We start from the raw sequence: 105,843 nt of genomic DNA, 5'->3' as shown, positions 1-105,843 counted from the left end.
GTTTTGGTTTTTTAAAAAACGTGGCTTTTAAAATGTTTGACAGGGGAGGAGAGTTTAACGGTAATCTTGCTTCCTTCTGGTAGAGGGAGTATAGTAAGCGCAAAGACGCCGAAAGCCTGTTCCCCCTCCCTGCATTTCAACGTCTTTCCAGTTTTCATAAGGCTGCTTATAAGATTGATCAAAGAATTAGAATTCGATTCCTTCCATTTCCTTCTGGCTCAGTAAAGGCAGGAGGAGAAGCAAGGGGTTAATAAGATCTCAGTGACTTGAGCCAGCCTGTGGCATGCTAGATATTTCTGCCTTTCTGTGTTTCCTCTCTAAAGAGAGGGTTTTAGTGATTCCAAAGAGAAATTTCTCATATGGAAAGTGTCTGCAGGGGAATGTTGGATGGGAGACTTAGGCCCTGTCATTTTCCATGTTTGAGATTTGGTTCAGAGAGGGCACCTGTCACGTTCCACATATTCACTGCCTTCCTGAGATTTTAGCCAAAGGCTTTGTCTTTGCAGCCTTTTTGATAATGGTTGCTTCTGAGAGTCCTGCAAAGTAGGTCACTGTTTTCTGTCTGGAAAAGGAGGACCCTGAAGCTGGTGCCCTGCCTGGTCCTCTGAGGAAAGGTGAAAGCTGACACTCTGGTCCCTCCTCAGGACTACAGACTAAGACAGTTTTCTGCTTTGGTTACATACATTCAATTCTCTTGAATATGTGCATCAGGCTTCTAAATAAGGGAGTCATCACAGGGAAGTGGAAGGAGGCAGATGCCGGCTTGGTATTGAGCCCTGGCTCAACAAGCTGTGTGACTTAAGCAAGTACTCAGCCTCTTTGAGTCTCAGATTCCTCAGTTTGACCTGTTTGACAGGGTGGTGGGTTTTACTCATAATGTATCTAAGTGACCAAGTATGGTAATACTATTGATGAAATCCCTCATTTGAATTTTTCCTGAATCTTCTTAACCTGGAGCCTCCAATGTGGTCTTTGATGGGAAACTTTAAATTGCAGAGACAATAATTGGCTTTTACTGCTTTTAATGACTTCATCCTTAGGATAGTATCAGCAGTGGGAATGCTGAGGATGGGGGCATTGGAGGATGGTACATGGTTAGTTCAGGACATTAGGCTATGGCTAAGATCAATGATGACGGGGAACTTCATCAAAATGATTTCAAAGCATAAACTATTATTTTAATAAACTTATCTGCTCTACTATAATCAGCATTCTAAAATTTTTCTGGGACTTGCCTGATGGTCCAGTGGTTAAGACTCCACACTTCCAGTGCAGGGGTACAGGTTTGATCCCTGGTCGGGGACCTAAGAGCCTGCATGCTGCGAGGTGCAGCCAAAAATCAGTAAATAAAAATAACCTTTTTCTTTTGGTTATGTGCTTCTGTGGTTCCAAAGGACTGCTTTTCCCCCTTGCTAGCTTTGATTCTGTGTCTGGATGGGACAGAAAGGAGGGTTGTCTCAGAGAATACCTGCTTCCCAAAGTGTTACCCTGCACACTCAGGAGACAGGATGAGATTTTTGTTTTCCACTGCAAGCTGCCATTCTGCAAATGTTTATTTAATTCCCACTGTGTGAACACACAGTGCTAGATTAGCAAAGGGTCAGTAAACTCTAAATATAGTAGGAGAAAGAAGTCATTTCATGAGTAACTCTGTTACAAGTCAGAATGGGCTTGTTCCACGGTACATGACAAGTACAGACAGGATCTGGCTGGCATTCCACAGGGCCATCGCGTCCAATACTTATCCACCGAAAGTGGGCATTATTGGTCAGACTTCCCCTTGGAGAGCTGTACATTCTTAGAAAACAATTCAGTGCTTTTCAGGGCTCCTCGTTGGGTTCACCTTCTAAGTAACAAGCTTCTGAGGCACAGAAAAACGCACCATAAAGTCGCATCTCATCCTCCCCGCCTCCAATTTTTTTTAATTGAGCACCTGTTTTGTTCCAAGCCCTGTGCTAAATGCTAGAAATATAATTTGGGGATTTCCCTGGTGGCGCACTGGTTAAGAGTCTGCCTGCCAATGCAGGGGATGCGCACAGGTTCGAGCCCTGGTCCAGGAGGATCCCACATGCCGCGGAGCAACTAAGCCCGCGGGCCACAACTACTGAGCCTGCGCTCTAGATCCCGTGAGCCACAACTGCGGAGCCACGTGCCACAACTACTGAAGCCCGCGCGCCTAGAGCCCGTGCTCCGCAACAAGAGAAGCCACCGCAGTGAGAAGCCCACACACCGCAACGAAGAGTAGCCCCCCTCGCCGCAACTAGAGAAAGCCTGCGCGCAGCAATGAAGACCCAATGCAGCCAAAAATAAATAAACAAATTTATTAACTAATTTAAAAAAAGAAATATAATTTGGTCTTAGAGGAGGTCACAGTTTTTCACTGAACTTGAAATTCTGTTCTCCAACCTGGCCATCTACCTTCTCAGCTAAACTTGACTCCAGATAACACTTAGCTGGTTTCCGAAATCAAATCTGCACCTTAATAATAGGTAAAAACCTGCCACCAGTGAATTTAGGCAGAGCAATGTATGTTGCAGGCTGAGAAGGGAGTTTAAAAGGCTTAGCCAAATGCTTTTACTAAAGTCAAACAGGTCCAGAGACCTCTCCTCCTCCCCAAACCTGGAATGACACACGTTTGGATATGTGAGTTCTGCAGATAAAAACCCCAAACGCAACGAATAAACACCTGGCCTCAGCCCCACTCCTGCTTTGTCACACGTGGAAGAACTGGCGGCGAGTGGCACTGCCCTGTCAGGTTCCCGGGCCACAGCTCTGGGCAGTTCATCTGGCCTCGTAAGAGTGCGCTACAGCTGGGATTCTTGGCGAGGGCTGCGGAACTTGGCAGGGAGAAGGTTGAAAACATTTTGATTATTTTGGTTCCAGAATCTTTCTTAATGTAAAGTACCTGTAACCGAGTAATTTATGTCTTCTTAGGGGCAATGCCATCTCCTCTTTGGGGGCAGGAATGGGGTAGCGGGAAATCTCAGCCTTTGGGAGTCTTGGTAGTGGATGATCAAGAGGAGGTGCTTGTTCATATGTAGAAAAACAGTTCATTTTAGGGCTGGAATATTTACTCAAGACATTTGAGGCACGGTCATAGATGGCTTGGAAGGCCCAAACTGGACAGATATTGACATGCAGAGAAAGCATGAGAGGTACAGTTGAAGAGGAGAAAAGTAGAGGGATTCCACACAGCTCTGGGACCCCCCTGTACCCCTGGGGGATCGGGTGGACCCTCATGGGTGCTGCCAGGCCAGACAGTGCCCTGTGGCCTAAATGTCTGTGCATCTGCCTCAGCTTCCTGGGCTTCCCATTGCTTAAGTCCATTTGTTTGCTGTCGTCCATTGAGTCCGTGCTCGCCTCTCTCCCTCCTTGTTGGGCTGCAGGAAGTGGTCACCTTTCTGACTCCAATGCTTTGTCATACCCTAACCATTATTTTACCAAGTGCCCGGCAGCATGCTGGGCACTTGGCTCACCTCTTTTACCAATCCTGAGATGCTGCAGTGGCTAAGACTTTGGAGCCAAACACACTTCCATTCAAATCCCTGGTCATCCCCGCTGTGTGATCGCGAATAGCTCACTAAAGTCTCGGGTCATCAATCTCTCCAACTAAGGAAATAGGAGAATTAGTTAACTCACCTCATAAGGCTTTATGAGATTAAAATCACAGTGTGGGGCTTCCCTGGTGGCGCAGTGGTTGAGAGTCCGCCTGCCGATGCAGGGGACACGGGTTCGTGCCCCGGTCCAGGAAGATCCCACATGCTGCGGAGCGGCTGGGCCCGTGAGCCATGGCCGCTGAGCCTGCGCATCCGGAGCCTGTGCTCCACAACAGGAGAGGCCGCAGCGGTGAGAGGCCCGCGTACCGCAAAAAAAAAAAAAAAAAGTCACAGTGTGTGTAGGCCCTTCTTAACTGTAGTTACGAATAAAATCCTTTCACTCCCCTGCAAAACAGATTATCTCTGTCTCCAGATGGGGTAGCAGGTGAGGGGAAATGCCTGATCCACGGCTCCAGCACTAATACCAGCCAGAACCAGGATCGCAAACCAGTTCCATCCGGCTCCCAAACCTTGCTGACCCACCATCTGTGACGAGGCACGTGGTTCTGTTTCCAGGCGAAGTCCACTTTGTCAAGTTTTGTGAGCCTGACCTGCCAAGTTTTTCCAGTTTTCACTTGTGACTTATTCTATTCTGGACACCCTGGTCTTCCCTTGGCCTGAATCAAAGCAGTTGGGAGGTGGTGAAGATAGAATATCTTCAAATAGCCAAGTCTGGTGAAACGCAGAATCCAATTTATCATAAATGTCAAAAACTCGCTGAGGCAATTATTATAGTAGCTCAGAAGAAAAGTAGCTGTGTGACCTCAGGCAAGGTGCCTTCTCTCGTTTGTCAAATGAGAAGTTTTAAGAAATTTCAAATTTCTTTTCCAGTGCCAACATTTCTGTAATATTTCAGATTTTCCACTACAGTTGTTTTTTTTTTAGCTGGAGAGAGAAAGATCTCCTTGAAATCGTATCTTAATCAGGAAACAAGGTATAACAATCATGCCTGTAATCATTTAAGTGTCGAGCCATATGCCATTTATTATTATTCTCATTCAAGCTTTCTCGCATACAATGCTCATATCACTGATGAGTTAATTTCTCAGATGTCTGTTAAATTCCCTTCCTCACATAATTAGTTCAGAAAATGCACCTTGAACTCCATTTTAGAAGCTTACAGAACACACAAAACCCATTTACTGTTGAATATGCCTGAATTTCAGCTGACTTCTGAATGACTCATATTTGAGCAGTTTATGTCTCCTGTCCTACCACACCATCGTCTATTTCTGGAATCTTAAGGGGACAAATCTCAATTATGCCAGAGAAACAGTAGCCATCCCAGCAGGACACTTCGAATCCTAAAGCCCTGTAGGCCAGTGCCAAACTCTTGTTGCCTTCCAACAACTTGACTAGCTTCCCTAATTACAAGCAAACAAATAAAAACAAAAGCAAAAACATCAACAAGATATAATTCCCATATGATTTCTCAAGTTTCTAAAAGATAACTTTATTAAACATAAATTTTATGGGAAATTTTCCATATGGAGACAATATTGAAAATACCCAACTTTGTGATTTTATTTTTGAAGAATAAAAATTTGTGGGAAAAGTAGACTTAATATATGGTTTTTCTTGTTGTAATCGTCTTCTGAAAAAAATGAACTTTTGGTCTTCCAAGAAAGCTTCTATTTGAGGTATTATTAAATCAACAAATATTAAATCAATATTTGTTGAAAACTGATCAGCATCCAATACCATGAGGCACTGGGATCCAGGATGGGTAAGGCCATCCCCACTTTCTAGGAAGACAGCCCTGCCAATGGGGGGGTGGCATGCAAACAAATAACCACAATACACGGTTGTCAGTTGCAATATGTTACAGCAAGTGGGCGATAAATTCTGCCTGAGGGTGTCAGGAAGGATCACAGAGTGGGTATGTTGGGTTTCAAAAGATGAGTAGGTGTGTGACAGTTTTGCATGTTTGGGTGTCCAAAGAGAAACTGAGAAGACTGATTTATTCAAGGGAGGTAATACGGTAATACGGAGGTAATACGGTAGAATATAATTAACAATGATAGTCACTCTTGCTTATTAAGAGTGACTTGTGCCTAGTAGGCACTCACTAGGCACTAGGCACTCACTTGGAACAGTATTTTTTTTTTTAACAGTGTTTATTTTTACTTGTTGACAGTTTGCTTTATTTATTTATTTATTTTTGGCTGTGTTGGGTCTTCGTTTCTGTGCGAGGGCTTTCTCTAGTTGTGGAGAGCGGGGGCCACTCTTCATCGCGGTGCGCAGGCCCCTCACTATCGCGGCCTCTCTTGTTGCGGAGCACAGGCTCCAGACGCGCAGGCTCAGTAATTTTGGCTCACGGGCCCAGTTGCTCCGCGGCATGTGGGATCCTCCCAGACCAGGGCACGAACCCGTGTCCCCTGCATTGGCAGGCAAACTCCCAACCACTGCACCACCAGGGAAGCCCCGGCACAGTACTGATATTATTTTATTCTCACACTACCCTACTCTTATTATCATCTCCATTTTATAGAAGTGCTAACTGACGCACAGAGAGTTAATGTAACTTGTCCAAGGTCTCACGGTAAGTGGCAGATCCAAGTCAAACCCTATCAGTCTTATGCCAGACCCATCTCTCAGCCACCAAGTCCTGGAAGCATTCTTATTATTTCTCTTTCCAGCTAATGTTAATGAGATCAAGGGGAGGAATTCATTGGCAGTCTAGTGGTTAAGACTCGGTACTTCTACTGTCGGGGGCATGGGTTCTATCCCTGGTCAGGGAATTAAGATCCCACAAGCCACGTGCACAGCCAAAAAAAAAAAAAAAGTTCAAAGGAAGGAACTTGTCAGTCATAAGTTGATCAGTGGGTAGATAACAAACTAATAATAAAAGAAAATAAAATTGCAGAGAGTAAAAGCTAATAAAACACAGATTAAAAAAACTGAACTTTCACCTAATCGGGTTGCTAGACAGTAAGCTCGTAGTAGTGGCCTGTGAACGACCCATTTACAAAGAGCAGGTTGTTTTGATATGAATAAAACTGACTATTGTAAAACTATTCAGGCAAATTTAGGGTTCTCAGGCCCAAAGGGATAACTGGAAGACTATTCATCCCATTGTTCAACCAGCAGTTCACATATACAGAAAGGAGCCAGGACTGAGGAAGAAGAGTGGCCATCGATAATTACATGTGGATATTTCCATTTCAGTCTAGTCCATTTCCTTTTCATTTGAGAACATTAATAAATCCATGTAGTTGAAACAGAGTGGCATCTGGGGATGGGAGTCCTGGGTTAGTAGCATCAAGGCTCCAGCACAGAACCTTAGGCAGTTGCTCCATCGCCCTAGTAGTGCATAATCACAGCCTGGCACACACTAGACCCTTAATAAATGGTAATTATTATACTTTACTTAAGTGACCTATTCAGCAAGAGTGTCTCATGTTTCAACATTTGTCTCTAGGGAACTTCTGTCAATATTATCTTGACCATTAGATATTGATGGAAACAAGGAGTAGGATTAGCAAATTCTTATCAAAAAAAGAAATATTTTTGAAGTGTGACTCATGTGTTTAAGACTATAAACTTGAATCCAATGAAAAGTGTTTTCTTTTGATTGAAAAAGAGACTTTGCAAAGTATGTTCTGTTCTTTATCTTGACCAGGAATCCACGCCTAATCAGGGGAAATAGTAGAGGCTGAGAGAGATTGAGAAACAGGTGAAGTCTTAGTACCAGTAATAATTTTATATAATAGAGGGGGTTTTACTTGTTTGTTTTGCATTGTTTTATTTTTGCCAGGGGACCAAACCATTTCGCAAATGCACTATGGTCCCAGGAGTCAGAGTTGACTTGAGAAACTTTGTTTTATATACAAACAAGATTATAAAGGTTTGAAAGGCCAGAGCCTACAAACTGATGGCAGGGTGAAGAACAGAGAATGCAATGAAGTTCAACCCCCAGAGACCAAAAGTTACTGCTACTCACCATTAGTCTAACTTACCTTGTGGGATGCTACTATTCAACCATTCAATGAACAGGTCAGTTTGGATTTAGATTATTTGGACTCTTGATGGAATCAAAAGAAAATATAATAAAGACAAGTTTTTAAAACTAGATAAGAGTATTCATTCTATTTTAAGTATAACATTCTATAAATTAATTTCTACAAAATAAATTGATTCTCAGTGCCTTTTGGAAATAGGGAAAAGAAAGGAACATAGAGTCATTTAAATGAGAGGGAAAATTATTTGCCGTCATCTGAAATTTCAACATGAAATATACTAGGCCCTAAATAACCTAGGATGTCTTACATTTTATTTTATTTATTTTTTATACAGCACGTTCTTATTAGTTATCTATTTTATACATATTAGCATATATATGTCAATCCCAATCTCCCAATTCATCCTACCACCACCACCCCTGCCACTTTTCCCCCTTGGTGTCCATACGTTTGTTCTCTACATCTGTCTCAATTTCTGCCCTGTAACTGGTTCATATGTACCATTTTTCTATAACCTAGGATGTCTTATATCAGAAATTGGAGGTGATGTTATTTTAGCTACGACTTTTAAATACTGCGTTCAAGATAAGACCACGGTCTTGAGATAGTCACACTCAATACATTCTAGCATACTTTTAGAAGTGTCCTAGCTTGTTTCAAATTTATTTATTAATTAATTTATTTTTTACATTTATTTAGTGCATGTTTTATTCGATAAAAAAACACTACAAATCATTTTTTTCCTGAAAATGCTGTTGTTAAATAGCCTTTCCTCTAAAAGAATGTCCCTGCAAAGAAAAAACACGTGATTACCAAACTTCTAGAAAAGTAAGTATGAACTAATTAGGCAAAATGTAAATCAAACACTGTGACAATCATAATTTTAATCCACAGTAAAATCTCAGTGTGCTAGTAAACTTACGATGGTACAGATTCATGTCCTTCCAGTGATTTAGATCTAGAAACAGACCTAACACTGAGAAGAACCAAACAGAAACCACCAACATTCCTCTTTCTCCTGAACATTTTGAATGAGACAAGAACATGTTCTTTAGCCAAAGAGACAATGTAAACTCAAGGAAAATGAAATGTCTCAGTGAAACATTTTAATGAAAATATGTAATTTATTGGATAAAGTGTAAGTTAAATATTTTCATTAAAATCTTTCACTGACATTTAATTTTCCCAAATTCATATTTGTTAAAATGTTTGGTTTGACAAAAATAAAATCAGTATACGTTACTTTTAAGTATATGGGAAAGAAAGAGGACTAGCAGTTATGGGACTACTTTCTTTAGTTTTCTGAAGTTATATAAGCAACATCCTTTTAAATGAAAATGTGAGAAATGGAAAAAGCAAGGAAAAAATATCACATATAGTCCTTCACCCAAACTCGACCACTATGACCGTTATTGACATTTGTAGATAGTCCTGTTTCCTTTTTTTAAATATTTCGATTGTGAAGTCTAACATACCTACAGAAAAGCCTATAAAATTTCTGTGTGCAGTTTAGCAAGTAGTTAAAAAGTGATTGCCAATGTAACCACCAACCAGGACAAGAAATGAAATACTGCTGGAGGCTCCCCACACCCATGCAGCCCTTCCCTTCCCCTCACTAACACCACCACTACCCTGATTTTATGGTAGCCAGTCCTTTGCTTTTCTTGATCAATTCACCACCTACACCATTGCCACCCACATATACACCCCTAAACCATGCACCTTTAACTCTGTTTTCCTACTTTATATAAATATATTTACACTGTGCATTTTCTTTTGTGCCTTGCTTTTAAAAAATTCAATATTATGTTTATAAAATTCACCACTGTTTTTGTATGTAGCTGGAGCTTAATTTTCATTATTGTAAAAATTCAATATTATGTTTGTAAAATTCACCGCTGTTTTTGTATGTAGCTGGAGCTTAATTTTCATTATTGTATAATATTCCATTATATGCATTTATCTATCTACTAATGGGCATTTGGTTTGTTTTTAAGTTGAGGATATTAAAAATAATGTTTGGATATGTGTCCTGGTGTGATTATCCATGCTTGTCCAGGAGTGTAATAGGTGTTCATAAGGTATGGCTTTTAATCATAATTAAATATTTTAACATAATTTTCTAAGTAGTATTTTCTATTATTTCATCGTTGTAATAACCATAATTTTGTTGGATAATTTTCCATTTATGGCTGAATGTTACAGCCTGGTCTTTTGTAATAAATTCACTCTTCTAGTTTCTAATGCTTCTAGTGCTGGAAACAATTAAAATCTAGTCTCTTAGCAAGTTTAATGTTTATAACACACTTTTATGTCTATGCTCACTGTACTGTGTATTACAGTGGTCTCCGGGACTTATTTATCTACTTGTTGCACATGTGTAACCCTTACACATCTCTTCCATTCCCTCACCCCCTGAGAACTATTGTTTTAAAAGCATGGTTAAGACTCCCTGCTTCCACTGCAGGGGGTGTGGATTCAATCCCTGGTGGGGGAACTAAGATCCCATATGCCCAGTGGCACGGCCAAAAAATAAAATAAAAAAATAAAACCGTGGTAAATGTTTGGCCCGCCAGGAAAATTATAGAGTTCAGCTTAAACTTTTTGTGAAAAGTTTAGTTTTCAGCTATACAGTTCTGTGATATGTTGAAATCAACGTGTCACGTTTGCCGAACTCCACTCTTCGACATCTCCTTCCTGACTTCTTTGAGAGTCATTTTAGAGTTTCTCCAGGCAGGCTCCCTGCCTGGCCACTTCACAGACCTCCTCAGCATCCAATAAAAGCTTTTGCTGTGCTTTGACACAGGAACCAAGGTTGCTAAGAGACCACCTGTGCTGAATGCACTTTGTTCTAGCGAGAGCAGCTGGAGAGAAAACCCAGGAGCAGCATTATCTACCACTACCGGGGATTAAGTCAGGTGAGAAATGGGTTTCTGCGCACTCTTCGACCCCCACCAGTTGTCTGGTCTTTCCCTCACTTCCTATTCAGTCTCTTTACCGCTGTTGGAGAAAATTGAAGGTACCCCTCAGAGCACAGACTGAAGAAACACAAGATGGAGGTGGAGGCCATAGGAGGGAAGGAAAATCGCTTTGCGAACCCATGTGTTATTCTTACCCCTTCGTTCCCAAACATAGGCACAAGGAATTGTTGAACTTAAGGGAAATTCTAGGCGTTTACTTTGCCAGTGATTGCTGTATAATTTGGGGCAAGTCATTCCCTCCTTTAGGAAGGGGGTTAGTTATTACAGAAATTAATCAAGATTGCTAAAAGTGGAAGAAGATACTTGTATAAATCTCATCTATCTCCCCCTCTCTCTTTCACCTTCTCTCTTAAAACTCAACCTGCCTTTTTGGGTTTGAGTGAAAAATAGCAGAAAATATTTTCCCACCCCGATCTTGCCACTTTCTAAAAATACTGATGCTCATTTTTTAAAATAATATTTTTAAAGTTTATTTATTTTTATTTATTTTTGGCTGCATTGGGTCTTTGTTTGCTGTGCATGCGCTTTCTCTAGTTGTGGAAAGCGGGAGTTACTCTTCGTTGCGGTGTGCGGGCTTCTCATTGCGGTGGCTTCTCTTTTTGCACGCAGGCTTTGGTAGTTGTGGCTCTCGGGCTCTAGAGTGCAGGCTCAGTAGTTGTGGCGCACGGGCTTAGTTGCTCTGTGGCATGGGGGATTTTCCCAGACCAGGGCTCGAACCCATGTCCCCTGCATTGGCAAGCGGATTCTAAACCACTGCGCCACCAGGGAAGCCCTTGATGCTGATTTTAAGTTGAGTGTGTATAAGGGACTTGGATGTAAGGCTTTGAAAATTACTTAACTCATTTGACCTTACATTTCTGGAAAAAGGAGTTAAGAATGGTTCTAAACTCCCTACCTGACAGGCATGTGAAATGTTCCGACAATGCGCTAAACAGACCACAAATTAATATCTTTAAAAATTCCATAATACTTAAAAAAATAAGATATTAAAAAAAACTGTTTGATTAACACAGAAGTGTGGAAGAAATTAAAATATTTAATGTCTGATTAAGTGACCAAAGTATGAGAAAGGATTTTGAGGAAAGATCAGGGAAATGAAAAAAACCTTTTGTTGTTTAGTGTTTAAGAATTTTATCACATGCCTCTTTCCATGTCTTCAAATTCTCATTTCCTGGTAATACCCCCTGTACAGGTTAGAAGAATGGCAATTTCACTGATGCCATAAAAATGATTGTAAATGACTTTGCAGATAAGACTTCAAAATAAATTAATTATGGATAACATTGAAAAGAGAGGGGTAATTCTGGTAGTTCCTTGAGCTGTTTTTGTTTGTTTGTTTTACAAATTTATTTATTTATTTTTGGCTGCATTGGGTCTTTGTCGCTGCACGTGGGCTTTCTCTAGTTGTGGAGAGCGGGGGCTACTCTTCATTGTGGTGCACGAGCTTCTCTTTGTGGTGGCTTCTCGTGTTGCGGAGCACAGGCTCTAGGCGCATGGGCTCAGTAGTTGTGGCTCGCGGGGTCTAGAGCACAGACTCAGTAGTTGTGGCGCACGGGCGTAGTTGCTCCACGGCATGTGGGATCTTCCCGGACCAGGGCTCGAATCCGTGTCCCCTGCATTGGCAGGCGGATTCTCAACCACTGCACCACTAGGGAAGCCCTGAAAGACATTTCTTTTTTTTTTTTTTCTTTTCTTTTTTTTTTTTTTGCGTTACGTGGGCCTCTCACTGCTGTGGCCTCTCCCGTTGCGGAGCACAGGCTCCGGACGCGCAGGCTCAGCGGCCATGGCTCACGGGCCCAGCCGCTCCGCGGCACGTGGGATCTTCCCGGACCGGGGCACGAACCCGCGTCCCCTGAATCGGCAGGCGGACTCTCAAGCACTGCGCCACCAGGGGAGCCCTGAAAGGCATTTCTTGATCACTGTTTCTTTCCAGTGCAAATATGAGATTGAGTTTAAAGAATCAGGGTTATAAATGTGTTCATTTAAGGACATTTTCTCTTTCTTTTCCTCCTAGGGAGCAGGAGCTTTCGGATATGACGTGTAAACACTGGATGTTAATTTCTACTACTAACCCCACAAGTCTGGAAGATGAAATTGTGGGAAGACTTCTAAAAATTCTGTTTGTAATCTTTGTTGACTTCCTGTCTATTGTATATGTTGTTATAACTTCTTAGAAAGCTGACTTCCCTTACTTTACATGTGAATTTCATATTGAATTACAGTGAATAAAATTTTGTAATTTAGTATGTTGAGTGATTTTAATTTGATGACATCTCCAATTATTCTAGAGGCCAAAAGGACATTGCAATAAAAACAACATTGTGTATTATTTAGTACTTTATGGTTTATAAAACATTCACATAAATTGAAATGGAATTTTTTCCAAAAATCTACACTACTCTCATAAAACTTCTTGATTTTTAACATGATCGTTAGTTGATAGATTGACTAAAATTTGTAGGTGTAATTATGAGTGAAGTTGTTTCTTAAGGATGTGTTCCTATGTGAAATTTTACATGGTTCTTTTTTTTTTTAATTTTAAATTCATTTTTAAAATTTATTTTATTGAAGTATAGTTGATTTACAATGTTATGTTAATTTCTGCTATACAGCAAAGTGATTCATTTATACATATATACATTCTTTTTCATATTCATTTCTATTATGGGTTATCACAGGATATTGAATATAGTTCCCTGTGCTGTACAGTAGGACCTTGTTGTTTATTATATGGTTCTATTTTTAACACATCAAGCTTAATATAAGATGATCTTTCCATACTATATACTAATAGTTTATTCTTATTTTCTTACATACACATTTCATCTGTGTGTAGGTAGGTTGTTTTTCTTAACCCTCCACAATTTTATGTTTCTACTAACAAAAAGTTAGGAATAGAAATGCTTAAACATTCTTTTAGGAAAATAGAACTTGTAAGAAAGGAGAGAAAACAAGGTGCAGCCTGTGTTGATTTTCTGTTTGGGACTAAATGCTCACAGTATGTCATTTTATGTAAGGCTCCCAGTAATCCTAGGAGGCAGGAGTGAGTTGTCCCATTTCACAGATGAACACACTGAATCCTGGAAGAATTTTGCTAGCTGGAGACCATACCTAGGAAGTGGCAGAACCAGGTCTTGGGCCTTCACAATCCATCATATCATATTGCCTCCAAAGGTAAATAATAATTAAACAAGTGTGGTTAAAAAACAATCTGTAGAGCTCAACCCCTTTTCACAGTAATGTTTTATTCAAGACCCTATGGCTGTACTTTAGTATTGCCCTGATTTATTTTCTTATTCCACATTTAAAAATCTTCTATCGAAAAGAGAGATTAAGTTTACCCTTTTCTCATATCCAAATGGACAATGCATTCTCTTCCACAGTTTTCTTGACTCCCTCATTTTCTGACAGTGTTAAAATATAACTGTTGAACTTCTGCTCTTTAAGCCTTTGAAAAACAAAGTTCTCTTTGTCCTTCAGACTTTTTGACTTTTTACATTGGACACACATGTTTCATAAAATCCTGATCTCTTCCATGTGATGACCATCTTCTCAGATTTGGCCCAGACATTAATGCAAGGTTTCATAAGAGACCTAATGGAGTGTGAAAGGAATCTGGGACCTTTGAGACTTATTACTTCAGTGACTCTTACTTAACCTTTCAGCGGTGTTGTATATTTAACCATAAGCCAAACAGAGTCAAACTATGTGCCATTTACTGTAACAGAATCTCTTTTTTCCCTACATAATATTGTTGAACACTTCCTTTTGGATATAATGTGGATGTGATGTGTTTCTCCCCAAGCCCCTCTATTTGGGATTTCTTGGAGCCTATTAATCAGGCTGTTGACAGGGAAGTAAAGTCACTCCCAGGCTCAGGCTATTGCTTCTTTTCTGTGTGCTTCCAGTCAGTCAACAATGTGGTTAGAAGCACGGATGCTGAAGCCAGACTGCCTGGATCCAGATCTTGGCTTCACCGCTTACGGTTTAATAACCTTACGTCTCTGCTTCCTTACATATAAAATTAGTGCCCGTGTCATAGGTTTGTCGAGAGGATGACATGAGATGACGGGTGCAACGTGCGCAGCCGAGTGCCTGGCATATGGAAGACGCACAATCCGTGGAGGGCTGCTGTCGTCAGCATCCTCAGGTGATGCTGAGTGTTAGCGAGCCTCCATCACCCTGCCTGTTCTACACCTCCCCCTTGCCCTTAGAATGACCTCATGTTATCCCATCCCCTTGGCCCAAGGATGTGATTCTGTCCCCCTGACCCCTGGCAGAGTTCTGTGGCAAGTGTAGGTATAAACTGGTTGAAACTACAGGGCTTTTATTTGGTTATGTTATTTGGGGACCTGGCGATGACAACTGGATGTCATAATGTGACTCCAGACAACAGAGGATACTTGATGAATAGCCTATTAAAAAAATGTTCATTGATTGATTGATTCTTTTTTTTAAAATTTTTCTTTCAAATTGGGCTATAGTTGATTTACAATGTTGTGTTTCAGGTGTACAGCAAAGTGATTCAGTTATACATATATCTGTTCTTTTTCAAATTCTTTTCCCATTTAGGTTATTACAGAATAGTGAGCAGAGTTCCCTGTGCTATACAGTAGGTCCTTGTTGGTTATCTATTTTAAATGTAGTGGTGTGTATATGGCAATCCCACCTCCCAGTTTATCCCTCCCTCCCCACCTTTCCCCTTTGGTAACCATAAGTTTGTTTTCTAAGTCTGTGAGTCTGTTTCTGTTTTGTATAAGAAATCAGAGTCTTAATATGCAGTCGACGTGGCTTTGTCGTTGGAAATGGGTCACTTTTCCTCCACTCTTCAAAAATATTTGTTCAGTTCCTTTTTGGCACGTGTGGTGCTGGGCGCCCAGGTCAAACTGTGAATACAACATAGTTCATGCTCTCCTGGAGCTCACAGGCTAGTGGGGGAAATGAATGAATACCCAAATAGTGCAACGGCCACTGGGGGAAGTATTAGGATGGACATGCCTGGGGTGTTATGAAGGATGTGGTGAAAGGTGTTCTGAGGGCCACCTGCAGCAACTCCTGGGAGCTTGGGAAACATGCAGAATCCTGGTTCCCCCTCCCAACCCCCCAGAACTGCTGAATTCAGAATCTGCACTGTAACCAGATTCCCCAGTGGTTCAGATGCATTGAGAAGTGCTGATGCGGAGGGAAGCTCACGGACTCAGTGTTCCTACTGTTTGGCACTGAACAGGTATGTGACCTCGGGGCAAGTTGCTTAACCTCTCTGGGTCTGCTACTCCTCCCGTGTTAAAACAAAACAGAACCAAGAAAAAAGCAGAAGTGGCATTAATACCATCAGCTTCGTGTATCACATAGAAACACTGTGACTCTTAAGTGAACTGGACTGATACTTACAGGAAGATGGATAACAGAAAGGAGTCCTAGAAATCTAAGACGTTATAAACATCAAGAAGACAGGAGTAGCTCTGTGAAGTAAGGGACCTGTGACTGCCTTCCGCAGGATTGGAAAAGGATTGTTTTCCTAAATGGCAACAATATCCACGGCGTATACGTATGTATGCAGCCTGGGTTAGGTAAACACGAGTTTTCTGGAATTGAGTGACAAGTACTCTACAGTTGATGAAGCATTAGTGATTCTTTAAGTGTTCACTGGAATGAAATAACTTACAAGAAAACTAAGCCAGACAGCCATTCTGAGTTAGAATGGACAGTTCCTAACTTTGTCGTGTGATTGGGACAAACTGCTTCTGTAGAAACCAGGGTCAAGGTTTTGGGGGATTTTTTTTTTTTTTGTCTGGTACACGGGCCTCTCACTGTTGTGGCCTCTCCCGTTGCGGAGCACAGGCTCCGGATGCGCAGGCTCAGCAGCCATGGCTCACGGGCCCAGCCGCTCCACTGCATGTGGGATCCTCCCGGACCGGGGCACGAACCCGTGTCCCCTGCATCGGCAGGCGGACTCTCAACCACTGCGCCACCAGGGAAGCCCGGGGGATTTTTTTTTTAATTTTTATTTTATATTGGAGTAGAGTTGATTAACAATGTTGTGTCAGTTTCAGGTGTACAGCAAAGGGATTCAGTTATACATACACATGTATCTATTCTTTTTCAGATTCTTTTCCCATGTAGGTTATTGTAGAATATTGAGCAGAGTTCCCTGTGCTCTACAGTAGGTCCTTTGAGAGAAGATCTGAAGCGCATGGTGTGCACGTGGCCTCACAGATGCAGGCTGCTGTTCTGTGCTGCTTCTGCATGGCTGTTGTGTGCTGCCCTTCCTGCAGGCGGTCCTAGTGAGCAAGCTGAAGGCAAGTTGCCACGTAGGCCACTCTGGGATCAGCAATGAGCCTAGACTTATTTATAAACCAACAGGAGAGGCCCCAGAGCTGCTCCGCCACCTGGCCTGGGACCACGGTGAGGGAAGATTAGTGAAGCAGCACAGGAAGTCCTCGGTGGCCAACTGGGTTTTCAGTCTCAGCCCTTTGCCCTTTCAGCCTGGAGGTGGCTACAGACTGTTCTCTGAAGGGTCAGTGTCCCTGGACTCCTGTCTGAGGTGTGGCAGGTACAGAGGCTGACCTTTCGGATGTTGTTTACAAAGTTGATTGTGACTTACCCGGTGGGGATCATTTACTCAATAAATCTTTATCAAGCGCTCACTGCCTATCTGCTATCTTTGTAGGCACAGGGAAATATTTCGGTCCCTGTCCGTGAAGCCAAATCCGGCCTCTGTACCCCGACACCGAATTAATTTTCAGAGGCAGAGTTCTGGGTGAAGTAAAAAGAATAGCTTTATTGCTTTGCCAGGCAAAGGGGGCCACAGCAGGCTAATGCCCTCAAAATTGTGTGTCCTGACCTGGAGGGGCTAGTGAGGAGTTTTATAGTAATGGTTCAAAGAGGAGGGCGTGGTCAGCTCCTGGACGTTCTTCTCATTGGTTGGTGGTGAGGTAATTGGGAGTCAGCATCATCAAACTTCTGGTTCCAACCGGTCTGGGGTCTACATGCTTGTGGGCAGCAGACTGTTAACTTCTCCCACCTGGTGAGGGCTTCAGTATCTGTAAAGAGTTCAAAGAAATCGTCATGTGTATCCCTTGAGGGGGAAGCAGGACCCTGCCCCAAGGCTGCACTCTTGTTTCTTGACTGCTCCTCCCTTGCCTGAATCCCCTCCCTTCCCTGATTAGCAACTCTTTGAAGCTGCTGGTTGGAACTCAGGGAAGTCATGGAGGCTGAATGAAGCCTATTTCCTGTAATCAAGAAATGGGGGACGCGGAAAGGCTTTTGTGCCCAGGATCCCCACAGGGTGCTGCTTAGTATCATCCTCAGGGAGCTTGCCTTCTGCTGGGGAGGCGGACAACCAACTGATAAGCACGTGAGAGTTTCAGATAGTGCCAAATGCTGTGCAGAAAATGAAGTGGAGCCATGAGAGAGAGGGTTTCTGTGGGGGAAGAATATTTTAATTAGGAGGAGCTAAGGAGCTTTTCCTGAGAAGGTGACAATGGAGCAGAGGCTTGACTGATGAGGAGCTAGCCAGGTGGAGATCTGGGGACAAGTGAGGACTTCCTGCAGGAAGAACAGCAGGTACAAAGGCACTGCAGTAGGTGGAGCTCAGCAAACCCTTAGGAAGGCCAGTGTGACTACAGCTTAGTGAAGAAGTGGGGAGTTACTTTTGTAGGATTGATAAAAATTAGCTTCTACATAACTTCTCTGGTTTAGGGAAACTTCCTCATGGCAGAATAAAGAGAGAATGTGAGACTCTCTGATGTTCTGTGTCCTTTGTATGGTACACATCACAACTTAAACAAGGAATCATCTCTCCAGGGGTTTCAATTTTTCCATGATTATTCCAGGCTGATCGTGTCTGGCCCCTAACTTGTCATGATGCTAGGGAGCTTCATGGCTCTACTAGATGAATGAAAAAGCTGTGTTTTTAGGACAGCTTTTTAAAAACTGTAAGCAGAGCTAAAACTTCATCTGCTGTAGCTTATTTTAACAGCAGCCTTATTGACATATCGTTCATATACCATACAATTAATCTATTTGAAATGTACAATTCAATGATTTTTTAGTGTATTACAGAGTGTGCAACTATTACCACAATGAGTTTGGAACAATTTTATCACCCTAAAAAGAAACCCCATACCCATTAATCCCCACGAGCAGTTACTTCCGATTTTCCCTCAACCTAACCTGCCCCCAACCACCCCTCCCGTCAGCCCTAGGCAATACTAATCTACTTTTTATGTGGGAATTTCATATAAAAAGAATCATACAATGTATAGCCTTTTGTGCCTGGCTTCTTTATGGCCAAATAATACTCCACTGGATGGATATACCACATATTATTTATCCATTGATCAGTAGATGGATATTTGCATTGTTTTTATTTTTGTCAATTATGAATAATGCTGCTATGAACGCTCATTTACCAATTTTTGCAAGGGCATATGTTTTCATTTCTCTTGGGTATACACCAACTTGTGGGATTATTGGGTCATATGGTGACTCTTCCTTTAAACTTCTGAGGAACTGCTGGACTATTTTACAAAGCAGATGACCCACATCTATAATCCTTGAGAAGGTTTCTCTTGATCTCTAAAGGAAAAAGAACAGTTTTGTCACCCTGATAATCCTCAGGATTTCAAATATTAAACGGTAGGTCATGAAATAAAGGCTAAAGATGAAAATATTTGCTCCCTTCCTCTTGAGTTGAGTTTTAAAACTTCATCTGTTTTCTTTAAATCTCTCTTTTATGCTATCTAGCAATCAGAGCTCATTCTTTGGGCTCCTTTTTACCCATTTCATATCAGAGTTAATTACTTAAGAAATTCCTCACATTTCTTTCAAGTACCTTAGGTCACATAATAAAGATCCAAGTTAATATGAGATATTTTTTCATTGATGGCAATTAGATTTATTCAATTAATTTTCACTGGATACCTACTCTAAGCCAGGCATGTTCAAGGTGCTGGATATTTTCTGTGCTGTTTTCGATTCTAGGAAGTTCACTTTATTAGTCCTGTGGTTGGAGGAGTACCTTGTAGTGCAAATGATTCTCATAGCTCATAAGCAGTCTCTTTGCAGACTGAGTTTTTGGCCTTTGGTATTCATCAGCTGCAAACTTCTTATAAAATATACTCTTTTGCCACACTTAGTGAATGAAATATCTTGTAGATTATAATTATCAGCATGGCAGGAGTTCCATTTGGTATTTCTTTTCCCACCCACAGCAATATTCATTTCTTGATTTCTTTGGTGGTGTACTGTAACACTGTGGGCTAAAGAACTTGTTGAAAAATCATCTTGACCAGCCAAAGAAAAGTTGAACTAACAGCCTTGCCAAGAATGACATCTAAGTCAAAATCCAACCCTTCAGTTCATTAAGACCATAGTCGACAGAAGATGGACCCAAGTTGCAGAAATATTGGTGTGGGGTGGGGTGCGGGCGACCCTTGAGGAGAGATTCAGGTCTACTTGGTAAAAAGGTTAATTTTCAGACGTGGTGTGTCACTGAACTTTGTTGATTTCCTGGGCTGGTTATCATACCTGCTTGTCACTATAGGAGCTCTTCTTGAGTGAATTTCAAGAACTCAGATGCAGGTTTTGATGAGACATCCTTAAAAGGATATTGTATATGACAACTATTCGTAATCACTGTAAATGTGTCAATGGGTAGAATTTTCTTCTTCTAATTGTGTAGAGGAAAAGTAGGATCAGATTCCCAGTTGTAGTGGGGTTCTTTGGTATATTCATGAATACAAACACTCGTATGACACTTATTATGTTAGGCTATTTGGAGCACTTTATGTGGTTTAATTCACTGATTCTTCTCAACTACCATATGAGATAGGTATCATTCTCCCACTTTTACAGATGAGGAAACAGGCACAGGGAGAAGGAACCTCTTCAAGGTTACAGAGCTAATCAGTAGTCAGGCTTCAAGTTGTGTGCTCTTATCCTCTATTCTCTCCACCTCTTATTATTCAACCCCGTGGAGCCTGTTTCTTCATCTGAAAAATTAGTAGATTAAATGCTACAGCAAGTGTGAGGTTCTACCTGCTGATCTTCAAGGCCTCTTGACTAGTTCTAAGACTCTGGTTCAAATTCAGTAGTCTCAAAAAAACATGCACGACCGCGTGTAACTAGGAGAAATAATCAGGGCACAAAGTATCCCGAGTGCTGAAATACTCAAAAAGCAGCCTCTTTGAGCCTCCAAGGATGTCTGGAGGACCAGGTTTATGGAAGGAAATGCCCACAATTATTGTTGTCCATGATGTTGACAGTAAATTCAGCTTTCACTTGGTGGGTGCCAGCATCTGTGTGATCAATCCAAGTATTTATACTGTGGGTCATTCCACTCTAGATTTAGAAATGTAGTGGTTTCTCTTTACATACAGACTGATGGATTTGGTTGTGGATATTAGAGCTGTTGGCATGCCTCTGTCTGAGCCAGCTGTACATCTGGGGTTTGACTGGTGTTTGCTTGTTGTTGCCAAAGGATGTGGCCCCTTCCTTCTAAGGTCACTTTAACCTAATAATCAACCCTGACTCTTCTCGGTGAGGACAAGCCTTTTTCCAGTAAAACTTTGGCATGTACTTTGCACGTACCACTACTCACTGTACTGGTATTGAATAGGTTTCTTGCTCTTTGTTTCTGTTGCATATGTTCACCCACCTATGATCATATTATCCAAACCATAGATCAGGAAATGTGAGTCAGACAAAAGAACTTTCTACCATATCCAATTGCAAAAGAAATCTTGGAAATATATTTTAAATTGGAGTTTCTTGGAAATTTTCTTATGTTTTATTAGAACAATGAGATTCAGTATTTGAAATTTGGACTGTTCTAGAGGATCCTGCAGTGGGAGGCACACTTCCCTTAATTTTACAGCAATTCTTTATAAGCTCTTATGGGAAACCTGGAATCCATCCCCAACCTTTCTTTCCACTAATCCCCACACCTATCAGTTAGATGGCACTTCTTAATCTCTCAGATTGCTCCCCTTATTTCAAAATTCTCTAGGTGTTAAATTTTCAAGTATATATTTTTGCCTCAGCTGTTAAATCAGCCTCTGACCACTTTCTCTCCCAGTCCATCTTCCAACGTGGTTTCTAAGAGTGATAGTTTTGAAACACAAAGCCAACCATGTCATCCACTGTTTAGAATCCTTCAGTGGTTCCTCTTTGCTTCCTGGAGAACGACTTCATATACAGACACAGGGTCTAACCCACTGTAGAGGACATTTATTCTGTTTAAGCTAGTCAACATCCCAATCTGCTTTTGGAGAGTCCTCTCAAAGTGCCTTGTCTTCCTCTGAGTGAGATGGTTACATTGCCCAAACCGGGCCAGTCACACTTTCTCTTCTGGGACTTTGAATCCTGAACAAAACCCTGCAAGGATGGAGAAAATAAGACAGAGCCCATTCATTTCCTGATGAAGCAATGTAGCCCCTGCCAGTTAGATCTCTAAGTGGACCGGAGTCCTGGGTTCTCCGTTCGTGCTGTCCTGCCAAGAGATGGGAGCTGGTGCTAACAATCAAAAGCCCTATTCCTGTTTACCTCCCACTTCCTACAAGTACTCTGACCTTGAATCATTTGTAATTATCCACTGTAGTTCCCTAGCCTGGGAGTCTTTTACTCCATTAAGACTTTGCAAACGCTCTTCCCCCAGTCTTGGAATGCCCTCTTCTCAACCCAAGCAGTGTTTCCGCCTCTCTGTTCTCTTAAGGTAGCACAAGTACCGTGACGGAGGTACTTAGCACATTCTAGTGATTTTTCACCTGACAGTCTCCTAGACTGCAAAACCCTTTGTTTTCATATAATGCCTGACACAGCATAAATGATTAAGAATTATTTGAAGAGTGAATAAGTAAGAATTGACAGTATAGCTTTTAATCCATGCGTGGAGATTTATGTTATAGACAACTGAGGCACATTTCCAGAATTCAAGAAATGGGTTGCAAGTTGCAGATCATAGAATCAACATAAAATGCATGAGACTCACCATAAGGTAAATTGCTGAGGAGATTAAGGCAAAGTGATCAAAGTAGCAATGGTAAAGTCACAGTCATGTGGCAAACACTGAGCATTTATTTTACAACTATTTTTTTTGAAACTAGGTAAGTAATTTTAAGACATTATTTTTAATACTGCTTGGTTAAATAGTGTAGTGATTAAGAGCACAGAATCTAGAGTAAGACAGTCTTGGTTGAAATTGCGTACCTCTGTTTTTTCATCTGTAAAATGAGGGAAATGGTACCTCCCTCATAGGGATATATACAAGTATGCAAAGTACTCAGCACAGTGCCTGGTCATTCTCTCTTTGCCACTCTCCCCAGCCCAATCCAATGTCTGCCTTCATTGCCCTGCTTTGTGCTCAGGAGGCTGACCCTTTGTGGGCAGCATTTCCTGGGTTCCCTCGGTACCTGGCTTCTGCCTGGCTTTGACCAATGGTAGGTGCCACCAAGAGATTTGAGAGCAAAGAGAGAGGTAGGGGTATTCTCTCCACAGTCACTTTGACTCTTTGTCTCTGGCAATAAAATGATATCTCTTCCCAATTCCTGCTCCCTTTGGGTGGCCCCTCCTTTGCAGGTTCTGCTCTCCAGGCGCTGGTAACACTAGGTCTTCCCTTTGTTACTTAAAGCCCAGGAGCAGTAATCACTTCCCACCATCTAGTATGGGTGTCTCTTGTTTATTCCTTTAATGTTGTCCACATTGCATTAAATATCTAATTATAGATATTCTTTCCCTTAAGATTCCTTCTCTTGGCTATCTGGGATAAATTCTGTTTCCTGCCTGTGCCTTGACAATACACTGCATATATTAATTGCTTAAAAATGTGAGCTATGGGCTTCCCTGGTGGCGCAGTGGTTGAGAGTCCGCCTGCCGATGCAGGGGACACGGGTTTGTGCCCTGGTCTGGGAAGATCCCACATGCCATGGAGCGGCTGGGCCCGTGAGCCATGGCCGCTGAGCCTGCGCGTCCAGAGCCTGTGCTCCACAACGGGAGAGGCCACAACAGTGAGAGGTCCGCGTACCGCAAAAAAAAAAAAAAAGTGAGCTATTATTATATTAAATTGTTAATCTGAACAAATATATAAATTAAATAGGTAATTATTAACATTAAACATTATGATGATATTAAAATACACATGGCTATTGAGTAGAAAGCAGGATTCACATGCCTCTTTAAAATCAAGCAGAAGATCTCAAACACATTTTACTTCTACAGCTGGTTGTTTTGCCTATGGTTTGAAATAACTCCCAAGCACTTCGATGGGGAAATATAAGAGCTTTACACTGTGGTGGGTGGTAGGGATATAGGGGTGAGCATACCTTTCTGTGTGAGCACAGCCCTGGTGGGGAGGTAGATAGAGGAAATTCATTCATCAATTCATCAATTTCCATCTGTATTCAAATGTTCTTATGGAACATGTTTGACTTTACATTTTTTCTTTATAACTTTTGTTTCATGGGTTAGTTACCATCTTCTAAATTTTACCCAACAAACCAAAGTTGTAGCATATTGAATAGGTGACCAAAAAAATGTTTACATGCTGAAATCGTGGAGCAAAGCATTTGGACTGTCCAGAAATTTTGGAGTGAACAGACCCTGAACATGGAGTAGAGGTCACGCTTTTTCTCCCTTGTCATGTAATGAAGAAGACAAGAAGGCCAAAACTTGCCATGTTGACCTGATACATTGTTTGGAGCTGTCTGAAACTTTGTTATGTAATGCACATAAGTCAGACACTGAGGCAGAGGCATATTTAAAAAATTGGCACTGCTTCATAAAAGATTCAATTCAATGGTCTTATGATCATTTAAAAATAACATTTATCAATTGCACCTGTATTTTCACAAGAAGAAACTGAAACCACGGGTACATTTGAACTGGGCAGCCTACCTTTGGAAGTAAACCCTTCCGTGGTCATCTATTATCTAGTATGATCACATCGTAGATTATACAAGTTGAATTTGTAAGGTACACGATGCCCTGAGTGAATTCAGATGTGGGAAATGGCCTTAAACTGTCCTGGACACATGAGGGAATTTCCTCCTTCTCTCCTTCAATACGTTTATGGAGGGTCTACTATGTGTCAAGCACTGCGCTTGATCCTGAGCTAGAGCTGTGAACGAGCACAGTGAGGGGCCACACAGCCTAGCCTTACCAGTGGGCATGCTAGGCTCACACTGTGTTTACCTCCTGTCTCTGCCGCTTTGGTGCCCCAACTTTGGGCAGCTCACTTAACCTCAGGGGGTCTTAATTCCTCATCTATAGGATGAGTAAAAAGTAGTAGTTGCGGGCTTCCCTGGTGGCGCAGTGGTTGAGAGCCCGCCTGCCGATGCAGGGGACACGGGTTCGTGCCCCGGTCCAGGAAGATCCCACATGCCGCGGAGCGGCTGGGCCCGTGAGCCATGGCCACTGAGCCTGCACATCCTCAGCCTGTGCTCCGCAACGGGAGAGGCCACAACAGTGAGAGGCCCGTGTACCACAAAAAAAAAAGTAGTAGTTGCTCTATGGGATTCAATGAGATGATTGTAACTACTTAGAACAGAATAGAGCTTGGCTGAGTAAGGCAACTGAAGAATTTCAGTGATCTACTGTAGCAAAAATATTACTCAGAGGGACTTCCGGGCAGTCCAGTGGTTAAGACTCTGCCTTCCAATGCATGGGGCATGGGTTCGATCCCTGGTCTGGGAACTAAGATCCCACATGCTATGCGGTGCAGCCCCCCCCCCAAAAAAAAAATATATATATATAACTGACAGTTCGAGCATGCATTCATTGATTGTTTGATCATTCGTTTCTTCATTCCTTCATTCAATGAAAGCTCACTAAACAAAGTTCTATTCTTGCTGCCACTGTGCTCTAGGGAATAGTGATGAACAGGACACATCTGGTACCTGCTCTTGGAGTTTATAGTTTCGCTGTGCAGACAGACAATGAGCACGTTACAGATGATGTCAATCCAACACCTGGAGATAAACTGGGTGTTCCGGAAACAGTATTCGTGAAGATGTAGGTTGTTTTTCGTTATGGCCTTGAAACCAAGCAATGTAGGTCAGAAGGATGTAAAGTGGAAGTGTGTGTATGTGTCCACACACAGACACACACACACACAGAAGGAGATGTACATTCCATGTAATTTTACATCTCTCATTTCCATTTTCATGAGACAGGGCGGTGGTTCAGAGCATGGCCCTCTGTAGCCTGGATGCCTGGATTTGAACCTAGCCTACCCCTCATTAACTGTGTGATTGGGGTTAAATTATTTAACTTCTTTCTAGTCATTTTCATCACTGGCAAAACGTGGATGATAATAAGAGCACCTACTTTTTAGGTTTACTGTGAACCTTAGATGAGTTAATACAAGTGAGAAGACAGTGCTCCACTAGCTTGTACCACCCTTGACTCATTTTTCTAAGGTAGACTGGGAACAGCACAGGCTTAGCAATTAGCCAGACCAGGGCCTGAATCTTACTCCATCACTTACCAACTGAGTGACTCAGCAAGTAACTTAACCTCTCTAAATTCCAGTTTCCTCATCTATAAAATGAAGATAATGATACTTAACCACATGAGATTGCTTTGTGGTTATGAGACTGCATAGTTCTTGGCAGTTACTAGCCACTCAAAGAATAGCATTTATCACGGGCTTCCCTGGTGGCGCAGTGGTTGAGAGTCCGCCTGCCGATGCAGGGGACACGGGTTCGTGCCCCGGTCCGGGAAGATCCCACATGCCGCGGAGCGGCTGGGCCCGTGAGCCATGGCCGCTGAGCCTGCGCGTCCGGAGCCTGTGCTCCGCAACGGGAGAGGCCACAACAGTGAGAGGCCCGCGCACTGCAAAAAAAAAAAAAAGAGAAGAAACCTGCCCTGATGTGCTAAGTCGGGAAGGGAAGTCTGGTCAGCCGGGCAGGCACTGGACTAGCGTCTCAGGGGCTGTGCAAATGTCCTAACCCTCCCCTACCAACCAATGCCTGCTTCTGCCCTCCATGTTTCTGGCTCCCTTGCTGGGCTGAGGACCGCAGAGCGATTTTAGGTTAATTTCTGTCTTATTCTCTAAAAGCTTCAGGCAGCAGATAGTCTAAGAAGGGGGGACCTTCGAACATTTAACAAATCACAGACTTCTTAACAAATGCCCAAAATGATAACTAACAAGGCAAAAAACAAGTGCCTTCCTTCAGGGTACCACCTCTGTATCAATTTTTCTTGAAATGCTTTCCCTTAGGTCTCTTTCTTCCCAAGGGAGGCTCATTTAAATCCAGTTTATTTCATGACCCACCTTTTCCTCTCACTCCACCTTGTTGAAAGTGCATCAACTTCTGGGTCCAAGAGAGAGGGGCTACACAGAGCTGTAGAGCCAGCAGTATTGTGGGGTTTTTTTTGTTGTTGTTTGTTTTTTGGTTTTGGCGGTACGCGGGCCTCTCACTGCTGTGGCCTCTCCTGTCGCGGAGCACAGGCTCTGGACGCGCAGGCTCAGCGGCCATGGCTCACGGGCCCAGCCACTCCGCGGCATGTGGGATCTTCCCGAACCGGGGCACAAACCCGTGTCCCCTGCATCGGCAGGCGTACCCTCAACCACTGCGCCACCAGGGAAGCCCGAGCCAGCGGTATTGAACTTCTCTGACCCTCGCCTCACAAGATCTTGCATCTTCACATCACCGGGGATAAAACCTCTGGGGGGTCGAGAGGTCATTTTGGTCTTTGCCGATTGAGAGATTTAGCGAGTAACAACCCTCTCAACTCCAGTTTCCTTCTCTGTGAAATGGCGCTAACAACACTCAACCACTTTGAGAGGCACAGGAGGTAGCACAGTCTCTCTCTGCCAAAACCTGCTCCCCAGCCCCGCTCTGTCCTGGGGCAGGGGTTGATCAGGAACTCATCCGTGGCTTCTCTGGGTCAAATTCCATTCATAGGTAAAGTGTCAAGGTTGGACTAGATTTCTGAGTTCTCTAGTGTGTCTAAATGCTCTGTTGAGGTGTGACTGAACAAAAAACCTTCACAAGAAGGTGGAGGCAATTTTCACATTCCAGGCAGGCAATAATTTCCTAAGCCAACGGGCGCCTCCCCCCTTGCCCCCGCTCCAGCAGCCAGCCAGCTTCCACGCTCCCTGCCTTCTCCAGGCTGCATTCTGCCCACTTCATTCACGACATTATGAGTCTGGACCCCCAGCCATTTTGAGTTTTTGCCCCCGGAATTCAGTCTTACACTAAAGTTGGAACCATGCTGTGTGTAAGAATGAGCTAATTTTCAGTTCTCAGTTGATAGGCGTGGACAGTCTGAGCAGACATGGGAATGCTGGTCATACATTCTCTTTATAAGAAATCTGGGAAAACTCGGTGGAGGTGAGAACAGGGACATGGCAACTTCAGAAACGCACTGGTGAACACAGAAATATTTTTCAAGCAGGGTTTCCCTGTCCCCCAAATGTAATTTCATATACATTGATTGATTCGACCAACTATCAAGAAGATATTTGCTCTGGTGGTTAGGGGGTATCTGAATCAAAGAAAAAGCTTTCTAAAAATATCTTTTATCAAAACAAGTAGAGAAAAGTACACAAATGATCAGTGTACAGGTCAATGCATTATTACAAAGTGAATGCACGTGAGTAACCGCAAACCAGGTCAAAAATAGAAGAGGATGAGAAGCCCCCATTGTATCCCCTCTCCATTTTTCCTTCCAGAAACTATTTCTGGGACCACCTTCCTCTGATTCTTACTGTTACTTTTTCCCCCTCTAATCTTTCTCCCTCTTAGGACAAAACAAAATAATATCAACTAGCACTGGCCATTCTTTTCCCCATAACCTGAATGAAAGTCGGTAAATTGAGTGGAAAGGAATTATGTGAAACAAATAGATGAACTGCTATTTTCCTACCTGTAAGAACACTCGCCAGTGTGGCCAGGGTCCACAGGTGTTTTTGGAACTTCCATCTCACATAGACTTCTGGATGCGGGCAAGATGAAAAACCGTGGCTCAGGAAGCTTATGCAGCTTCATTTGGACTTCAGAAACCAACCCTTTGCAAGGTGTAGGGTCTTTGTCTAGGTCAGAATTAGAAGAGGTTCAGTGTCTAAAGGAAATTTTCATTTCGGTGATGGGTGGTCCCAGCTCCCTTTGAGAAGCTGGTAGAAGATATGGTGTCCCTTCTCAGAAAGACCTATATACACAGGAACACAAAAAGTGCACATCACTTGACGGGGTTGCCACATCTGGTAAGCCCTAGGTACCCACCTATGGACTGTCCCCAGTCTGCTGCAGTGACTGTGGGAATCTCAGCACTTACGCTAAAGATAGGAGTGTATTGTTAGTACAGCTCACCTGCCATACAGACTAAACATCCTCAGATGCAGCCTCTCTCCCTCAGCACACTATGAGCACTTCGGGGGCGCCCCCCTTTCCCATAGAGCTATCACAAAGGGCAGCACTTGGCATCCTCAGTCCTCACTGCCCAGGAGCACCGACTGCACAAAGTTCTGGTGCCCGTCTCTCTGGGATCACTGCCAGCTGGGGATACAGCTCCGGCCAGGAGGGCGCCCGGCCGTCCAGGAACCTGGGAGACCCGGGGAGACTCGCACTCATCCTCAGACCCGGGCTCCCTCCAAATGCACACTGTCCTGGGCGGGCCGGCGCGGGCACGCGGTGGGCGGCGGGGTGCAGCGGTGCCGGGGGACGCGCTCGTGCGCGCACCGAGAGGGCCCGTGGCCGGCGGTGCCCCGCTCTCCCGCGGCCTTGGTGGCTCCGGGCCGGAGCCGGGCCCGGGCAGCGGCCCCCGCAGTGCCCTCCCTTCGTCTGGACGGCCCGGCCCGGCCGGGAGCCGCCAGAGCGGGAGCAGCGCCCCTACCGCCCGCCTTTCCACCTCCATCTCCTCCGCCTCCTTCTCCTTCCCCACTCACTCAGTCACAACCGGTTCAGACTGGCCGGGGTGCCCCGCAAAGAAGAGAGACGGGGCGGTGGGGGGGGGGCGGGGCGGGAAACACAGGGAATAACTTCCCGAGGAGGAGGACCACGACGAGAAGGTGGAGCCCACAGGAGGGGCCGGCTCCCTCCCTCCACGTGGCCGCCGCCGCCGCCGCGGGGCTCGGCGGGGGCAGAGGGCGGCGGCTCGCTGGGCAGCGCGTAGCGGGACCGATTGCCCAATACTCCGGCAGGGGCCGGGGCCGGACCCCCGGATAAATAGCCGCCCGGCAGGCCCGGAGCTGCAGGGGAGAGCGGCGGCCGCGGTCCTCCCCGCACCACCCGCCCGGGGCACTGCGCCCTGTGCTGCGCCCCGGAGACCCGCCGAGGCCGGTACCCAGGTAAAGGGCTGGAGCTCGCGGGGAGGGTGTCAGTGGTCGGCGGCCGCCCGTCTGCCTAGCCTCCCGGAGGCGAGAAGTACCTCCTCCGTCTCGGAGCCGTAGGAGGAGGCGACCCTGCCATCCACGGCCGAGCAGCTCGGAACCGGTTCCTTGTTGGGCGTGTGTGCCGGGGGCTCAGAATGTCCTCGGTGCGTTTGCGCCCACCCCATGACCCCCGCCACCCTTTCTCCGCGGTGGGCCAGTTTTCCCGGGGCTCCGAGGGAGGCATTTGGCACCGAGTTGGAAGAGGGGAGAAAGGGAGTCCTGGAGGGAGGCCGGTGCCCTCGGATTGGGTTCAGGGAAGAGATCTGCTCCGGGACTCCCGAGACAGCTTCTGGGACTGCTGGTGGCAGAGCAGGGGGTGGGGGGAAGCGACCCAGGTGAGCCCCAGTTTCCCAGAGGGCAGCGAGGCCTCGCTGGTGCACGCAGGTGTCCCCGGGAGGGTCGCGTTGGGGGCACCCACCGGGGGCTCCTGAGCTGGGAGGAAAGCAGCGCGCAGCTCGGGCGAGCGCAGGAGGCACGGGCGCCTCGGCCACCTGGACACAGAGCGGGAACTTGGGAGGACTTGATGCTTCACGCTCCATCTGTGGCTCTCCCTAGGCAACCTGCTGTAGCTTCAGCAGCTGCCAGAGGCTTTGGAGGGAACTAACAACCACTTAAAACCTTGGTCATCAAAAACAGATCAGTGTTTCTTAGGATGCCTTGTCTAATCTAGCCCAAGGCCATCCATCCCGGAGGTTTAGGTAGGATTTACACTAAATATGCGTATTACTTACATAGTAAGTTATTTAATATAATATTTTTTGATCAGTCTCCTGGGTCACAGTTAGTTTGGGTGTCTTTTTTTAAATCTTGAATTACCTGGATTCTAGTTCAGATTGCAAGTGGGTTCCTCCTCCTCCCCTCAGTAGGATTTTCAGTTGTTGCATCAAATCCTGTTAATTTGGTATGTCCTAAGTTTCTTAGATTTGAGTTGGCTTCAGCTGTGAGAAATTGTTCTGGCTGGTTCAGGCAGAGGACTGAGGAAGATAGAGAAGGTTCTGAAGTGAAAACACCAATTATTCATTATAGGATTACACCTTCTTTTAAATACCTCGTGGATCCAGATAACAGGGTTACCCATATCATTGCTAGAAAAAAAAAATTTCTTTTTAAGGACCTGGGAAGTGGAAATGACATAATAAAGTAGCTTAACCTGCAATTTTGCAACAACTCTGCACTGACTGCCTAAGAACGTCCTTCTCTGTTTCTTCTCTTCTGTGAGTAGGCAACAGGGGTAACAAGGACCCTTCCTCTCTGTGGGATGAATATAGAAAAGGACAAAAGATATGCAGAGGTAGATCAGGACACTAGGAAGTCTTTTCTGATTTCTGACTGCGACTCAAAAGATGGTGGTGATGGGTGTCTGAATCTGTATCAGGGCAGATTGTGGTGCTTTGGGGGTGGACCTGGTCATGAAACTAGTGCTAGAGGATGACAATTAGATGTAGTCAGATTTTCAAGCTTTATTTTCTCACCTCAATCTTTTGAACCCCTAAGTTTTGTAGTCTTTTTCTGAAGCGAGCTATCTCTTGAACTTAATTCATACAATGCAGTTGGGTATAGAAAGCCAGTGGGAAAGTACAAAAGAAACAATGTCTTGCTGGTTTAACTATAGCTTTACAAGAAAGTATCACCTAGTGACTTTAATTTTAATTAAAGATTGCAAGAATGCATATATTTTGAGCTAGTTGGCCTTTCCTTTGGGAGGTTCTTTGCAGACATCAGCATATTCCCTGCAGATTAATGAGATTGAACTGTGAGTTAAAACTGAGTTCAAGGAAAGAACACATGACCCGTGCTTTCAAAGAGTTTAGTCTGGTGGGAAAGCTGGCATGTTTACAAATATCTATAATACAGGATAGTAAAAATGGAATCATACGGCAGTGACATCAATAGCGTGCTATTGAATGGCAGAGAAAAGGAGAGGTTTATTCAAGGTTAAGAACTGAGAAAAGTTGCGTGGTGGGGGTAGCATTTGAGCTGGCACTTGAAGAAGGAAGAGGATTTTCTTGATGGAAATGAGGGCTGCTGGAAGTCTGGTGAGTTCCAAGGTAGCAGAGCAGTTTGGAGTGGCTGGAGCCTGGAATTTAAGACAGATAAGGCTGGGAGGTCATATGGGGCTAGATTATGGAGGACATGACAAGCCATGCTAAGAAATTAAAATATGATTGAACATTTTTATTGTATTTATACCAACATTGTTAACTGTAGTTTATTCCCTGAAGTTCAATTTTGTGAGCTTTCCCCAAAGAAGTAAATGAATAAAATCTTAATAGTATTTGCTTCCTACAAATGTAAAAGAGTAATAATGTGTTTCAAATAGCCTTCAATGCTTTATTCAAATCCAACAGTTATTTTCCGTCTGAATCTGTAGTCTTATGGTATAACAACTTTTAGTTTGGTTAAAACTTTGAATAGGAAAACACCTCCACTTTCCTGAGCCACTATGCAGGGTAAAGCCACTTTCTGTTCACTGTTTCAATTACAGATAATAATAATTACTATAATTATTCACCTTTATTAAACACGGTATGTCAACTGAGCCACATACCTTATTTTATCTAGGGAGGCATAATTTTTATCTTAATCTGAGAATTTTAATAAGGTCACTCGGCTAAGTAAATGGCATGACCAGGATTTGAACCCAAGAAGTCTGTCTTGAGAGCTTATCCTTTGGGCAGGGGCATACTATATGATACCTGTTATTAATAGTAGTTAGCAGTTGGGCCTGCTACCTGTAGGAGAAGTGGTTCTCTGTTTTCTCTTTGCATCCTCATTCCCATCATTCTGATTTTATTTTAGTTTATTTATTTATTTATTTATTTTTTGCGGTACGCGGGCCTCTCACTGTTGTGGCCTCTCCCGTTGCGGAGCACAGGCTCCGGACGCGCAGGCTCAGCGGCCATGGCTCACGGGCCCAGCTGCTCCACGGCGTGTGGGATCTTCCCGGACCGGGGCACGAACCCGTGTCCCCTGCATCGGCAGGCGGACTCTCAACCACTGCGCCACCAGGGAAGCCCTACTTTTTAAATTGAGATATAATTGCCATATAACATATTACTTTTAGGTGTACAACACGATGATTCTAAATATGTGTATATTGCAAAATGATCGCCACAGTAAGTTTAATTAACATGTATCACCACACATAGTTACAGTTTTTTCGTGTGTGTGATGAGAACTTTTAAGATCTACTCTCATGGCAACTTTCAAATATTTAGTACGGTGTGTTAAGTATAGTCACCATTATCCATTACATTAGCCATCATTCTGATTAATTTTATTTTACAGATTCAATGAGGGCACATATTTCAATATTTTAACACATCTTCAAACTATTACATGGTCTTGTACTTCTATGACCCTCTCAAAAGAAACTCTTAGGCTCTTTGAGAAGAGATGGCATACGAGATGAGAAAAACATTAGTGAATGAAGCAGCCTTAAATACAAAGACCAGACCTGCCAGATTCCCTGGAAGAGTGTCAATCTCATATTCTTTTCACTATTCCCAGCAGATCCCCCCAAATGCACCAGATCTTTTTGTGTTTCAGCATCCCATATTATAATACCATGTGTCTTGATTTTTTTTCACTCTGAAAGTGGTATAGCAAATCTACTCGTTTGTACACGACATGCTAAAGTGTATATTCAGACAACAGATTGGCTTCTATATAATCATGTGCAAGTTACGCAAAACACATACTAAGCAAAAGGACACACCAGTGTAGATAGCATCATCAGAGATTTCTTCACCAGAACTTCACCACTACTACTTGGACCGAGCTTTGTGAGCTGTGGTTTGTGTAGAATCAAGATAAGCTAAAACAAGAGCCTGGCAGCATAGCATGATATGAGTGTGGGATAAAGGGAAATGATGGTACCACCTTGCATGTAAGTGTCTGGCCCTCATTTTGCGTGTAATGACTCTGTTAAATCTCTAGATCTTTTCATCTTTTCTCAGACTCTGAATGATTTATGAATTCCATTATTTTCTCTTCTGAGCCTGAGAGCAGGATTGGAAATAGGTGGCCATTCGCTGGATGGGTCAGTAAGGGCTCTTGAGACTGATCTCTCCCCTAATAAGACATCTCTAAACCTCAGGCTCCTTGTACAGAGGAGGAAATTGAGGAGTTCTTAAGATCGAGGATAGCATATTCACAAGGCTCACCCAGGGCAGACGGGCATCACAGAGGAGCAAAGCAGACCATGTGGGAGGTAGGAAGAGCACAGATGAGACTGTCAACACAAGTCTACCTACGTCCTGTGTCAGGGAGACGAGAGGGAGTGGAAGGCACTGGAGGGAACATGCCCATTCAACGAGGGCCAGAGCTACTCAGTTCCAGCCAATTGTTACGTAAGAACAAGGGCCCAGTGTTGCCAGATCTTCTGAGTTTTCAAGAGAATCTGGGAATTCAGATTTTGATGTGCAACCATTGGCAATTCATTCAAAATGGCTAAAAATAAAATAGATTAAAATAAATAGAATAGAATAAAATAAAATAAAATATTGGGCAGGCCAAACAAAACACCTCTAGAGATCTAGAGATCAGATTTGGCCCGTATGCTGTCAATTTGTTAGATGATTTCCAGGCTTCCTTCTGGCTTCAGAGTTCCATGATCCTACACTCAGTCCATCAGATCTCTAACCCATTTCTCCTTTGCTGAAACATGTTCCAGTATGCACCATATCTAAAGTATGATAGCTTTGGAAGAGCTCTTTGGCAAATGCTGGACTATGATAGATTTACAAGGCCTTTAAGGTCAAAGAATGCCCTTTTTCGATGGCCATGCTGTTGGCATAATTTAGAGGCCAACAAGCAGTTAACTGCTTGTGTTAATTATCCCTTTCAGGGACAATTAGTGCGGTTTAATTCTAGGACTCAGAGCTGATCTCTAAATATTTTCCTTCCTGCTCCTTCCTTCTCACCCCAATGTGAGATAATAATCAGCTGGAAAATCGATCCTGGTTTCCACTTGGATAAGGTGTATTTATAGGCTTGTCTTATGGTGTTTAGACAAAGAAATCTTCATTATCTTTACCCTGGCAAGATTTCACCATGCAGTCTGTCTCTCTTCTTAAAAGAGAGCTACCTGAGGGCTTCCGTGGTGGCGCAATGGTTGAGAGTCCGCCTGCCGATGCAGGGAACACGGGTTCCTGCCCCGGTCCGGGAAGATCCCACGTGCCGCGGAGCGGCTGGGCCCGTGAGCCATGGCTGCTGAGCCTGCGCGTCTGGAGCCTGTGCTCTGCAACGGGAGAGGCCACAGCAATGAGAAGCCCGCGTACCGCAAAAAAAAAAAAAAAAGAGAGAGCTACCTGGGGATGTCCTTGAATGCAACAAGGCGAATAAGTTAAGGGTTTGACTTTTGTGAGATGTGTTAATACGGAAGTTTAGTTTAGTTTTTTTTTTTTCATTACCTCTTTTTTTTGGGGGGGGGCCAAGCCATGCAGCCTGCAGGATCCTTGTTCTCCAACCAGGGATCAAACCTGGGCCCTCAAGAGTGAAAGCTCGGGCTTCCCTCGTGGTACAGTGTCGCGTCCGGAGCCTGTGCTCCGCAGCTGGAGAGGCCACAACAGTGAGAGGCCCGCCTACCGCAAAAAAAAAAAAAAAAAGAGTGAAAGCTTGGAGTCCCAATCACTGGACTGCCAGGGAATTCCCTTTTTAAAAAATTTTTATTGGAGTATAGTTGATTTACAATGTTGTTGTGTTAGTTTCAGGTACACAGCAAAGTGAATCACTTATTACATATACAATATATCCCCTAGGGTCTTTTTTTTTTTTTTAAGCGTATTTATATGGATCCAGAAAAATAAAATGAGAACAAAACTAGTGGACTTGCATGTGATTGCAATCCCAAATTCTTTTTAATAACTCTGGTTCAGGAGAACTATGCAGTTAAATTCTTTTTTTTTTTTTTTTTTTTGTGGTACGTGGGCCTCTCACTGTTGTGGCCTCTCCCGTTGCGGAGCACAGGCTCGGGATGCGCAGGCTCAGCGGCCATGGCTCACGGGCCCAGCCGCTCCGCGGCATGTGGGATCCCCCCGGACCGGGGCACGAACCTGCGTTCTCTGCACCGGCAGGTGGACTCCCAACCACTGCGCCACCAGGGAAGCCCTAAATTCTTTAATATAATGATTTTAAAGCTGAGTTTCTTGGATGTGATGTGTTCTTCGCTTTATGCCAGGGAGCTGTTTTACAAACAAGTGGGCCTGACTCTACCTGAAAAGTTCAGAGCAGACATTGACAATGGGAAGGAAGCATCTGAGTAAATAAAAGAAGCATGGCATGTTCAGAGAAACCACATACCTTATTGTGACTGAGCTGACTGAGAGAGGACCGGCAGAAGGCTCTCAATGACAGTTCTGAGCCACAGTTTGTCCTTGTCCTGGCTCCAGTGATGAGTCAACCCTCCCTTGCACTTCCAAGAGTGTGTCAACCAACTCTGGATGTTTAACATTTAATCTGAACCTAGAGACTGTCATACAGAGTGAAGTAGGTCAGAAAGAGAAAAACAAATATCTTATAATATTGCTTATATGTGGAATCTAGAAAAATGGTACAGATGAACTTACTTACAAAGCAGGAACAGAGACACAGATGTAGAGAACAAACTTACGGATACCGAGGAGGGAAGGGGGGTGGGATGAACTGGGAGATTGGGATTGACATATGTACACTACTGTGTGTGAAATAGATAACTAGTGAGAACCCTGTAGAGCACAGGGAACTCTATGCAATGCTCTGTGGTGACCTAAATGGGAAGGAAATCTAAAAAAGAGGGGATATGTGTATATAGCTGACTCACTTTGCTGTACAGCAGAAACTAACAACACTGTGAAGCAACTGTAGTCCAATAAAAATTAATTAAAAAAAACCCAAATCTGAAAGAATCGGGTAATTATCTGATCATTGAAGACATACCACCTGATATTATATTGGTAAAAACTTTGAATTAAAAAAATCAACTTTATGTTTACCCGTGTATTTAGCTAGCCTTTCAGATTCAACGATGGGAGCAGGCTCTAAGCGCCAAGGAAGCAGAGACCACATCACCTTCACTCCACAATACCTTCTAAATGCATTCAATTCATTTTCTTCGAAATACACAAATGCTTTCCCAATGTACTCAATTCTTTTTGTTGAATGAAAGCTGTTTGATGAATCATTTTGATATACAGGAGATTTAGGTCAGTCGCTTTTCTACACATTCATTCATTTATTCATTCTATAAAGATTTGTTGAGCTTTCACTGTATGCCAAGCACAGTTCTCAGTGCTAGGGACTTAGTGCTAGGGCTTGTGGGCTACATACCTTACCAAATAATGACATGTCGTGATAAAAGTAGTAAGAGCAAAGATTGCCCAAAGTATTGTGAGACCTTCGAGGAGGAATGAGTAACTGTTGGAGGGTCTGGATGGCATCAAGTAGGAGGAGACATTTAGGCTAAGTCTTGAAGGGAGAGCCGGAGTTTGCCAGTAGGCGAGCTGGAGAAAGGATTACAGCCCTGCAGCAGCTGGTCGGACCGAAGAGTCAAAGGCACACAGGAGGGAAGGAGCCCAGCTTAAGAGCTGAATTGTGACAGTGGCCTGGGAAGCACAGGTTTGGGGACATCTTGGAGGGGTGGTTAGGGCTGAATTGTTGCACATCTTTAGAGGAAAACGGAAAGAATTAGGTAGCTAGCTGGGTATTGAAAGATCTAAATTCCTAATATCATATGAACAAAATATGGATTTGTAACATCATTTTTTCATTTTTATTTATAGTTTTTGAATCACATTATTCATTTGTGGCAGGCCAGAAGCTCCAAGAGGGCAGGAATAATCATCTTTGGTTGTCTTTTGCACTTAGAAATTAAACAAAAACCACAGTAAGGACATTTTTCTTGTCTGGATGTGTGCAAGCCAGAAAATATTGAGTTGAGGAACGATTGGGAAGTGAGAAATTGGAGCGGGGAAAAACTATTTCAAGTTTTTCTAAGCAAACCTTTAAAAGATGCCACAACAGTAACAATACGTATAAACATTTACTCTGTGTCAAGTACCACACCTAGTGCTTCATAGAGTTTATTTCCTATATTCCTCATAAAAATCCTAAGAGGAAGGAGTTCTTCCTATTCTATTCTCATTTTTAAAAAATTTATTTATTTATGTTTGGCTGTGTTGGGTCTTCGTTTCTGTGCGAGGGCTTTCTCTAGTTGCGGCGAACGGGGACCACTCTTCATTGCGGTACGTGGGCCTCTCACTGTTGTGGCCTCTCCCGTTGAGGAGCACGGGCTCCAGGCGCGCAGGCTCAGTAGTTGTGGCTCACGGGCCCAGTTGCTCCGTGGCATGTGGGATCTTCCCAGACCAGAGCTCAAACCCGTGTCCCCTGCATTGGCAGGCGGATTCTCAACCACTGCGCCACCAGGGAAGCCCTATTCTCATTTTATAGATGAAGAAACTGAGAAGGTTTTTAACTTGCTGAAAGTCACATGACTAATAGTCTGCTATTAATTGTGGTCTACCTCAACTAGGAACTCAGGAAAAATGACTCCAGGGTCCGTGTTCTAGAGGAGGGCCTTTCAGTGATTTTGACTGTGATGTGTTTTACAGCCCAGCCCTGCCTGCAGACACAGGCACGCGCATAAACACTGAAGCCAAGTCTCAAAGTAGTCCTTAACCCTTACCGTGATGCAGGAGGTGCTCTTGTATTTTCTGCTTTCATCGATTTCATTTGAGTCTGAATTTCAGTTTTAAACAGTGCTGCTCACAATTCACAATTGATCTGACGACCCATGATGCATTACAGAGTTTGGACAACACTCCTCTAGCCCTCTGCTTTGCACTGCTTCCCAAACTATAGCTTAATACCCTTTTCTATTAAATTCAGCAAACATTTATTCAGTGCCTACTACATGCAGGAATGTGGAAAGAACATAAAGAATATAAGGTATGGCCTGACCCTGAGGAATTTTCAGCATAGTGAAGAGAAAGACAAGTAATGGCTAATAATAATGCAGGCCAGGAAAAAAGAAAAAAGAAAAAGAGAAAAGAGAGGCACAAGCCACATGTAGTGGGAACATAGAAGAAGGAGTGCTGAATACTGGCTCTCAGTGTATATACTGATTTAACTAGTAGTGTTTAGTGGGGTGTGTGTGTGTGTGTGTGTGTGTGTGTGTGTGTGTGTCTGCTACAAGAACATTAAAAGACTTTTATGAATAAATAGAAATGTCTTTGGTAAAGACTTTTGGGACTTAGGGCCAAAGAAGATCCGAAGACCACAATATTCTGTGTATTACTCTCAAAGGTGCTTGAAGTGGTCAAGTTATCATTATTATTATTTAGACATTAGTTTGTCCAGTATAAGCCCTTGAAGGATGTTAGTATGTTCAGTTATGTTAAAGAGTATCCATTCAAAAAAGGTTTCGGGCTTCCCTGGTGGCGCAGTGGTTGAGAGTCCGCCTGCCGATGCAGGGGACACGGGTTTGTGCCCTGGTCCGGGAAGATCCCACATGCCGCGGAGCGGCTGGGCCCGTGAGCCATGGCCGCTGAGCCTGTGCGTCCGGAGCCTGTGCTCCGCAACGGGAGAGGCCACAACAGTGAGAGGCCCGCGTACCACAAAAAAAAAAAAAAAAAAAAAAAGTTTCCAATCAAATTCCCAAAGTAAAAGAATGCAAACCTACGGACCAGTTATGAATCTGCATTAGGTAATAAATGCTAGGGTTAAATGGAGAGAGCCTTTAGTAGAGTCTAGCAAAAATCCTGTGGTTATACTGGAGGTAGAAGGAGGGTTATTAATATCTTCCTAATATATCTTATGTAGATTAAAAAGATAACTTTTGAAAACCCTGGCACTGTGTCTGATACATAGAAAGTGTTAATAGAAAATGGTAATTAAAAGTTATTCCTTGATATGACTAAGTAAGAGTATATTTAATTCTTGGAAATTTTCTTAGTTCCACTGTTTAGAGAATTCCTAAGAAAGGATAGTGTTATGATACCATTGGGATTTCAGGATATTTGAAATCTTTTTCCATAGCCATGTTTGATGTGGGTTAAAAAAACTATCAATTTAAATAACTAAAAGCAGTCAGGTCTTTCATTTTAGGCTTGTCCACCAAGAAGAGCAATCATGTAAGCTAGGGCGGTGGTCTACTCCTTTCGGTCAGGAACTTGACATGGAGATAACCTGGAGCCCTTTAGCAACCTGGCCTCAACCCAGAGATCCTGTCTTCATGGGTCAAGAGAAGGCTCAGACATTGGTCATTTTTAAGCCCTCAAGGTGATTCCACGGTGCAGCCAGGTTTGAAATCCCCTGCAAAGTATATGTTTTGATGATCAGAAACATGCTTCTGTGGAGATGCAACCTTAAAATGGGATCCCGTGTTTGCTTTTGTGATGCCCATAGAGTCACCATTTTTTCTTGAGAACTAGTTTAGAAAACAAGATCTTAGGTATCTTTTTTTTTTTTTTTTGGCCATGCTGTGCCGCTTGTGGAATCTCAGCTCCCCTACCAGGGATCGCACCCCATCCCATGGCAATGAAAGCACAGAGTCTTAACCACTGGACCGCCAGGGAATTCCCAGAAACTGTAACTATTGATATAACAGAAAAGTGGAATTCTAACCATCCTTTGGTTAAAGGGGAGCTTCTCTCCCACTATTTTCCCCTAACTTGAGATGTTTTGCTGATTTGACCACACTGATAGGTGACATCATAGTCATGTTGATGGCTTTATTATAATTATCATCATCACCATTAGCAATATAATCATCGTTAGACTCTTCTCAAAGTTTCCCCTCCCACCCTCATGCCTGCTTGGCTGGAGGCTACAGAGGCTGGCGGGGGCGTGTGGCTTGGACCCAGAGCAGTGGGGCGACTGTCTCGGCACAGGCTGCCTGCAGATTCTTTTTTTTTTTTTTTTTTTTTTTTGTGGTACGCGGGCCTCTCACTGCTGTGGCCTCTCCCGTTGCGGACCACAGGCTCCGGACGCGCAGGCTCAGCGGCCATGGCTCACGGGCCCAGTTGCTCCGCGGCATGTGGGATCTTCCCGGACCGGGGCATGAACCCGTGTCCCCTGCATCGGCAGGCAGACTCTCAACCACTGCGCCACCAGGGAAGCCCCAGCCTGCAGATTCTTGAAGCTGCTCCTCCTGGGGCTTTTCTTGGGCTGCTTTGCAGCAGCCGGATGGCATTATGGGAGGTTGCGTGATGCTCTAGAAGCAGTGCACCCAGGCTTGGCCATTTGGGACAATGGGAAGGGTCTGGAAAGGACTTCTTTCTCTCCTGGCTGGCAGTGGTGTTTATGTTTGCGCTCTTTGGAGCTGCAAAGGTTGAAACTGCTCATTCTCTTGCCAGAAACCAGCTAACAGATTTTGAGGACTTGCCACATCAAAGGGTGGGGTTAATAGCATTGCCGCCACCATTGAGGACAGAACCAAATGTCACAAGTGAAGAGGGAGCAGGCAACTGTCCATTCCTTTTTTTTGCCTCTGCACTCCAGGGTGCTTAGAAAAATAAAAGTCATGCGCTCCTGAGACAGTCCAATTATTCTGCTCTTTTGTTGTGTAAACTTTTGATTCTTTGGAGAGAGATGCTTACCTTCCTGTAACCTTTCAGTTCACTTAGGTGTGTTAGCATGGTGGAGGTATTTTATTTTTGTTTTTTTTACTTGTTTGATATACTGTCTAATACCACTTCCTCCTGTTTTCATTAAAAAAAACAGATAAATGGATGTAATCATCTTCTAATTTTTGTATCATGATCTCCTTCTGCGTTGATCCCCTCCTGCATTTTTCCCATTTTATAGAAAAGCAGGAAATTAACTTTCACCATGGTCATCACTCCTATAAGAATTTTTGCTTTTGCTTCTATCTGAAACCTAGAAGTGATGATCAGTAGAGAGGGTGGCGGGTAAGTAAGCTTTGTCCTTGACAGTATAGATGACAGGGTAGAGCCAAAAGGACAGCCAGGTGCTGGGTGCTGCGTTGGAGTGGATGGGCCCCAGGCCGAGTTCCCACTTGGTCCATTCACTCCCTGCCGCCAGCTGCTTTTTATCTTCTTCCCTCCCTCACCTGTGTCCTTCCCCCACTGGGATGAATATGAGACAGTTGGTCAGAAGGTGCTCTATCCTATAGGGCAGTGATTCTCACCCCAGCTGCACATTAGATTGGCAGGAAGGGTTAGGCTCCACCCCGGAGGAGGCTGGTGGTAGGACCTGGCATCAGGGATGTTTAAAAGCTTCCTAGATGATTCTAGCGCCCACTGTGGTTGGGCGACAGTTTTCGGAGTGTATCTATGGATGACCTGGGTCAGAATCATAGGGTGATTTTTTTTTTTTTTTGGCCGCGCCGCTGGGCCTATGGGATTTTAGTTCCCTGAGCAGGGATCGAACTTGGGGCCACAGCAGTGAAAGCGCCGAGTCCTAACCACTGGATCGCCAGGGAATTCCCCATAGGGTGACTTTTTAAAAATGCAAATTCTGGGATTCTTAAACTTGAAACCAAAATCCTAGTAGTAAACACCAGTTTTGAATCATTCCAAATTACAGTCTGCCAATATCCAGATCTTGGTTTTAATGTTCTAAGTATTAAGAAATAACTAAAGATCAAAAAGTCTTAGAAGCCCTAGATTGATAAATGATTCAGTCACTAGTTGCTGTCGAGCTCTGGTGTAAGTAACCAGGAGCTACTTCTTAGAAAATGGCTATCAGGTCCCTAGAAATCCCTTATAGTTACAAAATCAGAGGTAATGTTTAATAAAGTGCTATGTGCTAGGCACTGAGCTTTGCACTTTATTTTTTTAATTAAAAAATTTTTTTATTGGAGTATAGTTGATTTATAGTGTTGTGTTAGTTTCTGCTGTATAGCAAAGTGAATCAGTTATACATATACATATATTCACTCTTTTTTAGATTCTTTTCCCATATAGGCCATTGTAGAGTATTGAGTAGAGTTCCCTGTGCTATACAGTAGGTCCTTATTAGTTATCTATTTTATATATAGTACTTGTATATGTCAATCCCAATCTCCCAATTTATCCCTCCCCCCTCCCTTACCCCTTGGGAACTATAAGTTTGTTTTCTACATCTGTGACTCTTTCTGTTTTGTAGATAAGTTCATTTGTACCCTTCTTTAAGATTCCACACGTAAGTGAGCTTTGCACTTTAAACTACTATCCCATTTTACAGATGGGAAGCCTGAGGCACAGAAACATTAAGTAATTGGCTCAAAAACACATGGTAAGTAGTGTAGACTGGATCAGAACCCAGGTATACATGTAATAACAAAGCTCATGATCTTAACCATTACTCAGTTCCTACCTCTGTGGAACCAGGTTCTAGAAAAACTTCTCTTCCTCTTTACCCTGTCTTTATGGTGAAACTAAGAGGAATAAAGGGAAGCTATCAAGCAATTGAAACTATTGTTAACTTGCTCCATATCATTTTCTTCCCTTCTTTCTGTCTTTCTGTGTTGCTGTGCACAGGCTTTCTCTAGTTGCGGTGAGTGGGCCTACTCTTCGTGGTAGTGTGCGGCCTTCTCATTGTGGTGGCTCCTCTTGTTGCAGAGCACAGGCTTTAGGTGCACGGGCTTCAGTAGTTGTGGCACGTGGGCTCTACAGCGCATGCTCAGTAGTTGCGGTGCATGGACTTAGTTGCTCCACCGCATGTGGTTATTCCCGGACAAGGGCTCGAACCCATGTCTCCTGCATTGGCAGGCAGATTCTTAACCACTGTGCCACCAGGGGAGTCCTCCATATCATTTTCTATACGTCCTTCTATATGTACACAAAGCAGCCAAAGATTCCTGACGTTTTCTTCAGAAACCTGGAACTTATGTTTTATTTTCATTGCTTAAATTATTTTATGATGTGTAGTTGTTCCTGCACTTAAACAGAAGCTCTGTTACTGCTTTCTTTGAGGAGCTACAGTACAACAGAATAAGCAAAACATAATCTGATTTTATTGCCCTTGTTTAAACCTGTTTCTGGGTTAAAAATCTGGGTGTGATCATGAGCTAACTTGATGTTCTAACTTGGGAGGTGACCGTGTCTGCATTAAGTTACATGAAAGAATCATGAACTGGAGGGGTCATTAAGGAAACTGTCAGGCCAAAAAGAAAAAAAAATCTGGGTGTGTGTGTTGGGAGGTGTGTGAACATTGGTGGGGAGGACCGCCATTGGACTCGGGGAGGGGTCTTACATTTATGAAAGGCCTCAAACACATATTGTTGATTTTATCTACAAATCAGGCCATATATACGGTCACTGGAACTGTGTGTGTGTTCATAACATTAATTATTTTTCTTTATAAAATCAGCTTCATTGAGGTATAATTTACATACAATAAAATCCAGTAGTTATGTGTACAATATGATGAATTTTGACAAACGTATTCAGTTGGGGTTTGCATTAATTTTTAAATGACAGCTTTATTAAAATATAATTCACAAACCTTATAATTCATCTATTTAAAGTGTACAATTTGATGATTTTTAGTATATTCACAGACCTGTGCAGCCATCACCATCATCAATTCTAAAACATTTTCATCATCCCCAAAAGAGACCTCCTACCCCTCAGCATTCACTTCTCATTTTCTCCCAACCCTCCTAGCCCTAGGCAACTGCTATTCTACTTTCTGTTTCTGTAGACTTGCCTATTCTGGAAGTTTCATATAAATGGGAACCATACAATATGTAGTCTTCTGTGATTGGCTCCTTTCACTTAGCAGAGTGTTTTTAAGGTTCATCCATGTTGTAGCATGTGTCAGCACTTCATTCCTTTTTATTGCTGAACAGTATCCCATTGTGTACAGAAACAGACTCACAGACATAGAGAACAGACTTGTGGTTGCCAAGGGGGAGATGGGGTGGGGGAGGGATGGAGTGGGAGTTTGGGACGAGCAGATGCTAACTATTACATATAGACTGGATAAACAACAAGGTCCTATTTTATAGCACAGGGAATTATATTCAATATCCTATAATAAACCATAATGGAAAAGAGTATAAAAAAGAATATCTATCCATATATATATATATATATATATATATATATATATATATATATATAACTGAATCACTTTTCTGTATACCAGAAACTAACACAACATTGTAAGTCAACTTTACTTCAATAAAATAAATTTTAAAAAATTAAAAAATACAAAAAATAAAACTACCTAACACCTCAGTTAACTTGGAGACCAAAAGGTAAATATAGTTTATAATAAAGGAAAAAAAAATTCCATGGTGTAGATATACCACATTTTATTTATCCATTTATCAGTTGTTGGATAGTTGAGTTGTTTCCACTTTTTTGGCTGATAGCATTAATTTTTTTTTGGCCACGCCTCATAGCATGCAGGATCTTAATTCTCTGACCAGGAATCAAACCTGTGCCCCTGCAGTGGAAGCATGGAGTCTTAACCACTCGGAAGTCCCTGATAGCATTAATTTTTAAATTAAATTAAACAGATATCTTGATTTTTATATCCTCATTTAGGCTTTTTTCCCCTACACTATTTAATATGCTAGGAGTCTGAAGTGTCTTAGTCCTTTCTTGACTTCTGAGACAATCTGATTAAGTCACCACAGTGGGATTTACAGTTGTACTAAAATTATTATTTGGAGTTCATTCTCTTTTATAGCTATTTAATATTGTAGAAAATGCTTATAGAATTGTAGATATAGAAATATATATGTGCATGTGTATATATAAAATAAGGGTGACAATATGATTTTACAAAGAGTTTTAATAGTTAATTTAGAAGGACAATAGGGTGGTTTCTCTTTCTTTTCCTTTAAAAAATAATACTGGGGACTTTCCTGGTGGTCCAGTGGTAAAGAATCCACCTTCCAATTCAGGGGACACAGGTTCGATCCCTGGTCGGGAACTAAGATCCCACATGCTGCCAGGCAACTAAGCCTGCATGCCGCAACTACTGAGCCCATGCACTGTGGAGCCTGCGCACCACAACTACAGAGAAGCCCGTGTGCTGCAACAAAGAGCCCACGTGCCGCAATGAAAGATCCCGCATGCCGCAAGAAAGATCCCTAGTGTTGCAACTAAGACCTGACACAGCCAAAAATAAATAAATAAATAAAATAATAAAAAAATAATATTGATATATAACTAAAATTGTTTTACTTTAGAGGAGAAATCATAAACTGCACTGATTATGAAATGTCATTGGAAAGTGACAAAATTGATCCAGTGACTATAACTTTTGAAGGACTAATGTGCTAATGTGACTTTGTTCACTAATGTATGAATTAACAAATAGATTCACTTGAAAGTTTACATTTTTGACCCAGAGGGAATTTATATATTATTTTAAAGCTTTATATTACTCATAAATTATCAAAAATCAGTCATAACAGTGTTGACACTTTTGCTACTGATAACTGCAGATGCTGCACTTTTCATCCCTCAGACACATGGTAGAATGGAAGTGCTTAAGAAATAGGAAAGTGAAAGTAGAAGTGGAATAATAGCTGTGATAAAAAGAGGACTCAAGAACTAGGAACAGGCATCATTACTTATACATCTTTTTTTTTTTGGTAATAAGTCTTTTTTTTAATTGAAGTGTAGTTGGCTTACAATGTTGTGTTAGTTTCTGGTGTACAACGAAGTGATTCAGTTATATATATATTCTTTTTCAGATTCTTTTCCCTTATAGGTTATTACAAGATATTGAGAATAGTTCCCTGTGCTATACAGTAGGTCCTCGTTGTTTACCTATTTTATATATAGTAGTGTGTATATGTTATTACCAAACTCCTAATTTACCCTTCCCCCTCCTTTCCCCTTTGGTAACCATAAGTTTGTTTTCTATATCGCTAGGTCTATTTCTGTTTTGTATATAAGTTCATTTGTATCACTTCTTTTTTTAGATTCCACATATAGGTGATATATGATATACCTCTTAACTACCTTGCTTATACTGTCTCCCAGTAAATGAAATTTAATTAATTTATGTTCAACTATGAGCTTTACTATGTATTAGTGTATGTTTGTTTATATTTTAATAGAATTCACAAAGAATTATTTGCTTACCTTCATTTTTATTACAACACTCAAAGAATGATTTGTTTACCTACATTTTTGTTAGAATTCCCAAATAATTGTTCCTCTCAATTCCCAGAATACCTTTTTCCCAAACTGTGGTGGTGGAGAATAAATGATGCATGGCTGGATGGGCAAAAGGCACAATAGGGGAAGAGCAATACTAACACTAGAACAGTTCTGGTCGAGCAGGTCTGCTCTTTAGTTTGAGCAGAAACTTGTTACCTGTACTGGAGTCAGAACTGAAACATAATTTCTAGGCACTTTTGTGGTTTTCTAAAAAAAAATTTTTTAATATTTTAAAAATATTTTTAATATTTATTTATTTGGTTGCACTGGGTCTTCATTGCGGCATGCGGGATCTTTAGTTGCGGCATGCAGGATCTAGTTCCCTGACCAGGAATCGAACCCGGGTCCCCTGCATCAGGAGTACAGAGTCTTAACCACTGGACCGCCAGGGAAGGGAAGCCCCTCTAGGAGCTTTTGAATGTTTTCTTTTGACAGCTTTATCGAGATAAAATTCACATATGATAAAATGCCCCCACTTACTGTGTGCTGTTGAGTGGATTTTATTCAAAAGCTGTGCAGGGCTTCCCTGGTGGTGCAGTGGTTGAGAGTCCGCCTGTCGATGCAGGGGACACGGGTTCGTGCCCCAGTCCGGGAAGATCCCACATGCTGCAGAGTGGCTGGGCCCGTGAGCCATGGCCGCTGAGCCTGCGTGTCCGGAGCCTGTGCTCCGCAACGGGAGAGGCCACAACAGTGAGAGGCCCGTGTACCGCAAAAAAAAAAAAAAAAAAAAGCTGTGCAAACTGTACCACAATCTCCTTTTTTTTTTTTTTTGCGGTACGCGGGCCTCTCACTGCTGTGGCTTCTCCTATTGCGGAGCACAGGCTCCGGACGCGCAGGCTCAGCGGCCATGGCTCACAGGCCCAGCCGCTCCGCGGCATGTGGGATCTTCCCGGACCGGGTTACAAACCTGTGTCCCCTGCATCGCACTGCGCCACCAGGGAAGCCCCACAATCTACTTTTAAAACATTTAAAAATCATTGTAAAACATTTTTATCACCCCAAAGAAACCTTGTCCTCTAACAGTCATTCCCCATGCCCACTCTTCAAACTGTTTTCCAAAGTGGAGGCAGCCTTTTCATCCCCACCAGCAGCATGGAAACGTTTCTATTCTCCACCTCCTGGCCGATGGTTTAGAGCTTCCCACATAATAAAAGTGGCATTAATGTAACTGAAGGGAGGTCATGAAACCCAGGATGATTCAGACTTTTGACACTCCTCACAGATGCCTAGATCAAGACAAAATCAACTCGGAATCAATCCTTTTTTCCCAGGAGGTAGTCCATGATCCTAGGCTCTCAAAGTGACAATTCAGCCCCAGATAATTTGGTAGTGTCTAAGATTCAAATAAAAATTTGCTGTTATTACCTACTTCTGTAATTCAAGTAGAAAATATATGTGGGACTCTTTAATGAGATATTTAAAAGTAACATTCAAAAAGAAGTTATTAGAGAAAAATAATTATGGGGGGAACAAAGGCAAGAGGCAGCTATTAACTGAAAATAAGATCAAACAGTTGTAAATCACTCTGTATTTGGCAAAAAATAGTACAGAACATTTGCATACATTTCAGGGACAGGAAGCTTCTGTGTCAACATTAAATGTTCATAAATGTCAAATACACAATTCTGACATCCTATATCTGGGAGAATAGAAATTTTCAGCCAGTGTAGAGTTAAGGAAATAACAAAGACTTGGCATCATTTGAACCGAACTGATTGCCGTACTAGACATTGGAGCTTAAAAGTTTACCATGAGTGAAAAGTAGACTTTCAACAGTCCTTTTCATTTTCTGAAGGAAATGTCTTGGAATTTACCTAACTCTTTTTTCCCTTTAACAAAACAAATTCTAGCTTTAAGAGACATGCTATCCTTTATACTAATGATAATAGAACTTTGTTGAATAATGATATTTTATTATGGTTTGTTTTACTTCATGTTCTCCTTTCTTGTCCACGGGAGGTTTATAATATGTGGAATATATTTAATTTTTTAAAAAAGATCAACTTTTTTTTACTTCATTAGGGATTTTATTTTTAAAAAATTTTTAAATTTTTTATACAATTTTTTTTTTTTTTTGGCGGTACGCGGGCCTCTCACTGTTGTGGCCTCTCCCATTGCGGAGCAGAGGCTCCGGACATGCAGGATCAGTGGCCATGGCTCATGGGCCCAGCCGCTCCGCGGCATGTGGGATCTTCCCGGACCGGGGCATGAACCCGTGTCCCCTGCATTGGCAGGCGGATTCTCAACCACTGCGCCACCAAGGAAGCCCTTTTATACAATTTTTAAAGGTTACTTTCCATTTACAGTTATTACAAAATATTGGCTGTATTACCCCTGTTCTGCAATACATTCTTTTTTTTTTTTTTTTTTTTTTGTGGTACGCGGGCCTCTCCCGCTGCAGAGCACAAGCTCCGAACGCGCAGGCTCAGCGGCCATGGCTCATGGGCCCAGCTGCTCCGCGGCATGTGGGATCCTCCCAGACCGGGGCACGAACCCGTGTCCCCTGCATCGGCAGGCAGACTCTCAACCACTGCGCCACCAGGGAAGCCCTGCAATACATTCTTCAGACTATCTTACACCCAGTAGTTTGTACCTCCCACCCCCCTACCCCTATATTGCTCCCGCCTCGCCACTGATAACCACTAGTTTGTTCTCTGTATCTGTGAGTGTGCTTCTTTTTTGTTGTATTCACTAGTTATACTTTTTAGAGTCCACAAATAAGTGATATCATACAGTATTTGTCTTTTTCTGTCTGACTTATTTCACTTAGCCTAATGCCTTCCAAGTCTATTCATGTTGCTGCAAATGGCAAAATTTCATTCTTTTTTATGGCTGAATAGTATTCCATTGTATACACATACCACACCTTCTTTTTTTTTTTTTTGTTTGCGGTACGCGGGCCTCTCACTGATGTGGCCTCTGCCGTTGTGGAGCACAGGCTCCGGACGCACAGGCCCAGTGGCCATGGCTCATGGGCCTATCCACTCCGCGGCATGTGGGATCTTCCCAGACTGGGGCACGAACCCGTGTCCCCTGCATCGGCAGGTGGACTCTTAACCACTGTGCCACCAGGGAAGCCCCCACACCTTCTTTATTTATTCATCTGTTGATGGACCCTTAATTAGGTAGCTTTCCTACCTTGGCAATTATAAATAATGCTGCTATGAACATTGGGGTGCATGTATCTTTTCCATTAGTGTTTTTGTTTTGGGGGGAATATATACCCAAGATTGGAACTGCTGGGTCATATGGTAGTTTTATTTTTATTTCTTTGAGAAACATCCATACTGTTTTCCACAGTGGCTGCACCAACTTACATTTCCACCAACAGTGTATGACGGTTCCCTTTTCTCCACATCCTCGCCAACATTGTTATTTATGTTCTTTTTTTTTTTTTTTTTTTTTTTTTTTTTTTTTTTCTTTTTGCTGTATGTGGGCCTCTCACTGTTGTGGCCTCTCCCGTTGCGGAGCACAGGCTCCGGACGCGCAGGCCCAGCGGCCATGGCTCACGGGCCCAGCCGCTCCGCGGCATATGGGATCCTCCCAGACCGGGGCACGAACCCGTATCCCCTGCATCAGCAGGCGGACTCTCAACCACTGCGCCACCAGGGAGGCCCTATGTTCTTTTTTTTTTTTTTTTTTTTTTTTTTTTTTTTTTTTTTTTGGCTGTATGTGGGCCTCTCACTGTTGTGGCCTCTCCCCCTGTGGAGCACAGGCTCCGGACGCCAGGCTCAGCGGCCATGGCTCACGGGCCCAGCCGCTCCACAGCATGTGGGATCTTCCCGAACCGGGGCACGAACCCGTGTCCCCTGCATCGGCAGGCGGACTCTCAACCACTGCGCCACCAGGGAAGCCCCCTATGTTCTTTTTGATGATAGCCATTCTGAAAGGTGTGAGGTGATATCTCATTGTGGTTTTGATCTGCATTTCCTTGATATTAGCGATGTTGAGCACCTTTTCATATGCCTGTTGACCATCTGTATTTCCTCTTTGGAAAAATGTCTATTCAGTTCTTCTGCCCATTTTTAAAATTTTATTTATTTATTTATTTATTTATTTTGGCTGTGTTGGGTCTTCATTCCTGTGTGTGGGCTTTCTCTAGTTGTGGCGAGTGGGGGCCACTCTTCATCATGGTGCGTGGGCCTCTCACTGTTGCGGCCTCTCTTGTTGCAGAGTACAAGTTCCAGACGCGCAGGCTCACGGGCCTAGTTGCTCCGCAGCATGTGGGATCTTCCCAGACCAGGGCTCGAACCCGTGTCGCCTGCATTGGCAGGCAGAGTCTCAACCACTGTGCCACCAGGGAAGCCCTTCTGCCCATTTTTATATCAGGTTGTTTTGTATTTTTGGTTTTGAGTTGTATGAGCTGTTTATATATGTTGGATAGTAATCCCTTGTCAGTCATATCATTTGCAAATATCTTCTCCCATTCAGTAGGTCGTCTTTTCATTTTATTTATGGTTTCCTTTGCTGTGCAAAAGCTTTTATTTATTTTTTTAAATAAATTTATTTATTTTATTTATTTATTTTTGGCTGTGTTGAGTCTCTGTTGCTGTGCGCGGGCTTTCTCTGGTTGCAGTGAGCGGGGGCTGCTCTTTGTTGTGGTGCGCAGGCTTCTCATGGTGGCTTCTCTTGTTGTGGAGCACAGGCTCTAGGCGCGTGGGCTTCAGTAGTTGTGGCTCACGGGCTCTAGAGCACAAGCTCAGTAGTTGTGGTGCATAGGCTTCATTGCTCCGTGGCATGTGGGATCTTCCCGGTCCAGGGCTTGGACCCATGTCCTCTTGCCTTGGCAGGTGGATTCTTATCCATTGTGCCACCAGGAGAGCCCTTGCCGTGCAAAAGCTTTTAAATTTAATTAGGTTCCATTTGTTTAGTTTTGCTTTTATTTCCTTGGCTTTAGGAAATGGATCCAAAAAATATTGCTGCAATATATGTCAAAGAGTGTTCTGCCTTTTTTTTCCTCTAGGAGTTTTATAGTATCCAGTCTTAGCTTTAGGTCTTTAATCCATTTTGAGTTTATTTTTGTATATGGTGTTAGAGAATGTCCTAATTTTATTCTTTTCCATGTAGCTGTCCAGTTTTCCCAGCACTACTTATTGAAGAAACCATCTTTTCTTCATTGTATATTTTTGCCTCCTTTGTTGTAGATTAATTGACAATACGTATATGGGTTTATTTTGGGGCTTTCTATCGTGTTCCTTTGATCTATGTGTCTATTTTTGTGCCAGTACCATACTGTTTTGATTACTGTAGCTTTGTAGTATAGTCTGAAGTCAGGGAATTTGATTCCTCCAGCTCTGTTCTTCTTTCTCAAGATTGTTTTTAGCTCTTTGGGATCTTTTGTATTTTCATACAAATTTTAAAATTATTTGTTCTAGTTCTGTGAAAAATGCCATTGGTATTTTGATAGGGATTGCATTGAATCTGTAGATTGCTTTGGGTAGTATGGTCATTTTAACAATACTGATTCTTCCAATCCAAGATCATGGTATATCTTTCCATTTATTTGTGTTGTCTTCAATTTCTTTCATCAGCATCTTATAGTTTTCAGAGCACAGGTCTTTTACCTCCTTAGGTAGATTTCATTCCTAGGTATTTTATTCTTTTTGATGCAATGGTAAGTGGGATTATTTCCTTAATTTCTCTTTCTGATATTTCTATGTTAGTGTATGGAAATGCAACAGATTTCTGTATATTAGTTTTGTATCTTGCAACTTTACTGAATTCATTGATGAGCTCTAGTAGTTTTCTAGTGGCTTCTTTAGGATCTTCTGTGTATAGTATCATGCCATCTGCAAGTAGTGACAGTTTTACCTCTTCCTTTCCAATTTGGATTCTTTTTATTTCTCTTTCTTCTCTGATTGCTGTGGCTAGGACTTCCAAAACTATGCTGAATAAAAGTGGTAAGAGTGGGCATTCTTGTCTTGTTTCTGATCTTAGAGGAAATGCTTTCAGCTTTTCACCATTGAGTATGATTTTAGCTGTGGGTTTGTCATGTATGGCCTTTATTATGTTGAGGTATGTTCCCTCTGTACTCGCTTTATGGAGAGTTTTTATCATAAAATGGATGTTGAATTTTATCAAAAGGTTTTTCTGCATATACTGAGATGATCATATTGTTTTTATTCTTGTATTTTTTAATGCGGTGTACCACTTTAATTGATTTGCAGATATTGAAAAATCTTTGCATCCCTGGGATAAATCCCACTTAATCATGGTGTATGATCCTTTTAATGTATTGTTGGATTGGGTTGGCAAGTATTTTGTTGAGGATTTTTGCATCTATGTTCATCAGTGATAGTGGCCTGTAATTTTCTGTTTTTGTGACATTTTTGTCTGGTTTTTGGTATCAGGGTGATGCTGGCCTCATAGAATGAGTTCTGAAGTGTTCCTTCCTCTGCAGTTTTTTGGAATAGTTTCAGAAGGATAGGTGTTAACTCTTCTTTAAATGTTTGGTAGAATTCACCTATGAAGCCATTTGGTCCTGGACTTTGGTTTGCTGGGAGTTTTTAAATTACTGCTTCAGTTTTAGTATATGTGCTGCTGAAGTGAGCACTAAATTACTGCTTCAGTTTCATTGCTGGTAATTGGTCTGTTCATATTTTCTGTTTCTTCCTGGTCCAGTCTTGGGAGATTGTACCTTTCTAAGAATTTGTCATTTCTTCTAGGTTGTCCATTTTATTGGCATAGAGTTGTTCATAGTAGTCTCTTATGATCCTTTGTATTTCTGTGGTGTTGGTTGTAACGTCTCCTTTTTGTTTCTAATTTCATTGATTTGAGCACTCGCCCTCTTTTTCTTGATGAGTCTGGCTAAAGGTTTATCAATTTTGTTTACTTAATTTTTTATTTTATTTTATTTTTTCTTGGCCATGCCACATGGCATGAGGGATCTTAGTTCCCCATCCATGGATCGATCCCATGCCCCCTTTCAAGGGTGGAATGCTAACCATTGGATCACCAGGGAATACCATCATTATATGTATATTTGTTTTTGTTGTTTATTTTTTCAAAGAACCAGATTTTAGTATCATTTTATGATCTTTTCTGTTGTTTTTTAAATGTCTATTTCATTTGTCTCTGCTCTGATCTTTATGATTTCTTTCCTTCCACTAACTTTGGGTTTTGTTTGTTCTTCTTTCTTCAATTCCTTTAGGTATAAGGTTAGGTTGTTTATTTGTAACTTCTCTTGTTTCCTGCGGTAAGCTTGTATTGCTATAAACTTCCCTCTTAAAACTGCTTTTGCTGTGTCATAGGTTTTGGATCATCACGTTTTTGTTTTCATTTGTCTCTAGGTATTTTTAAATTTCCTCTTTGATTTCTTCAGTGATCCATTAGCTGTTTAGTACCATGTTGTTTAGCCAACATATGTTTATGTTTTTTGCAGTTTTTTTCTCGTAGTTGATTTCTAGCCTCAAAGTGTTGTGGTTGGAAAAGATGCTTTATATGATTTCAGTTTTCATAAATTTACCAAGAATTCTTTTGTGGCCTAACATGTGATTTATCTTGGAGAATGTTCCATGTGCACTTGAAAATAATGTATATTCTAATGCTTTCAGATGGAATGCTCTCTCTATATATGAATTAAGTCCATTTGGTCTAAAGTGTTATTTAAGGCTTGTGTTTTCTTACTGATTTTCTGTCTGGATGATCTGTCCATTGATGTAAGTGGGGTGTTAAAATCCCCTAGTATTGTGTCATGGTTGATTTCTCCTTTTATGTCTGTTAATACTTGACTTATATATTGAGGTGCTCGTATGTTGGGTGCATACATATTTACCCTTCAAGACTAGCTGGTAGGCCTGGCCCAGGCTCTTATCAAATTACTGCTTTTTCCCTGGATCCCAGTGCATGTGAGATTCTGTGTTCACCCTTTAAGTGTGAAGTCTTTATTTCTGCTAGTCCTGTGGGGCTGCCAAAATTAAACCCTGGTGGCCTTCAAAGCCAAATGCCCTGGGGGCTCATCTTCCCAGTTCAGAACCCTCGGGTAGGGAGCCCGATGTGGGGCTCAGAACCTCACTCCTGTGGGAGAGCCTCTGCAGTATAGTTATTCTCCAGTTTGTAGGTCACCCACCTGGAGGTATGGGATTTGATTACATTACAAGTCTGCCCCTCCTACCTGTGTCATTGTGGTTCTTTCTTTATGTCTTTAGTTGTAGTGATGCTGAAAGCTCGACCTCTGTGCACCAGTGTCAGATCGAATCTCAGAGACAGGGTTTTGGGTGAAGTAGGAAAGAATAGCTTTATTGCTTTGCCAGGCAAAAGGGGACACAGTAGCGTCCCACCTTCGAAAACTATGTGTCCCAACCCAGGGAGATTTGGTGAAGAGTTTTGTAGCAAGGGTTCAAGGGTGGGGTTGCTGATAAGACTAGGATGTGTACAGGGCCTGCACTCCTTTAATCTGCTCTCAGGTAATCTTTTAATGAGCTTCTCTGGTTCCTTTAATCTGGTCCCAGGTGGTCTTCTCTGGAATGAAGAATGCTGACATCTTCCATTTGTTGGGGGTTTTAGTTCTATAAATTGCTCAAAGATATTGTTATGTGTATCCCTTCAGGCTGAACCAGGACCCTGCCCCAAGGCTGCACTGTTGTTTCTTGGCTGCTCCGCCTTCGTCTCTGCATCCCCTCCCTTCCTCCTGATAAGCAACTGTTTGAACCTGCCCTTTGGGGCTCAGGGAAGGTCATGGAGGTCATTCCCTACAAGGAATGGGGGACAGAAAGGGTCCGTGCCCAGGAGCCCCACAGGGTCCTGCTCGGTTTCAGTAGAAGATCTTTTCTGATAGGTTCCAGTCATTTTCATCAATAGCTGTTCTGCAGATAGTTGTGATATTGGTGTGCTCATGAGAGGAGGTGAGCTCAGGGTCTTTCTCCTCTGTCATCTTGGCTGCTCTCCAGAATACATTTAATTTTTAAGTTAAAGATAAGAAATACACTTAAATTATAAGTTAAAGTTAATTTTGTGATATCCCGTCAGACTCTGTCGTGTGACAAAACTACCCCTAAATTACAGTGCTGTTCAAATTGTCTTTCAAAATGGCTTCTATTTTTTTTTCTATTTTTTTTTGAGGTACGCGGGCCTCTCACTGCTGCAGCCTCTCCCGTTGCGGAGCACAGGCTGCGGACGCGCAGGCTCAGTAGTCGTGGCTCATGGGCCCAGCTGCTCTGCGGCATGTGGGATCTTCCCGGACCAGGGCATGAACCCGTGTCCCCTGCATCGGCAGGCGGACTCTCAACCACTGTGCCACCAGGGAAGCCCTGGCTTCTAGTTTTGAGTTTTATAAGATGTCTTGTCATGCAGAGTCTGAATTTGTTAACACAGGTTAAAAGATTCCAAATTCTCAAAGGATGTACTAGAATATACTACAATGCATGTGTTTCCTAGAAGCATATTTTTATACAGTCATATGAATACATTCCCAAACCTTTGAATATACTCATGGAATAAAACAACATGTTCTGGTACTTATTGATCTTGCTACTTTTTAGGGAAAAAACACACCACTTAGATAATATAAATGGGTTATTATTAGTGCCAGGATTTATTACAAAAAGTGTTAAAAGAATCCTATCTTGGGGCTATAAACACAGGCTTCTTGAGACACTTTCCTGTTAAGTTTCAGTGGGGAGTGCCATCTTTCTAATCTAATTTTCCTCTGGGAGCCTTGTAAGGTCTGCCCTCTTCACTTTACACGAAACCTATTAAGCCTTTTCCTGATTCCACACCCATATTAATCTTGATCCTCTTGTCTGAGCCCCCCTTTCATGGGTCTCTACATTATTCTTTGGAACGAACCTGCTGTGTGAGGGCTTCCACTCCTGCTCCTGCCTTGATTGCCTTCATTCCCTCTGACTCCTAAAGGTTTACTATCTACCCACCTCTGTGGCACTTAACTATATACCCTCTTGTGAGTGTATCTTACCTTCCTAATGGGGTTATAAGCTCCTAGATGGCAAGGGTGATGCCTTATATTCCTTCTGATTTCCTTTGGTGTCGAGTGCAATATAATTTAAACTGAAAGTGATCAAAAAGCTTTTTCCATGAAGATCCCATTTTTATAACACTGCATTTCTGTAAATATTAGGATAAGTGGGCTTAGTGGAAATTTCAGTTAATTTAGACTTTTTATGTACAAGAATGCCAGGGAAGGCATTTTATCATATTGGATCATAAATTGTCAAGAAGGAGGATTAATAAGATGAAATTTTCAGAAAAAAAGTTACGGTGTATCTATATTTCCTGTATTTTGTGGTCATAGACTATACTCCTAAGCTTAACCTTTTGCCCAAATAGGATCAAGCAGGGTATGGATGGTTAAAATAATCAACTTGAAATTACTGCATACTCACAACATGTTTATTCTGTTGCACTTAAAAGCAACAAATACCAGCTAACTTAACAAAATAATTTACTATGTTAGCTCATAGAATGAAATGGAAGGCTGGAGAAACCAGGCTTGGGTATCCCTAGGGAGCAAAGGTAGTAGGATCTGACGGAGGGTTTCTTTAATGCACCACCACTGGGATCAATAAACTCCAAATATTTTTCTTTTATTAGAGGATTTCACTTGAGATTCAGGATCCTGGGAGAGAGGTCCTACTGGCCTTGTTTGGATCAGGTTCTACTCTATAGGTCAAGATCAAGGAACCTTGATTAACAGTCCCACCAACCATCTACCCATGAGGAAGATCCGGGTGCTCCAAAGGAAATTGAGTACCATTACAGCAGGGAGGAAAGGCTAGTCTATTTGTGAAATCACCTTACAGAACATAGAATATCAGAGAAGTAGCAGGTGAGTGACATCTAAGGAATAGCGGAAATACAGGAGAAAGGTGTTGCCCTGACAGAAAACAAGAAATCACTAAATGGTATTTTTCACCATGTTCTCTTCAGGCTACAAGTATCTCACACTATGTGACAATTAAAGGTCAGAAGCTCTTAGCCAACTCTTTATAAAAACTCGTCTTTCTAGTCTAAGTTGATATATATGGAAGCTTTGTATTTCAAAGGTTTGCTCTCCCAAATATTTACTGAGAGAAGAATTTCTCTGGCTCCTGTGCTATGTGTTGAAATGTCACCCAAGGCAAGGCAAAGCAAAACAAGGCAAGGCAAAAGTACTTGGTGTATAAAGGCATTTCTGTCTACTTCAGTTTGCAAACTGGCAAGGGAGATACTCCTCACCCTTTCACTGCCTTCCCCCTGCCCTCCAGAAAATACTGGCTTTATTTATGATTTGCCTTTGTAAATGTGTACTTTTCCTGGAGTGCTGTAATTTGAAGATTTAAATGAAGGACAGTGTCTTATGCATTTGTTTTTATACAGCCTTTTAGTCTCATTAGGTGTTTGGCTATTGCTATCATATATTATCTAGTTTAGGAAATTAAGGCTATCTTTTCTTTAAAAGGTATTCTAAACAGGAATTTCAGAGTACTACATTGTCATTGGGAGGAACAGAATTTTATTATTTACTTTTACAGTAGAGTAGGTACTGGAGAGAGTAAACTTCTGATGAAGGGGCATATCTGAACACTTCAGAGGGTTTCGATATTTGGAAGTTTAGAGTATTCTGTCTGCTAACACAATCATGTGGTCTGGGAGACTGGATTTTAGACTCCACAGTTTTGTGCACAACTTGCAATATCTTTCAGTTTTCAGTTATGAAATATTGAAAGTTAATTTGTACAAAATCCTGTGGCAGGTGGTGACGTGATTTTTGCCCAGGGCTTTGAATGTCAAAATGGAGAAATTCACTGAGGCTCAGGTAAATTGATGGGTGTAGCTATGACTCTCTTAAGGTAGCCACATGCCTCACCATCTAACTAGGGATACGCATGAATGGATGAAGGATATTCCTACTCTCTTTACCTATTGTCTGATGAAACTACAGCCAAGGGGATGGTTTGGCAAAATCTGTGGGCAAAGAAGACTGTTGAACCTGACTGTAAAGCTGGCATGGTGAAGAGAGACAGGAGGTGAAGATTAAGTGGGAGGCCCTGTTGGGGGCAGGAAGTTCAGGCCTTGGGCCTCCAAATCCATTGCCATGTAAACTGTTTCAGAACTTATAAAGAATGAATGTTTCAAATTCCTTTAAAATATCATTTTGATACCAAAACCTAGTCAAAATTAAAAACAAAAAGAGACAAATCTCACTTATGAATTTAACCCTCCCCCAAATAGACTGACATAATCAAAGCAGAGCATGAACCAGGGAGGATTTATCTACTGATTCAAGTATGGTTCAATAGCAGAAAATACAGATTTTGTTACATTAAAAATTAAAAGGAGCAAATCATAATTATCTTCCTATGCACTGGAAATGCATTTCAGAAAAGTGTAATAAACATTCTGTATAATAATACTCAAAAGTAGAAACTTTTTTTCTTAACTTTGTGAAATATATCTATCTCAGCCTCAGAAGCAGCACCATGACACTTGAAGGCTTTCCCATTGAATTTAGGAACTAGACAGCGATGTGTACTCTTATTATTTAACGTTATTCTAGATGCTTGTCCCACGCAAAGGCAAAAGAAGGAAGTTAGATAGATGCATAAAAATCCAAAGTTGGGGGTAAAACTACCACTGTTTGTCGATGGTTATACAACTGTATTGTATTATAGATTGTATGTATCCAAGAGAATCATCCAAAAATCTACTTCAAACAAGAGATTTTATAGTAAGGTAGTGGAGTCCAAAATTAACATACAGATATTAATAGCTTTTACACATACAAACAGAAGACAAATCAAAGAAATAAGCCCAATTATAATATTAGCAAAAAGGATAAGATATATAAAAATAAAATAAAAAGAAATGTTGGGGAAAATTTTAAGCACTAAGAACACAAAAGTAGACTTGAACAAATGGAAAGATATGAAATGGAAGATAGAAAGATTCAACATCATAAAAGGAGTATTTTTCCTAAATCAATTTATAATTTAACTCAGTCCTAATGAAAACACCATCAGATTTCTTTCAGAAGCAGACAAACTGATTCTGAAGTTCATATAAAAAAGTAAACAAACAAGAGGAACCAAGAAAATATTGAAAAGGTGTGCAATGATGGAGAGAGAGGGAAAGAACTATTTCCACTGGAACTTAAAATATATTAAAAAGGCTTAGGGAATTCCGTGGTGGTCCAGTGGTTAGGACTCTGCGCTCTCACTGCCGAGGGCGTGGCTTCAATCTCTGCTCGGGGAGCTAGGACCCTACAAGCCTCATGGCACGGCCGGAAAAAAAAAAAGACTTAGTAGGTAAACAAATGTGGTATGGTGAGTGAATAGACAGATCAGTGGAACAGAAAGAAAAATCCAGAAACACCCATATATTCTCAATAATTAGATACGAATTACAAGTGGCTTTTCACCTATGAAACGTCACACATCATTCAGAGAATGTTGAGAAATGCAAATTAAAACTATAATGAAATACTGTTTTAAAGCGAACAAACTGGCAAAAATCGAGAAGTTTCACAACACACCCAAAGTCGCTGGGGATCATATAAATCAGTTTAATCCCTTGAAGTCAATTTGCTAATGCTAATTACAGCTACAAATGTATATTTGTAATTGACTCAGCAATTCCTGACAGGTATGTAGAAAGATAAATGTGTATGTAAGGTTATTCACTGCAGCATTGTTTTTCATTGGAAGCCATGGGGACTGGTTAAACAGTTAAGAATTGCTGGAACACAATGTAGCAGAAAGAAAGGAATGAGGAAGGTTACTATGTATGCATTGCAAGGTATTTGTCAAGTGAAAAAAAGCAAGAGGGCTTCCCTGCCGATGCGGGGGACGCGGGTTCGTGCCCCAGTCCGGGAGGATCCCACATGCCGCGGAGCGGCTGGGCCCGTGGGCCATGGCCGTTGGGCCTGCGCGTCTGGAGCCTGTGCTCCGTAACGGGAGAGGCCACAACGGTGAGAGGCCCGCGTACCGCAAAAAAAAAAAAAAAAAAAGCAAGACACACACCAATGTATATAATATGCTATTTTTTTGTGTAAAAAATTAGAGGAAATCTGTATATGAGTTAGCTTATTGTACTCATAAATTAATTCTGGAAGGATATAAGAGAAACAAGAAGCGTTGGTTACTGGTGGAGAGAATGGAAGTTAGGTGGGAACTAGGTAGATGGAGACTGTATACTTGTTGCCATTTTTTTCATTTTTGAACCATGTGAATGTTTTGCCTATTCGATAAGGAAAACAAACAAACAAGTATACAACCATATGTGTGTATTTAAGAAAGAAGACTGAGGATGCTCTCTATGTGTTGATAGGGAAGCATTCCCAAGGATGTTAAGCGAATAAAACAAGGCATGGAATAGAATGTACAATGTCCACTTTTTGTTGAAAAAAGGAAATCTAAGACTATTTGCTTGGTTTTGCTTGCATACTCATAAACTCTGGAAGGATACTCGAGTGTGAACATTGTGATGTGCTGCCTCCAGACCCCCGTAGGAATGAAAGATTTCTTGCTGAAGCAGCTGAAGGGCTGCTGACAGATGGCCTTCAGGGAACAAACCCCATGGGTAATGATTGCCTCTTTTGAAGAGAGTCACCTCACCTGAGATCATGCCCCCTTCTGGGGTGGCCTGCAATCAGTGAATTAGCAACATGGGGGTGTGAAGGGCCAGCTTCCCACCCCCAACTCAGGGCAACTGTGCAGGGTCAGCCAGCTTTAGAAATCCCCTTCCTTAAGCTGCATGGTAATTTACCTTCTCCTGCTGCTGTCTGGTCTCTTCCATAGAAAGAGAACACTTTTAGTAAACCTCCTCTTGCTAAGTAAGAGTGTTTCCTGGGGAACTCAGGGTGCCACAGGAAACCAAAAACAGTGATTTCCTGTGGTTGGGTTGGGGTGGGAACCTGGTGAATGGGGGCAAGTTTGGGAAGAAGACTTTACACTCTACACTCTATGCCTTTTTAAAAAATTGAAGTATAGTTGATTTACAATGTCATGTGAGTTTCAGGTGTACAGCACAGTGATTCCGAGTCTTTTCCCTTCTAGGTTATTACAAAAATATTGAATAGAGTTCCCTGTGCTATACAGTAGGTCCCCGTTGGTTATCTATTTTATATATGGTAGTGTGTATATGTTAATCGCAAACTCCGAATTTATCCTTTTTATGATATAAAAAACATCTTTTTGGAAACATGTGGATGTATTACTTATTCAAAGCAGAAATCAAAATTTTAAAGTTAACTTGGTATATCAATGATACTTTATCCTTTTCCTCTTATATTTTTAGAGAACTTTTTTAATGTTTCAATTTGGGAGGAGATATTTTTAATCTAAAATACCATGCCTCGCCACACTCTAAATATGCTTTTCTTTTTTTCTTTTTGTTTTTGCTTAGGACCTACAGAGAAACACCGCCTTGATCTCACATTACAATGGAATTTAAGAAGCCACCTGACGGTGGCTGGGGCTGGGTGATTGTACTGGCCTCCCTCTTTACTCAGTTTTTGTGTTACGGATCTCCGCTAGCTGTTGGCGTCTTGTACATAGAATGGCTGGACGCCTTTGGTGAAGGGAAGGGAAAAACAGCCTGGGTCGGATCCCTTGCAAGTGGAGTTGGCTTGCTTGCAAGTAAGTGGAGAAACTTATGCTTCTCCTCACTCGTTAATCATTTAATTACGTTTGCTGCATCATTCACATTGTGCAAGACATAGGAGGCTATTTTCTTTTTTTAAAGTATAGCACCTACTTTGCTGCCTTCACTGAGATTATAAACCACTCTTTCACTGTCATAAATCTATGTGACAATACAGGAATTCCATCAGAGATTCAGTTGTCCATTCATTCATTCCTTTATATATTTATTTGCTACTGTGTGCCAGGCAGTGTGCTAGATGCTGAATATGAAAGGATGAATGGCAAACACATCATTTCTGCCTTCAAGAGGCTCAGTCTAGTGAGACACACGTTTCCACAAATAAGAAAGATACAGGAGTATGAGGGCAGTGATCCAGGTATGTCCGATGAACGCGGGTGACCAAAGGACCAAATATTTTTCAGCAGTCCTGGGAACAGTTCGTCTATGGTTCATAATTACTCCTCTCTGATTCGGATACACCATGATCAGATTGCATGTCCTACATTTGTGTCACCTTCTTAAGAAAAATTTGATATGACAAAGAGTAGTCCCTTCTCAATTAAGGATTTAAATATAGTGTTATGTATAAGATGTATGTGATGCGTTTTGTGTGACCTTCATAAAATGTCTCCAAAAGTAATATTCTTTTTTTTAAAATTTATTTATTTATATTTGGCTGCGTTGGGTCTTCGTTGCTGCATGTGGGCTTTCTCTAGTTGCAGTGAGCGGGGGCTACTCTTAGTTGTGGTGCGAGGGCTTCTCATCGCGGTGGCTTCTCTTGTTGTGGCTCACGGGCTGTAGGCGCGCGGGCTTCAGTAGTTGTGGCGCATGGGCTTAGTTGCTCCACGGCATGTGGGATCTTCCCGGACCAGGGATCGAACCCATGTCCCCTGCATTTGCAGGCGGATTCTTAACCACTGTGCCCACCAGGGAAGCCCCAAAAGTAATATTCTTGATAAACATTTATCAAGTATGATATAATAGTGGTTCTTAACATCTTTAGAGAGAACAGTAGAGCGGCTTTTTTTTTAAGGACTAAAATCATATGCACTTCAATTTCTGGAGTCATAGTTTGAACTCTGCAGTAGTATTTAGTGATCATCAGTCTAACTTACTAGGAACTAGTTAAGAACAGACATGCTGTATACACACTACTATATATAAAATAGATAACTAATAAGTACCTACTGTATAGCACAGGGAACTCTGCTCAATACTCTGTAATGGCCTATATGGGAATAGAATCTAAAAAAGAGTGGATATATGAATATGTATAACTGATTCACTTTGTTGTACAGCAGAAACTAACACAACATTGTAAATCAACTATACCCCAATAAAAATTTTTAAAAAAGAACAGATATGCTAAGATGTAGCCCTGGAGTCTCATCCTGAGCTATGACCTTTACATGATTCATTGAGCAAATCACAATCTCTATTCTTATGGGGAAAATAAGGACAGTGAATGTGGCGATTTATAAGGTATTTTTCAGCTCTAAAATGATTTACAAAGAAAATGCATTGGTCATTCCTTCTTTTAAATCTGTTATCTTTCCTGATCACTAAAGGGGACTTCTTAAAACAAAACAAAACAAAAACAGTTGCTTCCAATTGATGAATTACTTTGTTGAATTAAAAACAAGACTTGAAAAACAATGCTGGATCATCTGGCCATGTCAGATAAGAGAACTAAACATAACTAAACAAATGAAAATAACACTGTCATTATAAGCATCAGAAAAGCAGGAAACATTTGCCAAGATTTGTTTGAAAGAGTTTTTCAAAATGTGGATTGTTTGTAAAGCTGTCAAAGTACAAGTGGATGATGATTGATATGTTTGAGAATATAATTTTTAGAAAATGATCTGGTGAGAAGAGAATTTTTAAATGTTCTCCGATTAGTCATCATTTCTTTTTTGGCTGTGTCAGGTCTTAGTTGTGGCATGCAGGATCTTTCACTGTGGTGCAGGCTCTTCGTTTTGGCGTGCGGGCTTCTCTGTAGTTGTAGCGGCAGGTTTTCTCTCTCTGGTTGTAGTGGGCAGGCTCCAGGGCGTGTGGGTTCTCTAGTTGTGGCGTGCAGGTTCCAGAGCACATGGGCTTGGTAGTTTGCGGCACGCAGGCTCTCTCATTGAGGCACAAGAGCTCAGTAGTTGCAGTGTGCGGGCTTAGTTGCCCCGTGGCATGTGGGATCTTAGTTCCCTGACCAGGGATCGAACCCTGAGTCCCCTGCATTGGAAGGCAGATTCTTTACCACTGGACCACCAGGGAAGTCCCAATTAGTCATCATTTCTATTAGCAAATACAAAGTTCAACAGAAATTCAATTACCTTGCCTTCCAGCAAGGGTCAAAGGGTAATTGAAATGCTATCTCCATCAGCACATACTTGGAGAACAAAGCTCTTTTTCAGGAAGTCTGTCCAGGTAAGACTTGAGGGTTTGAGGTGTTCAGGGAAGCTGAGATCTTCTTAGGGATGGATGGGGTACTGGTGGTCAGAGCTGATGCTGAGACTCTGAAAACTGAACTGCAGCTCTCCACTTTCTGCAAGTTCCTAAGTGGATGGACCAGTCTGTCTCAGGGCCCACAAGCAGCCACCTTCACTTGTAGGCGGGACCAGCTACATAATTTGCAATACCACGTGCAAAATGAAAATGCAAGGCCTCCAGTTTAAAAAGTTAAGAATTTCAAGACAGCAGCAGCAGGGCAGCAGACCAAGTGCATGGCCCTTCTTGAGCTGAGTCCTGTGCAGCTGCATTGGTTGCGTGCCTACGAGGCCAGCCCCGCTTGGTGGGCTGGAGAGAGAGAGCATCCCATCAAACGTCCAGGGAATGAACAAGTACTGGGGGAGTGTTGGGCTGAAGTCAGAGCTAATCTGAGTCCTGGCTGTACCACCCTGTAGCTGAGGGAGCTTGTGCAAGTAACTTATCTTCAGTGTCTTCAGCTAGATGAGAAGACACTTGAAGCAGCTAATCAGAGCTTTTGTAGATAAACATAGAATACGGAGACCAAAGCGTTCCAGAATGAGGAAGCAGTGAGAAAATAATGATGACTGGAGAGCTAAGACTTATGGGTGTGTGTTTGTGTGCGTTTGTGCACATGCCTGTGTGCACTTTAGTTAGTGGCCACTGAGTATCTGTGTTGTTGGCTTCCCTTGGCTCTTCATAGCATAAATTAAGGGACAAATCCTGAAAGCTATGTAATACAGTATTAGCAAGAGGGGGTCTAGCGGCATTTGAGCCACATTCGTCATTTACTTTGTTGACAACTTTCTTCTACACATAAACAAATGGATCAGTACTACCTTGGAAATAGGAAAAGTACATCTCATCAGGATTGTCAGTGATTCTTAACCAGGGAGATAATCAGAATCATCTATAGAAAGATTTCAGCATATAAATGCTTGGATTTGACCCTCAGACATTCTAATTCAGTCAGTCTATAGTCGGGCCCACATATGTGAATCTTTTTCAAGCCCCCAAAGTGATTTTCAGTTGGGAGCTACCACTGGCTTAAGCCCTCTCTACTTAGATTGCAGTCTTGCACTTCTTGATCATTCTCAAATGTATATTGGTGTTGACATATTTATAAAGGGAACTCTTGTAGGTTTCTGCTTGAATGTGTCACTGTGTATGCCATGTAAACCATGATAAATTGTGTCCAGTGCCCCCAATTCTGGGGAAAAAACACATAAACGGACATCTTTGCATCCTTTTTGATAAAAATTAATTTAATTTATATATATATATGTATGTATATATTTACATAAATACATCTTTTATAGTTGCTCTTAAAATCAGGAGTATATATGAATTACTTGAGCTTGTCTAAAAAGCCAATTTCTTACTCATCAGTGCTGTGAGGTGGGGATGGAGGGTGGTCCCAGGAATCTTCTTTTTAACTAGTTCCCCAGATGATTCTGATGCAGTAAGCCGTATCGTAGCTGAGAAACATGAGTTGTTTTCTTTACCCAGTTTTGTCCAGAGAAGGCCTGGTAGGTGTCATCCTTGACTAGTTCTGTGATCCGACCTCTGGAGATTTATAATTGAGCAAGCACAGCAGAAGTACATTTGCTAAGCAACATACAAATTCTACTTTTCATGTACCTGTCCCTTTAGTTCAAAAAGTGCCCCTTGTGTGCCTGGCTCAATACCAGCCACCTTCACTTACTTGATCTTGGTTGATCCTCATAATAACACACTGAAATAGGCATTATTGTCCTTAAGGTTTAGTGACCTGTCCAAGATGAACACATTGTCTTAAGAGGAAGATTGGAAAAAAAAAAAGAGAGAAAGATTGACACCCAAGCAATGGTTTTTCTAACCTGTTAAGTCTGTTTCTTCATCTTTAAATTGGAGATAATAAAAGTACCTACCTGGGACTTCCCTGGAGGTCCAGTGGTTAAGACTCCACACTTCCAGTGCAGGGGGCGTGGGTTCAATCCTTGGTTGGGGAACTAAGATTCTGCATGCTGTGCATCATGGCCAAAAAAATAAACAAATAAAAAATAAAAGTACCTACCTTATATGATTGCCATGTAGAATACTTGAGATGGTGCTTGGCATATGGTAGGTACTCAACAAATATTAGTTATTAAAGAACAACAATCCCCCACAAATAAAATTACTCTCCCAGGCAGTCCCAGCCAAACTGTGGAATCTGCAAAAGAAAGGGACCCTTCAGCCTGAAAGACAAAGACATTTCTAGGGGGATGGGCAGGAGGGAGAGCTGTCAAGATTGTATCTAAGCATCTGGAATTTAAAGGCTGACCCATTGTCTTTAACAAATCCAGATTTGGACAATAGCTAAGAATAGCGGAAAGACATGCAATTCTTAACTTTACACTCTTTATAATCTTAATTCTTTCTCTTTGAAACTTGAGTAATTGAGAAAATACAAAGAAGTAGACCTCTCATCTGAATTGTTTTTCCAGATGATCCTTAGGATGAATAAAGCTGGATATCAAGGATTCGGCCTCCCTTGGTTATACACCGTCATTACACACACTCAGAGAGTCTCTTCTCCTGTGTGTTAGGGAGGCTCAGACATCATCTCTGCTATAAGGGATTTAGAGTCTCAGGGAAGACACAGGAAAAAAGGGTAGTAATGCCTTGAGACTTCACCACAAATACCAAGAATAGCAAGAACAAGGCAGTCTCTGGAGTTTTGTAGAGATAGGCTGTGAAGTGGGCCAGAAGGGAGGGTGGGCCGGGCCAGATGCATGGGCAAGGAGAGGGCAGTCCACACAGAGTCCCCGTATGCAAAGCCCTGGCATCGCGCTGCAGGTGATGCAGTCTGGTAGAGTAAATGTGGCTGGAGAAGGAGTGATGTGTTAGGAGGTGTGATAGTCTGTGTCCACTTGGCTAGGGCTGCATTCCATGGTTAGTCAAACACTCATGGAGGTATCACTGTGAAGGTATCTTATAGATGTGCTCCGAGTCCATAATCAATTGACTTGAAGTAAACGAGATTATCTTAAGTAACCTAGGTGGATCTGATTCAATTCATTGAAAGTCTTTATGAGTAGAAATGTAGAAGCTACAGCTGTAGCTTCATCCTGTGGAAGAGAGTTCCAACCTGCCCTTCCTGACGCCTAGTCCTGTGGATGCTGTCCTTGCCTAGCCAGGTCCCAAAACCACATAAGCCAATTCCTTGCAATAAATCTCTTAATGTGAGTCTTCTTCTGGTTCAGTTTCTCTGGTCGAAACCTGAAGGATTCAGAAGGAATGGAAGGTAACTGAACTAAAGGGCGATCATGGCCTTATATTGTTTTAAGTTGGCAGAAAGCACTCTTTGGTTGGGTGTTATGCTTCACATTCAAGGAGAAGGGTGGGACCATTTTTCTGACTGCAGAGTTGCTGATACAGCAGGGAGATCTTTTGTTCTGTAGTTTTGTACTCCAGATAGATTTAACAGTCCCCTCCCTCTCTCTTTTTTTTTGTCTTTAATTCCTCCAAAGATCTTCAAATCCCTAATGAGTCAGTACATCTATCTCCAGGTTAATATAATGAGTCAGTATAGCCAACAGGCTTGCTGCATGAGTTGTGAGTGTTGGCAGAGCTGGGTTTCAGCATATCTGTACAGTTTTACCCCCTGTTAACTCCTTGCATAGGACTGAATTCCTGCCTCGTACAAGGATGCTGTTACATTGGCCCATTCCCAGTGTGCTAGGCAGGTCTAGGGTTTGGTGAGAATCTTGGCAGGTTTTGCTGACTTGAAGAAGGCAAATGTACATGATACACCAAAGCAACCGATGAGCAAGGTGATAGGTATACTTGAGAGCAAGGATTTGAGTGGGTGTGGTTCTGTAGTGCCTTTCTCTTCCTCAGGAAGATGAACTTAAAATTCCTGGTCTCAGGGACTTCCCTGGTGGTCCAGTGGTTAAGACTCCACCTTCCAGTGTGGGGCGCGGGGTTCCCTCCCTGGTCGGGGAACTAAGGTCCCACATGCTGCGGGGTGTGGCCAAAAATTTTTAAAAAGGGGGGAGTAAGAAGTGAGAAACCTGCCAGTTTGTTGGGCCCCCCGCCTTGTAAGTAGAGGGATAGGACTCGTGGGCCTAATCAATCTGCTGTCTTAGGAAATCCTTGCAGTGCTCCAAGCACACAGCCTGGTTACTGCTATAATTTATTTCTCATTGTACCTTCAGCATACTTACGACAGTAGGCCTGGCCATCCTACCACTCTGGGGACTCTCTGAAACTTTTTGGGAGAGAGAAGTGCATGGAAGTTGATTTCTTTCCCAAAGGGAATAATTTCCAAAGCTGTCTTATAAAAATTACAAATTGGAGAACCACATTATGGTTCTCTTCTCTCCATTTAGAATGTATTTTCATCTCTTTTGTCAATACTTCACAGCCCAGTTCAAGGCTCAGTTCTTTGGCCCATGGTGATCGCCCTTTCTCTGAAATCCCCAAACACATGATCTGAACCTTTCTTTTGTGCTTATTGCCCGTGGCCTTAGGTTTTGATATGTGTTTGTTTTGCCTTTTGGTCTAGGTCAGAAATTTTGCGTCTTCTTCTCTGTGTCCTTATCTACCATGATATGAGACTCCAGTGCTGTGTGGTCCAGTACAGTAAGCACTAGCCACATGTGGCTATTGGGCACTTGAAATGTGGCTAGTTCAAGATGAGATGTGCTATAAATGTAACAAATACACAGTGAATTTCAAAGACTCAGTACAAAACAAAGGAGTGTAAAATATCTCTTTAATCATGTTGAAATGTTGAAATGATGATGTTTTCGATGTATTTGGTTAGATAAAATATATTATTGAAATCAATTTTACCTCTTCTTATTTATCTAATGGAGCTAGTAGAAAGTTTAAAATTCCATGTGTGCCTCCTTATCTTTCTAGTTTGCAGCAGTGCTGCTCTAATGGATGCTTGGTAAATAGTGAAGGAATGGTAATGGTCAAATATTTACTCTTTTGTTTGACTAATGCAGACCTAAATTTATGTTACTAGCAAACTTTTAAAGATGTGTATTCTTCCTCCACATTAATTTTCATAGCCAGCAAAAAATTTAACTCCATTTCTACCCACATGACCCTGAAGGGCTAAAGGAAACAATTTCATCCCTTAACGTGTACATCATTCTGACTTCCTTAGAACAACTCATCCTTCTCATTTTCTTTCTTTTTTTTAAATTAATTTTTATTGGAGTATAGTTGATTTTCAGTGTTGTGTTAGTTTCTGCTGTACAGCAAAGTGAATCAGTTATACATATGCATATGCATATATCCACTCTTTTTTTAGATTCTTTTCCCATGTAGGTCATTACAGAGCACTGAGTAGAACTCCCGGTGCTATACAGTAGGTTCTTATTAGTTATCTTATATATAGTAGTGTGTACATGTCAATCCCGATCTCCCAATTTATCCCTCCCCTCCTTTCCCCCTTGGTAACCATAAGTTTGTTTTCTACATCTGTGACTCTGTTGCTGTTTTGTTTTTGTTTTTGTTTGTTTTGTTTTGTTTTTTTTGCGGTACGCGGGCCTCTCACTGTTGTGGCCTCTCCCGTTGCGGAGCACAGGCTCCGGACGCGCAGGCTCAGCGGCCATGGCTCACGGGCCCAGCCGCTCCGCGACATGTGGGATCTTCCCGGACCGGGGCACGAACCCGTGTTCCCTGCATCGGCAGGCGGACTCTCAACCACAGCGCCACCAGGGAAGCCCTGCTGTTTTGTAAATAAGTTCATTTGTACCATTTTTTAGATTCCACGAAAAGCAATATCATATGATATTTGTCTTTGTCTGATTTACTTCACTTAGTGTGATAATCTCTGGGTCCATCAGTGTCGCTGCAAATGGCATTATTTTGTTCTCTTCTACAGCTGAGTAATATTCCATTGTATATATGTACCACATCTTCTCATCCTTCTCATTTTCTAATTCACCCTTGAACATAACAAAACACTTTTTCTGCAAGAGTTTTCATTTTTATTTCCTTCATTTAATTCCCCTCCTTGGCTGAGAATATCAATCAGTCTGATTTGCAGATGACCATTAACAAATGATTTTATGTTTTTGTTTCGTTTTGTATTTAAGAGGTTGTAGGGCTTTAAAACCCTACTGCATCCTCCTTTCGTTCCTCATTCATCACTTTGGTTTATAGCAACAGTCCCTGACCTTTTTGGCACCAGGGACCAGTTTCGTGGAAGATGATTTTTCCATGGGGTGGGAGATGGTTCAGGCACTAATGCGAGCGTTGGGGAGCGATGGGGAGCGGCAGATGAAGCTCTGCTCACTCACCCACCGCTCACCTCCTGCTGTGCGGCCTGGTTCCTAACAAGCCTCAGGACCAGTACTGGTCTGCGGCCCAGGGGTTGGGGACCCTCGGTTTATAGAGTTACTCCCTAATATATAGGTTCTTACCTTTTTTAAGGGAACGTGTCAGCATTGTGCCAAAGATGTTGCCAGGCTACTGTGCAGGAGAGTGGAATATCTTTTAAGAGCCCTGTATACGTCTTAGTGCCCCACCTGCCACCTGCCATCCTCAGACCAGTCTTCTGTTCTCATTGCTAGCTCTGCTACTTAGCATTTTCAGTTCATCCAACCAATCAAGATTAATCACCCAGACAGAAGGTAGTAATAGTAACAATGGCCCCTAAACCCCAATACACATACAACCGTGAGTTCAAGAAAACATTTTGTGAAAGGAAAAATGAATATAAAGGCAGTGATATGTAGTGTGTGTGTGTAACTATCTTCTTTTTTTTTTTTTAGGAAATTTCTTTACCTATTTATAAAAATCCTCAAATAGAAAAAACCACAAGGAACATTAGGCAATCTTTTGAACTGACTGATAATGAAAACAATATATTATTTTTTTCATTAAGCCAAAGTAGTGCTTAGTGGGCAATGTAAGCTTTAAATTTGTATACTAAGGAAAAATTATAATTTTTATAACCGTTTTCCAGGACAGAAGTCTGGCAGACTTGGCTGGGTACGCTGCTTTGGGTCTCAGAAGGTCAAAATCAAGGTGTCAGCTGTTCTCGGCCCTTATCCGGAGACTGAGGGAAAGTCCATTTTAAGGCTCATTAGGTTGTTAGCAAAATTCAATTCCGTGTGGCTGTAGGACTGAAGTCCTCATTTCTTCACTAGCCTTTGCCCAGAGGTCATTCTCGGTTTCTAGAAAGGAACACTGTCCAAACTCGTTTATAAGGTTAAAATCATCCTGACTCTAAAACCAGACTGATACATTACAAAACAAACAAACAAACGAAATGAATATAAAGGCAGTGATATGTAGTGTGTGTGTGTGCGTGTCTCTGTGTGTGTGTGTAACTGTTTTCTTATTGGCTTCCATTTTACTCTGAAATTGTATCCTTCTCACTATTTCCTTATTAAAATATTCCTTCTTCCTCTTTAATGAAATGGCAGTGATAATAGTTATTACATTTAAAAATGTCTTTACTTGTTAAAATAGGAAAATTGGCAACCCAGTAATGACGTTCCTCCCTCCCTTTTTTCTAAAATGTTATAGATTCCAAGGAGTGGAGTTACTGGTTCATATTACAAGTTAACTAACTTTTGTTCCAAAGGTCCCTCTGCAAAGTAAAAGAGCTGAAGTCTCATAAGAAATCTCCCCTGAGAGTAGTCCTTTGATTTAATGAATCTCTTGAGTTGAAACTAGTCCAGTGCCGAGGAGTAATCTATGGTTTATCATCTTGGAGAACTTGCCTGTTACTAGGAAGAGCTAAACACATAAATGTGTCAGTTTTGTCAATGTGACTTAGTGGTCACTTCCAGTTATACTTTGCCCTAATTGTTATTGATGAAACTTGGGGCTATTGTGGTTTAAATCTGTGAAAATTGAGTCTAGAAATACCCTGGTTCTGAGGATGAGAATAAAATAGTTTGCTCTAAACTTTTAAACACCAAAATGAACATAAATGTCATGTTTTCATCTTCCGTAAATTCATAAAATTACTTAGGCTGTAAGATATTAACAAAAGTACATAGGTGTTTTGTTGTTTGTTTTGTTTTTTGTTGGTACGCGGGCCTCTCACTGTTGTGGCCTCTCCCGTTGCGGAGGCTCCGGATGCGCAGGCTCAGCGGCCATGGCTCACGGGCCCAGCCGCTCCGTGGCATGTGGGATCCTCCCAGACCGGGGCACGAACACACGTCCCCTGCATCGGCAGGCGGACTCTCAACCACTGCGCCAGCAGGGAAGCCCCATAGGTGTTTTTTAAACTGATATTTGTAGAAAAACATTAAGGTGCCAATGGAAATACACCTCAATTGGGAAGAATGCTGGGCTGACTTTGGCCGTAGCCCTGTCATTGATTAGCTATGGATTCTTGGTCAAATCACATGATCCTTCTGAACTACAGTTTCATCATTTTTTAAATGAGGTCTTTGGACCCTTTCCAAGGCCCCATTCAGCTCTAAAATTCTTTGCCTTTAACCTCTGACATCAAGATTTTTTCCTCTAAGTAAGCAGCAGGGGGTGGTGTGAAAGTAGAGATTTTTTTTTTCTTCTAGTTTTGTTGAGATATAATTGACATACAGCGCTGTATAAGTTTAAGGTGTACAGCATAATGATTTGCCTTACATCCATCATGAATTGATTACCACAATAAGTTTAGTGAACTTCCATCATTTCATATAGGTACAACATTAAAGCAATAGAAAAAAATATTTTTTTCCTTGTGATGAGAGCTCTCAGGATTTACCCTCTTAACAACGTTCATATATAGCACACAACAGTGTTAATTATATTTATCATGTTGTCCATTTCATCACTAGTACTTATTTATCTTATAGCTGGAAATTTATACCTTTTGACCACTATCATCCAAGTCTCCCTCCCCCATCCCCCACCTCTCGTTACCACAAATTTGATCTCTTTTTCTATGAGCTTTTTTGTTGGCTTGTTTGCTTTTGAAGTATAACTGACTTACAACACTATATTAGTTCCAGTACACAACATAGTGATTTGATATTTCTACACATCTTAAAATGATCACCACAATGAGTGTAATTACAGGATGTTACCATGCTAAGATATTACATAATTGACTGTATTCCCCACACAGTACATCTCATACCTGTGACTCATTTATTTTGTAACTGGAAGTTCTAGCCTCTTAATTTCCCTCATCTATTTCTCTCTCCCCCTACGCCCCTCCCCTCTGGCAACCACCTGTTTGTTCCCTGACTCTGTGTATCTATGACTGTGTTTCTGTTTAAATATGTTTTTTCATTTGTTTTGTTTTTTAGATTACACATGTAAGTGAAATCATACAGTATTTGTCTTTCTCTGTCTGACTTATTTCACTTAGTATAATATTCTCTAGGTCCATCCATGCTGTCACAAATGACAAGATTTCATTCTTTTTTTATAGCTGAGTAATATTCCATTGTATATATATACCAAATCCATTCATCTATTGATGGGCACTTAAGTTGGTTTCATATCCTGGCTATTGTATATAATGCTGCAGTGAACATAGGGATGCATATATCTTTTCGAATTAGTGTTTTTGTTTTCTTTGGATAAATACCCAGGAGTGGAATTGCTGGATCGTATGGTAGTTCTACTTTTAAGTTTTTGAGGAATCTCCATATTGTTTTCCATTGTGGCTGTACCAGTTTACCTTCCCACCAACAGTGCATGAGGGTTCCCTTTTTTTTTTTTTTTCTTTTTGTGGTATGCGGGCCTCTCACTGTTGTGGCCTCTCCCGTTGCGGAGCACAGGCTCCGGATGCGCAGGCCCAGCGGCCATGGCTCACGGGCCCAGCCACTCCACGGCATATGGGATCCTCCCAGACCGGGGCACGAACCCATATCCCCTGCATCGGCAGGCGGACTCTCAACCACTGCGCCACCAGGGAGGCCCCCGAGGGTTCCCTTTTATCCACGTCCTTATCAACACTTGTTATTTGTTATTTTTTGATAAAGGCCAGACAGGTGTGAGGTGAGAAGTTTTTTAAAACCAGTTTTCAATTTGCTGGTTTAATCTGTCAAAGAATTTCTGCTCATTTCTTCCTTAGGCTTAATTTTATTCAAAGAATCATGTATTAGGCAAACATGATTTAAGAATTTATCACAAAATTGATGATAATATTATACATTTTATAAATAGTGGTTTTGGTTGTACATGCTGTGAAAATTATTACCCTTCACCCCACCTCCATCTTCCCAAACTTTGAGTTTCCTTGTAGAGTTAACATGCCTTAAGGAGCATAAATTTAAAGTCTTGCTTCGAGGATGAAACTTGAAGCTTTTCAAGTATGCCATCTCTATTTCAATTCCATGTGCCTGTTAAATTTGTAAACACTGACTGTCAATGTCAATACAATTTGGTAAACAACATAGAAGGGTCATGAGTTTATGATGTCCACATCCATTTATGAAATTTGACTCTTAAAATCATTTCTATTTTTGAAGCATCTAAGTGTTTCTCGTTGGGTATACACATAGCTCAACTCTCAGATAAGTTTGGTCTTTCAAATGGATTTTCCTCCTAAAACACTGGAGTAGAATATTCCCCTCTGTCATGTAAATATATAGTCTGCTTTTCCATACTGGCTCACACAAGAGGGCTTGAAATGACAGGGGCCAGTTCATGACCAGGGAGGAATGTGGGATGGCTCTAGGCATTGAAAGCTGGTGGTATCTCAGTGGTCATAACCTGGTCTTAAATACGTGCTTAAGAGACTCTCTGTTATTGGTAAGAATGGGCCTGGGATCATCAGATCCTGGCTCCACCACTTACTAACAGTGAGACTGTGGATGGATGACACTATCTCTCCATTTGAGCTTTCCTAAAATGTTTTAAGATATGTACAGAAAAGTGTGCATATCATGAGAGTGTAGCTCAGTGAATTGTTTTTATAAACCAGACACACCCATGTAATGAGCACATTCACATCCAGAAACAGGACGTGAGCAGTACCTAGAAGTTGGGCTGTGTTTTCTTCTGGTTATAGCTTCCTACCCCCTACCAAAGATCCACTCTCCTGACTTCTGACTGTAGATTAATTTTGTCTGTTTTTGTACTTCTTATGATTGGAATTACACAAGGTGTACTTTTTCTTATTGTATCTTTCACTCTACATACATTTGTGAGATACACCCGCATTACTGTGTGTAGCTGTAGATCATTCATTCTCATGGCCATGTGATAGTCCATTGTATGAATACACCAGAATCTACTTATACCTTCTTCTACTGAAGAACATCTGGATCTGTGGGTGCTGGCTACTATGACTAGTTCTGCTATGACCATTCATGTCCATGACTTTTGGTGTAGGTGTACATAGAAGTAGAACTTCGGAGTTACACAGCACTGTGTTCTGCTTTGGGAGATTACGCTAGCGGTTTATGGGAGTTGTGATTGCTGCACACCCTTGCTCACACTTATTGTTGTCTGCCTTTTGCCATTCTGGTGAGCATGCTTTTTAAAAATTGAGAATAATGATTTGTACCTTGAAAGGTTGTTGTGAATTCAATGAAGATGTTTCTCTTTGCTTTTAAATGTTGGGCTCTTTCTTCTAACCATGGCCATGGACAACCCTCCTGAGCTTCAGTTTCCTTCCATGTAAATAAGACTACTGGTCTGAGTAACCCTTCATGTCCTTTTATTCCTAATATGCTAAGCTCCGTAGTTGTAGATACTGTCAAGGTACAGTGCTAGTGAGAGAGAATTTCACTATCACTTAAATCCCAGAACATGAGCAGTTGTCCACTTCCGCATAGAACTGGTCCAAGTAATGGTCCCTTTTACCTGTCAGTCAACAGTGCACTTCCTCCCCCAAATTCCAGGTTATATGTAGTATGTAAGACAGTGATACTGACAAAATCATGCCTGGGTGGGTAGGGTAGAGGCATTTGCCCCACCTGCCAAGATCTTCTCTAGGAAGGGAGTAACGACCCTCACTTCATCCCTTTATAAGGAAGCTATTGATAGCATTGAGTCAACTATTAAGTTTATTTTTATCATCAGTTATATGACTGGCCTTGTGCTGGATAGGAGCTCTGGGTAGAAAAGATGCATGGCAAGTACAGGAGACCAAAATCCTCCGAAGAGTGTGGCGGTTAAGGTGATGGACTCAACAGCCAGATGGCCTGGGTTTTTACTTGTTAATTGTTACTCTGAGGGTGGCTGCTGCTGTTACTCTCATTGAAAATGTAATAAAGTCTGACTCCAGAACCCTGATTTCTTAGCTCTGTGACCTTCCTCTTCTGACACTTTAATTTCCTTATCAGAAAAATGAGGATAACAAAAGCACCTACCTCCCAGAAATGCAGTGAGATTATAATGAAGGGAGATTGTTTATGGTGAAGTAGCAGGGTGTCCAACCCATAGTGAACACACAGTAGCTCATTATTGCTGTTGTTGTTTTACGATGGAAAGAATCGTTTTAAATTTCGGATGGATGATAGGATGTGGAGAGGAGGTTACTGTTAAATAAGTGAAGGTTTCATTTATGATTTTAGGTCCTGTGTGCAGCCTGTGTGTGTCATCTTTTGGAGCAAGAGCCGTGACAATCATCAGTGGCTTCATGGTGGCAGGAGGCCTCATGTTGAGCAGTTTTGCCCCCAATATCTACTTTCTGTTTTTTTCCTATGGCATTGTTGTAGGTAAGAAACTTGGTCCCCGTGATGCTTTACTGAGCTTTGAGAGTTAAATGTTTTACCCGTGTGACGTTTCTTATTCAGTTAATGTAAGGAGTGAAAATGCTCAAGAATAATTCACTTTCAGCAACCACTTCACCAAAAATTGTTGTTTTAGTAAAATGTCCACCCAGTGAATCAAAATACTTCAAAGGATAAATGTGTTTTAACAATGCCCATTTTGTTTTCTTGCAAGGCATGGGGAGGTTTTTTTTATTTCAGCACTTGTCTCTTTGCACAAAAAAGGAAAAGAGGGAGAGAAGCATGCAACTTAGATGTCACTGACACCTGCCACTTCTCACTGATGTAGGAAGTGGTCCCTTTCCTATTGGGCGGTTAAGCAGGGCTCTGTTGAACTGTTTGTGTTCTAAGCATCCTTGCTGTTCCACAGCACCTGTCACCAGGGCCCCAATCACAAGGTGATAGCAGAAGTAAAAAGCAGATTTTAAAGCACATAATAATAATGATTATTTCTGTTAAAGATAAGGCATGCGTGAAGAAAACTGAGCAGTGGGGATGATTAATGATGCTCTTGGTTACAGAAGAGGAAAGGGTACAGGGCTCAGGGCCTGAGAGCACTGGCAATTGTGGGGGGAATGCTTTTGTGATGTATTGTACTCATTGTATTCAGTGTCAAACATCACCAGACTCAGGATCCCTAGGAGCTGTTGGTGGGGAATTTTTAAAAGACTCCGACTTTCAAAGTTTCTTCTTAATGTCTGAAAGAACTGAATTTTTTTTCTTTTAAATAATAAACATTTTTTTTGTAAATCAAATAATCACTTTCAAATGTATCCTGTATGTGAGTCCAAATGTTTAGGAATTAGAATTTTTTTAATAATACACCAATGTTATCATATGCATTTGGAGGGAATAACAGTTGAAATACAGTGTAGGCAGAAGTTGTTCTAGTTTTGGGCTTCCCTGGTGGCGCAGTGGTTGAGAATCCGCCTGCTGATGCAGGGGACACGGGTTCGTGCCCTGGTCTGGGAAGATCCCACATGCCGCGGAGCAGCTGGGTCCCTGAGCCATGGCCGCTGAGCCTGGGCGTCCGGAGCCTGTGCTCCGAAACGGGAGAGGCCACAGCAGTGAGAGGCCCGTGTACCGCAAAAAAAAAAAAAAAGTTGTTCTAGTTTTTCATATTCAGTTTGAACAAATAGAAAAGTATATTAGTCACATAGAATGAAATATGTTATTTTAGATCATAAAAATATTATGCCCACTCTATTATACAGTAAAATGTAATTGAATATTTGCTTAAGTAATGAAAGGGTTAAGAAATGATTTGGGTTATAATCAGAGGAACATAAGTTATAAATCTGTAGAAAGATTGCTATTTTCTAAGTGAAATTCCGATAAAAGGCTAAACAGTTTCAAACATTTTATATAAAGAATGAATTAGGGCTTCCCTGGTGGCGCAGTGGTTGAGAGTCCACCTGCCGATGCAGGGGACACGGGTTCGTGCCCTGGTCCGGGAAGATCCCACATGCCGCGGAGCGGCTGGGCCCGTGAGCCATGGCCGCTGAGCCTGCGCGTCTGGAGCCTGTGCTCCGCAACGGGAGAGGCCACAGCAGTGAGAGGCCTGCATACCACAAAAAATAAAATAAAAAAAGAATGAATTATTCCTGACCAACATGTTTTTGCTTTAGTGTCAGAAAAGTCACAACACATTTGATAAACGTATGTTAAGAGCCAGTTTTCTAGACATGAGCTCCATAGTACCATCTATATTACATTTGTTCAGAAATGATGGCAAAAGTCTTAGAACACAGCATATTAGGGTAGAGGCAGAGGTGCCTGCCAGCGCTGACACAGCTAATTAACAGGAGAAGCTGCAAAGGAAAAGACTGAAACAGAGCAGATCTCATTGCTACATGTGGCAGCGAAGGGAAAAGCACAGCTGAGCCGGACACAACCCAGGCAGGGACACAGACGCTGCGGCTCAGGATTTTGGTGTTTAAATACTTAAGAGACAAATTCCAGCAAGATGGTTGGTTTGAGTCAAGCCTGAAAGAATTTAATTTTTTTGACTACCAATATTCCTCTTTTTCACATGGGGATATTTCCCCAATAATAAATAATAGAAATTATAGCCGCTAATATTCCAGTAGGTAGTGTGTGCTAGGCTCTGCTTTATATGATCTCATCCAGTCTCCATGTGAGCCCATTTTACAGAGAGGGAAAGTGAAGCTCAAGCAAAGTGAAATTACTAACTAAAGCCACATAGGTAGGAGATTTGGGATTGAATCCATTCAGTCTGACACCAGATCCTGACCTCTTTAACATATTTGTAATTATTTGTAGTGCTTTTAGAACTCTTAAAGTTTATTTTAAATTTAACTACATACCCACATTCTACTCAGATCATAATCTAAATAAGCAGGTCACTTGTTAGTTCTTTGAGAACAGGTTATATGTTTGATATTTTATATTACTTATTCCCTGTAGTGCTTAATACAGTTTAAACCTATATGCAAATATGTTAATCTCTGGTGTAGAATTTGAAGGTATTCATTGAACAGTCATCTTGCATTCTTGTCTAAAATCATGAAAATAAAAATGTAATGTTTGTGTATGAGCATCAGATTATTCCTTTTAGGACAAACCCCTTTTTACATAGAAAGTTGAATCATTATGCCATTGGCATGATTTGGGCATTTCCCCAAAACTTTGGACTTAGCATATAAAATTTCATGGGGTTTTACTCCCTCACATGGTTTCAAGGTTAAGGTATAGCCTTTGTGAGTACATATCCAAAGTTGTCACTGACTTAAAAATTGACCAAAAGTGAGTGATACCATAGTATTTGTATTCCCCATAGATAAAAATGAATTTTTTTTTTAATGCGGTACGCGGGCCTCTCACTGCTGTGGCCTCTCCCGTTGTGGAGCACAGGCTCCGGACGCGCAGGCTCAGCGGCCATGGCTCATGGGCCCAGCCGCTCTGCGGCATGTGGGATCTTCCCGGATCGGGGCATGAACCCGTGTCCCCTGCATCGGCAGGCGGACTCTCAACCACTGCGCCACCAGGGAAGCCCAAAAATGAATTTTTAAAAAGAAAAAAATTAATGTATATTGTTTAAGATTTTATATACATTTGATTGTGTTGGAAGCATATCTAAGGGTATATAGAAAGAAAAAGACAAAATTAGGTAACTCCCATAACTAAATTTCAAAATTTCTATAGCAATGGAGAGAGCTTTACCAACCTGTGAAACTGATTTTGATTTGGCTTATGGTGTTGGAACCTTTCAATAGCTAACCCTGTCCCTTCTCCCCACAAACCCATGATCTTCTGTTAATGAGATAGGATTTGATATTGGTCTTGACTTACTCTTCTGGCTGCTGGTGGTGGTGGTGGGCTTACAGGGCTTCCACTTGGCTTTCCCCACTATGGTAACTTTTACTTCACTGGCCTAAAACAATGTAGATAGAAGGTTATACCAACTACTATGTACATGTGCTCCAATTAAATATCAGAAACTGGGGAAATGGCTAGGATGGGCCCATGGACTCAGTGGACCCACTGTGAGCCAGACCTGGGCCATGATCCCGTGTATTACCTGGCCATCATGTGACCCCCCTCTAAGGGTAGGCCATGTAAGTGCCTCAGGCCCCTAGTTAACAGTGCCAGTTCATTTCCTGTGTCCTACAGTGCTCAAAAGGCATCCCACTGTCCCTTGTGTATGATACCTAAATAAGTGATCGTAGTTCTCTTTGGGGCAAGATTCAGGGTATTATTGTCTATATATTTGCCATAGTGTTTTTTGCAACGTCCTTCCTTCTGGAATCCTGGCATTTCCTTCACTTAATGGAATCTGGGTCAGAAAACAAGCTCACGTCTGAAGATTGTATATGACTCTGATTTGGCAACAGGTTCTTAATCCCTGTGGCTAGGAGGAGGCTCTCAGCTCATGGAGAGAGCCCTGGGCTTCGGGTCAGGAGACATAGGTCCTGTGAGTTTGAGCAAGCCCCTGGGTCTCCAAGAACGACTGTCTCCTCATCTCTGAAGGCAGACTAAGACACCTACCTCACGTAGCTCTTGTAAGGGCTAAGTGAAGTCGAGCAAAATAAAAATAAGGTAAATGAAAGAGTTGAGTTGGATTTCAATAGTAAAAAGTCCATTTAATTTTAATTTCAATAATAATTTTACAGGTTCCAGTAATTTAAAATAATTTTTTAAAAGTTTAAAGTTTTAATTTCAATACTTAAAAAGTCACGCACTGTAATAATTATTGGGCCCCTGTGAGCTACTTCTTGCTAGGAGATTATTAACACTTATTATCATGGTTGACTTCTTTGTGGTTTTATTTTGTCAGTAGGCTCAGAATATAGGGCTCATGGAATATTTGTAGGGTAAATAAATGGGAATTTAATGAACAATGACACTTCCATTCTGTCGCCATTGGAAGTAGAGTATCCAGTTGAAAAGAAAGTGGCAGGAAATTATTACACTGTCTAAACTCCTCCCTTCTGTATTATGAATTCCTTAGAAAAAACGAGAAAGATTCAGTGTAATGATAACATATATTGAGCACCCATTCTGTGCAGTATTCTAAGCATTCTCCTCTGTCTGGAATGAACTAGATGGTCTCTTAAGATAATATGGCACAGGCAGGAGCAAGCACTAACAGTCCAACTCTGGGGTTGGGCTGTGTGGGTTAAACTTACCTTACTCACTTGCCAGCCGTGGACTGTAGACATGTTACTTACATACTGTTTTCTCAGTTTTTAAACTGAACATAATAATAGTAACTACCTTCTAGTGTTTTGTGGATGGATGAGTTAAAGCAATAAATATTCACTAGCATCACCATCATTATCAGTTTTGTGACCTTGGAAAATTATCCAACCTCTCTGAGCTTCCGTTTGTATTTCTTATGAAATGAGACTAACGTGACTTCACAGAGATATTGTGACTATTCATGAGATAATGTATGTGGAGAGGCACACGGTGTTTAACGAATGTTTGTTCCCTTCCCCTTAAATTCCTTTCTGATCTCTTAGTTCAAGACCACAGCAGCAGCTTTTTGTAACTGAAGAAGCTCTATTGAATCAGAAGTATTTGTATAACAGATTAAATAATATAGAGAAAGAAAATTAAAGTTATATGGTGTGTTTATAATAGAAAACATCAAAAAGAATAGTGAAGTGTATTAGTTGGCATACTTTTGTTTTACCATTTTTTAAAAAATACTGTCTTGAAAATATGATGTTATCTTGTTTGGGTTTTGTAGCTAGAATAAAATGGCAGCTTGCTGGTTTTCAAGTGACTGTATGTCCTACTGCCAAACCTGGTCATTCAGGCTCCTGTGTTCTCAATAACTTTACTAAAATCGGGAAAAAGAAAATGTGGTGGGAGACTGGGAGGAATGGGAAGAGGGGCCGCAGGAAATATGCCCTTAATGACTTGCTCAAGCTTCTTCCCAGTCATTTCCCTTTGCTTTTCTGAAAAACACAACTCAAAATCCATTTCTTGCTTTCTCTTTTCTTCAGATTATATTGTTCCTTAGCTACCTGATTACTGTTTTCTTAATAATCTCTTCTTGATTTTGGAAAACTTCAATTTTCTCTTCCTCCATTTTCTTGGTAATATCTGCATAGTCCATTGAGCTTGAGGAGGGCATAACCCACTTTCACAGACAAGCTGATTCTCCTTCTCTAGTGATGGCAAATTAGATAAAGGTTGTTCTCTGGATATTCGCTTTAGCAGTTAGTTTTATAAGCCCTTGTTTTTTGTTTGTTTTTAAGAGTTGTGCCATTAAAGATGGGCTTTTGTCTCTCATGGCTGTTCAGTTATAAAAAGGAACTATGATTTTCTAATTAGTCTTAGGCTAGAGCTATATAATACCATAATACTCAGGTGGAAAAGTGAAAAAATATTTCAGCATAAGGACTACTTTTGGGTACTTCATTATATTCCAAGCACAGATACTGAAATCTTTTACATTTTTTTATGTCTCTTAATCTTTACAACTATCTTATGAGATTGTTTTAAAGATAAGGAAACTGAAAGTCACACAGCCAATAAGTGATAGAGTTGGGATTTGAATCCACGCCTGCCTGATCCCAAGCCTGTGCTCTGGACCAGCCAGTGTCATGTTCAGGGTACTCATGCTAAGCATATAAAGTTTGTGCTTTAATCAAGCCAGTGTCAAAGCTATATGCTTTTGTAAAGCCATGTCAATCAAAAAGCTAGCCAGTTGCTTAAACTTTTTCTTTTTTAATTAATTTTATTTATTTTTGGCTGTGTTGGGTCTTCATTGCTGCACATGGGCTTTCTCCAGTTGTGACGAGCGGGGGCTACTCTTCATTGCGGTGCATGGGCTACTCTTCGTTGTAGTGCGTGGGCTTCTCATTGCGGTGGCATCTCTTGCTGCGGAGCACGGGCTCTAGAGCGCAGGCTTAGTAGTTGTGGCGCACGGGCTTAGTTGCTCCACGGCATGTGGGATCTTCCCGGACCAGGGATCGAACCCGTGTCCCCTGCACTGGCAGGCGGATTCTTAACCACTGCACCACCAGGGAAGTCCCTGCTTAAACTTTTAAACTTTTTTCATGCAGATGTTTTAGGCTAGAAACATAAACAGTAATTGCATTTGGATGCTCTAAACCTATTTTTTTCAGCATCCAAAGTTCCATTCTCACAATTTTATTTCTAGAAATAGATACTTCTGGAATATTATAGGCTATTGCCTACCTTAACCTTTGGTCAAGATGATAAATCCTACTGGCTCAGCTATTCTAAGAGGTGATCAAATACTTGTTTCAGAACATAGAGAAGGGAAATTCTCCCAGATGAACAAGAGGCAGGCCCAAGAGGCACACACAGTGACCAGCTGTTCTGGTTTGCCCAGGACGAAGGGGTTTTCCAGGATATGAGACTTCCAGTGGCCAAACCAAGAAAGTCCTAGGTGCTACACCTAACCCCTATTTTACACATAGAGTCTGGATTCTGTAAGTTTACCCTCATCACTTTTTAAGATTGCCATATTAGAATGCACTATTACGAAAATATTCCCTTTTCATAGAGATAATACTGCAGGGAGAAATTTTCATATATAAAAGTAGGGGCTTGATAGATGTCTGTTTAGTTATATACACAAAAATATGTATATAATGAAAGAATATTTTAAAACAATTCATAGACAGTTTTCAAAATATGTACACAATTTCCAACGTTTACTGCTTGTTCGTTTTGTGTGATTTTATTCATATGCTGTTTCCTTAGAGATGCTTGCTTTATATTTCTGAATTAGATGCATTTATCATATTAGAGTGTTTTACTTCAGTTATATTTTCTTCTATCTCTCTTATCAGTTTAATTGATCTGGGTGTTCTTTAGTTACAGATGGAGATTAAGAAAAATGAGGAAATGAGGCTGTTAAGTGTGATTTGCCCAAAAAACCATCATCCTATAATACATACAAGTTGTAAATTAGTTGTATCTTTTTTTTTCAAACCATATAATTCTAATTCTGTATTCTAATGATGCCATCCTGTTACATGAATTATTGTGAAAGTAAAAAAATCTTAAATATTTTTACAGCTAAGATTTATTTTCTGGCCTAAGTAAAAAAAAAATCCACATCATTTAATTGTAAAGCAGAGGTAAAGATATATTTTTTAAAATATATATTCACAAGCATACATACTACCATGTGTGTGTGTTTGTTATATGAATAGAGAAAATGAGACACAGAGAGGAAGAGAAAAATGCAAGAGAGAGTGACAGCCAGAGTAAGAATAGATAGAAATGGTTGAAATTAGCCAATGTGACTTAACATTGGGGAATTCAAATGAGGTTTATGGGAAAAAGTAGTAGAATAACTTTAACACTCTGTGCCAGGCTCAGACCTGGAACCAGAATACTCAGATGAATAAGACACAGCCTGCCCTCAGGTAGCTCGTTGTCTAGTTGGGGGAGGAGACTTGTACATATGTAACTTGTAACACAGTAAAATAAGTGCAATTATAAAATGAAAGCAGCATTCAGTGTGGGTATAGTATGTATTTGTGGGAGAGGGGCTGCAGAAGAAGACTTCATGCAGGAATTGGTGCTTGAGCTGAGTCTTGAAGGGCGGGTGGGATGTGATCAGGTGGGCACGGGTTGGAAAAGGAGTGAGGGTGGTGGGAGAAGGACATTCCAGGAGCTCAAATGCTCAGAGGCATGAGATACAGTGGATAATAGGGGTCTTTTCAGAGATATTTGTTTAAGGAATGCACATGTCACGAGGGGACTTGCAAATATGTCAAAGCTTGGTTTGCAACAGAGACCTGATGATGGAGGGTTTATTTGGACTTTATTGCAGGAGAGTAATGTGATGAGAACTGTATAACAGTGGGTTAGACAGTAGATTGGTGGAAAAAGTCCTGGAGGCTGAGATGGTGATTAGGAGGCCATTGTTCAGAACAGAAAAGATCTGGAGGAGGTAAACTGAGGCAGTGGTAGTTCACACGGTGGGAGGTTGATAATTGAGGCAGTGGGAGTGATAAAGAGCGTGATGTCTGGTTTGATGGGAGGAGATCAGGGAAAAGAGGCCTCTGAGGTTGTGGTCTCACCCAGAGTATGTGGAATGAAACATAAGGTATGGAAAGGAAATGCTAGAACAGGTAAATATGTTTAGTTTCACCTATGTAAGTAAAGGAAAACAATTATATTTTGCTAATGATTATGCTTTGAATCGTTAGTAGTTTAGGTATTTCATTTTAAAAATGATTATGCTTATACTGGAGGTCGATTCTCAAAATTTTTTCACTGATAGGAGTCTGATCAAAAATGATTGGAGGGGGCTTCCCTGGTGGCGCAGTGGTTGAGAGTCCGCCTGCCGATGCAGGGGACACGGGTTCGTGCCCCGGTCTGGGAAGATCCCACATGCCGCAGAGCGGCTAGGCCCGTGAGCCATGGCTGCTGAGCCTGCGCATCCGGAGCCTGTGCTCTGCAAGGGGAGAGGCCACAACAGTGAGAGGCCCGCCTACCGCAAAAAAAAAAAAAAAAAAAAAATGATTGGAGGGTCTTCCCTGGTGGCGCAGTGGTTAAGAATCCGCCTGGCTATGCAGGGGACACAGGTTCGAGCCCTGGTCGGGAAGATCCCACATGCCATGGAGCAACTAAGCCCCTGTACCACAGCTACTGAGCCCACGAGCCACAACTACTGAAGACTGCGTGCCTAGAGCCCGTGCTCCGCAACTAGAGAAGCCACCACAATGAGAAGCCTGTGTACCTCAACGAAGAGTAGCCCCGCTCGCCGCAACTAGAGCAAAGCCCACGTGCAGCAACGAAGACCCAACGCAGCCAAAAATAAATAAATAAAATAAATTAAAAAAAAAAAAAAAAGATTGGAGACCAGGGAAGTCCCTGGCGGTCCAGGGGTTAGGACTCAGTGCTTTCATGGCCGTGGCCCAGGTTCAGTCCCTGGTCAGGGCACCAAGATCCCACAAACCACGTGGTGTGGCCAAATTAATTAATTAATTTAAAAAAATGATTGGAGATCAAAGAAGGCTTTAAGGCCGTGGTTTCCAGACTTTATATTCTTAGAACACTTTACACTTTTATTTAGGACCCCAAGGAACTTTTAATTATGTGGACTTTACTTATTTATATTTATTCTGTTAAAATTTACTGTATTAAAAGGTGAGAAATTTAAAAATATTTGTTTAGTAATTCATTTAAAGATAATAATAACAAACCCAGTACATGTTAGCATAAATAACATACTTATTATGAAAAACAATTCTATTTTCCAAAAGAAAAAGTTTAGTGAGAAGGACAGACTTGTTTTACATTTTTGCAAATCTCCTTAACGCCTGGCTTCATGGAAGACATCTGGATTCTCATGTCTTCTCTGTACTCAGTCTATTGCAATGTGCTTTTTTGGTTGAAGTTTATGAAGGAAATCTGGTCTCACACAAAGGAAAAGGGAGGGGTTTTCAATAGTCTTTTCAGGTAACTGTAGAAACTCTTCTTTGATACTATCCCAAAACTTGATGTATGATAGTTTTCCAAGGGTTAATTGCAATATGGAACCTGAAACCACATCAATATACTTTTTGTGCTCTGTAATATTAAATCAGTTTGTTTATTGTGTACTTTGAATAGGTCAGCATTTTGTCTGATTTTGTAACATCATGAATTGGTTATGTGAAAAATATTCTTTCTCTGAGTTATGCAAGAACTTTAAAATGTTGACATATTTTATTAAACAACAGCTAAAAAATTCACTTTTGTTAGTATCACCAATAGGCTTATCAGAAAATCTTTATATGTTGGGAAGCTGTCAAATCATGGTGTTGGATAAAAGTTTCCAAAAATTCTAATTTTTGCTGGAAAGCTCAAATTTTATCATTGGTAACAGTTATTGTCAGTTATTTTCCTTGTTTGTTTTCAAGAAAATGTCTGCCAAATACTCAAGTCTGAGAAACCATAGTTTGTGTCTGTCAGACATTCTTTCAAATACATACAGGGTTACATGGAAAAAGTGGCTACTTTAGCTGGTTACTAAAACAATTGCATAAGTGCTTTTTCTTGGCAACAATTGTAATTCAGATGAAGCATTTTTAAAAAATTTGTTTGCTTTTACTGTGAGTGAGTGGTGATGAAACATATAAGGTATGAAGTTGGATACCAATATCTTGATTTGTACTAAGGCTCTTGAAGTTTTTCTCACCATGTCTTTTGCACCAATAGCATAAATGTGAACACAGTGAAAAAAGCAGGAAACATGTCAGTATCATTATGAAAATAGTTTTGACTTCATGGACTCCATTGAAAGACCTTGAGGACCATCTTTTTAATAGCTGGTGGTTTAAGGTCATCCTAATACAGATGTGGGAAAGCATTACGTCACCTTCTGCTTTTTGAAAAGTTTAGAGAAAAAGCATTTCAAATTTCTGCTACTTTAAAAAAAATGAGATGATCTTATCTGAAACCCATGGCCTTGAAATAGTTTTTAAAAATTTCTTCCTTTTTAGTCTAAGGTAAAATGTTTAAAAGTTACTGTTTTAACTTTTCTAGCATTGGCATTTAGTAATCAGAAATGCCTTTTTTTTTTCTTGTCTCTAATGCCTACCATTTGACAGAGCGCTGACAACCAAATCACACAAAAGTAAATTCATTCCCTCTCCAGAAGCTTTCTGAAATATAGTTTTAGTTAAGGGTGATATTTTTTGGCTTCACAAAATTGATCGTTCAGGAACAGGTCTTATTTCATCGAAGTATATTATATGTAATAATGATAAATGTATAAATCAATCCAACTCATGTTTTAATGAGATAGTATCTCTTCCCTTAAATCATACAAAAGTTTGCTATATTTTAAAAGGTTTATTTAAAGTATAATTATTTTCATCTACCTCATTTCTTTAAGAATACTTTTTAATGCAATCACAGATGATCATCTGGGTCCTGAGTTAAATGCTAATTTCCTAAAATGTTTATGCATTATATTTGTTAAACTCATGTATTCTTTCTAATCATAGTCCAGGTCGCAATTTGAAAGTAATGAAAATGACCTTAATAACCCACCTAATGGGTCATAGTTAAAATTAGTTTTTAGATGACGGCTTTTGTGTTGTTTATAGGGTGATCCCCAAGAACAGACGATGTTGCAGAAGAAAGGCAAATGTTATATGAGTTAGAAGCCAGAGGAAATTTTTATGAAAAACAAAACTGGGGTTATTAGATGCTTAATAGAGAGAAAAAGATTAAGCCAAGAAACAAGAGCCTTAAATATTGCCCTGTGGTCTCAAGAAAGGGATAGTGAGTTGTAAGGGTTTTTTTTTTTCCTAACTAAAAGAATTTCAAATTTACAGAAAAGTAGAGAATAGTATAGCAAGCAACCATATGGTCACCACTTAAATGTAACCGTTGTTAATATTTTATTGCATTTTCTTCCTCTTTTTTTTTGCAAAGATATTTTAAACTAAAGACATGATATTTTACTCCTAAATAAGGTAGTTTGCATCTCTAAAAGATAAAAACTTACAAATATACATTTTACGATGATGGGATGATCTGAGAGTGCCAGAGGGCCTTTGTTTTGCAGACTGGGGTGTGCCAGGCTATGAAGTCTAGCAAAATAGCTTGGCATGATGAAGGGGATTTTATAAAATTGTTTAGAGGACCTAGAGGAGGAAGAACACTGAGCCAAGGGTAAAGGTGTGGAAGAGAGACAGAGATATTTTAATGGGCAAGTTTGATTAAATTTTGCTATTTGGGGCTTCTCTTTTGGCGCAGTGGTTGGGAGTCCCCCTGCCGATGCAGGGGACACGGGTTCGTGCCCCGGTCCGGGAGGATCCCACATGCTGTGGAGCGGCTGGGCCCGTGAGCCATGGCTGCTGAGCCTGCGCGTCCGGAGCCTCTGCTCTGCAACGGGAGAGGCCACAACAGTGAGAGACCCGCGTACCGCAAAAAGAAAAAAAAAAAAAATTTCTATTTGTTGTGTGATTTAACCATTTTCTCTATCTCTCCATAATGTCTTAATTTAAATTTACATTATTCATTCATGCTTTAGAAATTGGATTATTTTTTTGACTTGGCCCTGACCTTAGGGGGGTTGTGGAGTGAAAACCAAGGCTGCCCAATGTGTTCATTGGAACTGCACAGCTAACATCAGAGGGATCTAGGAACCCATACTTTGTAGAGTTTTAGCCAGTTAGTAACAGAATGTCCTATTAGAGTTACTTAATTACACCTCTTTTTTTTCTTCCATTGAAGTAATACGGTCTGGCTTAATTTATGCAATGTCTTCTTGTGTTTAGGTCTCGGATGTGGTTTATTATACACTGCAACAGTGACCATTACGTGCCAGTATTTCGACAGCCGCCGAGGCCTTGCACTTGGCCTGATTTCAACAGGTACATTTTCAATATAAGTACAGCATTGGCATTCTTCAGCCTTCTAATCAAAGTTAGAAGTTACAAAGCACAGATATGTTTAACCAACCATGCCCCCGCTGCCATTCAGGTAGCACAATTTATTTTACTCTAGTCTTAGAAGGAAATTTTATTTTCCCCTGTAAATATGGGTGTAGCTTTCAAAAAACCCTAAAATACATGTATGAAAAAGCTGGGGCATTAGATGTCCAGTATAATATTGGAGAAGAAAACTTATGGGTCCAGTAAATTGAGAGTCACATGCTGGTGAGAGCCTTGCTAAAAGAAGCAGAGAGCGCTTAAATAAAGCACCTGATCCCTGGGAAAGAGAGGAGAAATGGAAGGAAAATGGGTCCCTTCAGGCCACTGTCAGGAAGAACAATGCTGACACCTCTCCAGCTCCATTTATTGTGGAACTTACGGTTTTCCCAAAGTACTGGTTTGTGAATACATCTCGTTGGTCTATTTGCATATCCAAACAACAGACTGTTTACTCTTGTTATTCTTTTAATAATCAAGAGATGAATCACTGTGGACGGGGCGGGGGTGGGGGATGGGGGGGTGGGGGGGTGAGCAGCTGTGTGTATGTAAGTGTGTAAGTGTAAAAGCCTTCTGGACTTGCTCTGATATTGTAAAGTGGTGTTTTACTTTTCAGATGGATTTTTTTCTAAGCTATTTAGAGAACTTATCAAAATTTCTGTGGCCAGTGCTTTACGAGTTTGCTTAGGAGATAAAGCTGCCAAGCTTACTAAAACTTGTATTTAAGTTTACATTGCTACTTGTTTGTGGGTAGATATTCCTGGGAGGTCAGACTTTCAGATAAGCTGAGTACTTCAGTAGTGTATCTGGCAGCAGGATCCAAACTAATGTTTTGTTCCAGAGGCCAATGCAGTGGCAACAAAGTGCTTCCAGATCAAATTAAATCGAGCTGGATATTTACCCAAGGTGGTTTAAGGAAGCATTGCCAGGAAAGAAATGTGAATCATGGCCTAGGAGGAAACAGGACTGGAGTCTGAGGGCATGGCTAAGGCAGAACTGGGAGAAGAAAGAGAAAAAACAAAAGATGGAGAATCCAGAGCAGTTGGAAGGCAGTTTAAAGAACCTGACAGCATCTCCCACAAGTGTGGGAGGGAGTGTGAGAGCAGGCCTGGCAGCTTAAAGGATAATAGGTCTTACCTATTACTTACCTATACTGTATTTTTTGTAGAGGCACTATAACGTAGTGACAAGCCTGGACCCTGGAGCCAGTCTGCTTGGTTTTGAATCCTGTGTCACTCAGTAGCTGTCTGGTGATGGACAAGTTACCTGTTCTGTGAAATTAACTGTTAAGCCTCAGTTTTCTGAACTGTAAAATGGGGATAATAATAGTACCCATCTGTTGGGCTGCACCCTGTAAGGCCCGTGCTTGCCCAGCTTCAAAACAGAAGAAAGAGCCTGGAGTCAGCGACAGAGAAATCAATGGTTTAATGGAAGCGGGGAGCTTACAAATCCAAAGCAAGATCCTGGAGTGATGCCCCACCGTGTGTGGTAGAGGGTGGGCTAGACATGGATGCAGGTTTTCACTCCCGGGGTGGGGAGGGGAGATTGCCAGTTATAGGGCAATTGACATCAGGTTGGCTCATTGGTTACCGGGAAACTAGCAGAGAGGCACACACCTTCCCACCCCTTGGATAAGAGAAATCACTAGGTGGGGCCTGGGGCCAGTATATAGGAAGGTCAGTCATGCGAGTAGGTGTAGGTGAAGCAGGCACTGGTCAGGCAGGGGATGTGCAGAGAGCAAGAGAACAGCCATCTTGGGTGGCCTGACCATACACCATCACATTGGGTTATTGGGAATATTAAAGGAACATATGTGTAAGGCACATGGCAGGGGCTCTAAAAGTGTTAGTCATTATAATTATGACCTAGGTTTCCTTTAACGTCCGAATTTATTTGTGATGAAGATGTTGGAAATTGTATGCTGAGAGAGCTGCTCTTGCTTTCACTCAGTCTAAAGAGGAGAGCATAAGAGACTGGGCTGTGGCACACTGAACCAAAATGGATTGACTGTGGACAATCTAGATTTGGCAGAATTGGGGAGTTTTTAGTTGTAACACATAGGAAGTTAGATGAGGCAAAATTAAGGAGCAGCATGAATCCACTGTCTTTGTCTATTCAGGCTGCTGTAAAGTAGCATAGATTGAGTGGCTTATACAGAATAGAAATTTATTTCTCACAGTTCTGGAGGCTGGAAGTCTGAGATCAGGGTGTCAAGGTCAGCATGGTTAGATTCTGCTGAGAGCCCTCTTCTGGGTTACAGACTGCCACCTTCTCCCTTTGTCCTCATGTGGCAGAAGGGAAGAAGAAGCTCTCTGAGGTTCTCTTTTATAAGGGCACTAATCCCATTCAGGAGGGTTCTACCCTATGACCTAATCACCTCTCAAAGGAGAAACCTCCTAATTCCATCACACTGGGGGTTAAGATTTCAACTTACAAATTTTGGAGAGACACAAACCTCACACTGTAGTATCCACCTTCAGTGAAAGTGGTGACAAGAAAAACAAAACTCACAGTAGAGTTTTTCTTTAATTGAAAAAAAACCCCAAAAGCAAAATATAGTTGAAATAATGTGACCTGGGACTTCCCTGGCGGTCCAGGGGTTAAGACTTCGCCTTCCAGTGCAGGGGGTGCGGGTTCGATCCCTGGTTGGGGAGCTCAGATCCCACAGGCCTCGGGGCAAAAAAACCAAAGCATAAAACAGAAGCAGTATTGTAACAAATTCAATAAGGACTTTAAAAATGGTCCATGTCAAGAAAAAAATCTAAAAAAAAAAAAAAAAGAAAGAAATAATGAGACCTAGTTGAAATATAGTGATCCAGTTGAAAGAAAGAAATATGGGCATGAAATGGAGGTTTTGGGGAAACGATCTTAATCCCTGGTGAACAGGGATTGATAAACTAATGCCCATGGACCAAAACTGGTCTATTACCTGTTTTGGACAGCTCGTGAGCTAAAAATGGTTTTTACATTTTTGTTTCATTGAAAAAAGATCGAAAGAACAATATTTCATGGCACATGAAAATTACGTAAAATTAAAGTTTCAGTGTCCATAAATAAAGCTTTATTGAAACACAGCCATATTCGTTCCTTCATGATTCTTCTCTGGCTGCTTTCACACTTCAAGGGCCAAGTTGAGCATTTGTGACAGAGATTGTATGGCCCACTATGCCTTAATTATTTACTCTCTAGCCCTTTATAGAAAAAGTCTGTTGACCCCTGGTCTTAATCAAAGCATGAGTGTATCTCTTATTGGTTCAGGTTCCCTGAACATCAATTCATATTTTCCCTCTTTGTGATAATGTATACTTTAGGCATGCATGGAAGCATAATTAGTGTTTTATTTCACTTTTTCCTTTATAGTGATGATTTTTAAATTGGGATTTTATTTTTGAAGATTAAAAATTATGGTTTTACAGTTTACACAGTTCCACAAGAGAGCTCTAATTACTCTTCACTGCCCTGAAAGAATCCCTGCATCTTTTTTTTTCTCTTCTTTTTGGCCAAGCCTCATGGCTTGTGGGATCTTAGTTCCCCCACCAGGGATCGAACCTGGGCCCTCTTCAGTGAGAGTGCGGAGTCCTAACCACTGGACCGCCAGGGAATTCCCTCCTGCATCGTTCTAAGCCATAACTACATTCTCATGGGCTGTGGGCTCTAAAGAAACTAATGTCCAAAGTGGAATTTTATTTTGCTGCCCTGTCATACACTTAGCATATCATAGGTGTTTGATAAAACCTATTGAATTGATTTTATATGTTTCCCTTATATTTCATGATGTTGACAGATAAAGTTAGCTGGTGAGCAATGGGGAATTATTTATTTTCTCAACTTAAGGTCAAAATACAGAGCTTTCAAAATACCAAGAATATATATATATATATATATTTTTTTTTTTTTTTGCGGTACGCAGGCCTCTCACTGTCGTGGCCTCTCCCGTTGCGGAGCACAGGCTCTGAACACGTAGGCTCAGTGGCCATGGCTCACGGGCCCAGCCGCTCCGCGGCATGTGGGATCTTCCTGGACCGGGTCACGAACCCGTGTCCCCTGCATCAGCAGGCGGACTCTCAACCACTGCGCCACCAGGGAAGCCCCCCAAGAATATTTTTAAGTGTCTAATTATGTGGCACTTTTTTAGAACTTCTACAAAGAAATGGTGTTAGAGAAAAATATGAATTAATAATGAATGGATGCAAATGCAGTATGGAATTATATGAAAGGTCCTCTTTTCAATTCTTTCAGTTCATTTTCTGAAATGCTTTCAACTTTTGAAGTATGTGCCACTTTTAAAAAGATAAGGCAGAATTCAATTCGTCTACTTTTATAACTTCTCAGTAGTCAGCAAAGAGATACTTTCTTGGTAGCCACAAAAAGATACTATTTTAGCTGTCATTACATTATTGTGAGCTGTTAATTAACGTTTACAAGTGAAGATTTTTTTCTTTGGGGATGAAGGAGTTAACTTTAAATATATTAGGAAGGGACAGCTGTGATACCAAAACAAAAAAGAAAAGTTTTCTTATAACTCTAAGACAAAGCCATTTGGTTATTTGTAAGAATTTTTGATGGGTTTTTACCATAAGCTTGGCATCCTATTGGGGTTTTGATATAATTTGGTATAGACCATTTAAAAAGTATGATCAACCTATTTAGACTATTTTTTAAATTATAGATCTACTTATTTCTTTCCTGTGTTTTCACGTGACATTTCTCAGTGGTATTTAAATTTTAAAACAATCAAAAACTTGAAATCAGAGCCATATAAGAACACTGCAAATTAATTGGGCTAATGTAACTTTCCATTCCAGTGTGGTTAGTGTGATCTGTGCTTTAAAAATGGAGTATTTACAGTGTTGCCCAAATGTGCAAACCAGGCATATTTTGTAATTTTAATACCCTATCAGAGTTCACTTTACTGTTCTCATAGTTTATTAATATCAAGCATCCATTCTGGTGATTAGCAATGGATTTGAGCTATCAAACCACTATAAATATCCTAAAACTAAAATATATCCTTCATCTCAAAAAATAAAACGTGAGAACTTTTCTTTTCCAAAAGGAATGCATATATAACATGGAGCCAGAAAAGTACTTTTTTAAGTACCCAAAAAGGAGTTGCATAGGTATTTGTTAAGGACGTTGGGCTCCTGCTGTCAGACTGGGTGTGAATCCTTCTTAGGGCATTTACAGCTTTCTGATGTGTGGCAAATTTCTCAAACTTTCTAGCCCTAGGTCACTTCAAGTGTAGACTGGGAATAATAATAGGACCTACCCAATAGGGTTATTGTAAGGATGAAACAAGATGGTGCAATGGAATGTATTTAACACAGTGTCTGACCTACAAATGCGAATTCTTAAATTGTCACTATTGTTGTTGTTATTATCTTCAGCATTCTTGCTGTGATTTTAATATGAAGGCACACACATGAATGCCAGTGTAAAAAAAGAAATCAAATTGTAATACTAATAATGCTTGTCCTGAGAGCCCCAAATGATAAGAGATTAAACAGTTACCATTTCCTTTTTAGGTTCAAGCATTGGACTTTTTATATATGCTGCTCTGCAGAGACTGCTGATTGAGTTCTATGGACTGGACGGATGCCTGCTGATTGTAGGTGCTTTAGCTTTAAATATATTAGCCTGTGGCAGTCTAATGAGACCCCTTCAGTCCTCTGATTGCACTTTGCCTGAAAAATTAGCTCTGGAAAATATACCAGATAGATACTCGATTTACAATGAAAAAGAAAAGAACCTGGAAGAAAACATAAACATTCTTGAAAAGACCTACCGTGGTGAGGAAACATGTAAGAGCACTTTAGCCAGTGGTGACTGGAAACCAGAGAGTCTGCTTCATAAAAACCCAACAACAATGGCACACACAAAAGAGAGTGAAACGTACAAAAAGAAAGTTGCAGAACGGACATATTTTTGCAAACAGCTTGCCAAGAGGAAATGGCGGTTATATAAAAACTACTGTGAAGAAACTATGGCTCTTTTTAAAAACAAAGTATTTTTAGCACTCTTCATCACCATCTTTCTTTTTGACATCGGAGGGTTTCCACCTTCATTACTTATGGAAGATGTAGCAAGAAGTTCAAATGTGAAAGAAGAAGAGTTTCCTATGCCACTTATTTCCATTATTGGCATTATGACAGCAGTTGGTAAACTCATTTTAGGGATACTGGCTGACTTCAAGTGGATTAATACCTTATATCTTTATGTAGCTACCTTGATAATTATGAGCCTGGCCTTATGTGCAATTCCGTTTGCCAAAAGTTATGTCACGTTGGCACTACTTTCTGGGATCCTAGGGTTTCTTACTGGTAATTGGTCCATCTTTCCTTATGTAACCACGAAGACTGTGGGAATTGAAAAATTAGCCCATGCCTACGGGATATTAATGTTCTTTGCTGGACTTGGAAATAGCCTTGGACCACCAATTGTTGGTAAGATATTTATCATAAAGTCAATCCATTTTACTGTTCTTCTTTGTAACATCTCTGGATACAGAAATTCATACCGTAATAATAGCACAGATTTATACAAAATAAACCTGCGTAGAATGTCTCCTGATCGTGATTTATTCAAAATCACTTTGATGTAGTTGGAAAAGCCAGTACACTTGCTCAGGAATTTGTGTTTATTCTTCATCTGGGAGAAACCCAAAATGCCTGCTTATTCTTGTCCAACTATTTGAGAAATTCTCCTCCTCTAACTCCCATTAGGCCACTTTTTGGGAGTAGATTGGGTAATATATATCCTAATCTGCACTGTATATAAATTTTTTAAATTAATTTTTTTATTGCAGTATAGTTGGTTTACAATGTTGTGTTAGTTTCTGCTCTACAGCAAAGTGAGTCAGTTATACATACACATATATCCACTCTTTTTTAGATTCTATTCCCATATATATAGATCATTACAGAGCACTGAGTAGAGTTCCCTGTGCTATTCAGTAGGTCTTTATTAGTTATCTATTCTATATATAGTAGTGTGTATATGTCAATCCCATGAACTGTATATAAATTGATGAAATTAGAGTATTCCTATTCATACTATGTCTATCAAACTCACTTTTTTCTTCCTCTCTTTTCAGGTTGGTTTTATGACTGGACCCACACCTATGACATTGCATTTTATTTTAGTGGCTTCTGCGTCCTGCTGGGAGGTTTTATTCTGCTGCTGGCAGCCGTGCCTTCCTGGGATACATGCAACAAGCAACTCCCCAAGCCAGCTCCAGCAACCTTTTTGTACAAAGTGGCCTCTAATTCTTCTAATGTTTAGAGGAATATTGGAAGGCACTGAAGACTGTTTTCTCATAGCAAAATTGCACTGTGGCTGATCTGAATGAATTTTTTTTTTTTTACATATCCTATTCTCTATGTACTGTATATGTAGCCTCTATCTCCTGTATTTTTTTTTTTCTCTTTTTCCCTCTTTCCAAGAAGTGGGACTCTTCTGTTTTACTGTTATTCATGAGTTCTGGACGTTGTGGTCATTTTGGCCAGCCTCAGAAGGCTTTCTCTGTGTAAAGAAATATGATTTCTCTGCAGACTCCATTAGTTCCATTGCAAGGCAGCCAGAGGAGACTCTAGCTATTTTAAAACTGGTGCAAGCAGCGTGACGAGATATGTGTGTAGCCTGCCAGGGTCTAACTCACTCTCTTCTCTCTGCTAGCCTCGCTAGTAAATAGAAGACTTCGAGCCAGTCAGGAAATGAAAGGGGTTCCTAAAACAGCGTTAAGAATTGCAGTGGCACAAAATTGATCATTTTCTAAAAATGATATTTGAAACTGTTGTCACCAGTTTTCATTACAGTAAGTCCCCTACCTATGAACCTTCAAGTTGCGAACTTTCAAAGGTATGAAGTGTGTTTGCATGTCTAATCACATAAGTTAGTTCATGTGTCTGGCGTAGATTGTCGTGTGCGTGCATCCTCTACAAGTGGTTGTGCTTTTGTGTACAGTACTGTATAGACTACAGTAGTACAGTTTCTTTATTTCAAGCCCAGGATGTCCAAAAGCAAGCGTCAAAGCAGTGATGATGTAGCTGGTACTACTGTACTTTTCAAAGTACTGTACTGTAAGATTAAAAATGTTTTCTTTCTTTTTTGTGTTTTTTTTTTTTTTTTTTTTTTTGCGGTACGCGGGCCTCTCACTGTCGTGGCCTTTCCCATTGTGGAGCACAGGCTCCGGACGCGCAGGCTCAGCGGCCATGGCTCACGGGCCCAGCCGCTCCGCGGCATGTGGGATCTTCCCGGACCGGGGCATGAACCCGCGTCCCCTGCATCAGCAGGCGGACTCTCAACCACTGCGCCACCAGGGAAGCCCTTGTGTTTGTTTTTTATGTATTATTTGTGTGAAAAAGTATTATAAACCTATTACAGTACAGTACTATAGAGCCGATTGTGTTAGTTGGGTAGGTAGGCTAACTTTGTTGAACTTACGAACAAATTGGACTTCGCATGCACTCTCAGAATGGAACTCATTTGTACGTAGGGGACTTACTGTGTTCTGTTTACCTTGATGAACCACCCACATGTTTGGTGCCCACTGAGGATACATCCTTTCAATTCCCAAGGTGTTTGCTGAGTTGCAGGCAATCTCCAAACAGAGGAGTAGAATCACTGTAGCCTTTCTTCATGGTTGGCCGCTGGAACCTCGCTCACTTTTGTTTGTCAGCATCCACTCAGCTGATGTTTCCCAAGAAGTGCTGATTTTACCTGTTTCCAAATTGGAAATGCATATTTAAACCATTCCGTTCTGGCAAATGGGAAACATCCATTTGCTTTGGGCACAGTGGGGATGAGTTGCAAGTCCTTGCATGTCTTGTCAGTGAAGCATTTATTTGCTACTATCAGATTTTATCACTATCCAATTTTAATTCAAGGGCAGAACTAAAAATGTGTGTGTGTGTGGATGTGCACACGTTGTGCTCTGAGCCTGTGTGCTATTCAGTACGTGGGAAGGGAAAAAGGCAATAAGAAATTGATACCCTCCTCCAACTTTATTCACTCTTAAGAAAAATGTTCTAGGAAGAAAATCAACATTTAATATGTTGACATTTTTCTAAAGAAATGTTTTAAAAACTTTGCTATGCATCAGAATCTTCTTTAGATCCTTTTTAGAATGTAGTTGCCTGAGTACCACTAGTAGAGACTTTATTTATGTAGCTCTAGGTTGTGGGCTAAGCATCTGTATTTTTTTTTTTTTCTTTTTTGCAGTACGCGGGCCTCTCACTGCTGTGGCCTCTCCCGTTGTGGAGCACAGGCTCCGGACATGCAGGCCCAGTGGCCATGGCTCACGGGCCCAGCCGCTCCGCAGCATGTGGGATCTTCCCGGACCGGGGCACAAACCCGTGTCCCCTGCATTGGCAGGCAGACTCTCAACCACTGTGCCACCAGGGAAGCCCAAGCATCTGTATTTTTAATGAACTCTTTAAGTGATTCTGAGAGCACAACCTGAGTTGAGAATGACTGTTTTAAGATGGACAGTAGAGAAACATTTTTTTTTCTCTTAAATAAAAAAACAAACAAAAAACCCATTGAGGTGAGGGGTTTTTAATAAATAGCCAAGTTTGGTTCTTTAAATAGGAGGCACTCTTCCCATTGTGCCAAAATTGTCTTTTCATTTCTTTTGAAATATGTAAGGTTATTTTATACTTCTATGTTGCCTTTCTTCAAAGGCGCCTGAAGCACTTTATAAGCATGAATCCCCACAGCACCTCAGTGAGGTTGGTAAATAGTGCTTTTCTAGGCAGTAAACCTGGAGTGTGGGGAATTTCATAACTGAGCGAATCCTATTCAATAACCCAATAATGGGGCTCCAAAGCACCTTGGACTTCTGCTCCATATTCAGACTTCTGGAAACTTTTCTATGCCTCACTCTTTAGTCACTGTCAAGGTTAGTAAGTAAAATAAATAGCATTCAAAAAAAACTAAAGGAAATGTTTTTGTGATAAAAGTTTCTTTTGCCAATATCATGTTCGGGAAATCCAATAACCTTTTCTTAACTCTTATGCCATCCCCACATTCATCAATGTTGATACTTGTCCAAGTGCATCTTTACCATGGCTACTAATGTCTTCCAGCGTGTGCATTATCCATTGTCTAGGGAATGAATTTTAAGTTACAATAAAATACTTTTTGTTTGTTTTGCCTCAGTGTGGTTGCTTTTTCTCTTCTTAGCCCCCCGAATTACAGTCATACTTTACTTGAATGTAAAAATATGAATTCTCTGATTTCACTTCAGATCCAGAATCTGGTGATATAGATATTAGCACATTCAAAAGTCAATTTGCTAAACCATTTTGACCATTGCCTTCCAAAAAGCTAAAATATCAGTCCTACAGAATCCTTTTGAGGAAAGGGAGATGGATGCCCCTTTGGAATTATTAGTATTGATCTTGCTACTCATTAATGGAATTCTTGGTCTGTTCCAATCACATTATATTATTCATCCCTCATAATAGCCCTGTGAGATGGGGTTTATGACCCTCTTTGTATGGTATGAAACATAATTGCCATGACATAAACAACATACACAAGTAATTTCCAAAAGCAAAATGAGAAAGGTTTCTAGCAAACCCTTTGATTTCTAACATGGCTAGGAAATGGGGCCTAGCTGGGAGGGTTGCTATAAAGCCAGTCCTTTAGGGAATAGAGGGGTCATGTTTATGTAAATAATTATTCTTGACTTGCCTATTTCCTAAGCATTTAAAAAACCCATTTAATAATGAAATTTTATTGATTAGAATATGATCTTTCTTTTGTGACTCAAGATATTTCTTGACATTCCAAGTGCCTGGGGCTGATTTGGGGAAATATATGAAATAAAATCTTCACTGACTCTAACATCTTCTCACTTCTGCTTTCTGCTTTCTCTCCTTCTCTCTCTCTCTCTCTCTCTCTGATGGGCCTCCTAGAAGCCAGTTGGTGATCTGATTTTCTCTAGGGTGACCGTGTCTTCAGGGGAGAAGGTTCAGCCACCAACTTTTAAAGTCCCCATGAGAAACAGTCCCAAGAATCAGGAGTTCCTGCTCGGGGAGGTCATGACCGAGCAGGATGGCAGTTGTCTTGTACTGGCCAGAAGGGCCCGTGACCTCAGTCAGCCTCAACTTCTAGTAATCACTGTAGGATTATCTCATCTCAGGACATTACAGGAAATGAAGAGCTCTGTTTTTAATAAAAGAATGTCTCCTTTTTTCTTTGACTTGGAAGGAGTGTTATATTAAACACATAAATACACAACTTACATGAGCAAAGCCGTACAATTTCTCCTTCATTAATATTAACAATCTTGGGACCTTTTGTTCTATAGTTGATTGTGTCTGAAGAATGCCAGTTAGTAAGATGCCTCTGAATAAGGAGTTTAATGACAGTTAAAATGATCCGAGATCTGTGAATAATACATGGATAATACTTGGAGAGACAGTGTACATACTTATTAGGGTTGTGATTCCTGGGTTCAAATCCCAGCCCAGTTCCTGTGGCTGGGTGATGGTCAGCAAATTATTTAGCCTCTCAAAGCCTGTCTTCTCATTTGTCATACACGTCATAGGGCTATTGTGGGAATTGAATAAGATAACCCATATGTATACCTGGCACATGTGCAGTAAATATTAGCTATTATTATTTTTGTTGTGGTCATTATTCTTTAGTGAGTGTGTGGCTTCTCAGTACCCAGGGGAAGTATCCAGTGTTCCTGGGCCCAGGTGTAGGATATGTGTTTGCCCTGAAGAGTCTCATTTAGAAGAAGGAGAATAAGCCTTCTGTCACAGCTCTTGCCCTCCCCCATGCATGTTCTTGTCAAAATCTTGCATCCTTAGGGATTCATGACTCAGCACATTTTTCTGAAATTGCCATTCAGAAGCCCTGACACAAAACAAAACAAAACACACACTGTTCCTCCACAAATCACATAGAATCCACTTTGCAAATTGAATTACTATGGGAATTTGAACTTTTATTTTTTTCCTTAAGAACTGATCACAAGCTGCTTGGAAGGCGGGACTGAAATTGGGCAGAAAGCAAAATGCTCCCGTTTGTTTACTGAGTACTAATTGGCTTCAGCTCAGGGCCCTTACCTCACTGCCTGCCCAGTATGCCTTTGAGATTTACCCTTGAGGGAGTGTAATTCCTTGCCAGATCCTCTGGGATTCTACTCCCAGCAGATTCTATTCCTAAATCATGTTAGTTGCTTTTTACTACATACATTCCTTGTCCCACCGAGTCATTTACTTTTATTTTCCCTTCAAAAATAAAAAGATATATATCTTTTAAAATTTCATCAGTTTTCTCTATGTGATAGTCTAAAATCTTTGGTAAGCAGCATGTTTTTGGAAAAGAATAATGAACTGCTGTCAAGGTGCTGAACTGCTGTAGGTCACCTTAAAACTACATAGCCACAGAGATAAGCCTGGTTTTTCTTCCAGGGAACGTCCCTAATGTGATAAGGCAAGTTGTCATTCATTCAGCTTACATCTGAAAACTCCTGAACATTGCAGCGTTAAGAGGGCATTTCTAGACTAGACCAGATGACTCTAGCACCATAACAACAAAGGAGACCAGGTGGGACTGGTTAGATCAACCTCTAAGGAGTGATGGACGAGGGTCAGCAGCTCATTTGCATACAGTCGCCAAGGCTGCCGGGAGGGTGCCATTTTGAAAAGTCCTGGGAAATGTATCTCCCTAAAGGTCAAAGGTGAACAAGAACCAGGTGGAGGAATCATTTGAGGCCGGTGAGAGGGCTGTGGTACACACAGAGTCGGGATGGGCTCAGGCCCCTGGACAGAACTGTATGTAGAGTGCAGGTTTGTTCCATTAAATGGGACCGTCCATTTTCCAAGACTAAAAACGACTGTAACTTTCAAGGGGCATTTAGCCGTCACCAGGTGAGAGGCATAAGCGGGGGAAAAGAGTTCTGTCTGCGCCTAATTCTCAAGGCTCTGGGAAGTGGTGTGAACCAAAGAAAGGTGACAATAGAAGCACCAAGGAACCCAAGCAGTCAGCTCTGATGGGACTAGGAACGGATGTGCCAAAGAAATCTGAAAGTGTGTGTGTGTCCATGCATGCACGTGTGCGTGCGTGCGTGAAAGAGAGAGAGGTTGAGAGAAAGATGGGGAGGGATGTGTCTTCATTATCTCAGCCCGAAGCCCACCATGAAACATCTCAGGAAGATCTTGTTTCAGGACCTGGGGCATCCCAGTCTTTCCAGAAAGACCTGAAAATTGAAAACCTCTGGGTTGTTTTTAGGCAAGAGGAAGATTCTTTTCAGCTGGGCTTCTTCAGGAAGTTCGAGGTAGATTTCCTCTGTGGGTTATTGGTTTTGCCTTAGAGGGGTTTGCGTAACCCCGCCCTCCTCAAAGGAACTTCGGGAAGGGTGTGGGCTCTCCGTAATGAGACGGCAGGTCAGTGCCTAGTTTGCTAGGCCAGGTCTGTGAGTGCGAGCATACCCCTAGGAAATCCGGTGGAACGCCGAGGGCTGCCGTAAATACCTGGTAAGCTGGACATCAAAGATAGGTGGTAATAAGAAAATAGCCCGGCAGTGGGGAGGAAGCATGGGCTCTGGAGTCCAGCAGAGCAGGTTTTGACTTCCTAGGTCCTCCGTTTACCACCTCACTTGATGGGTAATCTTTTGGTTTGTTAAACTCTCTGAGCACAGTTTTTGTTATTGCTGAATGTATTGTTGGAATGTTTAGGAATAATAGATGCAAAATGTCCAGTGTGTAGTTGTTTCTAAAAAAATAGAAATTGGGCTTCCCTGGTGGCGCAGTGGTTGAGAGTCCGCCTGCCGATGCAGGGGACACGGGTTCGTGACCCGGTCCGCGAAGATCCCACATGCCGCGGAGCGGCTGGGCCCGTGAGCCATGGCCGCTGAGCCTGCGCGTCCGGAGCCTGTGCTCCTCAACGGGAGAGACCGCAACAGTGAGAGGCCCGCGTACCGCAAAAAGAAAAAAAAAAAAAAAAGAATTTATTTTTAACCCCTGCTCCCGAAAGGGGCATCTTAGAAAGTGAACCCCAATATCATAAAAGGAGGAAGTATATGGTAAAATAGTAGATACACAATATATGGTAGATTGAATTCTTGTCTCACTGGGCATAGTAACAAGCTGTTGTTCTGCAAACAATTTTGTGTGTGTGCTGATGGTGGTAGGGGACAGTGTATTACTACTAGGACTTGTCCTAGATGCTAGAAATACAGGAATAATTAAGAAAGCCTCTTGCCCTGAGTAGTTCATGATTTAACAGGAGGAACTAATATCCAATTAAGTATAAATGCATCAACTGCTTTTAAAAACTTACTTGTTAAACAGTTTATGTATCCATTCAACAATTTTTTTTTTTTTTTTGCGGTACGCGGGCCTCTCACTGCTGTGGCCTCTCCCGTTGCGGAGCACAGGCTCTGGACGCGCAGGCTCAGCAGCCATGGCTCACGGGCCCAGCCGCTCCGCGGCATGTGGGATCTTCCCGGACCGGGGCACGAACCCGTGTCCCCTGCATCGGCAGGCGTACTCTCAACCACTGCACCACCAGGGAAGCCCCATTCAACAAATTTTTATTTCGCATACACCATGTGCCAAGTACACAGGCGTTGAAGTAATGCTGATGAACAAGACGGACATAGTCCTTGTGTTCACAATGATTTCTTAAAACAAAAGGTAAATTCCATGGTACTCTAACTAGTATTTGGGATTTAAGGGCAATTGTGTCAACGAGGTTGTCCTGGGAGAGAAAAAGATATCCATGTTTGCTGCTATAGTGGATGCTGTGGTTTGTCACCCTAATATCCCTGCAGCACTTTGGCACTCCTTCCCTCAGGGGCTGGGACTGGCTGCTGAGGGCTCACAGCTGAGCCGTGCTCCGGGGCACTGCCTTCAGCTGAAGGGATTACACTCCCTCCTCAGGGGAAGCCAGACTCCATTAACCCTGGCCTCAATACTAATGAATGGCCTCCTTGACTCTATTGGGACAACTCTGAAATGCTGTTCTCTCTCTAGAGTTTCCTGTAGGAACGGAGGCCTCTTGCAATTGCATCACAGCTCAGCTTTTCCTACTGCCCAATGCTGCTTCCCCTGCTCTCTTAAAGACGCTTTTCTGGAAAGCACACTCCAATCAACTTCCTGTGTGTAAACTCCCTTGCATAGTCAGCTTTTCATAAGGAAACCTGACTGAAGACACCTGTGATCCCAATACAGTGGGATAATGGTCTGCTCCTCAGAGCA

General features: G+C 41.6%; 2 protein-coding genes and 1 long non-coding RNA gene across 8 annotated transcripts; 2 read left to right on the top strand and 1 right to left on the bottom strand.

Moving 5' to 3' along the window:
- Positions 1 to 10,005: 10,005 nt before the first annotated feature.
- On the top strand, positions 10,006 to 12,783 carry MRLN (myoregulin). Its single transcript, XM_081235297.1, has 2 exons — positions 10,006 to 10,476; positions 12,554 to 12,783. Exon 2 carries the CDS (start codon positions 12,573 to 12,575, stop codon positions 12,711 to 12,713), a length of 141 nt encoding a protein of 46 aa, XP_081091423.1. The 5' UTR covers positions 10,006 to 10,476; positions 12,554 to 12,572; the 3' UTR covers positions 12,714 to 12,783.
- A 4,517-nt stretch (positions 12,784 to 17,300) lies between these two features.
- Positions 17,301 to 29,489, bottom strand: LOC308615535. 2 transcript variants are annotated; one of them, XR_014015521.1, is made up of 3 exons: positions 29,429 to 29,489; positions 28,411 to 28,576; positions 17,301 to 17,582 (listed from the first exon to the last, which is right to left on the bottom strand). It is a non-coding gene; the product is annotated as an uncharacterized lncRNA (long non-coding RNA). The 2 variants fall into 2 exon arrangements; XR_014015522.1 differs by having other exon boundaries at positions 28,411 to 28,692; positions 29,429 to 29,486.
- Positions 29,490 to 29,575: 86 nt separating this feature from the next.
- On the top strand, positions 29,576 to 98,923 carry SLC16A9 (solute carrier family 16 member 9). Of its 5 annotated transcripts, none has more exons than XM_081252298.1 (6): positions 29,576 to 29,830; positions 62,362 to 62,594; positions 77,541 to 77,684; positions 90,473 to 90,568; positions 96,151 to 97,068; positions 97,719 to 98,923. In XM_081252298.1, the coding sequence occupies exons 2-6, from the start codon at positions 62,399 to 62,401 to the stop codon at positions 97,904 to 97,906; spliced, it is 1,542 nt and encodes a 513-aa protein (XP_081108424.1). In that variant the 5' UTR covers positions 29,576 to 29,830; positions 62,362 to 62,398; the 3' UTR covers positions 97,907 to 98,923. The 5 variants fall into 5 exon arrangements, with proteins under 5 accessions (XP_081108424.1, XP_081108428.1, XP_081108427.1 ...); XM_081252300.1 differs by lacking the exon at positions 29,576 to 29,830 and adding an exon at positions 29,960 to 30,018; XM_081252299.1 differs by lacking the exon at positions 29,576 to 29,830 and adding an exon at positions 31,058 to 31,128.
- Positions 98,924 to 105,843: the final 6,920 nt, after the last annotated feature.

The sequence above is a fragment of the Mesoplodon bidens genome (assembly GCF_964165515.1).
Source record: "Mesoplodon bidens genome assembly, chromosome: 1".
In the NCBI taxonomy this organism is placed as follows: domain Eukaryota; kingdom Metazoa; phylum Chordata; class Mammalia; order Artiodactyla; family Ziphiidae; genus Mesoplodon; species Mesoplodon bidens.
Note: the sequence above shows the minus strand (reverse complement) of the source record. Positions and strands in the feature narration are given on the sequence as shown.

Coding starts and splice junctions, on each gene's coding strand:
- MRLN (XM_081235297.1), top strand. CDS start 12,573: ATGACGTGTAAACACTGGATGTTAATTTCTACTACTAACCCCACAAGT.
- SLC16A9 (XM_081252298.1), top strand. CDS start 62,399: ATGGAATTTAAGAAGCCACCTGACGGTGGCTGGGGCTGGGTGATTGTA. Junction 62,595..77,540: donor TGGAGTTGGCTTGCTTGCAA/GTAAGTGGAGAA, acceptor TTATGATTTTAG/GTCCTGTGTGCAGCCTGTGT. Junction 97,069..97,718: donor CCTTGGACCACCAATTGTTG/GTAAGATATTTA, acceptor CTCTCTTTTCAG/GTTGGTTTTATGACTGGACC.